We start from the raw sequence: 144,179 nt of genomic DNA, 5'->3' as shown, positions 1-144,179 counted from the left end.
TTACAATAGATACTTTTGGAATACATACTGAAAATGTGACTAATATAGAGAGAAGTTCACAAAAAGTAGTTCCAACTAGAATTAGTAACATTTATGTACATAAAGATAGGTCAATTAATGATTTTTCTAGCAATGTTTTTTCAAAGTTGTTGTATGAATCCGTAAAAACAATGGAAGTTAGGGATTGCTACGTATGTATGCAATTACCTGCATCCGTTTCAGAGGGTGTTACTTACCACCATTTACCAGCTACGTATGGAATTTCATGTAGTGTGCTAAGTAGTGTTTTTTTATTTGTTAGGGAAAATAGATTATGAGATGTCTAACAAAGATAACATTTTTGGGCAATTGCCTATGGACAAAAGGCTGAATCCAGCTAAAGAAGCTTACATTTTTGGTGAGATTTTTATTGAGAAAGAAGAATTAACCTTAGATCACATTTTTAGAAACAATTTAACTTGCAGTCTGAAAGAAGAAGAGAAGGCTTTCCTAAACATGGTAGAGGAAAGGAGAATGAACATGCATGAAAAGGCAGGGAAATACAAAGTGAGTGAGACAATTTGGGATATTGAGATGGGAAAGGAATTGAGGAATGGGGCCAGTCCAACTTTGGCTTTAGATGCACCACAGAAGGGTAAACTATGCATTACCAGAAAGAAATCCCAATATGATACTTATTTTGTTGGGACTAGTGAGTGTCATTTTTTTTTTTTTTTTTTTAAACCTTTATTAACCGCAGTTGCATCAACTTACAATGTACGTCCATTTACCAAAGCGTCAAATCAGCAATACAAAGACACACATGTCCAGATGGTGAGACACAGCCATTTAGCCAGCAACCCGGAGGTCCGGCGGCGGTAAACAGTTGAACATTTGCATAGGAATCAGGTGCGTACATTGTGTGAAAGTGGGTCGATGGTGCTTTTCTGTGTTTTGTCGTGTCGCATCTGAAGCGCATTGCCTGCAAGAGAGGATGGCGCTGTGTTCCAGCCCACATTGCGGCGCCGCCGATTAACACCTAAGCCCGTAGGGGGAATCGCGCAAGGCACCAGGTTCACCCCCAAATGCCAAGGTCTCCGGGCAACGGAGCCCTGGTGTCCTACTCTTGCCGTAAGCTGGAGCGCGACGAGGAGGTTGCAGTATAGCTCACAAAGACATACATGTCAGCGTGTATATCCGACGAGCCCAGTGTGCAGCTTCGCAGTTCAGCTCTATGCGCGCGATACGTGGCGCTCTATCGTCCCCCCAGTGGTGCGCTCCCCAGGCCGCCGAGCGCCTGTGTAAGCCTGGTATGCAACGCTGTGCGTTTCGAGTGGATCATTCCGCGTTTGCCGGGCATAGCCGCCGCCTGCACGTAGTGCGCGCCATTGCTGCCTCATCAGTGCTACACAGAGCGCACTAGGTAGGGCAGCGCCTCGGGGGCGTCGGATAACACTTCCAGCAACTGTTTTCTGTAGTTGGACATGGGTTCGGTCAGGGGGCGTAACCAACAACCAAACTGCTCCCCGTGTGTGTAGTGCGAATGGAGGGATCAGGACTAGGGTCATAAACTCGGGTGAGGTCCAGGGTAAGGGGGGAGGGGGGAGGGGGGAGGTGGAGATCGTTCTGCATTAGAGTAGGAGGAGACAGCAGCTGTCAAGCGGGGCACAGCTGGGCCACATGAGAGGCGCGCCGAGCAGCAGGCCGGGGAGGGTGGCAAGGGGGGGGGGACGGGGGGGCAGGAGGTCGTCAAAAGGGCCAAGAGCCCGCTGTGTCTGCGTCCGCAGTCCTAGATTACCCTCTCGTACGAGTGAGGTGCTCCTCCGTGCCTAGGAGGGGGCTCCTGAGTAGGGTGGAGTGGTCATATCTTCCAGTATGTGCCCGTATCCCAGTATCGTGCGCGCCGTCTCAGACTGCGGCGGCAGCAAGCCCCGCGCACGCGCCATAGACGCACCGCAGGCGATGTCTGGCAGCAGCCCCCTGCAGAGCAAAAAGCGAGAGGCGCTAGGGGGGCAAGCAAGCAGAGGGGGCCGGGAGCTATCTCTGTCATGGTCTCAGGGATGTCGCCATCCAGCCAGCAGGGCAGCGATACCCTCCAAAGGCTCAGGTTATCCCTCGGTTCCGGCAGGCCACCTGAAAGGCTGCAAGAAGGTCATCCCAAATCTGGGCGATGGGGAACTTCCGGAGCCCTGCAGTTTCCTCACGGAGAAGCACTGCACTCTCCGCCTGCGCCCAGTTTACGAAGGAGGCCCTCCAATGTCTGATGTGCGGGGGGACCGCTGCCTTCCAATGTTTGGTGAGCAGGCGTTTGGCCGTTACAAGCCCCATGTCCCAAAAGCGCGCCTGCACTTTATTTGCTTTTGTGCGCTTGTATAAGCCTAATATGCATGCCTCCCACGTGCGTGGTAGTCGTCCATCTGCACCGCGCTCAATTAGTGACAGCACGTCGTTCCAGTATGCCTGTACACCAGTGCAGTGCCATAGCATATGTAAGAGGTCCGCTCCCGGTAGCGAGCACCGCTGGCAAATAGCGTCCGCCCGCAAGAAATATCTGTTTATCTTTTCAGATGTGAGATACGCACGCTGCAGAATGTAATATTGTATGATTTTAAAGCGGGGGTTGCGTGGAACGTTGGTCGGGCTGGCCAGTATCATCGCCCATTCCTTGTCTGTCCAGTCTCTGCCCCTGTCTGCCGCCCAGCGCTCCCTCAGCACCAAAGTGGATGGTTGCGAATGTGCCAATAGTGCCTGCGCTAGCCAATGTATGACATGCGCGCCATTGCCCATAACGTGCAAATATTGGATGAAGGTATGTGTCGGCGGCTCCACCGCCATGTCACCCCAGGAAGCCGTGAGTGTTTGCATGAGGGAGGCATGCAGGAGGAACTGCCCCGCCGGGAGCGCCGTGTCTTCAGCCAGGGCGGCGAACGTAAGCAAGTCGCCATCTTCATACAGATCGCTTAGCGTGTCTACTCCTGCCTGCTCCCATCCCGCCAAGTGGGCCTCCGTGAGCGGTCCCGTCGGGCCGGGCATGCCCAATAGTGGCAACCCAGGGGCGTACGGTTTGGTCGCGCGCGTGAGGCGAAGGCACAGCAGGAAACATCTGCGCGCCACTGCCAGGTAGACCTGGGAGGGGCAGGGCGTGCGGGTCATCGGGTGGAACAGTGTGTTGATTTGTGTCCGCGTCCAGGCAGCCGCATGCGAGGCAGTGTCCTCTAGCTGCTTGCCGCACAGCCATCCCTCCACCCATTGCATCTGCGCCGCGAGGTAGTACAGCTCCATATTGGGGACCGCCAAGCCCCCGGAGTCCGTGGGCATGTATAATTTGGCCAACGCTACGCACGGTCTCCCTTTGTTCCAGATGAGGCCGCGCAGCAGCGCCTCCAGGTCGCGGAACAGCTTGGCGGGTACATACAAGGGCAGGTTTGCAAAATAGTACAATAGACGGGGCAGCACTATCATCTTGGTCAGTGCCACCCGGCTAGGCACATTGAGGGGTAGGGTGTTCCAGTAGCCAACCTGTGCTCGAACAGATGCGATCGCTCTGAGGAGATTCCCGTCCAAAACGTCTGACGGGGTTCTATAGATTCTAATCCCCAGGTAGCGGAAGGTGGTGGGATGCCACTGCAACCTGTCCCCTCCCAGTCGGACGTCGCATTCAGGCGTAGGGACTAGTGAGTGTCATGATACATACTTCATTGCAACAGGATGGGGTTTTAAAGGTGATGAAGATCCAGTTTTCCCAGGAGTGTATTATGTTTGTGGGAACAAGGCTTATTACAAGTTGCCTGACCATTGGTATGGCACGTGTTATGCTGGCCTGGTCTTTCCAAAGATTTTTCATATAGATAGGATAGAAGATGTAGAACACATTAATTTACTAACACGTTTTAAGAGAGAAACTTGGTCAGAGATCGTAGGTGATATTTTTGGAGCTTTAATTCCAGCAGTTGGAATTTCTTTAAATGCATATGGAATTCGGAAACTGTCAACAGTGGTGGATCGCTTATCGACAAGTACCGCTGGAGGGTTTCTTTTGGTAAATACGGAGATGATTGCCGTACATGCAATGTCTATGCAAAATCGACTTGCCCTTGATATTCTATTGGCCAAGGAGGGTGGAGTCTGTGGAATGCTGAAAGTTCAACATTGTTGCACTTACATTCCTGACGAAAGCAGAGACCTGAAGGTCTATATTAAAAATATTACTGATTTGCATGAAGAATTAGTACCACTGGAAGCTGAAAGTATTTGGACTAAGATAGCTAATAAGATAGTTGCTGTTAGGGGTTTTATTGCTACGATAGGTAGTACCATTATTGGTAGAATATTATTTCCATTGACATGTGTAATTGTTGCTTTATTGATACTAAGATTGGGGTGTTTGTGTTGTAAAAACAGGGGAGGGAAAAAGAGAATAATTAGAGGAAATGCTGAAAAGAAACAAAAGAGGTCAAGGAGAGACCCACAAGAAATAGAATTGGAAGAATTGAGGGAGAGTGTGTACTTGGAGTCGAAGAGGGATGATGTGAGAGAGTCTGGTGTTTAATGTTCATAAAAGAAATTTTCAATTTCTCCTAAAATTGGGACTACATTTTTTTTTTTGGGTTGGTTTTTGTGGTGATAAGATATCACCAAAGGGGGATTGCTGGAGCAGAGTTTTCTGTTGAAAATTTATCGAGTTTTAAGCTCCAGTTTTGTCTATATGTTATGATTAAAATTACTAATTTGAAAACATAAATTAAACTACTAATGAGAGAAAACTACACGTGGGAATGCATATATGTTGCTTAATAATATGCGCGGTTTAATTAAATGAGTATCGCAAAAACATTATTTGTTTCGAGTTTGTGCTTTTTAAATAACGTGTGCTAATGCTTTATTGCGTTGCAGAAGGCTAGATAATTACATACACATAGGGGTATTAGTGGGGATTAACACTGTATAATCATTATAATGTGGTAACGTTGTTTTGTGTTTCTTTTAATTAAGATGGTCCGTTTTGGCCTAAAACAAGATGGCTGCCATTTACAGCCTGCACTCGAGTGATTGAATTTTGACGAGAGGCCTTGCTGAACATGGTCGAAAGTCACCTGACCACAGCTTCTGCCTGTGTAGAAAGTTTCCGTGAGGACAGGAGCTCTGGGAATGATTCCAATTGTCCTTGGAGAAGGATAAAGCCACAATGAACAATGACCAGTCTGCGGTGGCTCTGCTATGATACCAAGGAAGAGCATTCACGAAAGTAACATTGGCAAACTCGAGTTTCCTTCTTCCGTATTTTTTATTTTTGTGATTTTTCCTGAGCGGAGGTTTTCTAAATGTAACCAAGAGACATCCTTTCCTGTTCGCTCTGCTCAGCGGCTCAACGGATATTCAAAGTTTGTTTGTAACTTTATTTTTCGTTAGTTTTGTTATAAATAAACTAGACTAGAGAGGGTCTGTGTCATTGCATTTTGGATTTTTGAGGCCACTTCTTCCTGAACCTATGCTGAGGACGGCAGCTCGAGAGACTTTACCGAGAGACCTGTCCTGACCCATTTAGCTAGAATAGGTAACTATGAGAATAATGATTTTGCTATTGATTGACTTTCATTTGAACTAATTTAGATAAACAACCATTTGTTTGAATTCCAGTGTCGGGTGGTTATTTCTTTGTCATTTATTGAGTTCCAGATGTATTTCCTATGTTTTAAATCATGACTCAGGATAATTTCTTTATGGTCCCATTGGCCTCGTTCAGATGCAGATTGGTTTAGGTTTTCTCTCCTATATTCAGTGTGGATAAAGTAATAGTGTGAATTTAGTGTGATGGGCCCTAGCGTGTGATGAGTAAATGTGCGTGTGACTGTAGATTTACTCTGTCCGTGGAAGTAGGGAGAATTTATATGCGCCGATCTGCAGCACTATTATCGGCGTTCGACCCAGTCTACCATGAGAAATTACTAGAACGTCTCAAAAATAGGATGGGATTAGGGGGAACCGTCCTCAAATGGTTTAAATCCTTCCTTCGTATCCGCTCCCAAAAATTTGTCGTTAATCGAATGCTATCCACTCCTCCAATCACGATCGGATTTCCCCAAGGTTCAACTCTCTCCCCTACACTTTTTAACCTCTATCTGAAACTGTAAGCTGAAATTCTGCGTATCGCCAACATCTATTTCCACATCTATGCAGATGACACACAGATCTACATCAAAATCTCATTTCTAGAAGAGATCAAAACAATGAACGAGGCTTTAAAGCTAACTGTGCAATGGCTTGCTAGCAACCAGCTCAAGCTGAATGTGCAAAAAACTGAATTCCTGCTAATCTCCCCCCCCCCTAAAAGTTCAACTGACATACTGGAATGGACTAACTCGATCACTGCGCTGAACTCCACCCCGACTACAGTGGATTCAGCCAAATCACTAGGAATCACACTGGACAACAACTTGAATATGAGAGGCTACATCAAGACCGTAGCCAAAAATGCAAGGTTTCACCGGAGCTACTTGAGAAAACTAAAACCATTCCTAGATACATCAGACCTTAAAATGTCAGTTGAGGCACTAGTTATTTCTAGGATTGAGTATGGATGCTCTACCCTCTCCAGACTACCCAAGATCTCAACAGCTCCCCTAAACACTTGTCTCAATGCAGCCACAAGACTCCTAACAGGTTCAAAAAAATTCAACCACATCTCTCTGCACCTCAAAGCGCTGAACTGGCTCGCATATGAATCCAGAATACAGCTTAAATTGGCCTGTGTCACACACCAAGCGTTGCACTCTAAATCTCCAGCGTATTTCGCCCAGAAAATCATGGTCTCCAGAGGAGATGGCAATCCCGGTCTACCAGGGCTTTTGTTCTGAAACCTTCCCTCTTCTGGAAGAAGAAAACATACAACAGAGCTTTCTCTGGGGCTGCACCCAGAATCTGGAACTTGCTGCCACCCAACGTCAGAAGAATACCTTTGCCTGTCTAGATTACAAAAGGAAGCAACGACTTTCCTAAAGGGCACATTTTTTAACACTCTCAGCACATATACAGCTCAGCTGCCTAGCGATATGCTCTCTTCTTGACCTCTACCAGTGTATGCCAATCTAGACTTCCTGGATGTAGCCTATACAATGCCTTGCATCAAGGTTGTTGCTATTTCCTTTTGCTTCATTCGTACTTCTCTGTCACTTTATGGGGCAGAGTCTGGAGCTGTACAATCTGTCTCTGTTCCCGCTGTTTGTTTTTCTCCCTTAAGTTGTACCCATGATGCCTATTCCCTCGCATTGCAATATCCTGTTTATTACAGCAAAACGTTCACATGATTTCATCCGTTCTGAACTTTTGTAAAGATCTTGTTTAGCCTTGTAAAGCGCTCTGATACCCTAACTGGTCACGTTCAAGCTCTATAAAAACGAAATAAATAAATTGTAATGTTGATGCATTGTCGTTTAAGTAGAATCTGCTGTGATGCTAGGAAGGGAGCAAAAGTAAAAATGTTTTAGTGATTACTGCACTGGAACACATTGTACTCTGGCTACCCTCAAATTGAGTTGTTTCAGAAATGCAGTGAGCTCAAGTGGGGCCAGCCTTTCAAGGGGCAGACTTAGGAATTGTAGCCCATGAAACTCATTCTTCGTCTGCATTAACTTCACATGCTTTCCCCTCCAAGGAAATGACTACAAGAGAACGGTTGTTAATACTGTTCTGGCATATTTAATAGGCCCAAAACTGCAAGCATTTTAAGGTAGTTTAATGAGTTAGAGAATCGGCTACAGAGATCAATGTGCATCCAGCAAGTCATAGGGTGAAAGCTGGTAAAACTGCTCAGATGGTTAATGCACTTGTAAACATGTAGGTGGGATCCTCTACCCTATGTGGAAAAAATATGGTATTGTGCATAGTAGAACCGAGTGTGAGACTCAATCATTACATGCAGTGCCAACAGCTCATTCACTGTGACAGTGCACCTCATCCTGTGGCTGGTGTACACCACGTTCTTTCACTACTGAACATGCAAAGAGCTCTGCCAGTGCATCTCAATCCTAATCTGCAGTATGCCCTGTTCTTCCATTACTGGGACATGAAAACAGCCCTGCTAATGTATCTCAATCAAGGTCTACGACGCGCCCTGCTCTTTTATTGCTGAAACATGCAAATGGCTCTAACAGTGCATCTCAATCCTAATGTTCATGCCGGAGGACCGACATGCAATAGCTCTCACAGGTCTCCTTAGTCAGAGCTCTGTGACCCTGCACATCAAACCTGTCTCTTACCTTCTCCTATAAGAGCATCGGGACTCACGCAAAGGTCTGCCATTGCACATCAATCGGGCAGTGGTGTAGCAAGGGTATATGGTATGGGCCCTAATGCACCCATAAAAGAAGTATTTGCAATTCAATAGGTCTTGCATTACTGAAAGCTTGAGCTAATGGCATTACTGATAATAACGTAACACCAATAGCTCAAACTTTCGTAATGCGAGACCTATTGCCTTGCAAATGATTGTTACTATGCGCGATCCCACTAGAGATCATACAAATTAGTCAAAAACAATATACATTTATTTTCTTCACAGTAGTTATCCTTTAGACACTGCCTCTCTATTATCTGCACACATACAACAGTCTCAACTAAAACCGCTCTCTTGGGACAGATTTTCTCTACTCTACCACTTTTTTTTCCAAAATCCCCCTAAACACATGCCTTAAGCCACATATTTCTTTGTGTCTCGCGAGAGTCTTGTGAGCTCTCATGGACATTCAGCTCTGTATCCATTAGTGTGGATAGACGAGTATTTAAAAACATAAGCCTGGGCACTGACACCTTTCTCTATAAACAAATTTCTCTACCACCCTCTACCTTTTTTCCATGATTTCACGAAATTCTCACAAGATCATACTTTTTTTTAAATCACTTACTGTACACTCTCCTTCATTACAATACTTACAACTTTTACTTTCTTCTTCTAGGACTTTAGAAAAAAGTGGCCACTCCAGTCCCAGCTTTCCACAGTATGTCAGCAGCATATAGTAGGGAGTGACGAGAGACTGGACTCTTCAAAAACAACTCAACTCAGGATAACCACTCTACATAGTAGACTAAAGACTGGACATTCTACTGAGACCTCTCCCCAGGGCAACAAGGATATGCAATACGGTGTGGGGAAGGACTGGCATCAACACTAAGAATTGTCTCTTAAATGAGGGGTGTGTTTACTAGGCTGTAGGAAGAAACTGACCTCTACACTAAGAGCCCTCCCAGATTACAGGTATGCATAGTAGGGTGTGGTCAGGTACTGGCCTCTCCACATAGACCTTTCTCTAAGATGTCAGATGTGTGAATCAAGGTGTGCGAAGGGACAGGCCTCTATCCTTAGATCTCTCTCTTGGATGATGGATATGTGTGGTAGGGTGTTGGGGGGGGACCGGCCTCTGCTGAAAAATCTCTGTTGAATGAAAAATCTACAACTAATGTGTGGGGAAGAAATGAACACTATACTGAGGAGTTTCCCTTGGATGACAAGCATACAGACTAGTTTGTCGGGTCAGCTCAGACATCTCCCCAGAGTAACACATGTGCAAAATAGGCTGTGGGTGGAGACTGCTCTCTCTGCTCATACCTATTTTCATGATAAGAAATGTCATAAGGAGAGTATGAAGTGGAGTGTCCTCTCTGTTGACAACTGTGTCCTGGACAACTAATGTGCATATTGGAATGTAAGGACATACTCATCTCTCTCTCAAACACCTCCTTACGGGGACAAGCATGTGTAGTAATGTGTGCACAGAGACAGAGACATGTAAGTAGATCTACTTGTCCTTAGTTTCTGCCATATTAGCCTGCCTAAAAAATCTCCTATAATAGTCTTTGTTAGAAATGGGAGTCTCTAGTTGGCAATGGTTTGCAACTTTGTCCAAATAGGAACCCTTCCTTCTAGTCAGGATAAGGGGGATACACTACTGAAATAACCCCTGCTCACCCCATTGGTAGCATGGCATGAGCAATCAGGCTTGTCTCAGAGGCAGTGTGTGAAGCATTTGCACATAACCTAAAGTCATACAGTGAAAACACTACAAAAGGACACCACACCAGTTTTAGAAAAATAACCAATATATATCTGAGTAAAAAAAGACCAAAACGATAAAAGTCAAGCATAAAGTAATCAAAAATATGTACTTTGCAAGAATGACTTTAAAATGCAGTTCCGTAAAGCTGCCTGGGGCAACCGTGGTGCTGAAAACAACAGAATCAAACAATTCTGGCCAACCCCATTGGTGCGGACCAGCGTCAGTGTCATCAGACTCGTAAACAGTACCTTTGGTTCTGACTGACCGTGTCGGTGCGGGCCGGTCAGGGCAACCGTCACGGTTGAGACATTAAGTGTAGCCGTGCGGCGTGCGGTGCCCTCAAGTCGCGGTACAGGCAGTGGCTTGTTGCCAGTCGTTCAGTGGTGTCGGTGAGATCAGGGCTGTGGTACGAAGCCGGGCAGTGCTCATTGTGGTACTGACAGGTCACTGTGTAATTGACAGTGCCGGTTAATGGGAGCTGGCGTTGGTCAGCCCACACTGCGGTGTGGGACGGAGCAGAGTGTTGTGTGATTTACGAGTGGTGCCCCAAATCCACAGTGCAGTCACTGGTGTCAAGGTCAGCATGCAGCAAAGTCGTCGTGAGACCAGGGCAGTAGAGTGAAGAGAGGCAGTGCGGAGTGCAGTGCGCACAGGTCGCGGTGCAAGTAGAGGCTCGGTGAGGCTTAAGTTCATCGCCATCTTCATTGAGACCAGGGTTGCCGTGCGAAGTGCGGTGGTGCCTTTTACAGTGCCTTCTGGGCACTGAACCAGCAGTGCTGTGGGTGATGGTGTCGGCTGCTTTCGCCCTCTGTGGGAACTGAAACCCATGATTCCAGAGGCGGTACCCAGAGGTAAGTGAAGTCTTTGCTGTACATGAGACTTCATGAATAGGAGGCAAGCTCTATTTTAAGCCCTGGGAGATACTCAGCGACAAGTGAAGAAAGTTCAGTCCAGTCCTTTTACTGGCCAAGGCAGATGCAGCAGCTGCAAGCCAACACAGCAAAGCAACAACACAGCAAAGGGGCAGTACTCCTCCTCACAGTTCTTCCAGCTCTTCTTCTAGGCAGGTTCCGTGATTCAAGCGAATTCTAAAGTTCTGGGTTCTGGGCCCCAATATTTGTACTAAGTTTCTCTTTGCTCTCGTGGGCAGAGAGTGTGCTCAGACCAAACCAGTTTGGGCCTCTCTGGCCAAGCTTCCTGGCAGGGGTGAAGAAAGCATTGCCCAAGGCAGACCAGGACCATTCAGGTGCAACACAACCTCCTCCCACTGCTCTAGATGCAGCCCAGGTCTATTCAATTCAGCCCTGACTCATCCAGGAAAGGCAGGACACACCTCAACCCCCCCAGTGGCTGTCTGAAGAGAATGCACATCCCCAGCCCCTGTCACTCCAAAGCCAGACAGTCAATCCACAACCCAGCAGAGGCACACAGGATGGCTAAGTAAGAAAATACCTACTTTCTAAAAGTGATATTTTCAAACACAGAACAGAAAAATCACCTTTACTAAAAGATGCATTTCTACATTCTGAGTTCAGGCATACTAAACTCCATTTCTCTATCTTGGCCCAATGAGAAGATATACTTGTAAAATGTTACCCAGTACTTCCCATCATATCCGATGGGACAGATAGCCTTTCAATAACGAAAGACAAAATATACTGTATTTCACTATCAGGACATGTCACAACCAGCACATGTTCTAACCTTTAAATACTCTGCACCCTGCCCATAGGGGTACCTTCGGCCTACCTTAGGGGTGACTCACATGTTATTAAAGGGAAGGTTAGGGCTTGGGTGTAGTTTCCAAATCAACATGACAGTACAAATTGCATGCAGACACTGCAGAGGTGGGTCTGAGAACCCTTTGAAAGTCTGCTCGTGTGAGTGGCACTATCAATGCTGCAGGCCCACTAGCAGCATTTGATTTACAGACCCTGGCACTCTCAGTGCAATTTACTAGGGAATGACCAGGAAATCAGATATGCCAACCATGGGAACACCAATCCATAATGCAATTTACAATAAGAGCACTTGCACTTTAACACTGAACAGAAGTGAGACAGTACACAGAGATGCTAAACTCTGACAGGCTTGGTGGCAAAAGAGTAAGTTCATATATAATAAAATTTGCAAAAAGGGGGGCGTGGGCAAGCAAGATGGCTGCACGGACGTGATCCGTGTTAGCTTCATCGAAATCCGCTGCTTCGAAGCCTATTTTCTGCCTCAACTAAGCCAATAAGCATAGCTATGGGGCCGTGAAGATGAGCGGTGACAGTAGGAGCACTTAGATCAGGCAGGAAACGTGCAGAATCTAAGGGAGAACCAAATGGCCCGCAGATACGAAGCGAGTCAAGATGGTGCTAACCCAATGTGCGCGCCGGACCTGAGCTGCCTAAGGGGGCTGGAGGCAGCGTAACGTTGCACCGAGGAGTCAGGACACAGCCCAACAGCGGAGGAGGCAGAGAGCGTCAGAAATCGTTTACAGGCAGGACGTCGGAGGAGAACCTGGAGACGTATGTCAAAGTGCAGGATTACCGCGCACGACACATCTGCAGCGGAGAGCAGCTGAAATCTGATGGCCCCCCCGGGACATTAAACCCTCGATAAGACGGTACGGAGGTGGGCGGGTCCCATGAGGAGATAGCAGAATGTGTAGGGAGGTGGTCCTGAGGCGCCTGCCTGACCTTAAAATGGCGGCCGTTTCTCCCCCCTGCAGTTACAACATGGAGGGAGTCCCACAGGCACCTTGAAGGAGTAGTAGCAGCCCCAGAGGGCACCCAGGACCAGTCTAACCACAGGGTGAAGGGCACACAGACCCTAAGATGGCTGCCAGTGGAAGCCTTCACTTTACCTAACCACATTACAGCAAGCTTTGAGGTCAGGTTGCATCGGGGAAGTCTCATTGGGAAACCTCATTGGGCAAGAAGACACGCCGCACCGGGTCTCCACGAGCCACACTGGTGAGCGATAGGGCCCGGTTGTCAGTGGAGTAGAAGAAAAAGACTGCACCTATGCCACCTAAAAAAACTCTACCCAAGGTATCTAATTATTTTATTCTAGCTGAGAAGAAGCACCCAGATGAACAGGGGAGCACCAATTCAGGAATGGCACTGACTAAGGAAGACCTGCTGGCGTCCTTGAAGGACTTCAAGTTGAAATTGCATAATGAACTAAAGGGAGATCTCCAGGCCTCAATGGAACAACTGAAAACAGACCTCTCAGAAAAAATGTCTACGATGCAGCAAGATGTAGACTCTATAGGGACAAGGTTGCTAGAGATGGAAGCCCAAATGCAAGAACTGGATAAAAGCATGACGGACACGCAAGACAAGGTTCAACACGTGCAAGCGCAGCTGCAGTTGGCATTACTGAAGAATGAAGATTTGGAAAACAGGTCCAGGAGAGACAACATACGTATCAGAGACCTGGACGAGGGGGCAGAGGGTTCTGACCTGGAGGGTTTTATGGAAGGGCTTTTTGCGGAGATTCTCGCGCCAAAGCAGATGAAGACCAAAATAGAGAGAGCGCACAGGGTTGGCCCGGCGACCACCGGGGAGAGAAGACGCACAAGAGATATCCTGGTCAAACTCCTCTCGTACAATGTCAAAGAGGCTATTCTCAAAGAAGGAAGGAAAAAAGACGCCATTTCCTTCCAAGGGTTCAGATGCGCACTCTTTCAAGACCTATCACAGGTAACACTACAACAGCGCCAGGAATTCAGGGCAATCACGGAGAAACTACGCAAGGACCAGTTGAGATACCGCTGGACATTTCCTTTTGGTTTGGCTTTCAAGATCTCAGAGAAGGGCTGGAAGTACTGGGTCTGCCGACACCTGAAGAGGACACTTTCAACATGAGGGGGAAAGCAGTGGAGTCGTCTCGTCCGAAAACAGCACAATGGAAAGCGGTCTTGAAGGGGCGTCAAACGAAGACTTGAGCCGAGGGATAGAAATGCAGTTTTCTCATACTGGGTGGTTCACTGGATTGATTCCTGGAATATGAGGTCGAGAGAGGCGTTAAGGAGGTCATTTATAGTCTCGAACTGTGGGACTGCTCGGAGTATAAAGGCATACTAGCCACGCATTCCGGAGCAATCTCGTCAGACATCCTAGAACACATCAAACCCTAATCTTCCGTGGCAATGTTGAGTATTTTAGAACAGAAGCAGGCCGATGGGCCTAGGCCGTGACTAATGCCAACACCCATTGGCCTGATTGTTGCCAAAGTGGGCAGTGAGTAAGCCCGCATATAAGGTTTACATATTTTGCTGAAGTCAGATGTTGTATGTTTTCATAGGGTTGTTTTTTTTTTGCTGGGGGGGGGTCGTAGAGAAGTGCGATTTGGGAGACAGGGAAGGATTTCTACTACGATGGTGAGGAGCTCCTGAGGGGAGGGAGTATTGAGCAGATACAGCTAGTACCAAGAGATCAGGAGACAAGGGCTCAACGGGTGCCACAATGGGCAGATGACAGGCTCGGCTTAGTGATATGATAACGATCGCATCATGGAACATTAAAGGGCTGAATTCTCCACTAAAGTGTCAAAAGGTCTGGAAATTTCTGATAGATCACCAGTTCGAGGTGGTGGTGATGCAGCGCGGAGTGCAAAATCCCTCCCTACTGCCACGGACTAAAAGATCTCACACACACACACTATCTATACATTCGCTGGTGGGGCCCATAACACCAACGCACACTTACCATTAGTCTGTGCGAGAGGCGATTTATCCTTCCTAACGCTGAATAATGAGGGAGGAAGATACCACTTTACCCTAATGAGCAACACACCTACAAACCCTTCTCATACTCATTAGGCCCTATATTACACATTTGGTATTATCCTCCTAACCGGGACGGATCTGTTAGTTGTAGTTTTAGTGAAATCCTAATTCTCTAATTAACCTTTACATTAACACATTTCAATGAATAAACAACCCGACTCATTTCTGTAGATGTTCAAATCCAAATTTATATTAATATTGCAGATTAAATCATTCATTTGATCAAGTTGCCATTCATATTTACCTATTCTGGCTAAAGTCGTCCTCTATGTCAAATATGGTAGTCTCGCAATTCTATGCCCATCAATTTAGCAGGTTAAGTTCATCAGGAATTTGGGCATTAATTCAGTCCGTCAGAGATTTAGGCCAACAGCTGTCCTGCAGTGTCACCGTCCTCTCCGTCAGCATATCATCAGGAAATCGAAAAGCGCGCTAAACACCTCTCTATTCTATCATAATTTATAGTAAAATCAATATCAGAATGTATCAAAGTTTGGGCATCCGAGTTCGCTGATTGGACAATCAGGGATCATCCTTTTGGTTTCTCACGAAAGTGTCTTTTGGGTTATGACCCTTGTCAGTTCCGGTTCACACAACAGTCTTTGTTTGGAATATTTGGACGGCGTCCCAGACTGTCCTTGAAAGGTACATGTTCATCTGGGGTCAGGTCCAGGCCACAGTTGTTAGCGGTGACGCATGCGCACTTCACCCCGAACTTTGAGCAATGGAGCCGGTTTCATCGGATACAGGAGTCAGCCATTTTGTGGCCACTCGAAATGGTCAACTTAAGCAAAGAAACACAAAAACTTAATTAATACATAGAAATGACTATTAAAATGTTATTCCCTCGCTAATACCCATATGTGTATGTATCTATCTAGCAAAAGCAACACTCAATGCGATTTATAATTACAAAATAAAGCACGAATCACAATTACACCACTAAAGCAACATATATCATGCAACATTCTATTAATCTATCATTAATATGCGTACAGAATTTAGTTCACGTCATTAATTAGGCCATGCAGATGCAAATCCCATGTGTATTTCGGTCATTAATAAGGTTGGTTAGTTATTTTCATATCACTCCAAACCATTAGTACGATTATAATTAAATAATTAATCTGATTAATAAAACGAAATGCAAAATGGGGTGGGTATACAAAATTTTGCATAACCCGCTCCAGCAATCCCCCCTTTGGTGATTTTATCACCACACCACCCAAAATTTTGTTCTGTCTTTACGGAATCTTTAAAATGTGTTCTTGCTCATAATCATAATTCAGTTTCACCCATTTCTTCTTTTTTTGCAGTTTTATAAATACTCTCCTTCCATTCTTCTAATGTTATCTCCAAATCTCTATTATGATCTTTGTCTTTTCTTTTTAATTTTTCTCTTTTTATTCTTTTCTTATCTTTCTTATTTTTACAGGACATACAACATAATCTTATCATTAAAACTATGCAGATTACACATGTTAATGGAAACAATATTTTACCAATAAGAGTACTACCTATTTTCACTAAGAAATTCTTAATAGCAGCTATTTTCTTTCCAATTCTATCCCAAACACTTTCAACCTCCAGTGGTGCAAGTTCATCATGCAATTCAGTAATATTCTTAATATAAGTTTTCAGATCTTTGCTTTCGTCTGGAATGTAAGTACAACAATGTTGAACTTTCAGCATTCCACAGACTCCACCCTCTTTTGCCAATAAAATATCAAGGGCAAGTCGATTTTGCATTACCATAGCACACATGGCAACCATTTCAGTATTAACCAATAAAAATCCTCCAGCGGTGCTTGTTGACAAGCGATCCACTACAGTTGACAATTTTCTAATTTTGTTCGCATTCAGAGTTATTCCCACTGCTGGTATCAATGCCTGAAAAATATCACCTACAATTTCTGACCAGGATTCTAGCTAAATGATTACTCAAGCTATGTACACCATCTTCTCCTCTATACATATGAAAGATTTTTGGAAAGACCAGGCCTACGTTACATGTGCCATACCAATGGTCTGGCAAACGATAATATGCCCTGTTCCCACAAATGAAATATAATCCAGGAAAGACTGGATCTCTTCCACCTTTGAATCCCCATCCACCCATGATTCGATATGTATCACAGCACTCACTATTTCCTAAAAAATAATTATCATACGCAGTTTGATTCCTTCTAATGCAAAATTTCCCTTTCTGAGGCCAATCTAAAGCTATAGTTGGACTAGCTTCTCCTTTCAAATGTTTTTCTTTCTCTATATCCCAGATTGTTTTCTCCACTTTCAACTTCTGATGCTTTCTTTTGCATTTTCAATCTTGGTTCCTCAACCATGTCTAGGAATGTCTTTTCCTCCTTCTTCAAACTGCATGTTAAATTGTTTCTAAAAATATACTCTAATGTTAGTTCATTAGTTTCCAAAAAGAATTCACCTAATTCCTTAGCAGGCTTTACTTTGTTCAATTTGTCATAAGAAGGCACTTTTGCAAAAATGTTATCTACATCTGAAAAATAATATTCTACTTTTCCTGTCTCATAAAACAAACTAGCTATCACACTACATGTTATACCATATGTTGCTGGAAGGTGATGACATGTCACTCCCTCAGAAACAGATGCAGGTAACTGCATACATACGTAGCAGTCCCGTACGTCCATTGTCTTTACATATTCATACAATAATTTTGAAAACACATTATTAGAAAAATCTGTTATTGACCTATCTTTATGCAAAACATTTTTATCTATTCTAGTTGGAACTACCTTTGAAATCTTCCCTATATTAGTTTTATTCTCACTATGTCCTTCTAAAGTGTCTATAGTAGCCTTAAAGGAAATGACAAGAGCAAGGATGCTCCATAAAAGCATTAATAATCCTGTACAACAACAATACATTTTACACCATCTCTTCATGAATGTACATCTACCTTTACTACTTTCTATGTTAGCCATCTTGTTAAAATGGACCGTGTCTTTTGACTTAGCCTCTTTTACTTCACAACTAGTTTTTCTAACCTAAGGTTCTAACACCTATTTGGTTCTACCAGTCACTATTTTTAATTCAATATCTTGTTTTCTTCATCAATAGTTTTCTTAACTTATTCAGTTTGGCATCTCATCGTTCTTCACTCTCCTCTCGTCTTCCAAATATGGATTTTCCTGAACTTCTATTTCTTCTTCTCCAATGTCGGACAAGAGAACTCTCAGGATTTCCGATTCTATTTCATCCTCAACCACTTTCAGTACAGCCTCCTCTGGATTTCCTTGACTATCTGCCTCTTCTCCCTTTTCAGGCAGAGCCACGTACGTCCATTCTGGTGACTTATACTTCTGGTTAGGTTTCCTTGTTCTTCTACTCTCTTTGTCTTCAGTTAATTCGTCTTCTTTTGATTTTTCTTAACTGGTCACTTCATTCACCTGTTCGGCTCTCGGTGAATTTACTCGTGTCAGTCTGTATCTCAGTTTCCTTATTTTATTGGGCCAAACATCATCTCTTGCAACTCTTTTTACTTTACTTCCTTTGTCATTCTTTTCATTCCTACAAGCTCTCTTTCTTAGAACTCGACCTTCAGGTATTTCATTTTCACTCTGTCTCAACTTGCTTTGTCTTTTCAGCGACTTCTTCTTCCACCACTTGTTTTGTTTTCCCTACTTCTGTCCCTCCTCGGGTCTCCGGCACGCAATCTTCCTGCTGGCTACTTGTCCCTTCACCTAACTCGTTGTTGCAGTTCCCTACACCTCCTCGGGGGTCTTCCGCAGAAATCTGTCCCTCTCTCTCTGTACCTGTCCCTTGTTTACTTAGATTTGTTACTTCAGGTGGAATTTCTCTCAGTCTCTCATCTGGTACTTCCTTTCCACGAATTTCTTTTGTTGCATCTTCAGTACTCTTTTCTCTTTTCTTCCTGTGTTCTTTCTTGGAACCCTGCGCTTCTTGCTCGTTTCCGGAATCACTAGATTCAGAAACCTGCAATCTTCTTCTCAGAGCGACACTTCTGGGGACTAAAGCTGATCTTTGTTCTGTTTCCCCCCTTTCAGAGTTTCCTTGAGTCTTTGACCCTTCGTCATCTGATTAAGTGCTTGATTCTGATTCATCAAAGTATTCTTTTCCTGTGCTGTCCACTGGATTTGGAATTCTCAATGTATGACTGGCATCGATCCAGTTTTTCAGTCCAGCACACTTCACAGCTGTGGTTGTGGTCAAAATGACTTGTCGTGGTTTTCCCCACCTTGGAATCAGACAATTTCTTCTTCTGTGGACTTTTATCCTTACCCAATCACCTGGGCTCAGATCATGGGCTTGCTTCTTTTCAAGTGTAGTGGCATCTGGTCCAACCTGATGAAACACAGAATGAACTGCGTCAGCCAGACCTTTACAGTATTCCAACACCATGTCATCAGAAATTGTCATCAGCTTGTTGACTGGTATAAACACATGTCTCATTGCACGTCCCATGATTATTTCATGAGGACTCAATCCCGTAGTTCTGTCTGGAATGGCCCTGATTGTCATGAGTACATGAGGCAAGACATCAGGCCATTTCATACCTGTGGCCAAACACATTTTCCCTATTCTATTTTTGATAGTACCATTCATCTGTTCAACCACACCAGAAGCCTCTGGTCGGTAGGCACAATGTAGTTTTTGTTGTACATTCAATGCTTCACAAATTAATCCTACAATCTCATTGTGGAAATGTCCTCCTCGGTCTGACTCAATTGTCACTGGGAACCCGAACCTGGGGATGAATTCTCTCAACAGTAGCTTGGCTACTGTCAACTCATCATTTCTTCTTGTTGGGAATGCTTCCACCCACCTGGAGAATAGGCAGACCACTACCAAAACATACCTCAATCTGTTACAGGGAGGCATCTCAATGAAATCTACCTGCATTCTGGTGAAAGGCCCTCCTTCTTGACCTATTGTTTCCAGACTCACTACTGTCTTCCTGCCAGGATTGTACTGCTGACATATTAAGCATCCCTTTCTGCCACAAGTCTGAATTTTGCATTGTACCAGGTCTGTTTAAATGACCTGATCATAGCATCCCGTTCAATATGTCCCTGGCCATGATACATCCGTGCCATGGTAGACATCATGCTATCAGGCATAACTAGTCTTCCATCTCTATAGACCCACACATGATCCTTTTCCCTTGGGGCACATCCTGCTTTTACCCACTGTCTCATTTCCTCATCTCCTGCCTCATCCTACAATTGTTTTACCTCTTCCCAAGTTCCCACAATGTTAGTGAACATCAATGAGCAAGAAGACATTTCTCTTTCCTTAGCCCGATTGACCGAATTCTGATTTCGTGCACAATACTGCGCCATGTCATTGGCGTACCTGTTCCCAGTGGCAATATAATCACCACCTTGACTATGTGCACCACATTTTACAACAGCCAATTGTTTAGGCAGCTGTATTGCCTCAAGCAATTTCCCAACCACTTCTGCATTCTTAATGGGAGTTTCACTCGAGGTCAGGAAACCTCTTTGCAGCCATAGTTGGCCAAAGTCGTGGACAACTCCAAAGCCATACTGGCTGTCAGTTATCACAGTCACTCTCACACTCTTCCCAATCTTGCATGCTCTAGTCAAAGCCACAAGTTCAGCTACCTGGGCTGATTTCACTCCTTTCAAATATGAGGCTTCAATTACTGTTGCAACTGTGCATACTGCATACGCTGCACTAAGCACTCCTTCATCTGTTCTCAAACATGACCCATCAACGAACATCACAAAATCACTTTCTGGCAAAGGTACATCTTTTATATCTGGTCGTGGTTTGGTACAGAAATCAAGTACATCCAGACAATCTTGATCAACTTCATCTCTTACTTCCACAATCTCAGCATCAGGCAACAATGTTGCTGGATTCACATTCACACATCTTGCAAGACTCACATTAGTTGCACCCAATATGACCTTTTCATACTTAGTCAGCTGACTGTGTGTCATATACTGAGTACGACTCCTTGTCAGCAGAATTGCTACATCATGGGGTACAAACACTTTCAATGGATAACCCATCACAATTCCTTCACTCTGCTCCAACCTTTGACATGTTGCAGCCACCGCTTTTAAACATCCAGGTAAACCTACAGCTACTGGAACTAGCATTGATGAAAAATATGCAATTGGCCTTCTCAATTTTCCATGTTTCTGGGTCAACACAGAAAGTGCACATCCATTTCTCTCACTGCAGTACAACTCAAATTCCTTTTCATAGTCAGGCATGCCTAATGCAGGTGATTCTCACAAACCATCTCTCAATTGTCTAAATGCTGCCAATTCTTCCCTGCTTAATTCGAGGGGGTCTTTTACATCACTTCTCGTCAATCGCACCAAAGACTTTGCAATCAAGGAGAAGTTCCCTTTCCACTGACGGCAATACCCTACCATTCCCAAAAACATTCTTACTTCTCTTTGAGTCATGGGAGCTCTCATTCCTTTTATTATTCTGATTCTGTCTATGGTTATTTTCCTTAGTCCTTTCTCAATGTTGTGTCCCAGATACTGCACTTCCTTTTTACAAAACTGTAGTTTTGCAGGTGACACTTTAAGTCCTCCATCTGCCAAATGATTCAGTAAGGCTATTGTATCTACCTCACAGGCTTCACGTGTCTTTGACGCCACCAAAAGGTCGTCAATATATTGTACCAGTACAGAATTTTCTGGCATTTCTAGACTCTCCAATGATCTCTTTAACAACTGATTGAATATTGAGGGGCTCTCTGTATACCCCTGTGGGATTCGGCACCATGCCAAAATACGCTCACCAAACCGAAATGCAAAAATTTGCTGACTGTCATGGTGCAATGGGATGGAAAAGAAAGCATGACATAGATCAATTACTGTGTACCATTCTGCATCATGGGGAATCTGATACAAAATCACTGATGGATTTGGTACAATGGGACAACATGATACCACAATTTTGTTCACCTTTCTCAAATCTTGCACTATCCTGAATTTCCCATTAGGCTTTTTCAGTCCCATTATCGGTGAATTACATGGACTACTCATTATTTCTCTCAAGATTCCTTGTCTGAATATTTTCTCTATTATAGGAGTTACACCTTCAATTATTTCAGGTGTCAATCTGTACTGTGGAACATTTGGATACTTTACTCCTTCTTTTACAGTTATTTTAACTGGATCTACATTTCTCATTAACCCTACATCTTCTCCAGTGAAATCCCAAACCTCTGCTTTTACAGGGTTTCTCAGTTCTTTTGGTAATTCATCAGGGTTGAATACAGCATATGTTTCAGTAACTTCACTTTCTCTATTAGCTAGGGTCATCTTATACAATACATCATCATCTGGCGTTTCAAAAGCTATTCCATCCGGAGTACAAAATATAGTGCAATTCATTTTGCACAACAGATCCCTACCTAATAAATTCACAGGACTGGTGTCACACACCACAAATCGATGCATTTCTGAAAATTTCCCTATGCTAACTTTCACTGATTCTGTAAGGTATGTCTTAATTTGCCTGTTGGACACACCAACTGCTTGGATCGTTTCATCCGAGAGAGGAAGATTCTTAACATCAGCTGATCTAACAGTTGATCGAGTAGCACCAGTGTCCACTAGGAAAGTAATATTTTCATCATTAACCCTCCCATCTACAAAAGGTCCTGTCTGGTCTACTTCTAGAGTTGCGCCAAGTACGCACTCTTCTTCCTCCCTTTGGCACCGTCAATAGCTCTCTTCTGCGTCACTCTCATCACGTTACAGCCAATACTGCGAGACAGCGCTAGCGCGCGGCAGTTTGTTTACCTGTTCTTCATTGTTGAATCCCGATTCACTACTATACTTCTGTGTGTTTCTGCTCTGTGGAAAAGGCGGCTTTGGCACCTGATTCTGTGGGGGAACAACTTGCTGCTGTTGCTGCAATTGACCACTCACCTCATGCTGCACCTGTGGGTTCAATGATGGATTTTCATTGTTAGTACTCGGAGGAAACTTACACTCGGATTTCCAATGCCCTATCCTGCCGCAATTATGACACGGAAATTTCTTCGTAGCTTCTTCAATGTTCCCTTTGTACTTCCCATTATTAAATTTTGGCTTGGTCCCTGCTTGTTCCACCAATTGTGCTTCCTGTCTCTCCACTACCTTTACCTGTGCCCACGTTGCCTTCTCCTTTAATTTTCGCTGTTTTGCTTCAATTTCATCACTGAAGTATTTAGCATGTCTCAATACTTCATCTATTGTCTTGTTTTGCCAATCTACTGTATGCTGTTTAATCATATCACCAATTTCTGGTCGTAAACCATATTGAAATCTGTATACAAAATGGCTCAAATCCTTTTCACTCAGATTCTCGTCTCCACTAAACTGCTTAAAAGCTTATATTAGCCTCTCATAGTATGCATGTACTGACTCTTTACTTTCCTGGTGTGTTCGATCAATTTTTACCCAGTCTGTTTCTTTGGGGGGCACTTTATTTTTCAGAAATACCATAACCTGCTCATACTTCTTCATTACCTCGGGGTCTGGTGCTCCTGTTTTAGGATCCCTTGGATATTCCTTGGTTGGCCAGTTTATCATCAGTTTACATTCTGACCATAGGTCTGCTGGTACTATTATGTCAAATAGACTATTCAAATCAATCCATAGTACTTTAGACAATTTCACAAATCTGTCTACCTGTCTGTACCACTCGACGGGCTTTTCGTGTAGTCGAGGGAAGTCATTCGTAAATGACAAAATATCCTGTCTCGTCCATGGGACATGTACATATCCTCCTCCTGGAATCTCTCTCATAGGGCACTTTGTCACTACCTTCTCCTTTTCTCTCACAGGAAAGGCTGAAAATGTCTTATCTGAGGCATCATCGCATTTTCTATACCTCCTGCTTCTCCATTTATCCACGTCTCAACACTTTCTCAGCAAAATGATTATGTCCTTAATTTGACCTATTCGTCCTGTGGTGTTCATGTTCTCAATGTCCTTTTCAGTGAATTCTACTCGATATGGTTTCTGCAAGGCTTTTACCTTTTCAATGCCCATTTTATTTGCTCCTTCTTCTAACCTTTCATGCAAGTTTTTCGCTCTCAAGGTCACACTTTTGCACAAAAATAATAATTCTTCATCGTGATAGGTTTTGAATTTTTCTGTCGGGATAGTCCCTACAATTAACTCTTACAATGCCATTCGTAGCTTGGCCATATCAATTGATTGGGATTCTTTGTCTTTTTTCTGCAAGCTTCTTAACCATTCACTTAACTCGTCTGTTTATGGTCCTACTCGTTTTTCTACACTTCCGTGTCCAAAGTCATTTTGTGTTTCTGACACTGTCTCAATCATTGTCATACGTCTCTCTGCACAATTCTGATCTACAAATGGATTATTTGTAAAATTAGGTTCCATTACACTCATAGTCTGTCTCCATGGATTCTCATTCTGTCTCATTCTTGGTTGTTCTACAGGGTTACTATTTCTGTAAGGGACTGTCAAACAATGCTCACTGTCCTTCTGTTTTTCAAAAATAGGCATTACTGGACCTATCGTTACTGGAACAGTTACTGCTTCTAAATTCTTGGACAGTTCTCTTATTTTCTCAGTTAATTCCAGGGTTGTTTTTGCTAATTCTACAGAATTTTCTCCATCTTTTCTTCCTTCTGATCTCTTTTCTACTTCCCCGGTACCACTGTTTTTACTCAAGCTTAGGGATTCTGGTTCCGATTTTATAATTCGCACTGTTTCTCTCATTGGGGCACTTGGAGTTAACATTTCTGGTTCTGATCTATACGGTGGTGGATTTTTATAAAACATATCATCAAGAACATCATCCTCAGACTCATTCGCTCCATACCCTCTCGACTCCAAATTATGCCTCTTTTCCGCACACTTTCGACCTTCATTCTCTCCTACAGTTCTTACAGGGAACACACCCTCAGTTATGCTCGCATCTCGCCATCTTTTCATTCGATCACTATGTGTTTCATGTCCGTATGGTCTTCCAAACCAGTACCTATATCCTCTACCACTTCTGTTTCTTTCTCGTTCATGCATTTCGTCTTCCCATTCGGTCAAAGCCTCAAACTGTGTCGGTCTAGGTCTTGGCTCTAAATTCATCATTCTTTCCCTTAAGTTTCTTAAAACAGCCAAATTAAATGAACCATGCTCTGGAAAAGCTAGTACTCCGTCGTCCTTGGTGTATCTCACCCAGTTATCCAACCAAATACAAGTATGATGCCCATATTTCGCAATCATAAAGGATGCAGGGGTTTTTGGTGGAGGAAGTAACTGTCCTTTCCTAGTCTTAACTGGTTTGTCTTTCTTAAACCACTTCTTAATTCTCCCTAACCAGGTCTTTTTCTCCTTTTCTGGAGGGTCGTAATACATTTTCTTGTCTTTCGCACAACGCTAGTCCCTCTTTACAACTGTACTGCTAATCTATCCAATCACAGCGCGACTTCACACTAACGCACCTATTCAGAGCGTCCACGTCACTGTCACAGTCCTCGAATCCTAGCGCGACTCACACTAACGCACCAATAAGGAGCGTCTACGTCACCCTGTTTCTTCTCCAATCCTAGCGCGGCGTACACCAATGCACCAATCTGGGGCGTTTCACAGTTCTGACCGACTGTCCAATCCCAGCGCGGTCGTTCTGACGTCAGCAGCCGCTGCGGCAGCTCCTGCTCCTGCTTCTGTCTACCCCTCCTTTACAAAAACCACTCAGTAAGTTTTTTTTCAATTTCTACACTTCTGTTAGTTACAACATAGAAACATCTCCATTGTCCGCTTCGCTAACCAGAGAACAGCAAAAAGACCTTTCTCACGAGAATTCTGTCTTTCCCGAGAGCAGCGCTTACCTCTGCCCTACTACGGAATCATTACTTCCGTTGATAAAGTAGCACATCCCTCTACTTCACCCTTCTAACAAGCATTAGCTAATTGTTTCTCTAGTATTTAAGACACATAGTTGGAGACCCAATGCTCCTGAGAAATAAACCCAGAGTTTCTCAATCAAGCCAAATGCCTTTACATTCACACTCGTTCACACCAGAAAATGTAGTACATTCACACAGAATCCTGTCTTTCCCGAGAACAGTGAACAGTCTGTCCTACTACAGAATTATGACATACATTAACAAAGCAGCGCTTACCTCTCCTTTGTCCTTCTAACAAGCTCAGAGAGTACCTATTACCTTTCCAGTGATAAGCGTTATCGGAATGCCAGTTGGATCCCTGGTACCTAAGACCAGAACTTCACAGGTAACCTTCGCTATCATACACACTTCTTTCACACAGAAAACGTCTCTAATGGCAACACACAATGATGTCACCGAATCGAACGCAGACAATGCGCCGTGCAACTTCACTTGTCACACGTTTCCCCTGTGTACCTACAGGGCAACAACAATTCCGTCTTTCCCGAGAGCAGCGCTTACCTCTGCCCTACTACGGAACCGTTACAAACTTCCGAATTCCTACATCCCAGAAGCCGTGCATACAACATATAACTCAACGTAACTCAACATAGAGTGTTAGTACATAAATCCATACCAATCAATAACCAAAATCAATAGGCAATGTACAAGCACTAATCACTAAACCAAACAATAACAAACCATCATTCTGCTACCAGAAAAACTGATTCAGCGCGAAGTGCAAAATCCCTCCCTACTGCCACGGACTAAAAGATCTCACACACACACACTATCTATACATTCGCTGGTGGGGCCCATAACACCAATGCACACTTACCATTAGTCCATGCGAGAGGCGATTTATCCTTCCAAACGCTGAATAATGAGGGAGGAAGATACCACTTTACCCTAATGAGCAACACACCTACAAACCCTTCTCATACTCATTAGGCCCTATATTCCACATTTGGTATTATCCTCCTAACCGGGACGGATCTGTTAGTTGTAGTTTTAGTGAAATCCTAATTCTCTAATTAACCTTTACATTAACACATTTCAATGAATAAACAACCCAACTCATTTCTGTAGATGTTCAAATCCAAATGTATATTAATATTGCAGATTAAATCATTCATTTGATCAAGTTGCCATTCATATTTACCTATTCTGGCTAAAGTCGTCCTCTATGTCAAATCTGGTAGTCTCGCAATTCTATGCCCATCAATTTAGCAGGTTAAGTTCATCAGGAATTTGGGCATTAATTCAGTCCGTCAGAGATTTAGGCTAACAGCTGTCCTGCAGTGTCACCGTCCTCTCCGTCAGCATATCATTCGGAAATCGAAAAGCGCGCTAAACACCTCTCTATTCTATCATAATTTATAGTAAAATCAATATCAGAATGTATCAAAGTTTGGGCATCCGAGTTCGCTGATTGGACAATCAGGCATCATCCGTTTGGTTTCTCACGAAAGTGTCTTTTGGGTTATGACCCTTGTCAGTTCCGGTTCACACAACAGTCTTTGTTTGGAATATTTGGACGGCGTCCCAGACTGTCCTTGAAAGGTACATGTTCATCTGGGGTCAGGTCCAGGCCACAGTTGCTAGCGGTGACGCATGCGCACTTCCCCCCGAACTTTGAGCAATGGAGCCGGTTTCATCGGATACAAGAGTCAGCCATTTTGTGGCCACTCGAAATGGTCAACTTAAGCAAAGAAACACAAAAACGTAATTAATACATAGAAATGACTATTAAAATGTTATTCCCTCGCTAATACCCATATGTGTATGTATTTATCTAGCAAAAGCAACACTCAATGCGATTTATACTTACAAAATAAAGCACGAATAACAATTACACCACTAAAGCAACATTCTATTAATCTATCATTAATATGCGTACGGAATTTAGTTCACGTCATTAATTAGGTCATGGAGATGCAAATCCCATGTGTATTTCGGCCATTAATAAGGTTGGTTAGTTATTTTCATATCACTCCAAACCATTAGTACGATTATAATTAATTAATTAATCTGATTAATAAAACCACATGCAAAATGGGGTGGGAATACAAAATTTTGCATAACCCGCTCCAGAAGTGGCACTACAGGAGACACACATTAAACGATTGGCTGAGATGAGGCTCAGGCAGAAACACTATTCCCTGATTTATAGATCCTCTGTCAAAACAAAACATAATGGGATGGCGCTAATGTTTCATAATTGCACCAAATTCCAACCAGAGGAGGTAAAGAAAGATAAAGAGGGGCGGGTGGTAATGGTAAAAGGGAAACTTAAAGAAACTTAGAGGGAGGGAGGTCACTTTCGTCTGATCTATGTTCCCAATACAGGCCAAGCGGCCTTTGTGCATACACTATTGGATTTAATGGCGGGGTTCGCCGTAGGCCAGATAGTCCTGATGGGGGACTTTAATGTTACCTGGCACCCAACAGACAACAGCACATACGCCCACAGAGCGGCGGGTGGCTACTTTCCCAACTCATTGAAACGGGCCTTTCTTGATATGGGTCTCATAGACACTTGAAGGGAGCTCCATCCAACCTCTAAAGATTTTACATTCTTCTCACATGTCCACCAGTCTTATTCCCGGTTGAATTGCATATTCCTGTCCCAAGGATTAAGGAGTATGCTCCAAGATGCCAAAATTCTCCCACTATCTATGTCGGACCATAGCCCTGTGGCCATCTGTTGCGATGGGGGGAAACAACGTGACCCCCAAGAAGGTATTTTCCAGCTTCACTGACCCGGGATAGATTGTTCATGGACAAACTGAGGGAAACAATCAAGGAATACTTCCAACTAAACGACCCGAAAGATACGTCTCTTTAATTTAACTGGGACGCTTTCAAAGCATTCCAGCGGGGATTTGCGTCCCCAGATATACAAAATAGATTTTCCTTTAATATCTCAAAAGCTACTGAGAGGATTTACACCAAATCACAAAAAGCACGCTTTCTGGACCAAGATCTAGCTTTCTTCCAAATTTGGTGTAAAAGACGTGTACCGCCCGGGCTCTGCGTTTTTCTCATTATCTGATACTTGGCGATTTTAATATACATCTGGATCAGAGGGATTCTAGGGACTCATTAGAGTTCCTTGATACTCTCCAACTAGCTCATTTTTCATGGGGGCCATATTCTTGATCCCATCTTTACTAATTTCTCCATCAAAGCCAATAACCCGCTTCCAGTCTCTTGGTCGGACCATTTTTTGACCTTCTTTTCCTGGGAGGTGGCCTTACCTAGTTCAATGGCCTCTGTCTCCCGTAAACCACCATTTAAAAGAATTGAGCCTGCCAAATTTGCTATGGCTTTATCGGCCGGTAGGCCGCTTCTCCCTCAGGACTTGGATGGGAGCCTCTTAGCTTTCTCTAATTGGATTCAGGATACCATGACTACTATTGCTATCCCCACTTTGACAAGGCGCTCCAGGGAGTCTCCCTCCAAACCGTGGTTCACAGTAGAGTTGAAACTTTTGAAGCAGGATTGTAAAAAAATGGAACATTTTTGGCGCCTCAGTAAATACTGCTTGGTGGCAAAGGGTATGCTTAGGCAGAGCCAGAAGATCTATTATAAGGCTATCTCACAAGCTAAAAAGGATTACTATGCTGTACGTATCGACCAGGCGCATAATAACTCAAAGGAGATCTTTGCTATTGTACAGAACATTATGTCACCTACAGCTCAGATAAGCGCCCGGCCAGCGACGGATGCCTGGTGTGATACACTATGTAATTTTTTTGGGGATTCAATTCGAGGGTTTCAAGATAGTTTTATACTGCCACTAAGTAATCCCCTGCCATCCTTTTCCGATTCTATCTCCCCTAGTCACTCTTTGGCTAATTTTTCCGGTCGACTTATCTTGCACTTTGAGGATTTTGAAGGGACTGAAATCTGGATCACCTGTTGACCCCTGCCCTGCAAGACTACTGGCGTCAGTAGCGGAGGTTGTCAACTTCGAGGTGAACAGCATTATCAATCGTTCCTTGCTGGATGCTTGTGTCCCTAGTGCTTGGAAGCAGCCAAAAATTCTTCCCCTATTGAAAAAACCTGCCCTCAATCTTTTGATTCCTGGGAATTATAGGCCCATTTCTCTTCTCCCTAGCCTTGCTAAGGTTTATGAGAAGATTGTGAACAGACAACTGACTGAGTTTGTGGAGAGAGAGGAGATTTTGCATCCGGCCCAGTCGTGTTTTCGCTCCTCCAAGGGGTGTTGGTAGAAGTGACTGAGGCGATTCGAGAATGCCTTGATGCCGGCGGGAGAGCAGCCTTAGTGCTGCTCGACCTGTCGGCTGCATTTGATACGGTTCCCCATTCTTTATTGCTTGACCGACTTGCGGAGATTGGCGTTTCTGGATCAGCCTGGGGTTGGATTAAGTCCTTTTGGAGGGCCGGGTTCAGCAAGTCTGGCTTCCACCAGCTGCATCTTTACCTCGGTTGGTCTCTACGGGGGTGCCACAGGGATCATCCCTTAGCCTCCTTTTGTTTAACATCTATCTTACTCCTCTAGTCATATTGGCGGAGAATTTGGGGGCTAAGGTGATCGCATATGCCGATGACACCCAGCTACTATTTACCTGTAATAAAAATGAGGAAGTCGTGGCCTCTGTTCAGTTCTGCCTGTCTTCGTTATTCAAGTGGCTTGTGAATGCCCAATTAAAATGCAATGAAGATAAGTGAGAGATACTTTTGTACGGTAATTTCTTCCCTGGCTTTAGAGATATGATTTGGCCATCTGAGTCCTCGCCCCCATCGTCCAACAGCTGCGAGGCTAAGAACCTCGGAGTGTGGTTTGAAGATAATCTTTCCTTTGCAACTCAAGTAAAGAGAATCGCGGGATGCTGTTTTGGCCTCCTTAGAGTCCTGAGAAGATTTCTACCACTCCTTCCTCAGGCAGCGAAAGAGTCAGTGGTCCGTGCGCTCATTCTCTCCCGCCTGGACTATGTCAATGCACTGTACGTGGGGATCCCAGCATATTCTCTTAATAAACTTCAAGTGGTGCAGAATGCGGCCGCTCGCCTTTTGGGAGAGATTCCCTTAAGGAATAGCGTGCGAGGTTATCTACGCTCTCTCCACTGGCTTCCTATGAGGGCTCGGGTGAAGTTTAAATCTCTCACTATTGCCCACCGTGCTCTTCACGGCCTGAGGCCTCTCTATTTGCAGAAATGGTTCTCCTTTTATGTCCCAGGGAGGCTACTGCGTTCCTCCGTTCTTAGGTTGGCAAAGGTTCCTCGCTTCTACCGGCACCGACTAGGTGGTGCTTCCCTCGCTGTTCTGGTGGCCCGGGCTTGGAATGCCCTACCGCTGGCGCTTTGCAGTGATGAAGATCCGGTGGCTTTTAAAAAATTGTTAAAAACGTATCTTTTTGTCTAAGTTCTGGTTATGCTTTCAGTTCCTCCATGCTTGCGCCGGGACACTCCTTGGAGTAGCTGTGCGCGTTAGAAGACTAAGGGCCTCATGTAGGTAGCATACCAGTTACCACTTCTAAAATACCGAACGATACCGAATCGGTATTTTAGAAGTGGTAACTGGTATGTAGGTAATGAGTCGGTATTTTTTACCGAATCGTTACTAGTCGGTAATTACCGAATCGGTATTTACCGATTCGGTAATGAGGCATACCTTCCCATTGATGGGAAGGTATGCCTCATTACCGAATCGGTAAATACCGATTCGGTAATGGGGGGAACACATACAAGGGTGGCAGGGTGTCACATTGACACCCTGTTGCACCCCTGATTCGGCCATGTGTGCACATGTGGCACACATACATGCCCTAAGGGCATGTATGTATGCCTCATTGCACACTGCTACGCGCGTAAAAATGCATTTACACATACATTCATTATTTACCACCAACTATAAGTTGGTGGTAAATACCGACTCTTAAACACACACACACACTCCCCCTACATCTCGATTTTGCTTTCGGAATTTACCGAATCGGTAAAATTACCGATTCGGAAAAGTTACCGATTCGGTAACATTACCGATTCGGTATTATTACCGAATCGGTAATTTTACCGATTCGGTAAATTCCGAAAGCAAAGTTTGTCCCCCTACATACCAATGGCCAAAATACCGGTCGGTAACGGTATAATTACCGAAAATCGGCCGTTACCGACCGGTATTTGGCTACCTACATGAGGCCCTAATTAACATAACATAACATAAAATTCCTATAGAAAATTGCATGGGGAAAAACATTTTAGGACCCCCCTCTTCTCAGTCCCACTTGATGAATCACCCAAAATGTTCAAGACAGCAGCTGAAGTGAGCGGCAAACTCGTTTTGAAAATTTCATTAAGATTCATCAAACAGCGCCAAAGTTATTAGCAAAACAAAAAATGTTTTTTCTATGGAAACTAGGTCCTAATGACAACTACCTACTGACTTCCACCAGGAGAGAGAGAGAGAGTGTGTATGTGTGTGTTGTGTGTGTGTGTGTGTGCGTGTATATATATATATATATATATATATATACATATATATAAATATATATATATATATATATATATATATTACCTACTGGCGGTCGCCAGTAGGTAGTTATAGTTAGGACCTATTATCCATAGAAAAATCGTAACATTCTATTCCCAATAACTTTGGCGCCGGTTGACAAAACTCCGCGAAATTTTCAAAACTAATGGCTCCTATCCTGAAAGTTTGGGAGTGATTCGTCAAGCGGGGGCCGAGAAAAAAGGGGGGTCCCAAAACGCATTTTCCCCATGTTATTTCCCATAGGAAATTTTAGACACGGGTACAGCCCGAACTGCTGATCGGAATTACACCAAATTTTGCAAAACGGTAGCCCCTGGTTCAGAAAGCACCCTTTTTTTTAAATGGTGTAAATTCTTTCAGTAGTTCCTGAGAAATTCAAAAAATAGTGGTCAAAAAATCTTTTTGCCATAGCACAAACTGCTGAACAGAATTACACCAAATTTGGCACAAATTTACTGCTTGGCTCAGAAAGCAACCGTTTTAAAAATGGTGTAAATCCGTTCAGTAGTTTTTGAGAAATTAGGAAATAAAGAGAGTGATATCTAGAGGCACGGAGGATCCGTGCACCCTCCTGATCACGAGCTTCATGCTAATTGGCTGTCAACACTCCAAACCAGGAAGTGTTGGCAGCCATCTTGTGCCTCGGTAGAACTGAGGCACAAGAAAAGAGAAAAACAAACGTGCAAAGCACGAAAAGGGTGCAGGGTAGAAACACCCTGACCCCCTAGGCCTGCTTAGGGAGTTCCCCCCAAATTTTTTTTTTTTTTTTAAATCGCAGGATGCGTGGAGGATCCGCGGTTCCGGCCGCGAAATAAAAGAAAACAAAGTGCGGGCTTCCGCGCTTCATTTAAATAAAGCCCTCGGGTGGGACAGGTCCTGGGGGCAGAAAAAAAAAGTGTGGGGGTCCCCCCCACACTGCCCCGGGGACCCCCTCCCCCTGGTGCTTTGCACAAAGATTTGCAGGGGCACATGGCCCCCCGTAGCCTCGGGGACGGCCACCTCCCGAGGATTTGATTTTTAACGTGGGGGGTGCATCCAAGCCCCCCCCAAGCCCTGGGGACCGCCACCCCCGGGGCCTGTACCATTACAATAAATGGGTTGGGGGGCTCAAAGGCCCCCCCAAGCCCGAGGATAGCCAGCCCCCAGGGCTTTTGTAAAATATTGGCAGGGGGACACTTGGCCCCCCGCAGCCCCTAGGACCACCACCCCCCGGGGCTTGTTCGAAAGAAAAAATAAACTACCTGTGTGGGGGGGCTCAAACACCCCCACATGCCCCGGGGACCGCCACCTCCCCAGGGCTCTAAATATGCAAATTTGGGGGTCCGTAATGGACCCCCGAACCCTGGGGACCACCACCTTCCCGGGGCTTTAACATTGTTGGGCAGTGGGCCCCCCTAGTGGAGCCCTGTGATGGCCCTGGGTACCGCCACCCCCCAGGGCCGGCTCCTACAGTGTCCCGGGGTGCCCACCCCCGGGACACTGCTGTTTGCTATGGCAGGGAGGGAGCCTTGCGGCTCCCGCCCTGCCATAGCAAACTGTGCTTTGGTTTTTGGAAGAGAGAGGAGGAAAACCGGCTCTCTCTTCCAAAAACTAAAGCAGATTGCTTTTCCACACAGAGAGCTGCATCTTAGCAGCTCCCCATGTGGAAAAGCAATGCCGGCTCCCGCAGGAGGCTGGGAGCCGGCGGGACTGTGGGGAATTGGGGACCCCTCCACGGTCCCCAACGGAGAGGGCCAACCCTGGGGGATGAGGTCCCCGGGCTAGAAGTGGCCCGGGAGGGGGGCCACGCGGCCCTCCTCCCCCATAATAATTTATTTAAAAAAACACCATAGGCCGGCCCCGGGGAATGGGGTCCCCGGGGCCATAAATGGCCTTAGGAGGGGGTCACGCAGCCCCCCTCCAAAAGAATATTTCAAAAAATGGCCATGCCCGGAATTGGCCACGCGGCCCCCTTCCCGTTAATAATTTTTTACATTTTTTTAATTGAAGGTCAGGCCCAGGGGGAAAAAGAAAAATAGAAAAGAGATTGTGCCTAGGCCCGCCCCCTTATGGAAACACTCTGCATTGGGGAATTAATTCCCCTTTAACCCTGAGGGTCTCTGGGGGCCAACTAGCTCACCAGGTGCATCCATTAAGCGCCACTGCGCTGCGTTACAGAGAGGTGGTCTACACCGTGCCCCTTTTTACACCTCTCTGCAACGCAGCTCTGTGGCGCTTACTGGAGGTACCTAGTGGGCTAGATGGACCCCAGGGACCCTCAGGATTAAAGGGGACATGTCACCTCAGGCTCCACCCCTCCCTTCATCACTGTGCAAACGCACCCCGTGGCGCCTTTTAGGAGGTAGTTTTAATCCCCCTGTCTTATTATTTACTAGGGGCTTACATGTTAATCACAGGGGTACCCCAACGCATAGTGTTCCCGAGTTTTCACTGTATTCTAAGTGTCTTTTAGCATACCACTGGCTCTAGGCCTAGTTAGTCAGAGTCAGTTAACACCAGTACCTGTCTGAAAAAGTTGCTGGCACAGGATGATTTTGTGACATGGCCTCTTTCTGCTTCTCAGTTGGTTCTTTCTGCACATGTCTTGCTTCTTCCTGCACTTTTCTTCATCTTTGAGGACTACTGTTGCTTCTTTCTGCATTTCTTTTGCTTCTTTCTGTGCGTTATTTCTTCTTTCTTCACATGTCCTACCTCTGTAGGCATAGTTAGAAACTAGCATTTAAAAAACCTTAGAAATTCACTTAAAAAACCATAGGTTTCAGTCACGTTATAGTTACAAATTAGCATTTAAAAAACCTTTGAAATTCACTGAAAAAAACATAGGTTTCAGTGGCGTTATAGTTAGTTGGACATTTCACTCTTATAAAACCCTAGAAATTCCCCCGTTATAGTTAGTTCAGCTAACTATAACTCGCGCCCCCGCAATGCACTGCTGATGACGTCACATATTACATCACTCATGTCATGGTCAGTGACATCACTCATGACATCACTGATGACATCTCAAATGACATCACTGATGACATCATGATTTTTTCAGTGAATATATATATATATATATTTATATATCAACTCCTATTGCAACGCAGGGAGCCTGAACCTTGGCAGGGCGGCCAGTTCTTCTGGTGCGAGGCTTCCAGATAACATACCAAGAATCTTCCTTTACCTTAAAAAGAAGCGTACTGACGCTGGTAATGTTGCTTTCAAAATCCTTTTATTCGTAGGATGACACGAAGGCAAAGAGGCTCACTGTTCCCAACGTTTCTGCTCACCAGAGCCTTGATCACGGGAGGCAGTCTCTCTGACATTTGAATTGCCCACGTGGTTCTCCTTTTAAACACGCAGGCCGTATTCTGTTGCAGAATGCGCAGAGGAAAACTTTCACGACTTTATGTGCATGCAGGGTGCTTCTTATATATAGTCCTTAATTAGATAACATGCATGCTATCTTTTCTTATATTCGTCTTTTCCTTTGCACTAAATAAAATAAAGTGTTCCTCTCAGCACAGTTCGTTTTTGACATTTCCACGTTTTCTTAAAAGCAGCAAAAACCTGCAGTTTTGGAAATTCTTCCTTCTGCTCCCTTACTTTCCACTCTCCGAGAATCTTTTCTCAAGGGGCAAGCAGGTCAAAAACGAACTGTGCTGAGAGGAACACTTTATTTTATTTAGTGCAAAGGAAAAGACGAATATAAGAAAAGAGAGCATGCAGGTTATCTAATTAAGGACTTTATATAAGAAGTACCCTACATGCACATAAAGTCGTGAAAGTTTTCCTCTGCGCATTCTGCAACAGAATACGGCCTGCGTGTTTAAAAGGAGAACCACGTGGGCAATTTAAATGTCAGAGAGACTGCCTCCCGTGATCAAGGCTCTGGTGCGCAGAAACGTTGGGAACAGTGAACTTTGCCTTCGTGTCTTTTTACGAATAAAAGGATTTTGAAAGCAACATTACCAGCGTCAGTACGCTTCTTTTTAAGGTAAAGGAAGATTGTTGGTATATATTTATATATATATATATATATATATATATATATATATACGATTGGGCAAAGATCTTGAGCCTATTCGGGGTGGTACTGCTAACGACTCGATTATACTGTGGGGTGGGGATTTTAATACCAGTTTGTGTTAAAACCATACGTGAAAAACATGTGGCCTAACATCCAGTTAAAAGACTGATTACACCCATTTCCCGCCCACTTATGGGGACAGCCTAAATGAAATATTATTTATGTGTGATCTAGCATTTACTAATGAATTATGTTCTCCGCCAGTTCCATTTGGCTGTACCTTCAATGAAAGAGGCGGGACAACCCATCATCTTGTTTCTCCTAACAATGCTCTTATTTGCTGCTTATGTAACCAGATAATTATTTCCTTAGAGACAAGTTTCCAGTTTCCTCCTAAAATAAGACAAAATAACCAAAAAGATAAAAGTTACATTTCTATGATTTCCACCCACAATAATATTTATATCTAATGGCGCCAGCAATGTGTTATTCCTTTCTTCTGAAAAATCCCACACATTCATCCAGTGCACTTTGCACAAATAAATTATAATATGCCATCAAATCTTATTTCATAAAAGTTTATAGGTGAGACCCCTTTGCTAACACTCACATCAGCTTTTTATTCTAGAACTAGCAATATCACCACTCAAACATTTCACAGGGTTAAATTAAATATACAGTGAGGATCATATAATCACTACAACTTGTATTATTACATTCTTTCTTTTATAATTTGACAAACACTGCTTCCTTTACTTACAAGTAAACACATTTGTACATTTCATTTTTTAACACAATCTGCAAACCTTACTCACATCTCTCTATATTCTAATCTGTACCTCTCAAAATCTATATTAACACATCTACACCTTCCCAATCCACGTTTCACTCTATAAAGATACTGGAGAATAATTGTACCAACATTAGTACACTTCACAACAATGTTTTTGAAATATATTGTTGAATACCTGAACTTAGAGTTCTTTCTTAAATGTAAATAACCACACCAGTCTCTTTCAACTCCAGATAAATTAACCTTTGCTGAGCACAACTCAAAGAGACTTTCTTCTCTTCCAAAGCACCATGGAAAAACTGAGGTATCCCTGGTTCTGCATCCAATCACATCACAGCATTTCTTCGATCATGTGATAAAAATGGTAACTATTGGTTGAGCCTTGCCCCTTTTCTTTTTTTACTTTACCCTCTATCATCTCGCCACACTCTTGCGGAATCGTAAAACACCTCGTGGTGGGTCCAGTAATTTTCCATTCGAATCTCGCAAGATGCATGTGAGATCGAACAAACCCCATAAAAAAGGAATCTATTCATCACAGTAATCATCTCTGGCACACTTTCTCTCAAAAACAAGCACCACAATATGCATTCCTACTAATGGGGTGTATTGAGAAATCATCTACTCCTTTTTAGGTCTCGCCTAGACATCAATCGGGGAAACCCCGCAGTGGAACGAGGTGTGGGTGCCACCAAACAAAGGAAATGCAAAGTGCAAGTTATCAGCAGGAAGGTAAAAAACAATTTCAGCTGCTTTGCTATATATTAAAACAATGGTCGTAATTTTCAAATTAAAAAGTTAGCGCTTGGTATGTTTTATTTACAGTCTTTGAGCACTATTTTCTTAATTGATTTTCTCCTATTGCAGGCACTACATGCTTTCCTGCCACGTCGCCAGCTTTTCCATTCTCTGCTGACTGTCTGCCTGCATCGCCATCATGTCTCCGGGCTCTGCGCTTTAGGTTTCAGCACAGCGCCCGCTTTTAGATTTTTATTAGCAATAGCAGCCGCGTGTGATAGTTTAAAAATGCACAGCTCACCCAACTAGCACCTTTTCATCTACACAGCACGCTTTAACAATAGCGGCTGTGCACCTTTCTTTTTTTGGCAGCGTACCATGCTTTACCTATAGCTGCCGCACTCCTTTCTTTTCATTGGAGTACCAGCCAATGGCAGGCGCATGCTGTTTAATTGCAAAATGGATGCCTCGTCCCTCTCCAGCTCTTCATTTTTTTTATTACCAATGGCGTCCGTGCGTGATGTTTACAAAATGTGCTGCTCGCCCAACTAAGACATGCGTTCGTTGGTCTCGGTTATGACAAATGTAGCGACTCCATTTTAACAACAGTTCTGCGGTCTCCATATTAAGAAGACCAAAAGCGACCCCGGCAGGACAACGCCATGTGAAGCCTCATCCGCACCCACAACTGCACCTTCCGCTGCGACGAGGCTCTGGCTTGTAACTTGCTGCGGAGGATGCCGCAGTGCCGGGAGAGAGGAGGGGGTTATTCATTCTTGATTTTTAGACAAGGTTTTGTTCATCATTAAATAACTTGAAGCGACTGGCATGTACGCCTCTCCCCGTTTATCCTTTCCGCTTCTTGACCCCATTGAGGTTGTCCTGTAGATGTCCATGGTGCAGTGATGGTCACAGAGTTTGAAATCTGCCACGGTGGTTGAAGCCACCCCTGCAATTTTTGCAGCAGAGCTCCTTGACATTTCATGCTCTTTGGCACCGAGGAGTGCTCTTTCCAAGGATATCTGATCGCACCGCTTCGATTTTTTTTATCGAGTTGTCCATGTATGAAAGTGATGCCCTGCAAATGACGCATGCAGTAGCAGGGTGACTGATGTCATACAGCCGCATACAGAAGGATTTTAGTGAGTGCCTTAACTCACACGTGGTCACATCATCAACTTCATTCTGTGGAAGTGCCGTGAGTGTATTTGTATGTTAAACAGTGGATTGTTAAATTTGACTTTAGTTTAGAGGTAAAAAGCATGTGCAGTTAATCCTGGCAGGGATGACAGCGGGGTGTGTAACTTACTCTTTATTAGTGATCTGAAGCAGTAGGATTTTTCTCCTCACACGTATTGTGGTTCGGCTCCTTGCTGTGTGTTTACACACACATCTCCCTTCTTGTAATGTCGATATGTTGTCTTTAATTTAGAATCTGCTGTTATGCCAGGATGGGATCACAAGTAGAAATGTTTTAGTGAGTACTGCACTGGAACACAGTGTTCTCTGGCTACCCTCAAACTGAGTTGTTGCAGCATGTAGACCAAAGAGTGTCTCTGAAATGTTTGTGCAAAGCTACACTTGAGCCTGTGAACAAGGACCGTGAGGGGCTGAAACGCATCAGGCATGCGAAGAATCACAGTGCGAATGCCGATTTCCTGTCTGAAATATTAAAGAGCCTTTTTTAAAAGAAAAGTTCACCTGCAAGTGAGTATGTCTTAGTTGTAAGGGTAGTTTTGGTTTCCATACTACTGCAGACCTGCCGTGAGTACTGCAACCCCAATCGAATGGAATATGGGGCACTGATTCGAACTGTTCTTATCTAGAAGTGGCACTTCTGGGAACATGAAGTTAGAAAACTGTTGCCACAATGTGAGGGACACTGGAGGGCTGAGAACATTACACAAATAATGAGTAAAACATCACACACCTACTGAAAGGTAAAAAGCAATGTGGTAGCTACATGTTCCAGCATGCAAGTAAAAATCACTCACCTGTGAGGCCCACCGGAGGGCGTGACTTTTAATTAGCATGGAGACATAAGAGGACATAACAGGTGCCTCTGAAATGTTTGTGCAAAGCTTTACTGGGGCCTGTGAACAAGGACAGTGAGGGTCCGAAACGTGTCAGGCATGTGAAGAATCGCAAAAAATGTTCACCTGCAAGTGAGGGCGTCTTCGTTCTAAGGGCAAATTTGGTACATATATATACAAGTATATATTTTAACTTACAGCCATTAATACGTCCATTTATACAATCAACAAACAATGGTAATGATTGGGTTTTACCAATAGCCACCGCAAGCAATGTACAACAAACAACTATCACAAGTGACTCAGATACAGATTTGTCAACACATACTGGAAGCTCCTCATCTGAAATCGAAGTACTGTCCAGGCCGGCAACTTTTTTAGACGAGTCCCGGATACTCAGAAAAAGACAAAAACCAGAGAGAAACTACTCAACACCGACTCCTCCAATGAGGGGACGAGGACGGGGAAGAGGAAGAAGCAGGGGAGCAGCAAACAAAGGCGACTCAAAAGAAAACACAGATCAAAGAAGCAATGAGCTTGTGGGAAAGAAGCGTGGCTGCTCCAAGAAGGGACAGAAATGATGGGTATTGAAATGGTAAATAAAATTATTGTCAATCTCACTTCACGATCACTTACTCAAATTGAAAAAACCACACTATGCGTAGGACTAACTTTTTTGTCCCTTAGAACTCTTTAATTATGCTGAGACACGTATTGACATTTTTAAATTCATCAGAAAACTGATACTACAAAAATGGCATGCCCTGAAAAGTAATAGACCACCAGAAAACAGCAGGTCCGTTTCAGAGGTACCTTCCCCATCCCAACCAGGATTTAGTATCAATGATGCCACTACTTTGCAGGTGATGTATGAACTCCAACAGCCCGGCATAAACATTGGTGAAGACGTAGCGTCTTATTTCTTGGACTGGCCAATCACCACTGATAGAGCTGCTTGTTCAGCTTTTAAACCACACTCAGTTTTCTGCCCAAACCTTCCGCATGACAGTATTGACACCTTTCACGAAGTGGTAACAAGGGAACTAATCAATATTAAACAAAAATGTAAAACTAGCAGATCATCGGCGAATAATCTGTCTAAGGAACAAAGAGACTTCATTATATCCCTATCCGAAGAAAAAAACATTGTGATCCGTCTTTCTGACAAAGGGGAGAACATTGTTTTATGGGACAGGAAAATGTATATTAATGAGGCACATAGGCAACTTGATGATGTGGACTTTTACTGTTCCCGCAACACTATCGAATATAACAAGAGTATTACCTCCACGTGGGGTAAACTGAATGAATGGCAAGAGTCGGGAATTTTATCCTGGCATGAGTATTGTTTTTTGAAAAAGGATTATCCCAAGCTACCTATCCTGTACCTTCTCCCGAAGATACATAAACATCCTGATACTCCCCCTGGTAGGCCCATCGTGTCATCTGTGGGAAATGTATGTGAAAACATTTCTAAATATGTTGAGCATTTCCTAAGAGAATATGTTACATCTTTGCCTTCACATGTTAGAGACACAAAAGACTTTCTCAACAAGATCGAGGGGATCTCATGGAATAAGGAGTATAACCTCATTACCCTGGATGTGAATTCACTTTATACCATCATTGATCACGTCCAGGGGATTGAAGCATGTCTGCACTTCTTGAAGGCAAAAAATATTGAATATCTGGAACACACAAGTATGCTGGGTGAAATGATGATGATCTGCCTTACCAATAACATTTTTATGTTTAAATGGTGAGCTGAACAGGCAGGTGTGGGGCACGGCAATGGGCACGTGCGTCGCACGTAGCTTTGCGAACCTCTTCCTAGGTAAGTGGGGAGAGGAAATCCGCAGGGACATATCACCACTACCAGATTTTGACAACGTGGTTGTTTGGCTGCGGTACATCAATGATTTATTCATTGTATGGAAAGGCAGTGAATTACAAGCCACCAAACTCATCGATAAACTTAACAACAATCCTTATAACTTTGCCCTTAGCCAGAATATCAGTAGAAGTAACATTGACTTCCTGGATGTGCGAATAGAAATACGGGAATGGAAACTACTGACCAGCTTGTTTCACAAGGACACAGCGGGCAATAGTCTTCTCCATGCCCTCAGTGGCCACCCTGATGCCCTTAAATGGAGCATCCCCTAAGGCGAACTACTGAGGGCAAGGAGAAACTGTAACAATGAAGAATCTTTTCTTAAAGAATAGGAAACCATGCTTAATCGTTTTTGAGCAAGTGGTTATCCCGAATGGGTTCTTAGAAAAGCCATCACTAAGGTTAACGAGATTGACAGACCCAAAGCTCTAGAGACAGTCACCAAGGAGAAGCTGACTGACAGTAACATCAGGGTTAAAACCACTTTCAATCAATACTCATCCAAAACAGGTAAGATTCTGGTGGACAATTGGAATATCCTTAAAACAGATGGCATTAGACGACCTAAGCTGTGCGACAGACCAATGATCACGTACAGGAAGGGTAAGAGCCTGAGGGACATCCTGGTGAAAGGTGACATCACAGAAAACCCTAAAACCTACCTTCACGGGTTAAAGGGTTTCTTCCCCTGTGGGCATTGTAGAGCGTGCAAGTTCAGCCACCATGTTAAAGAATTCCCTATACCCAACACATCCGTGAGAAAAAAGATAACACAGTTCATCACCAGCAGTAGCTGCTTTGGTATTTACATCCTAGAGTGCCCATGCAGACTTAAATACGTGGGCAGTACTACCTGCATGGTAAAAAAGAGGGTCCTTGAACACCTTAGGGCTATTACCAATAAAGATCTGCATTATCCTATTGCAAGGCATTTCCAGGAGAAACACCAATCTAACAGCTCCCTCTTGCGCTTCTTTGCCATAGAACAAATCAATATGGAACACAGGGGTGGCAACAGAGAATTGACACTCAGGAAGAGGGAATCGAAATGGATACTCGAGTTAGAAACCCGTGTCCCTAGGGGCCATAACCTTGACGAAGAGTTAGCAACCCACCTATATGAAAACTAACAAGTATATATATTTCTTAGAACTAAGCTCCCGGCTATTTCTGATGCCTATGTTTATCAGCAATAAACAAGTAAATAAACATTTAGAAAAGTAAGAATTCAGGAATTGGAAAGTTAAACTCAAACTATTGTATAATTTTATCTTTCCCTCCTACAGTTTCTCTCCTCATTTGAATTCAGGATTTTAAATGTAATGTCTGCAATTTGTGCAATTTTAGGAGTTTCAAAAGTATATGTGTTCTCTTATCTTGTTTTTTCACAGGAGGAAAGGAAGGGACCCACCACTGGAGAGTCGGTCACTACACGGGTTCCCTACTCTTTTCTTCACCCGGGCCCAGGCTAGCACTCACGATAAGATAAGAACCACTATTGTGTTATTTGATGCTCACTTAATGGATTGGTGATATCACTGTTTTTGTAATTTGCATTGGACTACAAAGGACTTTATATATTGCCACTTGGCGAATGCAAGATTTTCCGTAATTTGATTAGACTTAATATTCTTCTGGCATGTACACGCACCAAGTTGTAACGCCCTTTAACCATTGTAGGCATGAGTTAAGGAGGTACAATGTCTACTATTTGCCACTTGGCGAATGCATATAACTTCCATATTTCACCACCCTGCTTGGGCCAAGGTAATATAACTAACACGATTATTTGAACCCTGTCATACATCTTATTAGGCTCACATGTCTTAAATATTACCTAATATTATTCTAACAGACAATGTATAATAATCGCGTACAGATTTGGGGCATAACTGTTTATGGTATTACTTTACTTTAAACATGTTTTAAAACTCAAGGATTCTCCTACTCATGCATTCAGTGATGATATGTATACTAGGACGTGCGCTCACGATGTAATATTACCTGGTCCAAAATGGCCGATAGATTTCTTGGGCCATTGACTCACCTGTAACAAAGAGTCCTATGTTTATTTCTATTGTTTATTTATGCACATAACTTTGGTAACTCGGCGTGTGATCAAGCCATTAGTTTGGCGAAATGCGTAACATTTTTGAGGAATAAAACATATGCTCTAATTTGATGGACTTTTGAGTGTGCGTGTCTACTTTGGATTGTTTGAAAGATTACGAAGTCCGGCAGTGGTTCCACCGGTATCACACACCACCTGGCAGCGGGCTCGATCCCGGAAGGGACCTCTTGTTTGAATTGTACTATATATATATATATATATATTATATATATATTCACTGAAAAAACCATAGGTTTCAGGGGTGTTATAGTTAGCTGGACTTTTCACTTGTACAAAACCATTGAAATTCCCCCGTTATAGTTAGTTCAGCTAACTATAACTCGCGCGCCCGCAATGCACTGCTGATGACGTCACATATTACATCACTCATGACATGGTCAGTGACATCACTCATGACATCACTGATGACATCTCAAATGACATCACTGATGACATCACTGATGACATCATCCTTGTGATAGAGTGGCAGACCTCCTCTCACCCTAATATAACCTTTGATACACACATTTAAAAATAGAGACTAAAATTTTCAAAACAATGGACATACCAATACTAGTTACAACAACCTCTTCAGTAATTCTAAGATCCACATACACATCCACTCATTCACCAACAGTCCTATACAGTCACTCATACATGTACTCACTCATCATATGTACTCATACACCTATACATCCTGTTACACAATGCCACTCATCCATAGAGTTACTCACACACATAGTCACTCATGCTAATAAAGAATCAAACATACATTTACTTGCATATACAGTTATACACACACCACCATACTTACTTCTACGGAAACTTACACATACTTAGTCTTTTAAACAATCACTTATAGAAACACATACTTATTCATACAGGAACTCTTTCAATCTCTCACTCTCACATATACTCACATATATACACCAATAGTCACATATACTAGTTTAAAACATATGTAGTTACTCATAAAGACACTATAGAGACAGTCATTCACTCACTAACACACCCATACACACACTCATCCACCCATACAGTCCTGCACACATGCTGTGTTCAACACATACAGTGAGTCACTCATTCATGCACCTATGCACTACGTAATACCGAACCATGCAGACACTCAGACTGATACTCAAAAAAACAACTAATAACCTATATAGACACCCATGTAGCTTCTCACCAACCCATGCAGCCACTTATACACAAAGTGAGAGACTGATACAGATATTTACATATTTAAACATTACTCACTAAGCCATGTATTCACTATGATAGACTTAATCAGTCAGTTACACAATCAATTTTTCAAAAACAAATCATCCATTTAGACACGTATATACCCATTTATTCTTCCATCGACCTTGAGATATACATATATAAAACATATTTAATTTTCAGAAAAACACACATTCACTGGATGATGTCATCAGTGATGTCATCAGTGATGTCATTTGAGATGTCATCAGTGATGTCATGAGTGATGTCACTGACCATGTCATGAGTGATGTAATATGTGACGTCATCAGCAGTGCATTGCGGGCGCGCGAGTTATAGTTAGCTGAACTAACTATAACGGGGGAATTTCAATGGTTTTGTACAAGTGAAAAGTCCAGCTAACTATAACACCCCTGAAACCTATGGTTTTTTCAGTGAATTTCTGAGGTTTTTTAAATGCTAATTCCTAACTATAACGTGCCTGAAACCTATGGTTTTTTCTGTGAATTTCAAAGGTTTTTTAAATGCTAATTTCTAACTATGCCTACAGAGATAGGACATGTGAAGAAAGAAGAAAAAATGCACAGAAAGAAACAAAAGAAGTGCAGAAAGAAGCAACAGAAGTCCTCAAATACGAAGATAAGTGCAGGAAGAAGGATAACGTGCAGAAAGAACAAAAAGAAGAGCAGAAAGAAGCCTTGTTGCAAAATCATCCTGTACCCTCAACATTTTCAGACGGATACTGGTGGTAACTGAGTCTGACTAACCAGTCCTAGAGCCAGTGCTATGTTAAAAGACACTTAGAATACAGTGAAAACACCTACATACACTAGAGAACATTATGCGTTGGGGTCCCCCTGTGATTAGCATGACCTCCTCTGTAAGCCCCTAGTATATAATAGGGCATGGGGATTAAAACTACCTCTTAAAACAGGCCACACGGCGTTTTTGCACACGTTAACTCAGGCCCCGTCCCCTCCCTTCACCACTGTGTAAACAAGCCCTGTGTCCATTTTTAGTTGGGAGATTAAGTTCATTTGAATCCTGAGGGTCCCTAGGGTCCAACTAGCCCACTAGGTACCTCCAGTAAGTGCCACAGAGCTGCGTTGCAGAGAGGTGTAAAAAGTGGCACGGCCTGGACCACCTCTCTGCAATGCAGCTCAGTGGCGCTTACTGGAAGCACTTGGTGGGCTAGTTAGCCCCCAGGGGCCCTCAGTATTGAAGGGAAATTATATCCCCAATTTAAAACGTGCCATAGTGCGTGTTTGCACACGTCACCTCAGGCCCCGTCCCTCCCTTCACCACTGTGTAAACGCGCCCTGTGGCTGTTCTAAGTTGAGAGATTAAGTCCCTTGAATCCTAAGGGTCCCTAGGGTCAAACTAGACCACTAGGTACCTCCAGTAAGCGCCACAGAGCTGCGTTGCAGAGAGGTGTAAAAAGGGGCTTGGCCTCAGAACACCTGGCTGCAGCGCAGCTCCCTGGCGCATACTGGAGATGCCTGTTGGGGGCGCGTTTGCAGAGTGCTGCACGGAGGGGGCATGGCCTACGGCACGATGCCAGTCTTTTATTTATTTTAGTTTTTTAAGAAGGGGGGCTGTTTGGTTCCCCTTCTTATTCTAATTTATTGGCCCTGATGACCCCATCCCCCAGGGCCAGTCTCCTAATTATATTTTTTTGACCCCAATCCCCAGGGCCGGCCACTGTTTTTTATTATTTTTAAAAAATATATATTTATAGACACACCTAGGACATGCTGGACAAACCGTACGTACCTATCACCATGACGATTTGCGTGATATTCATTAAAAGGTGACTATGCATGCAATGAATCCACGTGGAATGTATTTACACCACTAGTGAAGCTCTGACATGTCTGATGCCCTACCGTGCCTAATCCCGGTAGACACCCTTGTCGTTTATTTATACAAACATGGGTAGCTATTGACGGGCACATTTAATACACATGCACACCAAGCCATTCAAAGGGGATTCGACAAAAATTCGACCAAAACTATGCAAGAAACCCCCCTCACGGTTAATAAAACACACATCCGGATGTGTAATACTTTTTATTTGACTCTCTGGAAAGGGGACGAACATCACTTGAGAGTCACAGGGCGCTCCTGACAGAGCCCAATGCTGTGTTACACCCACCATTGCCTGCCGAGTGCCACACACCTCTGTGTTGTATTCCACTAGCTAGTGCATATGCTATGACACTCTCTAGCCCATGTGCACTGTAACACCACCCCGTGAATATGTCATGCCACACTTGTCTTCGCACGGGTTATATTGCCCCATCTAACGTGCCTTCCTCGATGCCTATGTTATAACGCACAGTGCTATGCCATACATATTACAATCTGGGATCCATATCTTTGTCACAGTGCATATGCAACGTTACACTCCCCAGCACATATTTTATATTACAACTTTAAAGACTAGTTAGGTTACACAACACTGCCCTGTGCATATTACACTCCAAGGCGCATATCGCATAGCACGCGCTAGTGCCTGTGCTATCTCGCACTCTCCAATGAATCTGTCATTGCGCACAATGTATTGCATATTATATTTCACGCCCGGTTCATCTTATATCACACTTTTTGGTGCATAGTTTATACCATACACTATATCTAGTTTTCATTTTCAATCGTGCTCTCAGGACTATGTTCTATATAACACTGTGTTCACCTACCCTTTTCACAGGCATTACATTTTGCGATAGGGGGTGGAGGGTCAGGGGGTGTTTCTGCCAAGTGAGCCCGGAGTCACAGTCACAAACGTCCTCTTCTTCCTGAATAAAAGTGAGATTATGCTGCATACTTGTTCATATTTTAAGTAGTTCGCACAGACACAATGTTTTAAAAACAATAAAGTTCCTAATACCCGCCTTCTCAGAACAGTTAGCTTGCTGCCCCATCCCCTTCCTCCCTATCCTCTGTTGTGTGAATCCATGGACTAGCCTCCTCCCTCCTGCCATGCATGGTCTGATGTGCTGCCACTGCCCTCAATTTAGTATGATGTACCAGTCCACTCCTCCTGCCCTCCATTGCCCAATTCTATGCCCCATCATTGACCTCCTGCTTAAATTCTGTGCTTAGCTTGCTGCCCCTATTCTCCTTCCCCCTGCCCTCCGATGTCTTTGTGCATGCCCCTGCTCCATCCTTTTTGCCCACCATGTCCCATGGACCTGCCACTCCTATCTACTCCGAGTGTTCTGTTGAGCTGCCACTCCCCTCCCACCTGCCTAGCATTGTCAGATGACTGTAACCTGTCCCTGCCACCTCCACCCTGCCTGTCCACATGCCATGCCCCTATCCTCTTCCTCCTGTCCTACATGGTCCATTGTACTGCCTCACCCTTCTGCCCTCCCTGGTCTGTTGTGCTGCAACTGCTCCTCCTGCCTGCCCCGTGTGGTCTGTTGTGAGGTCCCTTCCCCTGAACTTTCTTGTCTGTGCACAGGTCCTGACCCTCCCTTCTATCCTCCATCGTCCTTTGTGCATGCCCCTCCACCCTCCTTCTTGCCCATCATAGCCATTGTGCTGCCACTAACCCTCCCACTTGCCATGCATGGTCTTCTGTGCTGCCATGGCCCCTCCCACCTTCCCTGTGTGGTCAGTTAGCTGCCCCTGACCCCCTCCCACCTTCCCTCCATGGTCTGTGTGTATGCCATCACAGTCTCACTGTTGCTCTTCATGGTGTGTCTTGCTTCTAGTGCCCATCCTGCCTGACCTCCATGGCTATCTTGCTGCTCCTGCCCTGCCCCCTTGCCCCCAGCCCTACTCCCTCCCTCCTGGCTTGTCTGTTCCATTGTAATGCCCCTGATCCGTCCCTCCTGCCCTTTATGGTCTGTTATGCTGCAGCTTTCTCTCCTGTCTGTCCATTATGGTCAGCTAGCTACCATTGCCTCTTGCCCCTCTGTTCTCTGTTGTCCCTCCCTCTTGCTTTCTATGGATTGTTGTGCTGCACTCCCGTCCTGCATGCCCTGTGTGGTGTATTGTGCTGCTGCAAACCCTGATGCCTGCCCTGCAGGGTCAGTTTGGTGCACCTCTCCATGTGCCTCCTGTCCTCTGTTATCCAAGTCCATGTCCCTATCCCATTTCCTTCCATGATCCAATGTACCATACTTGCGAACATTTTGAACTTGGTAAGAGGGAGATTTTGAAAAAAAACTGGGGTATTGATTTTCCCCTTTGAGTTACATTGAAAAAGAGGATATTGTAGACAGGAGACAGATCAAATAAAGCCCATTTGAGCTTAAAAATATTGGACGTTTCCTGGCTGAATCGGGTCTGTTGGCATGTATGGTTGTACTACCATTGCCTCTTCCTTCTGCCCACAATGGTCTATTACATTGCCACAGCCTTGAAGGAGGGTAGATTTTGTATCACAGGGGCCCCCTGGCCCGTTCTGTCCACACCTGAAGTATGAGACCCTTGTCCTTGCCCTGCCAGCTGCATTTGTAGGCCGTATTAAATTGACCAGCGGGTCCTGTGTTGCTATATAATTATCCTGAGACATCCTTACCACTCAGCCAGCATAAAACCCCTGTGTAGGCCCTTCTGTTCAATATGTAGGCCTCTTTGTTAAATTGACCATAGCTCTGCAATTTTAGTGTATAGCAGTCTGAAGGCAGGTCTGCGAGGCCTTCTGCTCCAAACTAGTAGCCCCCACCCTACCCGAGTGCTCCGTGCTCGGTATCAAAGTTCAACATCCCCCTGAAGCTGTCGACATACAGTAGGCTGCATCCTGGACTGGTACTTGCTTCCTGGGCAGGTTTCCCGCTTTTAAGGAAGTGGCAACCGCAGAGCGTCAAGTTAGGAGAACTGATGAGATTTTATACATGAATATATTGAATTCCCGTACAATACCCATTATTTTCTGCTTGCTCTATGGAACTTACAATAAGCGATTGGCCTGAGAGACTGACCTTTTCACCCAGTCCATTGTCAGCATTAAGTGGGTAAATGACGAAATGTCTGGTAAAATCTGCAGACGAAGCTTTTGGGTAGCATACGTAGGTAGATGTAGCGTGCAAAGGAGCCCACAAAATGATATAAAAAGGGAGCACCCACAGATATCGACGGACTACCTCGCCGTCTGTATGTAGGTTAACAGGCAGTGCAGGTTTTCCCCAAGAGCTGGGAGCTCTTGTCTTCCTTTGCTTAAAATGTCTTGCTCTGCTTTGCTTGAAGTATCTTATTCTATTTTACCTATATGAAATGTCATGTTATGTTTAACCATTGTTCTCTTTACTTTTGCATTTAAAAGATTTTGTATTGTAATTGCAGGAATGCTTGCTCTAAGAGTAAACGTGAGTGTTCCTAGGTAACATTTTCCTTGGTGTAACTTGTTTCTCATGATGCATTTATAGATGTGTTTTCTCTCTCTCTCTGTCAGTACATTAATTGAGATACAGAGAATATCATGACAGCTGTATGATTATCTGGATTCTGTATTTTGTACTTTATGTCTCTATTCTGCGGTTTCTTTGAAGTTGCATCTTCTCATTAAACTGCCATTGTATTCTGCCTCCAATTCCATGTCTCATATGTCTGTTTTCTTCATTTTTGGAGCAAGCGTTCCTAGGCACCCCGGCTCAAATTAAGGTGCCCCTTTTGTCCCTGACTCACTCTCCTGCTCAGTTCTGTGGTGGCTCCCGGGGATCTGGGGACCGCCCCTAGCTTCCTTGACCCGTAATAGATCTTCCCTCCAACAGCCTCTCTTGCAAGTCCTGTATTGTTGGTTTGTTGCCCCTGCCCCCCTTTCCACTGCCCTCCATAGTCTGTTGTGCTTCCACGGCCCTTCCTGCCTGCTCAGTGTGGTTAAATTGTTGCCTTTGCACCCTCCTACCTGCCTTCAATTTTCAGAGTCCGTGCCCCTGGCCTCTGCCTCTCAACAGTATCCTAATGAACAACTAGATTGCTAACATTCTATATTTATTACAAAAGTGTGGAACGCCTGACATCATCTTGATGTAATCAAAACTGTAATACCTAGAGCATTTCCTTTAGAAATTACATATATGAGAGGGTCTTATTGGCATCAAAATTATGGTTAGTGCTCTAAAAGACTAAAATAAGGACATATTTTCTGAGTTTTCAAATAGCGACAAAGCACTTTTAAATTATTTGTTATCTTTATGTTTTTTATCCAGTTGACCACTTGATTAAATGTTGCACTTAGGGGAGAGGATGTGGTGTTACTTCCAGAACTGCAGACTTTGCAACTGGGGAGCCAGGTTGAAGTTTCTGCTTCAGCTCGACATTCTGTGATTCTGGTCAAATCACTTAGTCTCCCCATGTCTACACCAAAATGAATTTGTTCTTGTGTGATGTAACCAATGCTCATGTAAAGCACTCCAATACCTGACAAGTCTGCACTATATAACACTGCAAAAACACAAAATAATAAGTGTTTTGCACACTTCTGTCATTGGGCTATATTTGGGCTACATCTGGGTGATTTTGGGCTACATTTGGGCTCTTTTGTCTCCGGTGGCCATCTTGGGAGATTTATTTGTTATGAAGTTTCCTAATTTCCTCATGTACTGCAGTCTCCTCAGTAGGAAATGCTTTCAGTTTTTTACTTTGATTCCATCATGAAGGTATTCAGATATGTCACACATTTGCCATAAATTCAGAATGTTAGCACTCTAGTTGCTCATTAGATCACTGTAGTAAAACTACTGCACCATGGAAGTCTGCTCCTGGTATTAAAAGTGCATGTTTCAGTCTGCATGTCAGAATTTTTTAATGAAATAGAAGAGGATTTGAGAAGTCACTCAAAATGTGCCCTCATTTTCTTTCTTCAGCATTAATCATAATTTCTATGGCAAAATGAACCTCCTCATTGTGTTCCTTTTTAAATTAAATGTTTTAAGTGTTACCAGTTTATTCCAATCAAGATGGCTTCAGGTGTGCCATACTTTTGTCATAATGAAGACAGTAAGCGCTCTAGTTGTTTTTAAGAACATTCTGGGACATTCTGTCATTGGGCTATACTTGGGCTACATCTGGGTGATATTTGGGCTACATTTGGGCTCTTTTGTCTCTGGTGGCCATCTTGGGAGACTTATTTGTTATGAAGTTTCCTAATTTCCTCATTTACTGCAGTCTCCTCAGTAGGAAATACTTTCAGTTTTTTACTTTGATTCCATCAAGAAGGCATTCAGATGTGTCACACATTTGCCATAAATTCAGAATGTTAGCACTCTTTTTGCTCATTAGATCACTGTAGTAAAGCTACTGCTCACCAGGGAAAACTGCTGCTGGTATTGAAAGTGCATGTTTCAGTCTGCATGTCAGAATTTTTTAATGAAATAGAAGAGGATTTGAGAAGTCACTCAAAATGTGCCCTAATTTTTCTTTCTGCAGCACTAATCATACTTTTTATGGAAAAATGAACCCCCTCATTTTGTTCCTTTTTAAATTAAATGTTTTAAGAGTTACCACTTTAATCCAAGCAAGATGGCTTCAGGTGTGCCATACGTTTATCATAAGTAGGACTGTTAGCGCTCTAGTAGTTCTTTGGAACACTCTGGGAAGCTGCAGTAGAACACAAAGGAATCAACTGACAGTCTCTGCCCTTGTTGGATGTACATGTTTTACTGAGAATGTCAGACTTCATTCTCACATGACTGAGAAAGATAATGTGAATTTACAGAAAATAAGCTCTCAGTTTAGCCTATAGATCACCTTCCAAACCTCTGTGGTAAAAGCATGAGAAAATATTTTTCTCTCAATCATGATATCCCAGCAGAAGGCTTTTTCACATGGTAAAATCACCTTAGAACATACCACAATTCCTAAAATGAGTATGGTACCATCAACAAATGATTTATAATGTAACTAAAGTCTTAAAACCTTCTATTAACTGCAATGCTTTTTAATGAGGTGCTATCATGTATATTGGTCCCAAGATGGCTGCCAACACTTCTTGGATGAAGTGCTGACAGCCAATCAGATCTCAGGATGAGATGTGTGGTTAGGCTCCGCCCACATATATATATGCTTTTAAATGCTATTTTCTCAGGAAATACTGAACAGATTTACACCAAACCTACAAAAGGCACTTCCTTGACCTTATGGCTACCTCTCTGCCAAATTTCAAGTAATTCTGTTCAGCCGTTCGGGCTGTAGCTGTGTCTAAAGGTCCTATGGAAAAATGCATGGGGAAAACGTGTTTTGGGACCCCCCTTTTTTCTCAGCCCCCGCTTGACGAATCCCCCCGAGACTTTCAGGGTAGGAGCGGAGCGTAGCGCCCCACCTATTTTGAAAAATTCGCGAGGATTCGTCGACCGGCGCCAAAGTAATTCAAAATAGAATGTTGCGGATTTCCTATGGAAACAGGGTCCTAACTATAACTACCTACTGGCGACCGCCAGTAGGTAATATATTTATATATATATATATATATATCTCGATAGATAGCAGGAGGAGGGAGGGTGCACAAGCAGCACGAGGGAGGTGCAGGCACACTTGGCCTTGGCTGTAGTGCACAGAGAACATTCATTGCTGCTCAGGGGACAAAAATAATTGAGGAAACATTGCACTTGTCACTCATTTCTTTATAATGAGCGACTTCTGATGCACTCAGTCACTGATTATAGAGAAAAGATGTCAGCATTCAACTGTAATAGCATTTTATAGTTGAGTTCTGATAACACAATTCCTGCTGCTTGTACAGTAGCTGAGGTGAAAGGCAGACCAGGTCACGGGGTGGCTGTTTAAATCAACACAAATTAAATATTGCTTTCCTATCTTCTGCTCTGTTTCATTTTTCACTCTACAGTGCCAAGCCTAAAGAAGGTATTTATGGCAACATGTTCATTTTTGGCACTCCTTGGAAAATTATAGAAAAGTTTGAATCTTGCTGCCGGTTTCTGCTGCACCTCTTATTTAAAAATTACTGTAGCTTCCATTGCTTCTAATATCTTTTATCAACAACTAGCTAAAAACTTTTTTGATATGTTTAATTTTGCACAAGTGATTTTATTTTTAATGTTAATTTTTGCAAACATGTTCTCTCTTTCATATGAAAGAGCTACTCAGCAAAGGGCATATTTGAGGTGTCCCTTCTGGCATAAAAATGGATGTACGACGGTACATTGCATGCAATTATTTAGCATGCCTTTTACACGCATTTTTTAGCGAGCAGGTTTTTACTGCGAAAATGCATTTAAAAACAAATCCCAATACCACACATTGTTTTTATATTTAAATACAATTTGTTAGTGGGGGGAGACCCCTCACTCCCTTCCAACTTACCTTAAATGCGTTGTATTGGCATGCCTTTTAAATGCATATACGTGGTAAAAATCTCCATGCTAAAAAATGCATTGTAAAGGCATAACAAGGTAAAAACCTTGTTGTAAAGGCTGTTTTGCGATAAAAACAGTCCTTTCTGCAACACACACCCCCTGGCACTACAGTGCAAGGGTGCTTATGTTGGCTCTAAGCAGCAAAAAGTCGCCAGTGCAAGGAAAGGACAGGAATGCATTGTATTATGTTAAATACGGTGTAAACTGTATAAATTATTATATAATATCAAAAATATAACTAGCAAGCTTATCAAGTTATACTTTATTTAACAGGTCGTACTTTTCTTTTATTCACTATCTAGAGCCGTCAGCAGGGAAGGAGGGGGGGTAGTTACTAAGTTCAGAGTGTTATATAATGTTTTGAATAGTCTGTAAACGTAACACAGTAACAGCAGGGTCAGCAACAACACAGGTAGTGTGTGGGATAACCCAATACTGATTGATTTAGAGCCGAACAGTTTGTTGAAGAGATATTGTAAAATTATTTAAAAAATTGGTCTCATTTGAAGATATGTTTGTATATTCCTGCAGGACCAATATTTCATTGTCTTAAATGCAGACAATGAACAAAGTTTGTTTTAAAAAAAAAGTAAAATATGGTGCATTCCTGTCCTTTCATGCAGCGCAGCAAAGTGTCTTGCGTACTGCATAGTGCTGCGTAAAATCTTCATAAATATGCCCACAATGATTAATTGGTTTATGGTAAAGGTGATGATGTTACCAAATATTGTAAGGGATAAAGTACGCTTTGCCATACCTGATAAGAATATTGCTAGTCTCATAAGAGTTTTATTATCTTATTAAGGAACTCGGCCTTCACCCTCGTTCCTCTAAATGGCGATGGAACTCCTTGGTGACTTGTAGTATCCTTATTATAATGGACCTCAGGGGGATACTTTATCCCATTCATGCTCAGGACATCACTAGAACATGAGCACCTCTTTTCAAATGGTTAGCGACCGGAAGCTGTTTGATTTTCTTAAGTGTGTGCAGGAAGACAAAGGCATACTAGAGAAGTTAGTATATATGTGCAAATAATAATGTGCCATTGCTGATGATGCCAAGAGATTTTACTCTTGAGTGAATGGAGACATTTACTAACATTCTAAGCTGAGTTTGTGTCACAAAAGTGATGCAAACCAGTGTAAACTGTTTATTTTGAATTTAATTTCCAGCACAAAATGTGTTTTATGCTCAAAAGTTGCCTACAAGTAACGCAAATTAGTCCTTTGCTTCAGGGGGTGTACTATGGTGTTCCTGTGCAACCACCCTATGAGTTATGACGCAAAGTCCTCTCTACTAACAATAGTAGACAGGGGGTTTGCACCAAACATCAACAGCTTTTAAGAGTGACATTAACTTGGAGAAATGCTTTTATGTCTCCAAACATCGCTGACTTCGCATGTATGTTGCACTGTACAACCATCATTCAAAGTGGGAAAAGTTTAGTATTTTGTAATGGAAGGGTATCCTTCCAGTAAACATCTATGCCAGACATCACGCACACGCCCTTTCACTATAGTGCAACAGTGCATGCGTGGCACTGGCAGACTAAGTATGATCCAGCGCTAGGGAGAGAGCAGGACAGTTCCACATATTAGTGGACATGGCGCTTTCCTGCTCGCACCCTCTCGCACGTTGCAGCAATTTTTGGTTGCTGTGCTGAATTAGGTTTTAGTAAGTATGGCCCTTGGGGAAGTGCAGGAATAATCCAGCTTGAGGTCATTCAATAGAGAAGGATCAAACTTTGAACTTGGACATGATAAGCATGATCTCTGTTTTTAGAGGTTCTACCTGAGGAAATGTTTTGTCATCCCTTGCTGGGGTTTTCAGAGACAGATACTCAGTGGGACAACCAGAGTGAGAAATGTTTGCTATATGATGTCTTTAAATAAACCTATGTATGGTCTATGTGTGGTAGAGGATGGCACTGAATCCTACTAGTAATAAGCTGCAAGGTTTAATGTATAGATTAAAGAGTATTGTAGACATAGTACAGACTTGGAGGTCGCCCCACTTCAATAGAGAAGGTGTCTATCGCCACTGATTGATTTTGATGAGAAAGAAAGGGGGAGCACAATGTAGGTCTTGTGTTGGAGGACAGAGTCAAACTCTGTTCATGAATTCAGTGATATACGTAAGCATGGGTCATCCTCACCCATTGGATTGAATGTAATGTAGTGACGTAAGCATGGGTCATCCTCACCTATTGGATTGAATGTAATGTAGTGACGTAAGCATGGGTCATCCTCACCCATTGGATTGAATGTAATGTAGTGACGTAAGCATGGGTCATCCTCACCTATTGGATTGAATGTAATGTAGTGACGTAAGCATGGGTCATCCTCACCCATTGGATTGAATGTAATGTAGTGACGTAAGCATGGGTCATCCTCACCTATTGGATTGAATGTAATGTAGTGACGTAAGCATGGGTCACCCTCACCCATTGGATTGAATGTAATGTACTGACCCATTTTTAGAGAATTAGGAAAAAACTCTCAAAGAGCAATGCATTGATCATTAGACACAATGAGGGTAATGTCCAATTCGGGCGGTAGCCTGCCAATTTATAAAAGGCCATGGCATTAGCACTCCTATTTATGGAATATAGAGATCCCACCTGCCAGGATCTCTGACCCTACACAGTTCGTTTGACCCTACTAAATGCTTCCACTGGCTGCGAGCAGTTGTCACATCTCTGATTTCTCTTGCTCCACCATACCCCAGGCTCCTCTTAGCCCATATGGGGGTGGATCCCCTGGCTGGTATATTGGTTCTCTCTTATTTTTATGCTATGTTCATTTATTTTTTGGCGTTATCATGGTGAGAAGTGCATTGAGTGCGATGTTTGAATAGTGCAGGGATACTGGTTACAGGTTGTCGTCCTTTGAGTTTTGAGCTGGGCGAGAGGCGCCCCGTCTTGCTTACTCTGTGCATGTGTATGATTTTTGGCGCTGCTATATTTCTCTTTTGGTGAATCATTTCATGTCTGTTTTCTCGAACATTTTCCTGGCTGTGTTTTTTTTTTTCTTCATCTTTCGAGCTGGTATGCTTCCCCGGCGTTTGACTTTAGTGTTTGCCCTGGGGGCTGTCCCAGGCGAAGGTCAGTGCATATCTTTGTGGTGCACAGATTAGTAGATATATAGTAGAAGGCAGTGGTCCTTCTGGAGAAGGGAGGGATCCTTCTGACTTGCCTTGTCCCTACTGTCGACCGTGGGATTGACTTCTTCGGAGGGGTGCCCCTCGTGTTTCTGTCTTTCACACGGTCCAGGTGCCTGGTCCCTAGGGGGTTGTGGTAAATATTCTTTTTACCTTGACTGAATTTCATACGGAATCTAAAATAAAGTAGAATAGCTCAGAATAACAAGAGGCAGAATCCGTGGTATAAGAGATTTTCTGAATGGGCTTTATTCCAAAATGGCCGACTCGAGTGGCGGCCTTCAGGTTCCGTCACCACGAGGGTTCAGGAAGTGAAGTACAATACTTTATTGACAAGAAGTAACTTTTATAGCTCATACATTACAATGAAATGAATGCAAAAGGCGTAACAATTGATAAGAAAAATGACATAGTGGTACGTAATCGAAACTAGGCGTAATAAGGAGCAGAAAGAAACATGATTGGCTCTGATTATCATGCATAGGTGGATCTATAAGATAATACTTAACATAGATGCGCGCGCAACAGCATGACGTGTGATTGACGTGCAACTAGGGGGTGAAGGGGACTTGACATTTAGCTCTACATGTGGAGACGAGAAGTCTGGGGGGTCAAGTCAACCTAATCCCAAATCATATCTAACATCCTATGTTTAGAGAACTATGTTATCCACAAGAAAAGACTCTCGGACAGAATCTATTCTATACTGACTGTGTGTGCGTGTACAAGCGTCTAAGTGTCTATATGAGATGCGAGGGGCAGAAAACTTTCCATGGCAACAGGGCTATGAATTACTTGCAGGAGGACGGAAAGGCCGAGTCCTTTGCTTGTGAGCTTAGAGGAAATGTTTACCTAAATCACTGGACAGGAATGCATCGGCTGAAGAGCAAAGTAGATAATTCGAAGGTGAAATACAGCTTCTTGGCAGGCAGGCAAAACTGGCCGAGGCAGGCACCGTTAGCTGCACAGGGAGTAGGACAGAGTTCATGGATACAGATGCGAGCTCAAGCTGAAGCTGTCAGAGACAGAGAGCAGGGAAGGCTTTAAGGACAGGATCGGGCCTACTTGCCTGAACTGTAAGAATGGAGTAACTTAGCCATATAAAGTCGGTGGCCTTTCATACTTAGGAATCGAATATCCAGCCCATTGATGGCGGATCTGACAGAGAACATGTTGACGGTGGACGCACATATGTTTGCGTTTTGGAAACTGGAACTGGAGGGAACATACATGTACTTGTGACATGCACATAGAACCGTTGGGGTCCAAGATAGGGGACATAACTGATCAGGAAAATCCACATTTCCACATTCCCTCCTTGTCCCCTACTTGCCCTTCAAGAGATATCAATCTTCATCATTCCATCGATTTGCTCATGGAGCATCATTTCTTCTTCCTTCTTCTTCCGGCATTTTGAACGAGAACCTTGATATGGAATGCATGATGTGGCACACAGACCACAAATCGCTGGTCCACATTGCAGGCATAAACAACAACTGAAGAGCATAAGAAGGCCAATACCTAGGAAGGATAGAACTCTCCATCCCCAGGCTGATATCACACTCCAAAACCACCCGGACCACGTCCAAGTGCCTGGATTTTCGTGTATCTGGCTCACAATCTTATGAAGGCGTGTTATAGCTTTATATACAGATGGCGAATTTTCTGGTATGAATATGCAGCAGCTGGATCCGATGACCCTGCAAGCTCCGCCCCTATCGGCCAGGATGACGTCAAGGACAAGACGATTCTGGAGAACAACAATTCTCATCACGGATTGTTCCTCTGTCAGATTGCCTAGGGCGGCTATAGTCTCGTTTACTACAGCTTCGAGAGTCTTGGTTAGTTTACGTATCAGCTTACTATTTGATATTGTACCTATATAGGGAAAGATACCTTTATTGAAATCTACATACTTGTCCCATGCCGTCTCAGTATAATCGACAACTGGGAGATCTCTTCGCTCTCTATTGTGTACTAAATGAACATTCCGATAATAATCAGGTGGAGCTAGGAAAACAGGTGGCAGAAGGAATGCTATGTAACAGGTACCATCCCAATCTAGAGGCAGACGCATATATGCCGTCTGACCACATATAAAGTAAGAATGGCGAGAAGCTCTAAATGAAGATTTACCTTGATCACTATATTCTACTGTAGTAACGCATTGGCTATGGCCCATATGTATGGAACCAACTTTTCTTACACATAATTCACCCTTAACTGGAAATACTGACATAGTGGGCAGAATTAGTTCAACTTCGGATTTGACATTCAGAATCATAAGATTAGGTGTAAAATTACCTAATTTATACACTTCATTTTCTAGATCAGTTCCTGTTCTACTGGGGCGACCCTCCTTATTAGGATGACAGACTTTGAATAAAACTAGATTCAGATTTCCCCATATCCAATGTTGTTGATAAACTGCTGTGTCTGGGTCTATGGAATTTAGTAAACTAAACCATGCTCCACAGGAGCCATTGTGTGTGAACGGATGTGGAAAGAAAGGCAGAACTCCTTTGTTATTCTGATAGGGAGGGAGTCGGCCACACACCCAACAATTGGTGGCATTACTAGTCTGATGGGAATGATGTAACATACTAATGAAAGTGTTATTGCGCAGCGCAAGTCTATAAGATAATTCATGTGGCGGTAGGTCACTAAAAGAATGTTCAGCAGCAACATTATAAACATGTATAGAAATAGGATGATATATGTGCAAAATCACACTCGTAATAATTACTAAAACACTCAATAAAAACAAAATTAATAATGTCCTCATACAGTAGCTACGCAGTGATTTACAATACGCCTGTCGTTTCAACATTTCTCGGGTATTTTCTCTACTCAGGTCCAAGGGATACATGTCGGAGACAATTCAACCGCTTCACCTTGGAGAGGACTTAAACAATCAAATTGCTCGACTGTTTGGGCCTAAGCTTTAATTTATAGCACTGAGAGTCATTCTGTTCAACAAAAGGAAGTTTTGAATCAGTCTGTGAGGGAGTGCAGGGCACAGTGTCTATATCCGAGGATAGTCCATGAAATTTCTTAATGTGGCTGGAATGTATCCAGCCCTTGCGGCCCTCAACTTTCACGGCTGTTCTTGTGGTCAGCAGGACTAGCTTCGGTGCTTTCCACCTGGGCTCCAACTGGGTCTTCCGATCAAAATTTCTCACAAACACCAGATCCCCCGGAGCAACGTCATGGGGTTTCACCTCAGTGTTGTCAGGAAAAGCTGCAGTTACCTGTGAACGACAAGATTGTAGTGCAGACATCAAGGAAGCCAAGTAATCTGTCAGCATATTACAATTAACATCAGTTATTTTACGTGGTATAGGCGTCCCCCACATATTTGGTGGTCTTCCGAAGATCACCTCATACGGGGATAGCCCTGTTCGAGAGTGTGCTACCATTCTTATGTAAAATAGTGCAACTGGTAATGCTACTATCCAGTCAACACCTTTCTCCTTACATATTTTAGACAATCTGATTTTCAAAATTTGATTATGTCGTTCCACGAGACCTGCTGCCTCGGGGTGTCGGACACAGTGGAATTTCCACTGATATCCCAACAAAAGTGAGACATGTTTCATTAATTCGGATGAGAAAGGCTGGCCGTTATCTGAATATACAACACGTGGTAAACCGTACCGCGGGAAGAATTCTCGAACTAACTGTTTGGCAGTAGTCGGGGCCGTGTAATCTGATACTGGGTACGCCTCAGTCCATCGGGAGAGAGCGCAGACAACTACCAGAACATATTTGAATCCTCGACATCGTTCCATCTGGATATAATCCATTTGGAGCACTTCAAAAGGATGATCAGGAGTCTGGAATCCACCCTGTTCTACGGGAACACTTTTTCCTGGGTTGAACTGACAACATATCATACAGGTACGGACTTTTTGTTTAGCTGCTGCTCGTAAATGTTTGTTGAACCAAATGTGTTGAATGCTATCTAGCATAGCTTTCTCTCCTAAATGCGCTGGGCTGTGAATTGTAGCTATAATGGCTTGGACCATAGAGTCAGGAAGAAACCATACAGATTTCTCCTTCGTCATCCATCCCTGATCTGTCTGGATCCCTCCTAGTTCAGTCCATTTCTTTAATTCCTCTGCAGTAGCATGTGTCTGTATGTCAATTACGTCAAGTGCGGGATCCTTAATTGTCATACACTGTGTTGGTGTCTGAACTATTGGCTTTGTCATGTCTAATGTGCGATTCTGAGCAGTCTGTTTAGCTGTTCTGTCAGCTAAATCATTGCCTTGAGAAATGATATCAGTAACCTTCGTGTGTGCTTTACATTTCATAATCGATATGGCAGTTGGTAGATGTATTGCGTCTAACAAGGCATGAATGAGGGTTCCGTGCTGAATGTGGGCACCATGGGAGGTTAAATAACCTCTCTCTCGCCACAGCACGCCGAAGTCGTGTACAACTCCGAATGCATAACGTGAGTCAGTGTATACATTAACTTTCTTATTTGTGGCTTGAATACAGGCTTGTGTTAGAGCAATAAGTTCTGCTGCTTGGGCTGACAAAGTATCTATACAATTTGTCTCAATAACTTCAGTGTCTGTTGTGACTGCATACGCGGCCACTAAGTCTCCTGTACTTGCTCTCATGCACGATCCATCTACATACAACGTCAGGTCTGGATCTAACAATGGAACGTCTGTCAAGTCTTGTCTAGGTTTCGTCTTTATTTCAATAATTTCAACACAATCATGAGCTAGTGGGTCTGTTCCAATTACAGGTAATAGTGTAGCAGGATTCAATGTATTACACCGTCGGATCTCTATGTGTGGCTGAAACAATGTCAGTTCATAACCAGTAAGTCTTGCTATGGTCAAGTGTTGTGTTTGTGTTCGGTTCACAAGAACTTCTACTGCATGTGGTACTTGTACTGTCAATGGATGTCCTAACACTATGGCATCGCTTTGTCTGATTGCTAAAGCTGTTGCTGCCACTGATTTCAGGCATGCGGGCAAAGCCTGAGCTACGGGATCTAATGTACTGGAAAAATAAGCACATGGCTTGCGTGATCCTGCTTGTTCCTGTGTGAGTACTGACAAAGCAGTACCTTCGCGTTCTGTGACAAAGAGTGTAAAATGTTTGCTATAACATGGTGTTGCTAAAACAGGTGCTTGACATAAAGCTTCCTTTAAGCTTTCAAAAGCTTGTGTATGTTCCTGAGTCCAAGGGAGAACAGTCGATGTGGCTGCCTCCTGTGTGGTTAACTGAATGAGTGGTTTTGCTAGAAATGCGTACTGAGGGATCCACTGCCTACAATATGAAGTGAGGCCTATGAAAGCCCGCACCTCCTTTTGTGTCTGGGGTATTGACATGTTAGCAATTAACTGGATGCGATCTGGTGTAAGCTGCCTTCCCTCCTTGGACAGCGAGTGACCAAGATAAATAACTCGCTGGGCACAGAATTGCAGCTTAGAGGGAGACACTTTGTGCCCCTTGTCGGCTAGAAAATGTAAAACTGTCAGAGAAGCCTTTTCACATTCAGGTTCGCTTCTCGCGGTGATCAGCAGATCATCGACATATTGAAGCAGTGCAGTATTGACTGGCATGTGGATACTGTCAAGTTCTCGTTTCAGTGCTTGGCTGTAGATGCTGGGGCTTTCTGTGAATCCTTGGGGAGCGCGTGAGAATTTAAAGCTGCGCCCATTTAAACTGAATCCGAACAAATATTGGCTTTCCGGATCTATTGGGACGCTAAAAAAGGCATTCTTGAGATCAATTACAGTAAAGAATGTTGCTTCGGAATCAATTGCTGTCAATAATGATGATATATCGGGGACCACAGGAAATTGTGGCACAATGCACTTGTTTAGTTCCCGCAAATCAATAACCAATCGGTATACTGGCGGAGCAGTAGGGTCAGTTCGTTTAAGAATCGGAATTATCGGTGAATTACATACATTGGAGTCTGTTTCTACAACTACTCCTTGGGCAATTAACTCATCAATGATTTTCAGCAAAGCCACTACAGCATCTTGCGGTAACTTGTATTGTCGCATTCGTGGTAATACCACTCCTGCCTTGAGTGTAACTCGGTATGGTGTAATGTTCATGCAACCAACATCAGTAGGGCCTTGTGCCCATAGATGTGCTGGTAAAGTCTGTAGTCGGGGATCCATGTCTCTAGACACATAGTGACCTTTAAAATCACGTAAAAACAACCTTATTCCTCCCGGAGAACAACATATTATGGCTCCTAGGGCTTTCAGAGTTTTAATTCCTAACAAATTTTCTGGGCATGATTTAGTAAGCAATAAATCTGTAGTTCGTGTCAAAGGTCCTATCGTAAGTGGAAGAGGCTGTGATACTTCGTTAACAATAGGTTTTCCTGAAAAACCAAGGGAAACATTTTGAGAGCCTGAGAGGGGTGCCCCTGGAACTTCACTACGTTTTATAGTTGTACGACTTGCCCCTGTATCGAGTAAGAATTTTCTATCTTGACCTAATAATTCACTATGTACATAAGGTCCTTCTTGATCTACAGGAATCTCGATAAGCGGTAAGTCAACTTCCCTCTCTAGGCTGGTTCATGCGTAACGCTGATACTCAGGATATTCATACTGTGCAGTCTGATACATTTGTCGTGTGGTGGTTTGTGTGGCAGTAACAGGCAACGGTGGTGCAGCTGGCACAAACTGTATTGGCTGTTGTGCGGCTGGCATGGCCTGGGAATGTGCCAAATGTGGCATAGCTCCTTGTTCATTCTGATCTTGTCTGAGTGGCCGTGATCTTTCTTGTGTTTTACCTATGGCGATATTGTGTTTTAAAACTGGACAATCGTGTACGTAATGACCTGGCTTTTTGCAATAATTGCATGTCCCTTTTACCGGTCCTGCTGAATCGGACTGTGTCATACCCTTTTTATGTCCTTCAGCCGGTACTGTCTGAGACACTAGCATTTTCATTTTTGTATCTTTCATACGTCTTTGTTCGTGTTCTTGTTCATCTCTAATTCTATTGTGATGATACTGTAACATTTGTAGCATTTGTGACGGAGTGTTACTTTGCCAGGTACTCTCGAATTTCAATATTCTATTCTTTACTGGAGGTAATGCATTTTCTACTAATTTTGTCACAAATAAATGTGGATACGACTCACTACTTGTTTTTATACCACTATTTATTCCAAAACATTTTTCAAATCGGGCATAATAGTCACTTGTGTCTTCATCATGCTTTTGTTTACAGGCCGTGATTGCACCCCAATCTTCCTTTTTCGTAGTTAACAAACGTGGCAGTACTTGTACTAGTAAACCTGGTAATGCTTTGACTTTATCCCCGAGCCCTGAACCTGCAGCTCGGGCCTTTTCTTCCGTTTCTAATGCTGTCCAATCTATCTTTTGGTCTCCCACTTCCCACTCTTTTTCTTTCAGTTTTTCATAAATACCAGCAGGTAAGAGCACCTTTAATATCGTCATAATATCAGGATAGGTATACTCTCCCATCAGCAACATGTCCTTAATTTCTCGGTGGAAACCCGCTGGGTCTTTGTCATGACTTGGTACTACTTTCTTCATTTCTAACAATTCAATTTTGATATGGGTGTGTATACAAATACACGGTGAAACTCATTGTCTTCGCCTTTTATTGGGTGCACTTCTCGTAAGGGATTTTGTCTATCCATATAATATGGCGTTCTTTCTCTGCGGGGCAGCGGGAAAGAATCCGGATTTATAAAAAGGACATACTGTTTACGTGACACTAATATTTCTTTAATCAACTTGTTACTAGAACCTCTCCATCTGTTCGTGAGTAGTTCCGTTAATATATCAGGTAAAGGACCAGGGTCAGCATGTTGGCTCTTATATAGTATAAGGAGTTGCTGAATCATATAGATTCCAGCTAAACGTTGTTCATCTGTACTAAGGTTAAAAAACGTGTGTGCTACGGTCTCATCACCGTATTTTTCAGGACTGTCAATCCAGTGAACGGCTGATCTGGCCAATTCTTGCTCATCCATGGAATCGAGGAGGTGGTAACCCCTTCGTTCTCGTAGTAGTTTATCTGCGGCTTGGAACAGATGTTCAGGAGACTTTAAATTTATCACAGGCGTCGGATACGTTCTGCTATTATTTGGACATACAGAGTGTATGGGATCAGAAAAGCATCTAGTATTATCACAGGATCTTCCTCTGCCTACGTATGCTATGGTTTCTGACTGTCTTGCGGAATTCCCTGATTCGGAGACTTCATCTTGCTCGAACTCGTCTGTTTCCAATCTTTCTTCGTGAATGCGTTCTATTTCTCTACGGATTTTTCGGCACATGGCTATTATACAGTTTTTTTTATCGTGTCTCCCTTCTGATATATTCTGGCTCCATCTTGTAAGAATAAGCATTGTATTCGGGTCTACCCCCGGACGGTCTTGATTTCTGATCACGCAGTTTATGAGGAAACGTAACAGTTCCCCCTGTATCTCTACTTTCTGGAATTCCATAGCTCTGTTAATACATTCTGGGTCTCGCCCTGTTTGGACAAAATGATATATGTTATCTAGATGCGTAGTCATTCCTGGTAACCTCGCTAAATACTCTGCGGCTCGTCTGATACGTAATGATGCCAGGACCATTTCGTCCTCTTTACCGACCACCGGGTCATATCTACAATCTATAAGGAGTTCCTTAAGCGTACGTTCACTTACGAATTTGGGTGTACGTGAATGCGCTGATTCTTGAAAAATAAGTTTATTTATTCTAGGTGGCGTAAAAGTATTGCTTGCACCTCCCGTGGCCCCTTCAGGGGCGTCGGGTGTGAATGGATTCGTCGAACGTGACACAGCAACTATAGGTGTCGATACCACTGTAGAATCGATTGCGGGGACAGATGCGGAAACAGACGTGCTTGCCGGAGCTCGCGTCGGGACTTGCTGTTGCACGGGGACAGATACCTGATCCTGACGTTGAACCCCTCCGCCAGACGGTCTATGTGGTGTGGGGTTAGCATACTCGGGAGCTGCGTCATCTAGATATGAGGAAAGAAAAACATCTTCTGCGGTTCTGAGATGCCCTTTTGGATGTACCTTAATTGGAAATAATGGGGGTGGCAAGTCTTTTGGCATCTCTGGAACAGCCTTAGGTAGTCCTTCGGCTAGGAGGGGATACATACCACTCATAAGAGCGTTTCTTTGTCTATCTACTTGTTCTGATTTTACTCGGATACCTTCCTCAATTAATATATTTTCTTGAACTTCCTTTGAACTTTCTTTACTCCTCTCTTCCTGTCTACGTGCTTTTTCTGTACGTCTATGAGATTCTTTACGCCATAACTCAACAGCGTCTTTCTGTGACTGTCTGACTTTTCTTTTCCATAACTCTTCCTCCACTTTCATGATGCACTCTGCATCCCAGGTTCCCGCTGCGGGCCACCTTTGACTTTCCGGCAATCCCTTGGTATAATCTACCCACAGATCAAGAAACAATATGGCATCTAAGCCATGCTTGTGATACATAAAATGCCCTGGGGTGTCCCTAGGAGGAATAGGAACTGCTTCTTCGAGCACCCCTTTTCTGGTAGTAATCTGTCTTAACTTCGAGAAGAGCGGCATCTCGACAACTGATCTGATACTTACTCTTGAATTCACTTAATACGGAAAACACAATAATGAACGGTGAACAATGAACAATCATTCATACCACAATATGCAAGACATTTGAACACTTTAAACATTTAAACATTAAACATTTTAAAAATGACCGACGATGATGACAGTCTGCATGACTAATCACCAAGCTGAATTCTTGACAATGACTGAATACTTCGGAATACTTGATATACTGCTAAACAGTACATATACACTGCTAAACAGTGCAGACCGGATTTGTGTACCCAAATCCGTCTTGACCGGCACAACCTATGTGCTGTCAACACGCCTCCCCGGCGATGGTACTCACCGAGTAGCTCCTTGAAACGGAAGGCCTCAGAGAATGAACGGGACTCGATGACTGCGGACAGCGGACCCTCTGGACATCGGGATTTCGAAAACCTGGTGGGCCTCTGTATACCTCGGATCTTGCTCTCTCAGCTAGGCTCTGGTCGGGATACTTCGCACTTCTCACCGCCTCGTCTGGGTTGATCGCAGCCTCAGTCGCCCCCGCTTGACCGGAGGGAGCTTACAGGAAATCCTGCTGGTACGCGTTTATGGTCCGTCCAGCTGTGGCAGGAGACCGGGCCTGCAACGCACCGCCGGCGCGTGAGATGAGAAAGTGTCCCTGTTCGGGCGCCATTATGTGGTAAATATTCTTTTTACCTTGACTGAATTTCATACGGAATCTAAAATAAAGTAGAATAGCTCAGAATAACAAGAGGCAGAATCCGTGGTATAAGAGATTTTCTGAATGGGCTTTATTCCAAAATGGCCGACTCGAGTGGCGGCCTTCAGGTTCCGTCACCACGAGGGTTCAGGAAGTGAAGTACAATACTTTATTGACAAGAAGTAACTTTTATAGCTCATACATTACAATGAAATGAATGCAAAAGGCGTAACAATTGATAAGAAAAATGACATAGTGGTACGTAATCGAAACTAGGCGTAATAAGGAGCAGAAAGAAACATGATTGGCTCTGATTATCATGCATAGGTGGATCTATAAGATAATACTTAACATAGATGCGCGCGCAACAGCATGACGTGTGATTGACGTGCAACTAGGGGGTGAAGGGGACTTGACATTTAGCTCTACATGTGGAGACGAGAAGTCTGGGGGGTCAAGTCAACCTAATCCCAAATCATATCTAACATCCTATGTTTAGAGAACTATGTTATCCACAAGAAAAGACTCTCGGACAGAATCTATTCTATACTGACTGTGTGTGCGTGTACAAGCGTCTAAGTGTCTATATGAGATGCGAGGGGCAGAAAACTTTCCATGGCAACAGGGCTATGAATTACTTGCAGGAGGACGGAAAGGCCGAGTCCTTTGCTTGTGAGCTTAGAGGAAATGTTTACCTAAATCACTGGACAGGAATGCATCGGCTGAAGAGCAAAGTAGATAATTCGAAGGTGAAATACAGCTTCTTGGCAGGCAGGCAAAACTGGCCGAGGCAGGCACCGTTAGCTGCACAGGGAGTAGGACAGAGTTCATGGATACAGATGCGAGCTCAAGCTGAAGCTGTCAGAGACAGAGAGCAGGGAAGGCTTTAAGGACAGGATCGGGCCTACTTGCCTGAACTGTAAGAATGGAGTAACTTAGCCATATAAAGTCGGTGGCCTTTCATACTTAGGAATCGAATATCCAGCCCATTGATGGCGGATCTGACAGAGAACATGTTGACGGTGGACGCACATATGTTTGCGTTTTGGAAACTGGAACTGGAGGGAACATACATGTACTTGTGACATGCACATAGAACCGTTGGGGTCCAAGATAGGGGACATAACTGATCAGGAAAATCCACATTTCCACAGGGTCTCAGGTAGTATCCAAGTGTTGAATGCCCTGGTTACAAGAGGGAGGGAGATGACCATGGCATTTTCATGTATAATAATAATTGTGCTGCTGTTTTCAATATGATGCCTGAGTAAAATGCCCCCCGCCTGCTCATGTTCATCTAAATGTAGGTTTTGGCTGCAGGTTTTCTGGCTTCGCCCCTGGGTACCAGAGAGGGCGACCTTCCGCCACCTTGCTTACCTGCTGTAACTCTCTGGTGGAGGACCAGAGAGGGCGACCTTCCGCCTCCTTGCCTGCCTGCTGTAACTCCCTGGTGGAGGACCAGAGAGGGTGACCTTTCGCCTCCTTGCTTTCCTGCTGTAACTCTCTGGTGGCGGACCAGAGAGGGCGAGGTTCCGCCGCCTTGCTTACCTGCTGTAACTCTCTGGTGGGGTACCAGAGAGGGTGACCTTCCGCCTCCTTGCCTGCCTGCTGTAACTCTCTGGTGGAGGACCAGAGAGGGCGACCTTCCGCCTCCTTGCCTGTCTGCTGTAACTCTCTGGTGGAGGACCAGAGAGGGCGACCTTCCCCCTCCTTACTTACCTGCTGTAACTCTCTGGTGGAGGTCCAGAGAGGGCGACCTTCCGCCTCCTTGCCTGCCTGCTGTAACTCTCTGGTGGAGGACCAGAGAGGGCGACCTTCTGCCTCCTTGCCTGCCTGCTGTAACTCTCTGGTGGAGGACCAGAGAGGGCGACCTTCCCCCTCCTTACTTACCTGCTGTAACTCTCTGGTGGAGGTCCAGGGAGGGCGACCTTCCGCCGCCTTGCTTACCTGCTGTAACTCTCTGGTGGAGGTCCAGAAAGGGCGACCTTCCGCCTTCTTGCTTACCTGCTGTAACTCTCTGGTGGAGGACCAGAGAGGGCGAGGTTCCGCCTCCTTGCTTACCTGCTGTAACTCTCTGGTGGAGGACCAGAGAGGGCGAGGTTCCACCACCTTGCTTACCTGTTGTAACTCTCTGGTGGCGGTCCAGAGTGGGCGACCTTCCGCCTCCTTGCCTGCCTGCTGTAACTCTCTGGTGGAGGACCACAGAGGGCGACCTTCCCCCTCCTTACTTACCTGCTATAACTCTCTCGTGGAGGACCAGAGAGGGCGGCCTTCCGCCTCCTTGCTTACCTGCTGTAACTCTCTGGTGGAGGACCAGAGAGGGCGAGGTTCCACCACCTTGCTTACCTGTTGTAACTCTCTGGTGGCGGTCCAGAGTGGGCGACCTTCCGCCTCCTTGCCTGCCTGCTGTAACTCTCTGGTGGAGGACCACAGAGGGCGATCTTCCGCCTCCTTGCCTACCTGCTGTAACTCTCTGGTGGAGCACCAGAGAGGGTGACCTTCTGCCTCCTTGCCTGCCTGCTGTAACTCTCTGGTGGAGGACCAGAGAGGGTGACCTTCCGCCTCCTTGCCTGTATGTGGTAACTCTCTGGTGGTGGACCAGAGAGGGCGACCTTCCGCCTCCTTGCCTGTATGTGGTAACTCTCTGGTGGAGGACCAGAGAGGGTGACCTTCTGCCTCCTTGCCTGCCTGCTGTAACTCTCAGGTGGAGGACCAGAGAGGGCGACCTTCCGCCTCCTTGCCTGTATGTGGTAACTTTCTGGTGGAGAACCAGAGAGGGCGACCTTCCGCCTCCTTGCCGGTATGTGGTAACTCTCTGGTGGAGGACCAGAGGGAGCGACTTTTCGCCTCCTTGCCTGCCTCCTGTAACTCTCTGGTGGAGGACCAGAGAGGGCGACCTTCTGCCTCCTTTCCTGCCTGCTATAACTCTCTGGTGGAGGACCAGAGAGGGTGACCTTCCGCCTCCTTGCCTGTATGTGGTAACTCTCTGGTGGAGGACCAGAGAGGGCGACCTTCCGCCTCCTTGCCTTCCTGCTGTAACTCTCTGGTGGAGGACCAGAGAGGGTGACCTTCCGCCTCCTTGCCTGCCTGCTGTAACTCTCTTGTGGAGGACCAGAGAGGGGACCTTCCGCCTCCTTGCCTGTATGTGGTAGCTCTCTGGTGGAGGACCAGAGAGGGCGAACTTCCGCCTCCTTACCTGCCTGCTCTAACTCTCTGGTGGAGGACCAGAGAGGGCGACCTTCTGCCTCCTTGCCTGCCTGCTGTAACTCTCTGGTGGAGGACCAGAGGGGGCGACCTTCCGCCTCCTTGCCTGCCTGTTGTAACTCTCTGGTGGAGGACCAGAGAGGGCGACCTCCCGCCTCCTTGCCTCTATGTGGTAACTCTCTGGTGGAGGACCAGAGAGGAAGACCTTCTGCCTCCTTGCCTGTATGTGGTAACTCTCTGGTGGAGGACCAGAGAGGGCGACCTTCCGCCTCTTTGCCTGCCTGATGTAACTCTCTGGTGGAGGACCAGAGAGGGTGACCTTCCGCCTCCTTGCCTGTATGTGGTAGCTCTCTTGTGGAGGACCAGAGAGGGCGACCTTCTGCCTCCTTGCCTGCCTGCTGTAACTCTCTGCTGGAGGACCAGAGAGGGCGACCTTCCGCCTCCTTGCCTGCCTGCTGTAACTCTCTGGTGGAGGACCAGAGAGGGCGACCTTCCGCCTCCTTGCCTGCCTGCTGTAACTCTCTGGTGGAGGACCAGAGAGGGGACCTTCCGCCTCCTTGCCTGTATGTGGTAGCTCTCTGGTGGAGGACCAGAGAGAGCGACCTTCCGCCTCCTTACCTGCCTGCTGTAACTCTCTGGTGGAGGACCAGAGAGGGCGACCTTCTGCCTCCTTGCCTGCCTGCTGTAAGTCTCTGGTGGAGGACCAGAGGGGGCGACCTTCCGCGTCCTTGCCTGCCTGTTGTAACTCTCTGGTGGAGGACCAGAAAGGGCGACCTTCCGCCTCCTTGCCTTTATGTGGTAACTCTCTGGTGCAGGACCAGAGAGGGCGACCTTCCGCCTCCTTGCCTGCATGTGGTAACTCTCTGGTGGAGGACCAGAGAGGACGACCTTCCGCCTCCTTGCCTGCTTGATGTAACTCTCTGGTGGAGGAGCAGAGAGGGCGACCTTCCGCCTCCTTGCCTGTATGTGGTAGCTCTCTGGTGGAGGACCAGAGAGGGCAACCTTCCACCTCCTTGCCTGCCTGCTGTAACTCTCTGGTGGAGGACCAGAGAGGGCGACCTTCCGCCTCCTTGCCTGCCTGCTGTAACTCTCTGGTGGAGGACCAGAGAGGGCGACCTTCCGCCTCCTTGCCTGTATGTGGTAACTCTCTGGTGGAGGACCAGAGAGGGCGACCTTCCGCCTCCTTGCCTGTATGTGGTAACTCTCTGGTGGAGGAACAGAGAGGGCGACCTTCTGCCTCCTTGCCTGCCTGCTGTAACTCTCTGGTGGAGGACCAGAGGGAGTGACCTTCCGCCTCCTTGCCTGCCTGCTGTAACTCTCTGGTGGAGGACCAGAGAGGGCGACCTTTCGCCTCCTTGCCTGCCTGCTGTAACTCTCTGGTGGAGGACCAGAGAGGGTGAGGATCCGCCGCCTTGCTTACCTGCTGTAACTCTCTGTTGGAGGATCAGAGAGGGTGAACTTCCGCCTCCTTGCCTGCCTGCTGTAACTCTCTGGTGGATGACCAGAGAGGGGGACCTTCCGCTTCCTTGCCTGCCTGCTGTAACTCTCTGGTGGAGGACCAGAAGGGGCTACCTTCCGCCTCCTTGCCTGTATGTGGTAACTCTCTGGTGGAGAACCAGTGAGGGCGACCTTCCGCCTCCTTGCCTGTATGTGGTAACTCTCTGGTGGAGGACCAGAGAGGGCGACCTTCCGCCTCCTTGCCTGCCTGATGTAACTCTCTGGTGGAGGACCAGAGAGGGCGACCTTCTGCCTCCTTGCCTGTATGTGGTAGCTCTCTGGTGGAGGACCAGAGAGGGTGACCTTCCGCCTCCTTGCCTGCCTGCTGTAACTCTCTGGTGGAGGACCAGAGAGGGCGACCTTCCGCCTCCTTGCCTGCCTGCTGTAACTCTCTGGTGGAGGACCAGGGGGGGCGACCTTCCGCCTCCTTGCCTGCCTGTTGTAACTCTCTGGTGGAGGACCAGAGAGGGCGACCTTCTGCCTCCTTGCCTGCCTGCTCTAACTCTCAAGTGGAGGACCAGAGAGGGCGAGGTTCCGCCGCCTTGCTTACCTGCTGTAACTCTCTGGTGGAGGACCAGAGAGGGCGACCTTCCGCCTCCTTGCCTGCCTGCTGTAACTCTCTGGTGGAGGGCCAGAGAGGGTGACCTTCCGCCTCCTTGCCTGCCTGCTGTAACTCTCTGGTGGAGGAGCAGAGAGGGCGACCTTCCGCCTCCTTGTCTGTATGTGGTAACTCTCTGGTGGAGGACCAGAGAGGGCGACCTTCCGCCTCCTTGCCTGCCTGCTGTAACTCTCTGGTGGAGGACCATAAAGGGCGACCTTCTGCCTCCTTGCCTGTATGTGGTAACTCTCTGGTGGAGGACCAGAGAGGGCGACCTTCCGCTTCCTTGCTTACCTGCTGTAACTCTCTGGTTTAGGACCAGAGAGGGCGAGGTTCTGCATTCCTGTCTACCCCACTCTGCCAGCCTGAGACTCTTCAGTCGAGTGGAGAACGCTACAAGAGATTAGTCAGTGTGGGTCGGTGGAGCACCACCAAGATGTTGCTGCAGGCGGTGCTCTCTCTTGAATATTGGGGTTGCAGCAAGTGCAGCTCCCCCTTGGCAAACACAGGCAGATGGTGCCTGGCATAATTTGATGATGACCCTGGGGTGGACTCTGGCTGCCCAACTTCAGTGCAGCAAGAGGGCTCTGGTACACTGCCTCCTGCTGGACACCGGTAGGTTCTCCACCTGTGACTTGGTGTTCACCTGGTCACAACAGGGAGGGGTTGGTATTCTCTGTTTTTATTTTTGAGGCTGTGTTATTTTGGATGTGCTACTCTTGTTTGTCGTGTGATGTTTTCAGATTCATTGGGATTCCTTGTATTTTGTGGTATTACTAGAATTTTGTGAGTGATATTTCACATGCTGCTGCACCTACAATGACTGGATATCCCCTGTTTTGACGGTATGTTACTTTAGAATGTTACTATGCTGTGTTAGAATACAACGACGGACTGGTTAGTAGACCTTTTGACCTTTCTATTATATTGTACATTACCCCCTGCCTGTGCTTGGTATCCCCATTATTCTCCTACTGTCCCCTCTGTTTCTTTCCTGGGAGTGAAACGCTGGGGGCGATGCATGGGGTAGGCTGCACCGCTGTGCAGCAAACTTATCTGAGCATCTTTGTATTCCATGCGTACGAATGGATCATATGCAGAGTTCACCACTACTGCACTAAAGCTCTGAATGATAACCCGCAGTGGGCTTTGTTTGCACTCAGCCGCACCCTGTCCTTGGGGAGGATAGCAAGGGGTTGCAAACACCGTCCCCCCTTCTACTGTCCTGCATCGTTTCTCCTGGCTGCATAAGGACGCCGCTTAACGCCGTACCAGCACCTTTAGCCTCCTCTACACCATTCTCACTTGTGAACCCTTTCTGGTGAACGGCCATGTTGCCTGGTGAGTCGCTTCCCCTTTAACTCACAGACTCAGTTGGCTGATTGGCCGCCCGCTTCTGCTTTAACTCACAGACGCAGCTGGCTGATTGGCCGCCCGCTTCCGCTTTAACTCACAGACGCAGCTGGCTGATTGGCCCCCCGCTTCCGCTTTAACTCACAGACGCAGCTGGCTGATTGGCTACCCGCTTCCGTGTAAATTAACTCACAGACGCAGCTGGCTGATTGGCCGCCCGGTGTGATACTGAATGTGCTCTCTGTTCTCCTCCCTGGGTTCTCTGCATATGAACGGTGGAGTTATTCTATTGACTTCCTTTCATGTCACTGTAATGAAGTATGTCTGAATGTTTGTAGCTGCTATAGAGGCAGCTTCTTACACATCACATCATGGAAGTCCACTGAGACTGTGACTTGAACATTCCACTGCCTACTAAGTAGCCATTTTCTATGGCCTTATTGCGAAATTACATGCTTTGACAGCCAAAGGACTGGATTTACAGTTTCTGTCAATTGACAAATATAATATTGCACTGTCATCATATTTGTGACAGGTTGTCAAGAATTCCTGTCATGCGAGGGGAGGAAAACGGTAACCAGCGTAAACGGACTACATCTCCCAGGATGCTTAGCGGTTGAGAGGTTATGTAAACAGGAGAGCTGTTACATAACTCAAGGAAAACACGCCCTTATGTAAACAGGAGAGCTGTTACATAACTCAAGGGAAAACACGCCCTTATGTAAACAGGAGAGCTGTTACATAACTCAAGGGAAAACACGCCCTTATGTAAACAGGAGAGCTGTTACATAACTCAAGGAAAACACGCCCTATAAAGGGAGGAACCGGGAGGTACAAGGCGGTCGGATATTGTGTTTACACCGACGTACCTGCTTCGTGAAGAGCAGTGTTCCGGAGTGGTGCTCCAGTAAGGCAAGAACGGAGGTAGGTCGAGTCGTTACTCCCTGGGCCGTGTCTTGCCCCATCATCACCGGTGAAGGACCCGGAAGCTCTACCGGTCAACCATTGAGCTTCGCTTTTTGACTCGGCTGAGTCAAAGCGCAGTGGCGCTTTTGCTGGTTGGAGTCGTAACTCCCAGCCCGACCAGAGATACAGGGACTGCCAGCTGTAACGCACACCAGGAGGTGTTTGCCGCGTTACAGACTCGGAAGTCCACAGGATCGATCGAGCGGCTGCTCTCGGTTCAGTCTTCTTGCTTTTGATTGGGGTATCGGTGACGCATCACCAGGAGGTGACTCCGCGTCCCGGTGCAGTCTGAGGAAGAGGTTGAGCGGCTGCTCCCTTCAGGTAGAGACCCCGGCTGGGTGTTTCCCTGACTCCTCGATTCTCCCCAACACTCGTCGTGCCCCTCACAGCCTACCGATTGGCATTGTCGGCCATTTCATTTCTGCCCTCTGTTGGCATACGCCGGGATCGGCGTATATGCAGAGGACGGTTAGGACCATCCGTGCTGTGGGCTGGTAACGTACTTAGCCTGGAGGATTCCAGTGACTATAACTTGTTTATTCGTTGTATTGTTTTTGCCTTCATTAAAATAACTAACCCTTCACAAGTGGTTGCGTCCTCATTATCGTGTCTGTTAAACGATCCTGAGATGTTCAGGGCGTTACAAAATATCCGACCGTAATAACACTAACTGTCTCCCGGTCGATAACAGACATGGCAACACTTGATGATGTGCTGGCTGCTTTAGCGACCGTGCAAGTTGAAGTGGCTGCCTCTAGGCAAGAAACAGCCGATGTAAAAGCCAGACTGGATGCTATCCAATTGGACCCGCTCACGCCCAGCACCTCCCTCACGAACCAGACCCCTGCGGTAGTAGTGGAAATGCCGGTAGCCATCCCCTTGGCAACACCAGAGAGGTACAGTGGGGATCCTAACACAGTGCAGGTATTCCTCACACAAGTGGCGCTACATTTATCGTGCAAACCAAAGGCGTTCCCCACGAGTCAGGCTCGTGTGGCTTTCCTTATTTCCTATTTGGCTGGAAACGCGGCACAATGGGCCGTACCTCTGGTGAGCAGGGACGACCCCATCTTATGTGATTGGGGTGCTTTTCGCGAGGAATTCCTGAAGGTATTCGACAGAAGGGCTGACTCGTACACGGCGGACCGTGAAATGCTTGAGTTGAGACAGGGATCCAACGACCTGGTGCAGTATCTCAACACGTTCCGACGGCTAGTTGCGGAAACCAAGTGGCCTGTTGCTAAACAGACGGCGCTCTTCCATCACGGGCTGTGCGATGAGCTCAAAGACGCCGTGGCTCATATTGACCCTCAACCCAAGACATGTGAGGGCCTTATCAACCTGGTATTACGGCTGGAACATAGGCTAAGTGAAAGAAAGGGGGATCATGGGAGAAAAGGAAAATCCCTTCCATCCTATGTGACGGTGGGAAGTCCTGAAACTTCCACCGCATCCAAGGGAGAACCCATGGACATCGGCGCAATACGAGCGAGCCTCACAGCCACGGAGAAAGAGTCACGCCGTAAACAAGGATTGTGCCTATATTGTGGCAAAAAAGGCCACTACGTACGTGAATGCCCTGCCAAACCGAAGACGTCACGTTCACGGGCCAACCGGTCGGTAACAGCTGTGGTGGACATACCGGCGGAAAACTAGAGGACTCCCAGACCAAAGAAGGGGCATCTCGGAGTCACTCATCCATCCCTTCACTCTCCAACTCGGTTACTAAGGGACACCGACACCTGTTTCTCACGGTGCACGTGGGAGTGCATGACCAGTGGATACCCGTTGTGGCCATGGTGGATTCAGGGGCCACTGGCATGTTTATGGACCACAACGAGGCATGCAGGCTAGGGCTAGTGCTTCTTCCCAAAGCTGTACCCGAAGACGTCTATGCTGTAGACGGAAGGCGATTGGTGACGGGGCCCATCGGGCAGCACACGGGGGTCCTTCCGATGAGATATGGGAGGAACCATTTGGAACAAATCGATTTTAACATCATCCGAGCGCCCCAATATGGCGTCATATTGGGATTGCCGTGGCTACAGAAACACAACCCCTCTGTGGATTGGCCAACACATCGCGTCGAAATGACGTCACCGTATTGCATCCTGCATTGTGGAATAAGAACGGAATCCCTTGACGCAGATGAGAGCGGGAGTCAGACGGTGGCTACAGCGGCAGAAAAAGATGTGGCTCTCCCCCAGGCTTATCACAGTTTTGAGGATGTATTTGATGAGGTGAAGGCGGAAGTGCTACCACCACATAGACAGTTTGACTGCCAGATCGACCTGGTGCCAGGGGCCAGCGTTCCCAGCGGCAGACTGTATGCCCTGACGGAGCCTGAAAACGTGCATCTCCGGGGGTACCTGGATAAACTCCTCAAGCTAGGATTCATCCGCCCGTCCAAGTCTCCGGCCGCCTCGCCACTCTTCTTCATCCCGAAAGCTAATGGGGAGCTGAGAGCCTGTGTGGACTTTAGGGCATTGAATGCGATAACCATAAAGAATCGGTACCCCTTGCCTCTCATCAGTGTACTGCTGGAACAGGTCAAGAAAGCTCGTATCTACACCAAGTTGGATTTGAAAGGGGCATACCATCTGGTGCGCATGAGGGACGGAGACGAGTGGAAGACCGCCTTTAAGACCAGGTTCGGCCTTTTTGAGTACCTCGTCATGCCGTTCGGTCTGTGCAACGCCCCGGCAGCCTTTCAGTACTTTTTGAATGAGGTATTCAGAGAGGAGTTGGATATCTACGTGGTCGTATATATCGACGACATCCTCATCTACTCGTCCAGTGTGGAGGAGCACGTACACCACGTCAAAGCTGTGCTCCAAAAGCTGAGGGAAAACAAGCTGTTTTGTAAACTCAGCAAGTGTGACTTCCACGTCACGTCCGTGGAATTCCTCGGAGTGATGCTGAGTCCAGAGGGACAGGAGATGGCAGAACGAAAGATCAAGGCGGTGAAAGAATGGCCGGTGCCCCAAAGCGTGAAGGACGTCCAAAGTTTCATTGGCTTCGCCAACTTTTACAGGCGGTTTATAGATGGATTTTCAGGATTGGTGGCCCCAATCACACAGCTACTGAGGAAGTCCAAGGAGTTTGTCTGGTCCCCTGAAGCGAACACAGCCTTTGAGGCCCTGAAAAGTGCCTTTGGTAAGGCGCCGGTGTTGGCTCACCCCGATCCGGATCTCCCCTACGTGGTGGAAGCGGACGCTTCGGATGTGGCGCTGGGGGCTATCTTGTCCCAACGCAACCATGACACAGGGGTGCTTCATCCCGTTGCGTACATGTCCCGCAAACTCAACGACGCCGAACGCAACTACCATATTGCGGAGAAGGAGCTTCTCGCAATCAAGGACGCCTTCACCGAATGGAGGCATTGGTTGATGGGGGCAAGACATGTGGTATCGGTGTACACGGACCATCGGAATCTACAGTTCATGACGGCCACAAGACACCTTTCTCCCAGGCAGCTGCGGTGGATGATCTTCTTTGCGGGGTTCAACTTCCGCATCACATATCGGCCGGGGACGGAAAACCGGAAGGCGGACGCCCTGTCCCGTCAATCTGCAGTTAAGGAACCATTGCCTGCGACCGAGCGTTCCATCATTTCCCCGAGGATGGTATTGGGGGTTATCCAACCGGATACTTTCCTGAGGGGAATAAAGAGAGGGATCAGGTCATTCGCATGGCGGAGGTGGCTCCTCAGTCACAGAGAATGGCAGCTGAAGGACGGGATACCCCTGAAGGGCAGGTGCCTGTTGATACCCACGCCTAGGCTAAGGAAACAAGCATTCATCTGGTGCCATGACTCTCCATGCGCAGGTCATTTGGGCTTTGAAAAAACGGTGGCTAGCATGGGACGGCATTTCTGGTGGCCAACCATGAGAGTGGATGTCAGGAGGTGGGGACAGGAGTGTCCTACGTGTGCTACCATGAAGGCCGACCATGGCCGAACCCAAGGGCTCTTACATCCACTTCCGACCCCGGATAGACCATGGGATAGCATATCACTGGACTTCGTGGTGGGCCTACCGGTAGACCAGGGGATGACGGCAATACTGGTGGTGGTGGATTACTTGACGAAAATGGGGCACTTCATCCCCTGCAAGAGAGTCCCTACGGCCGGGGAATTGGCGTCACTACTCCTAAAGAATGTGGTACGACTGCATGGATTACCTGGGGTGATCGTGTCGGACCGGGGGTCGCAGTTTACTGCGCAATTCTGGAAGACTTGGTGCACTGCGCTGCATGTTAAGACCGCCCTGTCCACCAGCTACCACCCTCAAACGGACGGCCAAACCGAGCGCCTGAACCAAACGCTCAAACAGTATCTGCGATGTTTTGTGGACCAGGGCAGGGAAGAATGGGTCGACTTGCTATGGGTTGCAGAGATAGCCTATAACAACGCCACTCACAGCTCCACACAGTCATCTCCGTTCTATAGCAACTATGGCCAACATCCCAGGTTCTTGCCATTTCTACATCCGTTCAGAGAGGACAGGATTCCCGCCACAGCGGACAGGGTGGCACACATAAAAGACACGTTGATGCGCTCAAGGGCTGTCCTAATAGAGGCCAAGAGACGATACAAGGCTGCGGCCGACAGGAAGAGAAGGCCCGGGCCACTGTACCGCACTGGAGACTACGTCTGGATATCCACAAGAAACATGAGGTTTCGAAAGAACAGTGTGTTCCATCCCAAGTACATGGGCCCATATCGCATTACCAAGTGTATGGGTCCCGTGAACGTGAAGGTGTGCTTGCCCCAGTCATTGCGGATACACCCTGTCTTTCATGTATCATTGCTCAAACCAGCACCCTCCAAGCCGTCTGGGACACCTAGGCCGGTATGCGTGGAGTCGGAGGTGGAGTATGAAGTGTCGGGCATATGGGCGTCCAAATGGCGCAGGGGGAAGCTGTGGTACCTGGTTGCGTGGAAAGGCTATGGCCCGGAGGAGCAATCATGGGAACCGGCTGAAGGGGTTCATGCTCCGCGCTTGGTCTCCTTGTTCCATCGGCGTTTTCCTGCCAGCGCTGGACCCGTGGGGAGCCGCTGAGAGGGAGGATGTACTGTCAAGAATTCCTGTCATGCGAGGGGAGGAAAACGGTAACCAGCATAAACGGACTACATCTCCCAGGATGCTTAGCGGTTGAGAGGTTATGTAAACAGGAGAGCTGTTACATAACTCAAGGAAAACACGCCCTTATGTAAACAGGAGAGCTGTTACATAACTCAAGGGAAAACACGCCCTTATGTAAACAGGAGAGCTGTTACATAACTCAAGGGAAAACACGCCCTTATGTAAACAGGAGAGCTGTTACATAACTCAAGGAAAACACGCCCTATAAAGGGAGGAACCGGGAGGTACAAGGCGGTCGGATATTGTGTTTACACCGACGTACCTGCTTCGTGAAGAGCAGTGTTCCGGAGTGGTGCTCCAGTAAGGCAAGAACGGAGGTAGGTCGAGTCGTTACTCCCTGGGCCGTGTCTTGCCCCATCATCACCGGTGAAGGACCCGGAAGCTCTACCGGTCAACCATTGAGCTTCGCTTTTTGACTCGGCTGAGTCAAAGCGCAGTGGCGCTTTTGCTGGTTGGAGTCGTAACTCCCAGCCCGACCAGAGATACAGGGACTGCCAGCTGTAACGCACACCAGGAGGTGTTTGCCGCGTTACAGACTCGGAAGTCCACAGGATCGATCGAGCGGCTGCTCTCGGTTCAGTCTTCTTGCTTTTGATTGGGGTATCGGTGACGCATCACCAGGAGGTGACTCCGCGTCCCGGTGCAGTCTGAGGAAGAGGTTGAGCGGCTGCTCCCTTCAGGTAGAGACCCCGGCTGGGTGTTTCCCTGACTCCTCGATTCTCCCCAACACTCGTCGTGCCCCTCACAGCCTACCGATTGGCATTGTCGGCCATTTCATTTCTGCCCTCTGTTGGCATACGCCGGGATCGGCGTATATGCAGAGGACGGTTAGGACCATCCGTGCTGTGGGCTGGTAACGTACTTAGCCTGGAGGATTCCAGTGACTATAACTTGTTTATTCGTTGTATTGTTTTTGCCTTCATTAAAATAACTAACCCTTCACAAGTGGTTGCGTCCTCATTATCGTGTCTGTTAAACGATCCTGAGATGTTCAGGGCGTTACACAGGTATTGGTTTTAGGAGAGAAGGAAAGAACATTAGGTCAGGGTACTGAGAGCCCTTCTGAGCGCAGGGCCCGCTATTGTGGGATCTGAGAACTCAAACAGCTGTTGGGAAGAGGAATTTCTCCCATGGCAAGTGCACAGTCACGAATGAAGGACAGGTAGCATACTCGGGGTTAGAGGATATAATAAAAGGTAGGAGTATACCAGGGGTGGGTGGAGCTAATGGAGTTGCACTGGCACAGAATTTCGTGGTGTTAATTAAAAACGGGGCTCTGCGAGCAGGCGGAGTTGCTCCACTCGCCCACCCACACTTGTCCTTTTTTTCGTCTGCCCAGACAGCACTAAACGTATGGCCAAACCACCATCAGTCGACTTTGCACTGAATGCCTTGCTGTTTCCTCCTTGGGTGTGCTAGCCACATATGTCACCATGGTGTTGTTGACTACCATTAAAATCTTTCTCGAAGTCAATAGCACTAGAGCCCCATTGAAGCAGTAGTTCATGCGTTATGGTGCACTAGATTTCAAACCTTCCTACAACCCAGATCTCAGAGCCTTGCTGAACTCTAATAGGCTACAAACGCCTACTGCTCATGCATGCAGTGACCAATGCATCAATATACAGCGCATGCCTCTGACATACCCAAATGTGAGGTACTCACATTACAGGTTAGAGGCTGCCTAGTGTAGGGTTTCATCAAGGCCTCTGGCTGTCTGAAGGCCCAGGCTTCATCCTGTAAGCCTGGAATCCATGTCCACAGTAACTTTCCCGAACAGTATTATGATTACCCACCATGGGGCAAATGTGGAAAGTGTAAATGTGCTGGCCAAATGAGGCTTCGAAGTGTTCAAACCACCAATAGAGGAGGTAAGCTTAAGGGCAGCCACTTGGCAGGCTTCAAGAAGCTCTTTCCCCATCAAATTAATGCCATATATGTATCACCCAAGTCGGTGCTTCACAAGACTGCGCTGTTGTGACAGGCCCTAAGGTCCCACGATCAGGTTGGCATCCGGGCCAAGCAATTTTCCTAATAAAGGAAAAATGTAAAGCACAGGAAGAAGCTAGCAGGAGGAAGCTGGCGTGTGGACAGAGAGTGCCGGCCTTACCATCCTATCACACGGACTGCTGGGTATGACTCTGATGACAGCCAAGAGGCGCTACTAAAGAAACTCTGTAACAGAAAGCCTAGTTGAATAGTCTACTCACCAACACTGGTCCCCTTCACCTCAGGCACTGCCTCACATCGACAAACACACAGCCGCCCCGGGGCCACAGGTTTCAGCACAGAAGAACACTCAGTCACTCGTCAAAGAGTCAGCCTTGCTGGAACCCACCCACTGGTGGAAAATGTTGCCAGGTCTGAAACCAAGAAACAAGCACAACTCCCTGTGAAAAGTAGCCCAAACCAAGTGCAAGAGCCACCAAAACAAGCCCAGTAAAATCAGGAAAGTATAGGTGAAAAGTAATATGTGGTGGTGGGTGCCGGTAAACTCTGCTATGGGGCGTAGGCAGAGTTCTTGCCAAACTCCTTCCTCCAACCAGAGTGCAGAGTGACAAAAACTCAGGTAGAGTGGAAGAAACATCCACTACACCCATTTTGTGCAAGGGTGCCAGATTTAAATATAGGAACAGTATGGTTTCAATTAACGCATAAGGAGATGGCCAAATGTGATTTCCAGTTTTTAATGCACAAGGATACACTGTACAACCTGTGTAAGACTGCCGGAGGCGACTTGACAAATGCATATCAGGCTCTACACAATGTTATTTGCAAGAGCTCACAGAAAGGGGTAGAGGTTCCGTCTTGAATGACATATAGCATTTCCTGGTCTTAAATATTTGATGTCCCATATCTCTTACCCACAAATGTGGCCTCTACATTTAATAGTCTCATCTTGGAATTGGCTACTACAGGGCGATATTGAGGTCCAAACAAGTATGGTTGATTGAACATTCTGTAAGAGGATTGGGACAATAAACAGACAGGACCAGAATGTACTTTAAAATCCCGGTCCAATAGATTTGCTCACAGGCAGAGATGTAATTCATCTACAATGTCATGTGATTGCCTGGCGGAGGACTCATGTCTTTTCTATCGCCTCTATGAGCAATACACTAGAAGATTGGGCGTGTTGTATGGAGTTGACCTAGGAGACCACAATAGGCATGATACATATATTGCACCTCCTAACAGGCTCTATTTTAATACTAGCAAAAGGTACACTTTGGGTTCGGCCAAAATACTACATAACCTTAAACGGTTATAGCCCAAATACGAACATTTAAGAAAATTATTCAAGAATTTACTGGGCGCATATTTTTTTTGTAGATACAATAATTAACATCTCCTGAAACACCTAACACTCCTGATAATTCCTTAGACTGGGAGAGTCAGGAACTGAATTTACAAGGGTCGATGAGCCTGTTTCGGGACACTGAAGAAGCATGAGTGGCAGTTCATTGAAATTATTAAGGCTCATGAGTTCAGGCGCAGAACCCGCTGAGCAATGTTGGTGATTTCAGAGTTCCTCTTTTGGGATGCCTTTGTATTGACTCAAGAGCCTGGCCACAGACTCTAAGCACTGAGCCAAGAACAAAACCGAATATTGCTATAGTTTCCTGTGATTATGAACAGAACAGAAAAATGCAGGATAGAGTCATCCGTTGAAGGAGGTATTCGTCGTAGTGAAGAATGGAAAGGAATGAACAAATATATTTATTCATAAACATTATGAATACATATATGTGGATGCTCTTTCAATTTTTAGTTCGTATAAATTCCTAAACCCTAGACTCAGGGATGTATAAATATGTATATCTGAACTTCAACAATAAGATTTGGTTGAAAAGTGTCTTGTTTCCTTCCATTTTATTTCTAAGGTACCAGAACGTGGGAGAGGAGATGCTTGTTTTTCGTACGTGTTTATGTTTTGATATATTGTGGGTTTGTTGTCAGCTGATACCCCCTTCCGTGCAAGGGGTAACATAACAAGTATGGGCCAGGGGTCCAGAGAGATGGCATGTCAAGGTCCCTCACCTATGCCAACTACAACACAGAGCCCCCAACAGTATAGAGAGGAGAACTTTTGTTGAAAGAGTGACTGATGAAAATGCACTGCACTGCCACATGACCTAGTGGGGGGCAAGTTGGTCAACTGGTGGGAATGCATGATAGACCACAATGAGATGCAGTGCCTGGCCTTGGGCATGAGCCAATCTAATGGGCATAAGGCCCCCCCGTACGCTGATGTTATGTTCACCACGGACAGGACACCCCTCGGTTGCCCAGGCGTACAAATGGGATCTATCCAAATATAGCTTCTAGGGTCAAGATCTGCCATCTTGGGTAGATGCCGGTTCATTGATACATTATAGTGCGCCATAGACAAGTTGCGCCTGTGGTGGGGACGTGCAGGCTTTGTGAGACCGATAGGGCCAGCACCATAAAACAGCAGGCCGATGATGAATTATGTCCCTATGTGAAATACCCCCGGCATCACCACTGCCTTGAAGAAGAGCCACTTAAGTCTATATAAATACACGTCCCACCATCACATGAAGGGTGGTGAACTAGTGCAGGCTTGCACACGCACATATGTTCTAGACACCACGCTGTGGTCTGGCGATTCTGACATAGCGTTCTACACAAATGGGGCATGGCACCAGGGATTTCCGCCTGCTCGATAACAGAAGAGGGGGTTCCTAACTGGGGATTCTGAATTTGTTGGCACCACACATTGCCATCAAAAGATGCACAGAGTATCTGCCTTGTGCATAATGATGCTAGTGTGCTCGCCTCTCACAGACACACTAAGGCACAACCCCATTTAAATGGCACAGCCCTGCCAGGTGCCGAAGGAGACCTCTCTGCTGATGGATCTTTTCCCAAGGGCGTGATGGGGACATTGAGCGCCTCTAATGATAGGGATGCAGTGCGCTGCAGGCGGTGAGTGAAGTTCTTTTATTGATTTGCTGTTGCTTTATGCACCAGAACATAAGAGGCCTGCAAAGTGTTGATCAGAATGGAAATGGTTGAATGTGTAAGTGAGGCAGAATGGCATGGGTGGAGTATGGAATTATTGGTTCAAGTATGAGACAGCCTTGTGGAAGTGTGACCTTTGGAGAAGAGAACACGAGGGTTTAGAAGGATAAAAAGAAAATGAAGTGGAGGGATGGTGGGAAAGGAGAGAAGAGGAAAAGTGATTGTGAATGATTTTGAAGTGATAGGAAACATTTCCGGTTCATTTGAAAATGATTATTTTATGTCTTTCCATAGATATACGTGTGTGTCCATGTGACTAACAAGAGTAATGATGACGGTGTGCATGGATTTAGATTGTGAGGGGAGTGTGCTGTAATGCTCTTCGTGGCAGTGCATTCACCAGGCACTAGACAGAACGAACAATGTGCGCTGCTGTTGCAACTGTAAAGGGTATGAGTTGGGGTTTTAGCCTAATGAAGAGTATCTTCATACAAGAATACAGTGTAAATGATATAGTTTACAGAATTAAAAATGGTCTTAAGATACAGAACTGCTTGTTTAGTAAAACTGGGGGCACTAAACTTGCAGCTGAGACATTTCACTATGAACGTGGACGTTTTTAGGTTGAGCGTTCGAGACCTCTTGTATATACTTTAGTATATACTTATTTATGTTAGTATATACTGGGCTTACAGCCCACCCATAGGCTTCCCCTTTGCTGGCTCTATTGTCACTCTCATATTCTTTCTACCCATTTTTCCATGGCATGCATTTGTCATGCCTCTTCCTGTGTTTAGCCGTCCCCGAGAGCAGGGACTAAGTACAATATAAATACACTGGCCACCATTTTAACATCTGTTCAGGAACTCCTTTCTTCTTTCTCGAAAAGCAATTCACAGGATTGGTCCTGTTTTCACCATCTCCCTCCAGTTGTGTAAATAGACCTGTAAATCTTGTCATCCAATCATATTTGCTGTGCATTCAAAGGCCGAGGTCAAATGCCAGATGCTATTTCCCAGGCCTAATTTTCTTTCTCTGACTTTAAAGGTAGAGGATTTCCCGGTTTTGCTTGCACATCTCCAAGCCTTAACCCCTCCCTTTCCTCCTGAGCCCTACTGGTGTTGCCTGTTTGTCCTTTGTCTCTGTCTAACTATTTAGCCAATCACCTGCAGAGCTCCTCTCTCACTGCTCTGCTTTGGGCTAAAATGCTACCAGGGCTTTCAATTCTAAGAAACAGCATGCAAGATGTTATGCCGCACACAGTCACTGCCCCAGGAGGCTACACACGATTCCTCATTTACAACGTGTGCCCTGGTCGCTTGTTCAGCTTTACCACTGACTGACTGTAGCTCTCCCTTCCTAGCCAAGGCTTTCCTGTAACTGTAGTAAATGTAGATTAACAGGACCCTTAGCTGCGCGGGGACGCATGCGCTTCACATCACCCCAACACTTGCTGGCAGGGCGTGTGATCTTTGAGGATGAATGTCACAGAGGGTGACATGGGGGCATATCAGCAAGTGCCGGCGATAATTATCGCTAAGAGCACTTAGCGCTAGGATAATTATCGCCGGCTATCGTGGAATTTTATGCCTGAGATAGCTTGCTATCAGCAACACTTATTTCAAAAGCTATAAAATTCCTTGTGCTAACAGCCAAAAGTGAGATTATCGCTGGAAATCCAGCGATAATCTCACACATTTTGGCATTAGTTTGCTGATAAGGCAGGGCATACTTAGCCATTATATCCACCTTACATTGCATATAATGGCTAAGTCAGGGTGAAAGTAGGCGTAAGGAAAGTAGCGTTAACTGTGGTTAGCGCTTCTTTTCTTATCACTATGCCTGTTAGCGATTCCCTTGATAATTGGAGAAATGTCGGTTAGCGACATTTCTCCAGTTATTTTGGGACGGAACGCCCACTTTGCATCTCATTAGAGATGCAAAGGTGGGCGTTATGGGAAAGGGAGCTAAAGCAAGGATTCACGTGTTAGCGTGACCTTGCTGATTAAGCGATACAATTATCGCCGCTTTTCGTCTGAAAACAGACACTAAAGCGGTGATAATTCTTTATCGCCAGCTTGCTGATATGCCCCTTAATGAGTTACCCTTGTTGCATTCATCCACAATACTACCTAACATTATAAGTTTTATCGACTCTGCCTTTGAGATGTAATAAACTGCTCCTTTCCCTTCTATTGATTGCTGTAAAACGTGCAGTTTAAATGTGAACATAACAGCTCATTATAGTCCATGTCCTTCTTAATTGTCGATATGAGAGCTGGTATGCACGTTTTAGTGGGAGCTGGCATTAATTGTCGATATGCACGTTTTCGTGAGAGCTGGCATTAATTGTCGGTATGCACGTTATTAATTGTCGGTAAACACGTTTTCGTGGGAGCTGGCATTAATTGTCGGTATGCACGTTATTAATTGTCGGTATGCATGTTTTCGTGGGAGCTGGCATTAATTGTCGGTATGCACGTTATTAATTGTCGGTATGCATGTTTTCGTGGGAGCTGGCATTAATTGTCGGTATGCACGTTATTAATTGTTGGTATGCACGTTATTAATTGTCGGTATGCACGTTTTCGTGGGAGCTGGCATTAATTGTCGGTATGCACGTTATTAATTGTCGGTATGCACGTTATTAATTGTCGGTATGCACGTTTTCGTGGGATCTGTCATTAATTGTCGGTATGCACAATATTAATTGTCGGTATGCACGTTTTCGTGAGATCTGGCATTAATTGTCGGTATGCACGTTATTAATTGTCGGTATGCACGTTATTAATTGTCGGTATGCACATTATTAATTGTCGGTATGCACGCTATTAATTGTCGGTATGCACGTTATTAATTGTCGGTATGCACGTTTTCGTGGGAGCTGGCAATGTTGTCTGGCACAGAAGCAGTGTAACGTTCAAATTGTGGATTTTTTTCCATTTTGCTGACTTCTTTTGAAATTCAAGCCAAGATTATGAAACAAATATGCCACCTAGTGGAGAGTTATTGCACTTCTACATATTCTATAAAGCGAGGGGAATGTGCTATTAAATTCGCTCTTGCTGCTGCTCTTTGTCAAATTGACAAAGATGAGCATTTAACAGGAAGGCTGGTGTCACATCTTCCAAGACGTCTGTCTAAATGAGATGACATGCCCCCAAAATAAGAGTTTCCCTGCTCGGAATGAGGTCTGTACTTTTGGTGTGCGACCCTACTTAATAAAATATAAGACCTGCCAGTTGAACGGAGCCAGTGTTATATGCCGTTTGGTGTCAGTCGGTCGACACTGACACTGTCCTTTCATGTTGATTAATGCAGCCATCCAGGTTTGGTGCTTTGCTCTTGTACCTGTATTTGCTTCCAACTTTTGCCCTTCACATCGCCCCCTCCCTTTTATAAAAATTCAGCTTCCAGTTAATTTCCTCAATATTTGTTTGCTAGCTATTATCAGCCGAAAAGCGGCAATAATTTTATCGCCTAATTAGCAAGGCCACGCTAACGTGGGGATTCCTAACGCCCATGAGATGCAAAGTGGGCGTTCCTGACCTGACATGACAGGAGAAATGTCGCTAAGCAACATTTCTCCGATCATCAAGCCCCACGCTATGAAGCATAGCGGCAAGAAAAGTAGCGATAACCCCTGTTATCGCTACTTTCCTTACGCCTGCTTCAAGACTGACTTAGCCATGATATCCTATGGAAGGTGGATATCATGGCTAAGTTTGTGAGTCCCTATCAGCAAGCTAACGCCACATTGCGTGAGATTATCGCTGGGTTTCCAGCGATAATCTCACGTTAGGCAGTTTGCGTGAGGATTTTTATCGCTGAGGAGATAAGCGTTGATAATAGCACGCTATCTCAGCGATAAAAATCCACGTTACCCGGCGATAATTATCCTCACGCTAAGAGCGCTGAGCGATAATTATCGCTGGGTGTTGCTGATATGCCCCCTATATTTTTAGTCGTATTTTTAGTCGGTGTGTTGCTCCAAAGGAGCATTCAACACAGAGGGGACCGTAAAGGTGTGATGGACCTTATTTCTCGTGAAGCTATTGAAATGTTCTCAGATTTGAATCCCGACGAGTCGACTCATGATCCTTTCTGGGCTGATATTCAGTACTATAAACCTCTTTTACTCAGCTCCAGGAACCCAGAGATGAATGTGCAGTTTCACAAATATACCTTGTCTGTCAGTATTACCTCATTCTTTTTTTGTTTGCATATCAGTGATGTGAGGAATAATAATATTTTTTTCTCTGTGTAGCCGACATATCAGAGAAACAGCCTCATATGGCCAGAAGATACCCTATAATTTTGAATTTTAACACAAGAGAGAAGCACCCAATAAACCCATGAAGATTAAGTTTATGGTTCAAAACTTTGCCATCTCCGCCTAGGCAGACGATTTTGTTTTTATTTTAATAGCAAAACAGTTCTTAAGTTCAGCAGGGGCATATTATCAAGAAAGGGCTTTAAAATTATCGCTGCTTTAGCGGCAGAAAACTGCCGCTAAAGCGGCGATAATGAGCTTGATAATATGCCCTTGAGAATTCCAATAGAAGCCCATTTTCTGGTGTGAACATGGGTTTCTATGGGAATTCTCATGGGCATATTATCAAGCCCATTATCGCCGCTTTAGCGGCAGTTTTCTGCCGCTAAAGCGGCGATAATTTTAACGCCCTGCGTGATAATATGCCCCTATATTTTTTAAACTAACGATGGTACCAGATAGTGACAGCTGGTAACTGAGGTTTTGGATAAGTCTTGCTGGTTACAGTGTACATGAAAACTTGTGAGCATCGGTAAAACCTTAGACTGCTTAAGGCACAGCCATACAGCATGTTTGGAAGCATGAAATGTTTTTTATGGATCAGTCTCCATGCAGCTATAGCCCTTGCCACTTCGTAGTTTGGGTGAGCTTTTATGGGCGCAAGTCAGAATAGGTAACCTAGATTTTACTGTTCTTCAAAAACAGTAGATGTTGTAGTACCCAGGATAAAGGGCTGCATTGCTCAACACTGTATAGGTCCCAAAGGCGAGACCTATTTGGCTAAGCCAATGCTAGTTGTACTGATGCTGACACCTTTCCTATGTCCCTGCGTTAGCATTCAAATATTTGTAGTGCAGAGTTTGGTGGAGATTGCAAATATTTTTAAGTGGAGAGGGATTGTGATGCTACACCCATGCAAAGAATGTTTTTCCTACATGATGTGTCTCTGTGATTAAATATATTGGCCTGGCTTTTGAGGGTAAATATAGCACGACCTTTTGTTCCTCCTTCATTATTGAAAATGGTGATTTAAGGAACAGTGGTGCACAACTTTCGGCAGCTATGGGCAATGAGAGGATTTCCCACTTAAGCAGGCCAGCAAATACAACATGCAGTACTGATTGGTCACCTTCTACAGACCATGTTATTCCCAGAAAAGGTAGCATTAGGGAAATGTGCAACACACACCTCATCTAAGGACCATGTTTCAAGGGAAAATGCGTTCATTGGTGGGAAGCAAAGAGAATAGTGCCGTCAGTCTGTGAACTTGCAGTGGTCTGGATAACACAACCCACAAAGGTGATCCACATAAAAGATGACTCCATGTATTTTGGCCCTAAACACTTTCAGGGACAGGTTGAGTAGGGGAAAAAGAGGAATAGAGAAAAGGAGGATGTGTGCAGACGGAAGAGCAATTGTGGGCAGGTCCTAACAGTAATATATGTTTGCCTCTATCAATGCTCTCCTCTGTGGCCCACCTTTTTCATGGTCATTCACATGTGTTCGAGATGGTATTATCCCCTTGTTTTCCCACTGTTGCTACAACACCAAATTCCATCAGACAGCAGAACGCCTCTGCAGACAATGTACTTTTTGTGCGCTATACTACACTGGGAAGGGTACACCGACAGCACCTGGCCACTATCCACCTCCATATGGGCCTTTTGAAAGCTTGCAGATGCCCTTCATAGTTGCAAAAAGAACAATTGATGGGCAGAATGCTGAAACATGTCATACATTCACCCCAGTACAGAGACCTGGGCCTATATCCATTGTATTTTTTCCTCACCGTTCTAATCCAGTTTATACCCAGCCATATGCAAATCAGTCTTCACCCTGCGCTTAATAGGAACAGTCCAGCCCAAACTGCCAGGTCGGTCCTCCTTGGACTAGAAACAAAAATCCTAGGACCGGCTTTGTGGTTTCACCCCTCATCAGCCAGGAGAGCTTGACTCCAGCCCTGAAACCGGTCCCAGGATGCTTGTTTCTGTTCCAGGGAGGACCTGGCTTGGCAGTTCAGGCTGGACTGTTCCTACAAGGAACAGGGTCAAGACTGATTTGCATATGGCTGGGTCCAAACTAGGGTGGTCTGATAAGCAAAAGAATGATGGATTAACCCCAGATCCTTGTGACTGGGGGTGAATGTTTGCATTGTCCAGCATTCTGTCCATCAATTGTTTCAATTGTTTCTTCTTCATAGATGTGCCTCCCACATACATGTGCAAAACCATGTTTGCCATTGTGTGTATGTTCAGTAAGTGGACTGAGGCATACCCAACAAAGAACTGTAATGCACAAACTGTTGCTAAATATCTTTTGAAAAACCTGATTCCACGTTATGGGGTACCGGCACTCCTGAGCTCTGACAATGGACCTGCATTCATTTCCCAAGAGATCGGGGGAATATGCAGATGGTTTGGGGTTACACAGAAGTTTCATTGTGCATATTACCCCCAGCAGTAGGAGTGGATGAGAGGAGGAATGGCGTGCTTAAAAAAAAAATAGTGAAGATTTTTGTGCATGCACTGAACTATCCTGAATAGATGCACTACCACTAGACCTGTTGGCAATGGGAAGCACTCCCAACAGAGTGACAATGATGGAGCGGGCAGTACAAAATTTTGAATACCCCCCATTTCTGCATGTTCATACTAATTAGAATAATCTATTAATTGTAATAATATTAATGTGTTTTGAGTGGTACCTAACCAACCTTACTAATGTATGAATTACACGTGGGATTTGCATTTTGCATGGCTAAAATAATTTGTAAACTAATATACGAACGCATACTAATACTAGAAAAATAGAATATTGCATGATATATGTTGCTTTTGTGACGTAATTGTAAGTTGCACCAGATGACATAATTGGGTGAATATAAACGCTTTAAATGTCGCCATTATGCTAGATAATTACACACACATAGGGGAATTAGTGAGGGTTAAACATTTTATTCGTTATTTTCATGTTTTAATTACTTTTTGTGTTTGTTTCACTCAAGTTGACCGATTGGGCCTATGACAAAATGGCCGACCAACGTACACGACGAGACAGCTACCATTCCACGAGGTTTCAGACCAAGTGCGCATGTTCCAGGCTCCTGAACAAGTGCTCTCAAGATGACCTACACAGCCTGTACCCAAACAAGGTCACGGCTGGACTTTTACCAAGAGCTTTAACAATGGACAACTTTTTGACAACCGGATGGATCATGTCTGACGGAGTGACATCTTAAACTTTGGGAGACCGAAACGGATGATTTTAACCAACCAATCAGAAGTGCCCAAAACTGCCTTTCGTTACATTTTATCATTACTTTCATTATAAAAAGATGGTAGAATAGTGAGTTGCGCTGACCTTTTCCTTTTTCCTGACGTTATGCCAACGGAGAGGACGGTGACACTGCAGGACAGCTGTTTCCCTGAATCTTTGACAGACTAAATTGCTGCCCATTTTCCTGATGAACCGAGGACTCTCAAACTGATGGGCATTGATTGATGCGTACACGCTTATGGTCCAGACCCAATTTTGGGACTGTAGCGTGCCGCATGACGACTTGATTGACTTAGAGGACGACTAATAGCCAGATTATATAAATATGGTGTTTTGTGGTTTGATTAACATTTTATTAAAATTTGCATTAATTAGATAAACAATATTATTGATTAACAAGCAAATGTGTTGGGTTATTTATTGAGAAGGAATAGATTAAGATTTGAAAATAAATGAAAGAGGATTAAAATCCCTTTTCCAACTCAGCTAATTTGATCCATCGGCTAAGTGGAAGGAATATCTTGAGGTTTAGGATTAAGATGTGCTGGATTAAGGATATTTAGGGGCCGATTCCGATACTGGAAAAATATTCCCCGTACGAATCGTATCTGGATTTTTTACCGTACGAATCGTACAAGTCCCGTACAAACTGGCAAGTACGATTCGTATGTGAAAAAGTCCATACGAATCGCATTGGGTAAATTCCCCGACACGTCCTCGGGTCAGAAAAGGTGTCCGACACGTCCCCGGACATTTTAACGTCCGAATCTGAAAACTGAAGTCCAAGCGCGCAAGTACGATTCCTACCGTCCGTCCGATTGTACAACCGTATGGTAAAAAGACCGTCCGGAGCAAACTCCTATAGCAACCATGGCGATGTCCAAACAGGTGCCCGGTACGCGCCGAACAACCCCCCCAGCCCCCCGTATGTACGTGCCGTAGCCTCCCAGCCCCCCGTATGTACGACACGTACCCCCACCCCCGTAGGTACGGCACGTACCCCCACCCATGTATGCACGACACGTACCCCCACCCGTGTATGTTCGGCACGTACCCCCACCCCCGTAGGTACAGCACGTACCCCCACCCGTGTATGTACGACACGTACCCCCACCCGTGTATGTATGGCACATACCCCCGACCGTGTAGGTACGGCACGTACCCCCACCCCCGTAGGTACATACACGGGTGGAGGTACGTGCCGTACATACACGGGTGGGGGTACGTGTCATACATACACGGGTGGGGGTACGTGCCGTACATACACGGGTGGGGGTACGTGTCGTACATACATTGGTGGGGGTACGTGCCATACATACACGGGGTGGGGGTACGTGTCGTACATACACGGGTGGGGGTACGTGTCGTACATACACGGGTGGGGGTACGTGCCGTGCATACACGGGTGGGAGTACATGTCGTACATACACGGGTGGGGGTACGTGCTGTACATACACGGGTGGGGGTACGTGTCGTACATACACGGGTGGGGGTACGTGCCGTACCTACGGGGCTGGGGGTACGGCGCGTCCATCCGCGGGGCTGGGGGGGACGGCGCGTACATACGGGGTGCTGGGGGGGACAGCGCATACATACGGGGGCTGGGGGGGACGGCGCGTACATACATGGGGCTGGGGGGGGAGACGGCGCATACCGGGCCCCCTATTCCGCTCGCATCGCGGCGTCCTTCGCTTTTCCGGCACTTTTTGGGTGCCGTAAAAATATTGCCGTCCGGACTGCTGTCGGTGCGAATCGTACTTTCTGGGACGTAAAAACATGCCTAACTCCGTCCGGACGTCACGTCCGCGGTGTCCCGGATCACATTCGTATGGATTTTGCTGTCGGTCGGTGTTTTTTCCAACTCGTACGGAAATGGTGTTTCCGTAAGAATCGTACTTGCAAGTTTGTATGTTGTTTTTACCGGGTATGAGTCGGAGGGAGAAAACGCTCCAACCGACGGTTCGTACCCGTTTTTTCCAGGATCGGAATCGGCCACTTAGTGTATGTTTATGTAAATAAAATTATTTTAGGTTATAAGGTATTCTTTTCACGTCAGCATTTGGAACACTTATCTCTCCCGTAAGAGCAGACCAAATGAGTGTGAGAGTGTTGGTGTTAAGGGCGCCACCAATGAATGTAAGGAGTGAAAGCGTTAGTATGATATCTGGTCTGTGACGAAGGGAGGATTTGAAATTCCACGCTGCATCAAATTTTCTGGTAGCAGTATGATGGTTTTTACTGTTTTGGTTTGGTAATTATTGCTTGTACATTGCTTATTGATATTGATTATTGATTGGTATTGGTTTATGTATTAACACTCTATGATGAGTTGCGTCAAGTTTTATGTTGTCTGCACGGCTTCTGGGATGTAGGAAGTCGGAAGTTTGTAACAGTTCCATAGCAGAGCAGAGGTAAGCGCTGCTCTCGGGAAAGACGGAATTGTTGTTACCCTGTAGGTACACGGGGGAAACGTGTAGCGATTGAAGTTGCACGACGCATTGTCTGGGTTCGATTCGGTGACATCGTCGTGTGTTGCCATTAGAAATATCTCCTGTATGAAAGAAGTGTATTGTAGCGAAGGTCACCTGTGAAATTTTGGTCTTAGGTACCAGGAGTCCAGAAGGTACTCTGATAACGCTTATCACTGGAAATGTAATAAGTGTTCTCTAAACTTGCTAGAAGGATAAAGTAGAGGGAAGTGCAACTTTGTTAATGAATGTCATAATTCTGTAGTAGGACAGATTGTTCGCTGTTCTCAGGAAAGACAGAATTCTGTGTGAATGTACTACATTTTTCCGTATGAAAGTGCGTGCATGAAATAGCATTCCGGTTAATTGTGAAACTCTGGTTTTATTTCTCAGGAGCATTGGGTCTCCAACAAGGTGTCTTAATCCTGGAGAAACGGTTAGCTGATGCTTGTTAGAAGGGTAAGGTAGAGGGATGTGCTACTTTATCAATGGAAGAAACAATTCCGTAGTAGGGCAGAAGTAAGCGCTGTTCTTGGGAAAGACGGAATTCTTGTGAAAAAGGTCTTTGCTATTCTTTGGTTAGCGAAGCAGACAATGGTGGTGTTTTCATGTTGTTACTAACAGGTTTGTAGATCCGAAAAACGTAAAAAGCTTACAGAGAGGATTTTGTAAAGGAGGGGTCAACAGGAGCAGGAGCTGCGGCAGCGGCTGCTGACGTCAGAAAGACCGCGCTGGGATTGGCCAGTCAGTTAGAAACGTAGACGCTCCTGATTGGTGCGTTAGTATATGCCGCGCTAGGAGTGGAGAATTGCAAAGGTGACGTAGACGATCCGGATTGGTGCGTTAGTGTGAGTCGCGCTAGGATAGGTCAGAACAACGGTACAGTTGTAAGGAGAGACTAACTATACACGGAAGACAGAAAAGATGTATTACGATCCACCAGAAAAGGAGAAAAATTCTTGGTTTGGGAAAATTAAGAAGTGGTTCAAAAAGGACAAACCGATTGTGACTAGGGAAGGATAATTACTTCCACCACCGAAAACCCCTGCATCCTTTATGGTTGCGAAATACGGATATCATACTTGTATTTGGTTAGACAATTGGGTAAAATACACTGGAGACGACGGAGTCTTGGCATTTCCAGAGCATGGTTCATTTAATTTAGCAGTTTTGAGAAATTTGAGAGAAAAGATGATGAATTTAGAACCAAGACCAAGACCGACACAGTTTGAAGCATTGACCGAATGGGAAGATGAAATGCATGACAGAGGTGTGGTGGAAGATATAAGTATATGTTTGGTAGATATGGGCATGACACTCATGATGAGAGAATGAGAAGGTGGCGGAATGCGAGTATGCTGAAGGTCTGTTTCCCGGAAGAACTGCTGAAGAAATTGGAGGTAGAAAATGCACAGAAAAAATACATAATGTTGAATCAAGAGGGTATGGAGTGAATGAGTCGGAGGATGATGTTCTTGATGACATGTTTTATAAAAATCCTCCTCCGTATCAACCGGAATCAGAAATGTTAACACCAAGTGCCCCAATGAGAGAAACTTTACGAATCATTAAGTCAGAACCAGTGTCCCAAGATTTAGAGAAAAGTAATTCCAAAAGAGAGGTAGAGAGAAAATCAGAGGGTAGGGTAAATGGTGAAAGTTCGGCAGAATTAGCAAAAACAACCTTAGAATTAACTGAAAAGATACGAGAATTGACTAACAATATAGAAGCTGTGACTGTTCCAGTGATGATAGGCCCTGTGATGCCTATTTTTGATAAACAGAAAGATAGCGAACATTGTTTAACAGTTCCTTATGATAACAATAAACAGGCTGAGAAGCCAAAGCAGAGCCAGAATGAAAATCCATGGAGACAGACAATGAGTATGATCGAACCAAATGTTTCGAGTAACCCTTTTATAGGCCAAAATTTAGCAGAAAGACATGCAATGACAGTGGAATCAATATTAGAAACGCAAAAGGATTCAGAACGAGGTAATGTAGAAAAACCAGTAGGTCCATCTACGGAAGAATTAAGTGAATGGTTGAGAAGCTTGCAGAGAAAAGACAAAGAATCCCAATCAATAGATGTGGCCAAACTATGAATGGTACTGGAAGAGTTAATAGTAGGAACTATCCCCACAGAGAAATTAAAAACGTATCAAGATGTGGAATTACTCGTTTTGTGCAAAAGTATAACATTGAGATCGAAAAATCTGCACGAAAGACTAGAAGAAGTAGCAAATGAAATGGGTATAGATATTGAAAAGGTAAAGGCCTTACAAAAACCATATCGAATAGATTTCACTGAAAAAGATATTGAAAATTTGAACACCACAGGATGGATAAGTCAGATTAAGGAAATAATTATCTTGCTGAGAAAATGGGGAGATGTGGATAAATGGAGAAGCAGGTGGTACCGAAAACGAGATGATTCCCCAGATAAAACATTTGCAGCATTCCCTGTAAGAGAAAAAGAAAGGGTAGTAACAGAATGCCCCATGAGAGAAATTCCAGGAGGAGGATATGTACATGTTCCATGGACAAGACAGGATATTTTGCCTTTTACAAATGATTTCCCTCGACTACGCGAAAAGCCTGTCGAGTGGTATAGGCAAGTAGACAGATTTGTAAAGTTTTCCAAAGTACTATGGATTGATCTGAATAGTCTATTTGACATAATAGTACCAGCAGATTTATGGACAGAGTGCAAATTAATGATCAATTGGCCAACTCAGGAATACCCTAGAGATCCAAAAACTGAGTGAAAAGGATTTAAGTCATTTTGTATACAGATTTGTATATGGTCTACGTCCAGAGATTAGTGAAATGATAAAACAACATAATGTAGACTGGCAAAATAAGAAAATAGACGAAGTATTGAGGCATGCAAAATATTTCAGTGATGAGATTGAAGCAAAACAGTGAAAATTAAAAGAAAAAGCTATGTGGGCACAAGTAAAGGTAGCAGAGAGACAGGAAGCTCAATTAGCGGAACAAGTGAATAATACAGGCCCGAGACAAAAGTTCATTCCTGGGAAAGGTAAGGGAAATTTTAATATAGAAGAAGCTAAAAAGAAATTCCCATGTCATAATTGCGGTAGAATAGGGCACTGGAAATCCGAGTGTAAATTTTCCCCTTGTACTAACAATGAAAATACATAATTGAATCGACAGGTGCAGAATGAGGTGAGTGGTCAACCGCAGCGACAGCAGCAGGTTGTAACCCAACAGAATCAGGTGCCAAAACCGCCTTTTCCACAGAGCAAAAACTCCCAGAAATATAGTAACGAAACAGGATTCTACAACGAAGAACAGGTAAATAAGCTGCCGCGCGCTAGCGCTGTTTTGCATTATCGGCTACAACGTGATGAGAGTGATTCAAAAGAGGGTTATTGACGGTGCTGAAGGGAGGAAGAAGAGTGCGTACTTGGCGCAACTCTAGAAGTAGACCAGACAGGCCCATTTGTAGATGGGAAGATAAATAATGAAAGTATTCCTAGTTGATACTGGTGCTACTCGATCAACTGTCAGGTCAGCTGATGTTAAGAACCTTCCTCTCTCGGACGAAACGATCCAAGTAGTTGGTGTATCCAACAGACAGATTAAAACTTATCTTACAGAGCCAGTGAAAGTTAGCAGAGGGAAAATTTCCAAAATGCACCGCTTTGTTGTGTGCTATACCAGTCCTGTGAATTTATTAGGTAGGGATTTGTTGTGTAAGATGAATTGCACTATATTCTGTACCCCTGATGGGATAGCCTTTGAGACCCCGGTTGAAGATGTGTTGTATAAAATGACAATGGCAAACAGGGAAAATGAGGTTACTGAAACCTATGTTGTATTTAACCCTGATAAATTACCTAAAGAAATGAAACAGTCTGTAAAAGCAGAAGTCTGGGATTTCACAGGAGAAGATGTGGGACTAATGAGAAATGTAGATCCAGTAAAAATAACAGTGAAGGAAGGAGTAAGCTATCCAAATGTCGCTCAATATAAATTGACACCTGAAATAATTGAAGGAGTTACTCCTGTGATCATAAAACAAGGCATTCTGAGAGAAATAATGAGTAGTCCATGTAATTCACCAATTATGGGACTGAAAAAGCCTAATGGGAAGTCCAGGAAAGTACAAGGTCTGAGAAAAATAAACAAAATTGTTGTGTCTTGCTGTCCTATTGTACCAAATCCATCTGTAATTTTGTATCAGATTCCCCATGATGCAGAATGGTATACTGTGATTGATTTATGCCATGCTTTCTTTTCCATCCCATTGCACCATGACAGCCAGCACATTTTTGCGTTTTGTTTCGGTGAGCGTATTTTGGCTTGGTGCTGAATTCCACAGGGGTATATAGAAAGCCCCTCAATATTTAATCAGCTATTGAAAAAGTCTCTGGAAAGTCTAGAAATGCCAGAAAATTCAGTGTTAGTTCAATATATCGACGACCTTCTTGTGGCGTCGAAAACCCGTGAAGCTTGTGAGATAGACACAATAGCATTGCTGAATCATCTGGCAGATGGAGGACTTAAAGTGTCACCATCAAAATTACAATTTTGCAAGAAAGAAGTACAATATTTAGGCCACAACATCGAAAAGGGACTGAGAAAGATAACAATAGACAGAATCAGGATCATAAAAGGATTGAGAGCACCCATGACCCAAAGAGAGTTGAGAATGTTTCTTGGAATGGTTGGATACTGTCGTCAATGGATCAGCAATTTTTCGTTGATTGCAAATCCTTTGGTACGATTGACAAGAAGTGATGTGAGAGATCCCTTTGATTTGAACAAAGAAGAATTGGCAGCTTTTAAACGATTGAGAGATGGGTTGTGTGAAGCACCTGCATTAGGTATGCCTGATTATGAGAAAGAGTTTGAGTTGTACTGCAGTGAGAGGAATAGATGTGCACTCTCTGTTCTAATACAGAAGCATGGAAAACTGAGGAGACCAATTGCATATTTCTCATCAATGCTGGACCCAGTAGCCCTACCCGGGTGTTTGAAAGCAGTGGCTGCTACCTGCCGGAGTTTGGAAAAGAGTGAAAGAATTGTAATGGGATATCCTGTGAAAGGGTTTGTACCTCATGATGTGGCAATCCTTTTGACAAGGAGTCGCACACAGTATATGACACATAGTCGGCTGACTAAGTATGAGAAAGTTATATTAGGTGCAGCGAACGTAAGTCTTGTGAGATGTTTGAATGTGAATCCTTCAACATTGTTGCCTGATGCTGAGAATGTAGAAGTCAGAGATGAAGCAGATCACGACTGTCTGGACGTATGAGATTTCTGTACAAAACCACGACCTGACATAAAAGATGAGCATTTATCAGAAAGTGATTTCGTCATGTTTGTGGATGGGTCTTGTTTGAGAACAGATGATGGAGTGTTAAGTGCAGCATATGCGGTATGCACAGTTGCAGCAGTAATGGAAGCGTCCTACTTGAAAGGAGTAAAATCGGCCCAAGTAGCTGAACTTGTTGCTTTGACTAGAGCATGCAAGATTGGGAAAAGTATGAGAGTGACTGTGATAACTGACAGCCAGTATGGCTTCGGAGTCGTACATGACTTCGGTCAAATATGGCTGCAGAGAGGGTTTTTGACATCAAGTGGAACTCCCATTAAGAATGCTGAAGTGGTTGGAAAATTGCTTGAGGCGATACAGCTGCCTAGGCAATTGTCTGTTGTGAAGTGTGCTGCCCACAGTCAAAGTGGTGATGACATCGCCACTGGTAATAAATATGCCAATGACATGGCTCAATACTGTGCACGTAATCAGAATTCCATTAACAGGGCCAAGGAGAATGAGGTGATTTCTTGTTCTTTGATGTTTACTAACATTGTGGGTACCTGGGAAGAAGTGAGACAATTACAGGAAGAAGCAGGAGATGAGGAAATGAAGCAGTGGGTAAAAGCAGGATGTGCACGAAGAGAGAAGGAGCATGTGTGGGTCTATCGGGATGGAAGACCAGTTATGTCTGATAGCATGATGTCTGCCATGGCACGGATGTATCATGGTCAGGGACACATAGGGAGAGATGCTATGATCAGGTCATTTAAGCAGACCTGGTACAATGCAAAATTCAGACTTGTAGCAGAAAGTCTTTGTCAGAGATGCCTAATATGTCAGCAATACAATCCTGGAAGAAAGACAGTAGTGAGCCTAGGAACAATAGGTAGAGAAGGAGGACCTTTTACCAGAATGCAAGTGGATTTCATTGAGATGCCTCCCTGTAACAGGTTGAGGTATGTTCTAGTTATGGTCTGTCTGTTTTCTAGATGGGTAGAAGCATTCCCAACAAGAAGAAATGATGGAATGGCAGTGGCAAAATTACTTTTGAGGGAATTTATCCCTAGATTTGGATTCCCAGTAACAATTGAATCAGACCGAGAAGGACATTTCCATAATGAGATCATAAAATTGATTTGTGAAGCATTGAATGTACAGCAAAAACTACATTCTGCCTATCGCCCAGAGGCTTCTGGTGTAGTGGAACAGATTAATGGTACTATCAAAAACAGAATAGGGAAAATGTGTTTAGCCACTGGTATGAAATGGCCTGATGTCTTGCCTCTGGTACTCATGACTATTAGATCAATTCCAGACAGAACCACAGGATTGAGCCCCCATGAAATCATCATGGGTAGAGCGATGCGGCATGTGTTCATACCAGTCAACAAGCTGTTGCGTGTAACTGATGACATGGTGTTGGATTACTGTAAAAGCTGGCTGACGCAGTTCATTCTGTGTTTCATCAGGTTGGAGCGGATGCCACCACCCTTGAAAAGAAGCAAGCCCATGATCTGAGCCCAGGAGACTGGGTGAGAATAAAAGTACACAGAAGAAGAAACTGTTTGGTTCCAAGGTGGGGAAAACCACGACAAGTCATCTTGACCACAACAACAGCTGTGAAGTGTGCTGGACTGAAAAACTGGATTCATGCAAGTCATACATTGAGAATTCCAAATCCAGTGGATAGCACAGAAAAGGAGTATTTTGACGAATCAGAATTCAGTACTGAATCAGATGATGGAGAGCCAAAAACAAAAGAAAACCCTGAAAGGGGGGAATCAGAACCAAGTCTAACATTTGTCCCCAGAAGTATTTCCTTGAGAAGAAGGTTACAGATTTCTGATACCAGCTCAGACTCAGAGACTGAACAAAGAACTCAATGTTCTAAGAAAAGACAAGAAAAAGACAAAGAAAAAGACAGTGAAGAAACAATAAAAGAAATTACTGAAAGAGAAGTTCCAGATGAAAGATTGAGAGAGATTCCACCTGAAATAACACATTTAGATGGACAGGTGCTAGATACAGAGCGAGAGGGAAATATTACTGCGGAAGAACCCCGAGGAGGTGTCTGGAACTCCAACATTCAGTCAGAAGTAGGGACAAGTAGTCAGCAGGAAGATTGCATGCCGGAGATACCAGGAGGGACAGAAGTAGGAAAAACAAAAGAAGTGGTGGCAAAAGAAGCTGTTGAGAGTAAAAAGCAAGTTGAAACAGAGTCAGAGGAAAGCGAAGATGAAGTACCTGAAGGTCGAGTTCTAAGAAAGAGAGCTTGGAGAACTGAAAAGAATGATAAAGGAAGAAAATTGAAAAGAGCAGCAAAAGACGACGTTTGGCCGAATAAAATAAAAAGACTGAGATATCGACTGACACGAGCAAATTCACCAAGTGCTGAACAGGTGAATAAAGTGAAGAGTCAGGAGAAATTAAAAGACGAGCAAACCATTGTATTAAAAGAAAGCAAAAGAATAAGAAAACCCAGCCAGAAATATAAGTCACCAGAATGGACGTATGTGGCCCTGCATGAAGTCAAAGAAGAGGCGGATAGCCAAGGAAATTCAGAGGTGATTGTGCGAGAAGTGGTTGAGGAGGACGAAAAATCGGAAATCCTGAGAGTTATCTTGTCCAATATTGGAGAAGAAGCAGATGTTCACGACATTCTGTATTCAGATAACAGGTGAAAGGCAAAAGATGATGAGATGCCAAACTGAATGAGAGCAGAAAGCTGCTAATGGAAAGATAACAAAATACGGAAAAAGACAAAAACTGGTAGAACCAAGTAGGTGCTGAGAGCCTTGGGTTAGACAAACTAGTTGTGAAGTAGAAGGGGCTATGCCAAAAGACACTGTCCATTTAAAAAAAATGGCAAACACAGATAGAAAAGGTAGATGTATATTTTTGCAAAGATGGTGTAAAATGTGTTGTTGTTCTCCAGAATTACTAATGCTTCTGTGGCTCATACTTGCTCTCTTGATCTCATTTAACCCCTTGTGTGCTAATGACAAGATAGTCTCCTACTCCGCACCCTTGAGGCTTTCTGTGTTGAAAATGAGACCATCTCATCCTTAGCACTTAAGTGGTTAAGGTTACTATAGATACAATAGAAGGATATAGTGAAAACAAAACTAATATAGAAAAGATTCAAAAGGTATTTCCGACTAGAATAGATAAGAACTATTTACATAAAGACAGGTCCATAACCGATTTTTCTAATAATGTGTTTTCGAAATTGTTGTATGAAGATGTAAAGACAATGGATGTAAGGGACTGCTACGATTGTATGCAGTTACCTGCCTCCGTCCGTATTGGAGGGAGTGACTTATCACCACCTTCCAGTAACTTATGGAATAACATGTAGTGTAATAGCTAGTTTATTTTATCAAACAGGGAAATTAGAGTATTATTTTTCAGATGTAGATAATATATTTTCACAAGTACCATCAATTAACAAGCTAAGCAAGGTAAAACCTGCAATGGTATTAGGTGAATTTTTCTTAGAGACTAAAGAACTAACATTAGAATATATAATTAAAAACAATTTGACTTGCAGTTTAAAGAATGAGAAAAAGACACTTTTAGATATGGTTGAAGAGAGGAGACTGAAAATGCAAAGAAAGGCATCTGAAGGAAAGGTGGAGAAGACAGTCTGGGATGTAGAAATGGAAAAAACACTTGAAAGGTGAAGCTAGTCCAACTATGGCTTTAAATTGGCCTCACAAAGGAAAATTGTGTATTAGAAGAATCAAACTGCATATGATAATTATTTTGTAGGTAATAGTGAGTGCCATGATACATACCGAATCATGGGTGGATGGAGATTTAAAGGTGGAAAAGATCCAGTTTTTCCTGGATTATATTTCATTTGCGGGAGCAAGGCATATTATCGTTTGCCAGACCATTGGAATGGCACATGTTATGTAGGCCTGGTTTTCCCGAAGATTTTTCATATGGATAGAGGAGAAGATGGTGTACATAGTTTAGGTAGTTATTTAGCATGTAGTAAGAGAGAATCTTGGTCAGAAATTGTGGGTGACATCTTTGGAGCATTGTTACCAGCAGTGGGAATATCTCTGAATGCAAACAAAATTAGAAGACTTTCAACAGTAGTGGATCGCTTGTCAACAAGCACCGCTGGAGGATTTTTTTGGTGAACACTGAAATGGTTGCCATGCGTGCCATGGTATTGTAAAATCGACTTGCCCTTGATATATTATTGGCAAAGGAGGGTGGAGTCTGTGGAATGCTGAAAGTTCAACATTGTTGTACTTACATTCCAGACGAAAGTAAAGACTTGAAAATTTATATTAAAAATATAACTGAATTGCATGACGAAATTGCACCACTGGAGGTTGAAGGTGTTTGGGAAAAGATTGGAAAGAAAATATTAGCTATTAAAGATTTCTTAGTAAACTTAGGTAGTACTTTTTTAGGTAAAATCTTATTTCCATTAACCTGTGTGATTTTCATAGTATTAATAATAAGATTAGGGTGTATCTGTCGTGAAGGGAATAAAAGTCAGAAAAAGATAAAAGGAGAAAATTTAAGGAGAAAAGGTAAGAAACAAGAGAGAGAAATAGAATTAGAGGAAGTTAAGGAGAGTATGTATAAGTCAGCGAAAAGAGAAGAGAAAGGGGAATCTGAATTATGAATAAAAATAAGAAATCACTATGAAAATCCATAAAAGAAATACAATATGTTAATGGTGTGGTGATATAATCACCAAACAGGGGGATTGATGGAGCAGGTAGTACAAAATTTTGTATACCCCCCATTTCTGCATGTCCATACTAATTAGAATAATCTGTTAATTGTAATAATATTAATGTGTTTTGAGTGGTACCTAACCAACCTTACTAATGCATGATTTACACGTGGGATTTGCATTTTGCATGGCTAAAATAATTTGTAAACTAATATACGAACGCATACTAATACTAGAAAAATCGAATATTGCATGATATATGTTGCTTTTGTGATGTAATTGTAAATTGCACCAGATGACATCATTGGGTGAATATAAACGCTTTAAATATCGCCATTATGCAAGATAATTACACACACATACGGGAATTAGTGAGGGTTAAACATTTTATTCGTTATTTCCATGTTTTAATTACTTTTTGTGTTTGTTTCACTTAAGTTGACTGATTGGGCCTATGACAAAATGGCCGACCAACGTACACGACGAAACAGCTACCACTGCACGAGGTTTCAGACCAAGTGCGCATGTTCCAGGCTCCTGAACAAGTGGCCTCAAGATGACCTACACAGCCTGTACCGAAACAAGGTCACGACTGGACTTTTGCCAAGAGCTTTAACAATGGACATCTTTTTGACAACCGGATGGATCATGTCTGACGGAGTGACGGGGGGCGCTAGAGGGCGCCGAACCCAGATGGCCGCACTGCCGTGAGGCTCTGGACGCCCTACCCTGATATCCGGCAAATATCCGTACCAAGACCCCTCGCCCGCGGACGAAAACTGTGGCAATACTGACCCCCGGGGCTGGCGGAGACTCGCTGCAAATTTCACGACGCTGTGGTGCTGGGCGGCGGAGCTATCGGGCCCGGCGCGGCCTGGGGGAGGAGCTGCGTCTCGGAGGCGGCAGGCTGGTTCGGCGACGGGCACTACGCGAGTGCCGGTGCGGCCACGAGGCTGCGGGCCCGCCGGCGGGGGACGGCTTGCTGTGTGACCTGCGAGGTGCAAACCCGCCGTCGCAACTTGGAACACCTCGCTCTGAGGAGACGCCGCTACTTGTCCTTTGCTGCCGTATGCTGCGGTGTTATATCACTCGGGGGCGCTGAGAGCTCTGGACGGCGCGGACCCGGCTGCTGATGGTGCCGGACCTGTCTGTGCTGGCTGGACGCGGGCTGGCGAAGCGCCTGCGGTGTGCAGATGCGAGCTGGGGCAAGACGTGGACCGGCGCTGGAGCGTGTGCGGCCGCGGCGCTGTGTGGTTCCCGGCGCCCCTGCAGAGAGGTGAGCCTTCTTATCGGTGCCTCTCCGGCTCTGTGACGATCGCCCCTGAGAGGCTGGATCACTGGATCTGGGCGCCTGGTGGCTGACCCGGTGTGGACAGGCGAGCTGTGCCGGGGTGCCCTCCCGCTCCTGGGGACCCTTGAGGATGCTGGCGGACCCCCGAGCGGCGGACCGGGAGCCTGGACGCAGCGCGAGTTGCTGCCCCTGGAGTGGGTTGCGCCTGGGAAGAGCTGAAGGTGACCTGTGGTGCCCAGATGGCGGGGAAACCAGTACCAAAGTAGAAGGGGGCTCCCTATCGCGCTCGGAGCCTGAGACGTTGCTGCCATGGGAAAGGCGGAGGCACACCAGGCCAAGCTCCTGTTTGAACAGAAGAAAGCAGCCACGCGGCCTGCGACTGGGGACGCGGAGGCGCCTGCCGCTGGGCCGCCTGACCCCCCTACTACTGCCCCTACTGAGGAACTAAAAACAATGCTCGTCGCAATGCAGCAGAGCCTAAACACCCTCTCGGGGAAGATGGACACCATGAACACCAGGCTGGACTTTCTGGTGCTAAAGGTTGACAAACACGACGAACAGCTCAAGGAGGCAGAGAGGCGCATATCCGCCACTGAGGACAGCTCCACTGAAATGGCGCACATGGACAAGATCATGAAGGTGATTGCGGCCAAAAGTGAGGATTTGGAGGCATGCAGCCGCCGGAACAACATCCGCCTGGTGGGCATACCGGAGTCCGCAGCCACTGGGAGAATGGAAGATTACGTGGAGAGGTTGCTGACGGACTCGCTGGGCGCTGACTCCTTCTCTGCGCATCTCATCGTGGAGCGGGCGCACAGGGCACTGGGCTCGCGACCTCCGGTCGGCGCACCGCTGAGACCCATAGTGGCGAGGCTGCTCAACTACAGGGACAGAGATATTGCTCTCCGAAGGGTGAGAGAGGTTCCGAACCTGCAATATGAGGGCAACTCGTTTTCTATATATCTAGACTTTACCCTGGCAGTACAAGAGGCTCGACGGAAATTCTTTAACTGTGAAGCAGAAATTACGCCAAGCTAATGTGGATTATGCCCTGCTCTACCCTGCCAAGTTGCGGATCCGACATCGTGACCGCACTATCATCTGTGCCAACCCGCAGCAGGCGGAGGACTTCATCAAGACCCTGCGACGCTCGTCCCCAGCTCATGACAATAACGCTGGGCCTTCGGGCTCTTGTTCGTCCAGGACTGAGGATTAGTCGTTAAGAACAGGATCCTTCGTTGCTCCGGACCTGACCCCAAGATCTGTTTCATAGCCTGCTGGCGGCACTGAGAGCCGAGACACTTTCGGAGATCTCGGAGACGGGGGGCTGGCGGCGGGTCGCGGCTGAGACTGCCTCCAGACCCTCCGGCGACGGGCTTCGACCCATGGACTGGTGGCTGGGGGAAGAGGCTCGCGCCCGTCCAGGGCTGAGGCCTGGACACTGTGCCTGGAGAATTCATCGCCTGCAATGTCCGCGACAGATGAGTACCTTCTATAATGCTATATGTCAGTTATTTTTATGCTGTCGCACTGTTAGTACCTCGGGCACAGCGATGACTGCGCTGCCCCTGCTGCTCCTGGGGGGGCTTGATTGTTTGCCTGCGCTGGGCTTGAAGGGGTCTGTCTACTTGGGTGGGGCACCCTCGACTCTACCCTCCTCCGCACTGACTGTCCAGGGTCAGAGGTGAGAGGTCCTGCCACAAAGCGGGACACGGGGGGGCTGACGGCACTCTGGCGCCCCACTGCGGGAGATCCTCTAAATTCGAACGCCAAGGGCTAGACTGGGACCTTAGAGTGGACTAGCCTTTTCTTTGTTAATATTCTACTGTTTGCTTTGGTTTGACTCATGGCTGGGGAGGGGGATAGGGTGGGGAGATTTGGGGATGCCAGTGCGTTTGGGGCACTGATGTGGGTGGGGAGGGCGGGAGGGAGGAGGGAGGGGGGGCATTGTGGGGGGGACGGGGAGGGGCACATTGGAGACAGCGGGGGGACAACTTCGGACATGCTGCTGCACTGCGGTGCGACGACTAACTTGGCACCACGTTGCACTACTCAGGGGACTGATGCACTATTCGCTGGGCTGGAGGAAGCGCACCTCCGGTGCATCGTTTCATGACGATGGAGGGAGATTGTAGAAATGGCTTGAAGCTTCTGATGTGGAATGTGCGGGGGTTGCGGGATCCCAGGAAAAAACGACACATACTTTCTTACCTGGACCGCCACGACATTAGCATAGTGGCACTACAGGAAACACACACTGACCCCAGGGCACCTCCCACTTTTGGTAGCAGATGGGCTTCGGATAGGATATTCTCTTCATATTCCACATACGCCCGGGGCACGGCCATATTGGTCAAAAGGGGCACCCCCTTCAGGTTTTCTGGGGCCCGGAGTGATGGAGAGGGCAGGTTTTGCATGCTATGGGGCGCCCTGGGGACGCAATCGATTGTCATCGTCAGCTACTACGGCCCCAACATTGACAATCCGGACGTCCTGAATATAGTGTGGGGACAGATACTGGCGGTCGGAGCCTCTCATGTGCTCTGGGCGGGCGACTTTAACACAGTCGTGGACCCGACTATGGACCGCTCCTCCCATATGCATCACCACTACACGAGGAGTCAGGGTGCCTTCCGGGGCTTGTTGGGGGACGGCGGGCTGGTGGACCTGTGGCGGCACAGGCACCCCGGCAAAAGGGAGGGCACATTTCATTCTGCCATGCACGAGTCCTGGTCCAGGTTGGACTATTGGCTTGGGTCTAGAGGAGTATGCCCATGGATACGCAGTGTCACTCACTTGGCCCGTACCCTGTCTGATCATGCCCCGGTGTGTCTGACGGTGGAGGTCCTGATGTTTACGGTGGGCACTAGGAGCTGGAGACTGGCCCCTGAGGCTCTGCTGGACGAGGTATTCCGCACCGAACTGGGGGAGGCTATTACAGAGTTCTTCGCGCGTAATAAGGGAACGGTAGTGCAGATGGGCACCCTCTGGGAAGCGTTTAAAGTCACTATACGCGGGGAATGCATGGCTAAAAGTTTCGGAGTGCTGCGCGACCTTCGACGGAGGTTGAATCTACTGGAGGTGACGATCAAGGGGCTTGAGACGGATATCTAGGCTAGGGGCACTGGAGAGGGCAGAGCTAAGCTGAGGGACCTGTTGACTGAATACACCAACGAGGCAAACAGAGAGATGAGGTTCAGAGGGAAATACGCTAAGGCGCGCCGATACGGGGAGGGTGGGAGACCTGGGAGGGCCTTGGCACAGGACATCAGGCAGCCGCGATATGCCAACTACATTTTGGAGGTGGAGGATGGGGATGGTACTTGCCAGAAGGACGGTCCTCAGATACTGCGGGCCTTTACTGACTTTTACGCTGAACTCTATTGTTCTAAGGGGATTAACGAGGCCGACTTCCCACAGTTTTTTGGGGGAATCACGTTGGGCTATCTGGAAGACAGACAGAGAGAGTTCCTCTGCGTCCCCTTCATGAACGAGGAAATTAGAGAGGCGATTCTCCAGCTGCCATCTGGTGAGGCGCCGGGACCGGACGGGCTACCGAGTGATTTTTACAAGCTGTACATGGATCAGCTGGCCCCCGTTCTTCTGGAAGTGTATGCCGAGGCGCAAGAGACGCAGGCATTGCTGCCCACAATGCGAGAGGCCCTTATTCTGTCGATCGTGAAGCCTGGTAAGCCGGCTCATAAGTGCGACTCCTATCGACCACTGTCCCTCATCAACGTTGACCGTAAGCTTCTCACTAAAATGATAGCTAATCGCCTGAACCTCCTGATGGATAAATTGGTCCTGCCGGACCAGGCGGGATTCATCCCCAGCCGCTCTACCTCCCACAACCTGCGCACCCTCTTCTCGATTGTCCAACAGGTGGCCCCGCACTTGCCGCTGGCGGCTGTCTTCCTGGATGCCACCAAGGCATTCGACTCGCTGGAATGGGGCTACTTGCACGCGGTACTTCGGTGTATGGGATTCCCGGTTGGCTTTTCCGCCCTGATTAACTTACTCTATACTGCCCCGGTGGCCCGCATGCAGATTAACGGCCAGCTGTCCCGGACGATTTCGCTGTCGAGGGGCACCAGACAGGGCTGCACACTGTCTCCGCTGCTCTTCGCCTTGGCGATGGAGCCGCTGGTGGCCAGGGTGCGTCAACATCATCAGGAGAAGGCCCTTTGATGCCTGCTACGTCCCATCTTGATCTCCTTGTATGCGGACGACGTGACGCTGTATGTGAAGGATCCGGTGCATAACCTTAACCCGCTCCTACGGGAATTTGTGTGCTTTGCGGGCCTTTCTGGCATACACATTAACTGGGCAAAGTCCCAGATCCTGCCCCTCACTCAGGCGGTCGTCCCCTTTGAGGTCGATTTCCCCTTGGAGTGGTGTGACTCTACTGTCCGCTACTTTGGGGTGACTGTCGCCTTGGACAGAGAGGAACTGATTCGTGAGAATTATGGCCTGGCCATAGACGCGTTGCGGGACTCCGTCTCGAGATGGACAGCTCTGCCATTGTCCATGATAGACAGAATTTCACTGATCAAGATGACGGTACTGCCTAAGTTTCTGTATTACTTCCTGAACATTCCCTATCATCCGGGCAGGGCTTTTTTCTCCACGCTGCGGACCGAAGTCCTGCGCTTGGTCTGGAGCGGCAAGCAGCCTCGGGTCAGCTGGGAGACGCTGGCCAGCCCCTACGCACAGGGAGGTCTTGAGCTTCCCAACTTTGAACTCTACTACATCTGTGCGCAAGCGCATTACGTGCACTACTGGTTTAGCGGGCCCAAATACACAGCACATGTGGCCACGGAGCACTGGCTGGTGGACCCGGTTCCGCTGGAGGGGGCACTCCTGCTGCCCGCGGTGCGGTGCGGCCGGGACCCCACGACTGTGGAGTGCACGGTGCGAGCATGGGATTGCATTGCGCGCAAAATGCAGGCCCCGATGCTCTATTCTCCGCGATTGCCGCTGACGTTCCATCCTCAACTGTCCCTCCTGCAGGAGGGTGTCTTCAAACAATTTCAGCGAATGCGGCGTACAATCACGTGGGGAGACCTATACAAGGATGGGAGGTTCGCCACCCTTCAGCAGCTGTGTGCCGAGCCCCCCCCTACTGCCATGGAGACGTTCGTCTATGCCCGACTGAGGGAGGGAATACGGGCCTGTACGCCGGAATACCCGGCTGAACCGCAGGTGCTACCCCAGTTACATGCCTTGTTGGGAGCGCGAACGGCCTCTCATTTGGTGTCAATCCAGTACCGCTCGGTCTATGTTGAGATAGGCGGCCCGCATGGCTCTCCTCGGGCCGGTTGGGAGAGTGACCTGGGGCATGAAATCACGGACCGGGAGTGGCACTACTGCTGTACCCAGATTGAGAAGGTATCTGCTAGCGGCCGCCTTCGCCTCACGCATTTCAAGTTCCTGCAAAGGTACTATTACACCCCTGCTAGGCTGCGTCGATTTGGGTTGCGGGAGGACGCAAGATGTGGCAGATGCCGGACAGACGGTGCTGATATGCTGCACCTGGCCTGGAGCTGCCCGGCCCTTCAGCTATACTGGGAACAGGTCTTTGATGCGGTGGGGGAAATGATAGGCGCCACACTCCAGCCTACCCCTTTGATGGGCGTTCTGGGGTACACGGAAAAATTCCCTGTGCTGCATAGGAGATTTGCTTCGCTGTGCTTCCTGCTGGCCAGGTGGAGAGTGGCCTGTCGCTGGGGACGGGGGAGGGCACCTAAATTCAAAGACTGGCTAGAAACAATGATCCTCTGGCAGGATCAGCTTGCCCTTTACTCTGACCTTTTGCCGACTGGGTCCCGCCCCGGAGACATATGGGGACCCCTGAAGACGTACCTGCTGCTGCATCCTATGCTGCCTGACGACGCGGCCCCTGCCCCCCCGACTGGAGCTGAGACTGGGTAGGCTGTGTACTGGGATAACAGTCCTCTTGTCGTGGTGTCTGTGGCTGCACCGCTGCGTTTCAGATGCTGTGCTGCTGAATAGATCAGCCCTTGGTCACCCCCTGATTAGTTTTCCTCTGTGATTTTTTCTCACTGCTGTCCTTCTTGTCTCCTCCCGCGATGCTAGTTTGGGGAAGGGTGTTTAATTGCTGTTCATTTGTTATTGGTTAACGATATCCTTGTTCTACTGAAATTCAAAACCCATATCTACTGCTACGAGGCCGGCCCTTTAGGGTTGTGGATGTTCAGCTGTGTACCTCACTGATGCTTTGTCCATTATGGTTTGCTGCCGGCCCGAAGAGGTTGTAGGCGGAATGCCGTGTACTGACTATTTTTCTGCTGAATAAAGGGTTTTTTAAAAAAAAGTCTGACGGAGTGACATCATAGACTTTGGGAGACCGAAATGGATGATCTTAACCAACCAATCAGAAGTGCCCAAAACTGACTTTCGTTACATTTTATCATTACTTTCATTATAAAAAGATGGTAGAATAGTGAGTTGCGCTGACCTTTTCCATTTTCCTGACGTTTTGCTGACGGAGAGGACGGTGACACTGCAGGACAGCTGTTTCCCTGAATCTTTGACAGATTAAATTGCTGCCCATTTTCCTGATGAACTGAGGACTCTCAAACTGATGGGCATTGATTGATGCGTACACGCTTATGGTCCAGACCCAATTTTGGGACTGTAGCGTGCCGCATGACGACTTGATTAACTTAGAGGACGACTAATAGCCAGATTAGGTAAATATGGTGTTTTGTGGTTTGATTAACATTTTATTAAAATTTGCATTAATTAGATAAACAATATTATTGATTAACAAGCAAATGTGTTGGGTTATTTATTGAGAAGGAATAGCTTAAGATTTGAATATAAATGAAAGAGGACTAAAATCACTTTTCCAACTCAGCTAATTTGATCCATCGGCTAAGTGGAATGAATATCTCGATGTTCAGGATTAAGATGTGCTGGATTAAGGATATTTAGTGTATGTTTATGTAAATAAAATTCTTTTAGGTTATAAGGTATTCTTTTCACGTCAGCGTTTGGAACACTTATCTCTCCCGTAAGAGCAGACCAAATGAGTGTGAGAGTGTTGGTGTTAAGGGCCCCACCAATGAATGTACAGAGTGAAAGCGTTAGTATGATATCTGGTCTGTGACGAAGGGAGGATTTGAAATTCCACGCTGCATCAGTATTTCTGGTAGCAGTATGATGGTTTCTACTGTTTTGGTTAGGTGATTATTGCTTGTACATTGCTTATTGATATTGATTATTGTTTGTATTGGTTTATGTATTAACACTCAATGTTGAGTCGCGTCAAGTTTTATGTTGTCTGCACGGCTGCTGGGATGTAGGAAGTCAGAAGTTTGTAACAGTTCCGTAGTAGAGCAGAGGTAAGCGCTGCTCTCGGGAAAGACGGAATTGTTGTTACCCTGTAGGTACACGGGGGAAACGTGTAACGATTGAAGTTGCACGACGGATTGTCTGGGTTCGATTCGGTGACATCGTCGTGTGTTGCCATTAGAAATATCTCCTGTATGAAAGAAGTGTATGGTAGCGAAGGTCACCTGTGAAATTTTGGTCTTAGGTACCAGGAGTCCAGAAGGTACTCTGATAACGCTTATCACTGGAAAGGTAATAGGTATTCCCTAAGCTTGCTAGAAGGATAAAGTAGAGGGAAGTGCTACTTTGTTAACGAATATCTTAATTCTGTAGTAGGACTCATTGTTCGCTGTTCTCGGGAAAGACAGAATTCTGTGTGAATGTACCAAGTTTTTCCGTATGAAAGTGCGTGAATGAAATAGCATTCCGGTTAATTGTGAAACTCTGGTTTTATTTCTCAGGAGCATTGGGTCTCCAACAAGGTGTCTTAATCCTGGAGAAACGGTTAGTTGATGCTTGTTAGAAGGGTAAGGTAGAGGGATGTGCTACTTTATCAACGGAAGTAACGATTCCGTAGTAGGGCAGAAGTAAGCGCTGCTCTCTGGAAAGACGGAATTCTTGTGAAAAAGGTCTTTGCTATTCTTTGGTTAGCGAAGCGGACAATGGTGATGTTTTCATGTTGTTACTAACAGATTTGTAGATTAGAAAAACGTAAAAAGCTTACCAAGAGTATATTGTAAAGGAGGGGTCAACAGGAGCAGGAGCTGCGGCAGCGGCTGCTGACGTCAGAAAGACCGTGCTGGGATTGGCCAGTCAGTTAGAAACGTAGACGCTCCTAATTGGTGCGTTAGTATATGCCACGCTAGGAGAGGAGAATTGCAAAGGTGATGTAGACGCTCCAGATTGGTGCGCTAGTGTGAGTCGCGCTAGGATAGGTCAGAATAGCGGTACAGTTGTAAGGAGAGACTAACGATACACGGAAGACAGAAAAGATGTATTACGATCCACAAGAAAAGGAGAAAATGTCTTGGTTTGGGAAAATTAAGAAGTGGTTCTAAAAGGACAAACCGATTGTGACTGGGGAAGGACAATTACTTCCACCACAGAAAACCCCTGCATCCTTTATGGTTGCGAAATACGGATATCATACTTGTATTTGGTCAGACAATTGGGTAAAGTACACTAGAGATGACGGAGTCTTGGCATTTCCAGAGCATGGTTCATTTAATTTAGTAGTTTTGAGAAATTTGAGAGAAAAGATGATGAATTTAGAACCAACACCAAGACCGACACAGTTTGAAGCATTGACCGAATGGGAAGATGAAATGCATGACAGAGAGAGACAGAGGTGTGGCGGAAGATATAAGTATATGTTTGGTAGATATGGGCATGACACTCATGATGAGAGAATGAGAAGGTGGCGGAATGTGAGTATGACTGAAGGTCTGTTTCCCGTAAGAACTGCTGAAGAAATTGGAGGTAGAAAATGCACAGAAAAAAGACATAATGTTGAATCAAGAGGGTATGGAGTGAATAAGTCAGAGGATGATGTTCTTGATTACATGTTTTATAAGAATCCACCTCCGTATCAACCGGAATCAGAAATGTTAACACCGAGTGCCCCAATGAGAGAAACTTTATGAATCATTAAGTCAGAACCAGTGTCCCAAGATTTAGAGAAAAGTAATTCCAATAGAGAGATAGAGAGAAAATCAGAGAGTAGGTTAAATGGTGAAAGTTCGGCAGAATTAGCAAAAACAACCTTAGAATTAACTGAAAAGATACGAGAATTGACTAAAAATCTTGAAGCTGTGACTGTTCCAGTGAAGATAGGCCCTGTGCTGTGATGCCTATTTTTGATAAACAGAAAGATAGCGAACATTGTTTAACAGTTTCTTATAATAACAATAAACATGCCGAGAAGCCAAAGCAGAGCCAGAATGAAAATCCATGGAGACAGACAATGAGTATGATCGAACCAAATGTTTCGAGTAACCCTTTTATAGGCCAAAATTTAGCAGAAAGACATGCAATGACAGTGGAATCAATATTAGAAACGCAAAAGGATTCAGAACGAGGTAATGTAGAAAAACCAGCAGGTCCATCTACGGAAGAATAAAGTGAATGGTTGAGAAGCTTGCAGAGAAAAGACAAAGAATTCCAATCAATAGATGTGGCCAAACTACGAATGGTACTGGAAGAGTTAATAGTAGGAACTATCCCCACAGAGAAATTAAAAACTTATCAAGATGAGGAATTACTATTTTTGTGCAAAAGTGTCACACGGGGAGCGAAAAATCTGCACGAAAGACTAGAAGAAGTAGCAAATGAAATGGGTATAGATATTGAAAAGGTAAAGGCCTTACAAAAACTATTTCGAATAGATTTCACTGAAAAAGATATTGAAAATTTGAACACCACAGGACGGATAAGTCAGATTAAGGAAATAATTATCTTGCTGAGAAATGGGGAGATGTGGATAAATGGAGAAGCAGGTGGTACCGAAAACGAGATGATGCCCCAGATAAAACATTTGCAGCATTCCCTGTAAGAGAAAAAGAAAGGGTAGTAACAGAATGCCCCATGAGAGAAATTCCAGGAGGAGGATATGTACATGTTCCATGGACAAGACAGGATATTTTGCCTTTTACAAATGATTTCCCTCGACTACGCGAAAAGCCTGTCCAGTGGTATAGGCAAGTAGACAGATTTGTAAAGTTGTCCAAAGTACTATAGATTGATCTGAATAGTCTATTTGACATACTAGTGCGAGCAGATTTATGGACAGAGTGCAAATTAATGATCAATTGGCCAACTCTGTAATACCCTAGAGATCCAAAAACTGGAGCTCCTGATCCCGAGGTAATGAAGAAATATGAACAGGTTATTGCCTTTCTGAAAAACAAAGTACCTCCTAAATAGACAGATTGGGTGAAAATTGACAGAACACATCAGGAAAGCAAAGAGTCAGTACATGCATATTACAAAGAAGCTGATTTTGGCCTTCAAACAGTTTAGTGGTGATGAAAATTTGAGTGAAAAGGATTTAAGTCATTTTGTATACAGATTTGTATATGGTGTAAGTCCAGAGATTAGTGAAATGAGAAAACAACATACTGTAGATTGGCAAAATAAGAAAATAGACGAAGTATTAAGGCATGCAAAATATTTCAGTGATGAGATTGAAGCAAAACAGCGAAAATTAAAAGAAAAGGCTATGTGGGCACAAGTAAAGGTAGCAGAGAGACAGGAAGCTCAATTAGCTGAACAAGTGAATAATACTGGCCCGAGACAGAAGTTCATTCCTGGGAAAGGTAAGGGAAATTTTAATATAGAAGAAGCTAAAAAGAAATTCCCATGTCATAATTGCGGTAGAATAGGGCACTGGAAATCCGAGTGTAAATTTCCACCTTGTACTAACAATGAAAATACATCATGCCGAAGGGAGGAAGAAGAGTGCGTACTTGGCGCAACTCTAGAAGTAGACCAGACAGGCCCATTTGTAGATGGGAAGATAAATAATGAAAGTATTACTTTCCTAGTTGATACTGGTGCTACTCGATCAACTGTCAGGTCAGCTGATGTTAAGATCCTTCCTCTCTCGGACGAAACGATCCAAGTAGTTGGTGTATCCAACAGACAGATTAAAACGTATCTTACAGAGCCAGTGAAAGTTAGCATAGGGAAATTTTCCGAAATGCACCGCTTTGTTGTGTGCGATATCAGTCCTGTGAATTTATTAGGTAGGGATTTGTTGTGTAAGATGAATTGCACTATATTCTGTACCCCTGATGGGATAGTCTTTGAGACCCCGGATTAAGATGTGTTGTATAAAATGACAATGGCAAACAGGGAAAATGAGGTCACTGAAACCTATGTTGTATTTAACCCTGATGAATTACCTAAAGAATTGAAACAGTCTGTAACAGCAGAAGTTTGGAATTTCACAGGAGAAGATGTGAGATTAATGAGAAATGTAGATCCAGTAAAAATATCAGTGAAGGAAGGAGTAAGCTATCCAAATGTTCCTCAATATAAATTGTCACCTGAAATAATTGAAGGAGTTACTCCTGTGATTGAAAAAATGATAAAACAAGGCATTCTGAGAGAAATAATGAGTAGTCCATATAATTCACCAATTATGGGACAGAAAAAGCCTAATGGGAAGTTCAGGATAGTACAAGACCTGAGAAAAATAAACAAAATTGTTGTGTCTTGCTGTCCTATTGTACCAAATCCATCTGTTATTTTGTATCAGATTCCCCATGATGCAGAATGGTATACTGTGATTCATTTATGCCATGCTTTATTTTCCATCCCATTTCACCATGACAGCCAGCAAATTTTTGTTTTTCGTTTCGGTGAGCGTATTTTGGCTTGGTGCCGACTTCCACAGGGGTATACAGAAAGCCCCTCAATATTTAATCAGCTATTGAAGAAGTCTCTGGAAAGTCTAGAAATGCCAGAAAATTCAGTGTTAGTTCAATATATCGACGACCTTCTTGTGGTGTCGAAAACCCGTGAAGCTTGTGAGATAGACACAATAGCATTGCTGAATCATCTGGCAGATGGAGGACTTAAAGTGTCACCATCAAAATTACAATTTTGCAAGACAGAAGTACAATTTTTAGGCCACAACATCGAAAAGGGACTGAGAAAGATAACAATAGACAGAATCAGGATCATAAAAGGAATGAGAGCACCCATGACCCAAAGAGAGGTGAGAATGTTTCTTGGAATGGTTGGATACTGTCGTCAATGGATCAGCAATTTTTCGTTGATTGCAAAACCTTTGGTACGATTGACAAGAAGTGATGTGAGAGATCCCATTGATTTGGACAAAGAAGAATTGGCAGCTTTTAAACAATTGAGAGATGGGTTGTGTGAAGCACCTGCATTAGGTATGCCTGATTATGAGAAAGAGTTTGAGTTGTATTGCAGTGAGAGAAATGGATGTGCACTCTCTGTTCTTATACAGAAGCATGGAAAACTGAGGAGACCAATTGCATATTTCTCATCAATGCTGGACCCAGTAGCCCTACCCGGGTGTTTGAAAGCAGTGGCTGCTACCTGCCGGAGTTTGGAACAGAGTGAAGGAATTGTAATGGGATATCCTGTGAAAGTGTTTGTACCTCATGATGTGGCAATCCTTTTGACAAGGAGTTGCACTCAGTATATGACACATAGTCGACTGACTAAGTATGAGAAAGTTATATTTGGTGCAATGAAAGTAAATCTTATGAGATGTTTGAATGTGAATCCTTCAACATTGTTGCCTGATGCTGAGAATGTAGAAGTCAGAGATGAAGCAGATCACGACTGTCTGGACGTACTCGATTTCTGTACAAAACCACGACCTGACATAAAAGATGAGCATTTATCAGAAAGTGATTTCGTCATGTTTGTGGATGGGTCTTGTTTGAGAACAGATGATGAAGTGTTGAGTTTTTGGCACATGTCAATACGTGGAAGAGATATATTGACGATATATTGATGATTTGGAATGGTGAGACTATCCAACTCCAGTTGTTCCACCAATGGCTAAACCAGTGTGACCATAACATTCAGTTCACCATGCAGTCCAGCACACAGGAGATACCCTTCCTCGATTTGAAAATCTTCCACGAAGATGATAAACTTCTTACTACCCTATATAGGAAGCCAACGGAAAGAAATTCTCTACTGAGGTACAGTAGCCACCACCCGCGCAGCTTGCGCGATAATCTCCCAGTGGGACAGTTCCTGCGGATCCGCAGGAACTGCACAAAACGAACAGACTACACTACAGAGTCTGAGAACCTAACGGCCAGGTTAATACTAAGAGGTTACCCAAAACGCCTGGTAAAGAGGGCCCGGAAGAGGGCCTGGTACAACCCACGGGACACTCTGCTCTCACCCAAACATCCCAATACATCACGCCAAAATAACAAATTGATATGTGTTACAACATTCTCCACGCGCAGTAATGCAGTGAAAAAGATCATCAATAAACACTGGAACATTATATCCACGGAGATTGACCAACCTGATCCACCGATGCATTCTTTTAAGAAAGCAATGAGCATTAAGGACCATGTGGTGCATTCCTTCCTTGAGGACCCGGTTGAACCAACTATTCGGTCACTCTGGAGTTTACCACCAATCATAGGTCACTTCAAGTGCGGGTCGTGCAAAGCATGCCCCACAACTATGCAATCAAAGAACTTTGAATACAAGCATCAGACCATTACATTGCAATCACATACCAACTGCAATTCCAGCAACGTCATCTATGGGATCCTGTGTCCATGTGACCGACTATATATTGGCCAGACACAGCAGAAAGTCAAGGCTAGAATTCTTCAACACCAAAGTCGAATAAGATGCAATGTGACAGGTGCACCTTTAGTCGATCACTATCACCAACTGGGACACCACCCCGATGAAATGAAATGGATTGTCTTGGAAAAGACAGAACTGGGACCTCGGGGAGGCAATATATCCTCTATCCTGCTCATTAGAGAGTCAAAAATGATGATACGCTTTGACACTATCCTAACTGGTTTGAACGAACAAGATCCGAGTAATGCCCAATTAGCTACTCTCGGTAGCTCATGAACAAGGTTCATTTTGCTCTGTTATCCCCAGCCCATTATCTAACCTGTTGTCAACGTTATTTCTGAGACACTTTATGATGTTGACCATGAGACATTTATGACGAATGTACGTATTATGCACATGCATTTTTTGATTGTTTCTTTCCCATTGGAACCATATTTTGTCATATCCAGCAAGCTATTATCCATTCACATGTATTGACATGACCATTTGACGTCTCTCTTCCAATGTAATTACCTTCTGGTTCTCTTGCATCTTCATCAGAAAATGTCTACTGATATAAGCTCATATGTCTGCTTTAACAACCATTGTTCTTCTTTTTCCTTATTGTGTTCTAAATGTATTAATACACTTTTCCGGTTCAATGTGTCATCGTACAAGCTTGAGACGCTTTCAATCAATGCATTCATTGTATAATAGTCACTGCATATATGTGTTTACCCAATAATAGATCACGGGTTTGACTGCACGCCCTTTAGTCTGTACATTTGTGCAATCCAAACATGCACATACGTTTGTGAACCAATTAGACTCTTTCTCATTACAATCTTCAATTTTTTAGGATCCCCCACGTACATGTTCACCATTTCAACCTTAATCCATCGATCATGCTGATCCCCCGGGCCCCGACGAGGCCATTTTAGTGTTGCATTCCACTGAACAATATTAATTAACACACATATTCAATTTGCCACAACTTTGTATTCCATTTACTTTATTAATTCTGTCCGGGAATTTATTTACCCACATTCTATCCTCAAACCGCGCTATGGAACTACTCGAATGGTCTTTCTTCCATTCTCCCGTTGATGGCAGCATCCAGCGGCTGCACCCGTTGTAACGTCACGCGGTTCCAGCGTTCTCCTTATCTGGGAGCCGCTCCGCGTCCTCAGTTAGCCGTCAGAGTCGAGCGGGTTCAGACATGTACGCCGTCTCGAGGTAAGGGAACCGCTTGGATGATACTCCGTGTACTTGGGCTAATTCGACCTAGGATTTCTGTCCTTGTCCCTATGTTTAGTCCCCCTTTTCACTAACAGTTAATTTTGCCTTATTCATTATTATTACGGTCTTTTCCGTATTTGCCTCTATTTAATTTTCAGTCCGGTTACTAGGTCCTCGTATGCAACACGATTAATCCCCTTTCTGATTACTGGGATTTTTCTACTCATTGGGTACAAGCGATTCTCGCTGGATTGACTTTTTTCTTTTTAATTATATGTTTGTTCAGTTTTTCTATTTATCTAGTCCCGCTTTCTGACATCTTAGTATACGGATAATAGTGTGGGTTGCTAAGTCCTGTTTGCTTTGTATTTCTCCAGTTTTGGACCACCTATTAGTTTTCTCATTTAAAGAGCGCTCTCTCCATTTGGTTTTGAGAGGCTGTTTTCTCGGTGATTCATCTCACCCAACATACCGATTACACAGCGGTGTGATTTGACGGAGTAATCTAATCCTCCCACTTTTGCTAAATAATACACGTGAGTTTAGATTTATTTGGAGTCATCACCCACCTCCCTCTCTTTAAGTCAACTCCACTGTTGACCTTACTGTCGCTTTTAAATTGATTTTTAGGTGACTTTCACTCCCACCCGACCTTGGAGCCTTCTATGCCCAGATGCCAAGCTGTCACTGACTTGATGCTCTCTCTTTTTCTGGTAATTATGGCAGTCATATCCATATCCAGTCCTGCAGCTGAATTTTTGCTTGGCACTATCCTTTTTTAATTCCCACCCATATCTTTGCATAGGTGCCTACCTTCCCCGGTTCACCATCCTCTTTGTCCTGAGGAAGACCCCACCTGTAAGGAATTCATCTACCTACCTTTGAAGAGGGGTCGAAACGTCGACATCCCATCATGCCAGTACCCTCAATAGTGCGTTGAGCACTGTGGACTTTCACTTGTATATGGCTTTTTGGCAATAATATTTAATTCTGTCAATGAACGACTCTTGAATATTTGGCACGACACTAAGGTGCTCAGCAATTGACTTGTACCATTGTTATGAACTTGTTTATGTTACTTATCCTATTACCCTACCCAATTCGTCACTCCCTCCCCTTCCCCGTGGCACCCCGCACTTTTTGTAAATAGTGTGATTTACCTTATGCATTTATGTGCCTGTTCCTAGTGTGATTAAATAACACTATGGTTCTTTCTTAAAATTGTTGCAAGATTTGTTGTGTTGATCTTTCTCAATTTGTATGCATGCTCTGGGACCATTTCTATTCCACGAAGTGTTGAGTGCAGCATATGCGGTATGCACAGTTGCAGCAGTAATGGAAGCGTCCTACTTGAAAGGAGTAAAATCGGCCCAAGTAGCTGAACTTGTTGCTTTGACTAGAGAATGCAAGATTGGGAAAAGTATGAGAGTGACTGTGATAACTGACATCCAGGATGGCTTCGGAGTCGTACATGACTTCGGTCAAATATGGCTGCAGAGAGGGTTTTTGACATCAAGTGGAACTCCCATTAAGAATGCTGAAGTGGTTGGAAAATTGCTTGAGGCGATACAGCTGCCTAGGCAATTGGCTGTTGTGAAGTGTGCTGCCCACAGTCAAAGTGGTGATTACATTGCCACTGGTAATAAATATGCCAACGACATGGCTCAATACTGTGCACGTAATCAGAATTCCATTAACAGGGCCAAGGAGAAAGAGGTGATTTCTTGTTCTTTGATGTTTACTAACATTGTGGGTACCTGGGAAGAAGTGAGACAATTACAGGAAGAAGCAGGTGATGAGGAAATTAAGCAGTGGGTAAAAGCAGGATGTGCACGAAGAGAGAAGGATCATGTGTGGGTCTATCGGGATGGAAGACCAGTTATGTCTGATAGCATGATGTCTGCCATGGCACGGATGTATCATGGTCAGGGACACATAGGGAGAGATGCTATGATTAGGTCATTTAAGCAGACCTGGTACAATGCAAAATTCAGTCTTGTAGCAGAAAGTCTTTGTCAGAGATGCCTAATATGTCAGCAATACAATCCTGGAAGAAAGACAGTAGTGAGCCTAGGAACAATAGGTAGAGAAGGAGGACCTTTTACCAGAATGCAAGTGGATTTCATTGAGATGCCTCCCTGTAACAGGTTGAGGTATGTTCTAGTTATGGTATGTCTGTTTTCTAGCTGGGTAGAAGCATTCCCAACAAGAAGAAATGATGGAATGGCAGTGGCAAAATTACTTTTGAGGGAATTTATCCCTAGATTTGGATTCCCGGTAACAATTGAATCAGACCGAGGAGGACATTTCCATAATGAGATCATAAAATTGATTTGTGAACCATTGAATGTACAGCAAAAACTACATTGTGCCTATCGCCCAGAGGCTTCTGGTGTAGTGGAACAGATGAATGGTACTATCAAAAACAGAATAGGGAAAATGTGTTTAGCCACTGGTATGAAATGGCCTGATGTCTTGCCTCTGGTACTCATGACTATTAGATCAATTCCAGACAGAACCACAGGATTGAGCCCCCATGAAATCATCATGGGTAGAGCGATGCGGCATGTGTTCATACCAGTCAACAAGCTGTTGCGTATAACTGATGACATGGTGTTGGATTACTGTAAAAGCCTGACCACAACAACAGCTGTGAAGTGTGCTGGACTGAAAAACTGGATTCATGCAAGTCATACATTGAGAATTCCAAATCCAGTGGATAGCACAGAAAAGGAGTATTTTGACGAATCAGAATTCAGTACTGAATCAGATGACGGAGAGCCAAAAACAAAAGAAAACCCTGAAAGGGGGGAATCAGAACCAAGTCTAACATTTGTCCCCAGAAGTATTTCCTTGAGAAGAAGGTTACAGCTTTCTGATACCAGCTCAGACTCAGAGACTGAACAAGGAACTCAATGTTCTAAGAAAAGACAAGAAAAAGACAAAGAAAAAGACAGTGAAGAAACAATATAAGAAATTACTGAAAGAGAAGTTCCAGATGAAAGATTGAGAGAGATTCCACCTGAAATAACACATTTAGATGGACAGGTGCTAGATACAGAGAGAGAGAGGGAAAGATTTCTGCGGAAGAACCCCAAGGAGGTGTAGGGAACTCCAACATTCAGTCAGAAGTAGGGACAAGTAGTCAGCAGGAAGATTGCGTGCCGGAGATACGAGGAGGGACAGAAGTAGGAAAAACAAAAGAAGTGGTGGCAAAAGAAGCTGTTGAGAGTAAAAAGCAAGTTGAAACAGAGTCAGAGGAAAGCGAAGATGAAGTACCTGAAGGTCGAGTTCTAAGAAAGAGAGCTTGGAGATCTGAAAAGAATGATAAAGGAAGAAAATTGAAAAGAGCAGCAAAAGACAACGTTTGGCCGAATAAAATAAAAAGACTGAGATATCGACTGACACGAGCAAATTCACCAAGTGCTGAACAGGTGAATAAAGTGAAGAGTCAGGAGAAATTAAAAGACGAGCAAACCATTGTATTAAAAGAAAGCAAAAGAATAAGAAAACCCAGCCAGAAATATAAGTCACAAGAATGGACATATGTGTCCCTGCCTGAAGTAAAAGAAGAGGCGGATAGCCAAGGAAATTCAGAGGTGATTGTGCGAGAAGTGGTTGAGGAGGATGAAGAATCGGAAATCCTGAGAGCTATCTTGTCCAATATTGGAGAAGAAGCGGATGTTCACGACATTTTGTATTCAGATCACGAGGGAAAGGCAAAAGATGATGAGATGCCAAACTGAATGAGAGCAGAAAGCTGCTAATGGAAATATAATAAAATACAGAAAAATACAAAAACTGGTAGAACCAAGTAGGTGCTTAGAGCCTTGGGTTAGACAAACTAGTTCTGAAGTAGAAGGGGCTATGCCAAAAGACACTGTCCATTTTAACAAAATGGCAAACACAGATAGTAGAAAAGGTAGATGTATATTTTTGCAAAGATGGTGTAAAATGTGTTGTTGCTGTACAGGATTACTAATGCTTCTGTGGAGCATACTTGCTTTCTTGATCTCATTTAAGGTTACTATAGATACAATAGAAGGATATAGTGAAAACAAAACTAATATAGAAAAGATTCAAAAGGTAGTTCCGACTAGAATAGATAAGAACTATTTACATAAAGACAGGTCCATAACCGATTTTTCTAATAATGTGTTTTCGAAATTGTATGAATATGTAAAGACAATGGATGTAAGGGACTGCTACGATTGCATGCAGTTACCTGCCTCCGTATCGGAGGGAGTGACTTATCACCATCTTCCAGTAACTTATGGAATAACATGTAGTGTAATAGCTAGTTTATTTTATCAAACAGGGAAATTAGAGTATTATTTTTCATATGTAGATAATATATTTTCACAAATACCATCAATTAACAAGCGAAACAAGGTAAAACCTGCAAAGGTATTAGGTGAATTTTTCTTAGAGACTAAAGAACTAACATTAGAATATATAATTAAAAACAAATTGACTTGCAGTTTAAAGAATGAGGAAAAGACATTTTTAGATATGGTTGAAAAGAGGAGGCTGAAAGTGCAAAGAAAGGCTTCTGAAGTAAAGGTGGAGAAGACAGTCTGGGATGTAGAAATGGAAAAACACTTGAAAGGTGAGGCTAGTTCAACTATGGCTTTAAATTGGCCTCAGAAAGGAAAATTGTATATTAGAAGGAATCAAACTGCATATGATAATTATTTTGTAGGTAATAGTGAGTGCCATGATACATACCGAATCATGGGTGGATGGGGATTTAAAGGTGGAAAAGATCCAGTTTTTCCTGGATTATATTTCATTTGCGGGAGCAAGGCATATTATTGTTTGCCAGACCATTGGAATGGCACATGTTATGTAGGCCTGGTTTTCGCGAAGATTTTTCATATGGATAAAGGAGAAGATGGTGTACATAGTTTAGGTAGTTATTTAGCATGGAGTAAGAGAGAATCTTGGTCAGAAATTGTGGGTGACATCTATGGAGCATTGATACGAGCAGCGGGAATATCTCTGAATGCAAACAAAATTAGAAGACTTTCAACAGTAGTGGATCGCTTGTCAACAAGCACCGCTGGAGGATTTTTATTGGTGAACACTGAAATGGTTGCCATGTGTGCCATGGTAATGCAAAATCGACTTGCCCTTGATATATTATTGGCAAAGAAGGGCGGAGTCTGTGGAATGCTGAAAGTTTAACATTGTTGTACTTATATTCCAGACGAAAGTAAAGATTTTAAAATTTATATTAAGAATATAACTGAATTGCATGACGAAATTGCACCACTGGAGGTTGAAGGTGTTTGGGAAATGATTGAAAAGAAAATATTAGCTATTAAAGATTTCTTAGTAAACTTGGGTAGTACTTTTTTAGGTAAAATCTTATTTTCATTAACCTGTGTGATTTTCGTAGTATTAATCATAAGATTAGGGTGTATCTGTCGTAAAGGGAATAAAAGTCAGAAAAAGATAAAAGGAGAAAATTTAAGGAGAAAAGGTAAGAAACAAGAGAGAGAATTTGAAGAAATAGAATTAGAGGAAGTTAAGGAGAGTATGTATAAGTCAGCGAAAAGAGAAGAGACAGGGGAACCTGAATTATGAATAAAAATAAGAAATCACTTTGAAACTCCATAAAAGAAATACAAAATTTTGATGGCGTGGTGAGATAATCACCAAAGGGGGGATTGATGGAGCTGGTAGTACAACATTTTGTATACCCCCCCCTTTCTGCATGTTCATACTAATTAGAATGATCTATTAATTGTAATAATATTAATGTGTTTTGAGTGGTACCTAACCAACCTTACTAATGTATGAATTACACGTGCGATTTGCATTTTGCATGGCTAAAATAATTTGTAAACTAATATACGAACGCATAATAATACTAGAAAAATAAAATATTGCATGATAAATGTTACTTTTGTGACGTAATTGTAATTTGCACCAGATGACATCATTGGGTGAATATAAACACTTTAAATTTCGCAATTATGCTAGATAATTACACACACATAGGGATCATGTCTGACGGAGTGACATCATAGACTTTGGGAGACCGAAACGGATGATCTTAACCAACCAATCAGAAGTGCCCAAAACTGACTTTCGTTACATTTTGTCATTACTTTCATTATAAAAAGATGGTAGAATAGTGAGTTGCGCGGACCTTTTCCTTTTTCCTGACGTTATGCTGACGGAGAGGACGGTGACACTGCAGGACAGCTGTTACCCTGAATCCTTGACAGACTAAATTGCTGCCCATTTTCCTGATGAACTGAGGACTCTCAAACTGATGGGCATTGATTGATGCGTACACGCTTATGGTCCAGACCCAATTTTGGGACTGTAGCGTACCGCATGACGATTTGATTGACTTAGAGAATGACTAATAGCCAGATTAGGTAAATATGGTATTTTGTGGTTTGATTAACATTTTATTAAAATTTGCATTAATTAGATAAACAATATTATTGATTAACAAGCAAATGTGTTGGGTTATTTATTGAGAAGGAATAGATTAAGATTTGAATATAAATGAAAGAGGATTAAAATCACATTTCCAACTCAGCTAATTTGATCCATCGGCTAAGTGGAATGAATATCTCGATGTTCAGGATTAAGATGTGCTGGATTAAGGATATTTAGTGTATGTTTATGTAAATAAAATTCTTTTAGGTTATAAGGTATTCTTTTCACGTCAGCGTTTGGAACACTTATCTCTCCCGTAAGAGCAGACCAAATGAGTGTGAGAGTGTTGGTGTTAAGGGCCCCACCAATGAATGTACGGAGTGAAAGCGTTAGTATGATATCTGGTCTGTGACGAAGGGAGGATTTGAAATTCCATGCTGCATCAGCAACACTGAGCCCACATGAGATTCTGTTTGACCATCCAGTTCACATGTCTATTACTCCGCTGTCAATATCAGATGATTTGCTGTTATACTACTGTAAAAAACTAACAGGGACATTGCGTTATCTTCATCGTCATGTTCTGCAGGCTCTTCCGAAAGCAGACACCACAAGCTTACAGGCTCAAGCCAAGAAACTGTGTCTGGGTAAAAGTTCACATCAGACGACACTGCCTCCAACCATGGTGGAAAGGCCCCTAGCAGGTCCTTCTGACAACGGCCACCACTGTCAAATGTGAGGGGGTGACCTCCTGGACCCACAGCTCCCACACCAAGAAAGCATCAGGACCTGAACAAGAACATCATGCATAATGGCACCACCAGCAGCTCCAGGGGCATCCTGCAGATGCATCCTCCACTCCACCGAAGCACCAAGTAGGAGCTAAAGAGAGCTGCTCATGCTGCAACCACCAGGAAGGTGGAGTGCGCAAGCAGGCCCTCATCATCGATGACGAAAACACCTGGCCAGACCCATGCCCACAGCAGCATCGACAGGGCACCACTGTTGTAGCTTTGTCGTGTTAAAAGTATCTGATTACCCAAAGTGCTGGTAACCTCTCGAGCCGCAGGATCAGATACTATCGGAAAAATTAGTTTTTTGACTGAGTACCAAATGTACTGCTCCTTTCTAAACACCACACGTACCAACGCCTGGAACATTGCCATGGATGATGCAGAAGAACGGCAGGAAATGGCCATGGGTACTGGCTGAAGTATGCACTCCTCTTTCAGGCATAATAATAATGACACTCCATATAGTGTTTTCTGACCAAATCGCCATACCATTCCTTAATGGAGAAGAGACTGATGTGAACAATACTAAGATAATTTACAACAAGCCCCAACTTAACTTGATGGAGGGTGAGGGAATGGGGCAATTGTAAATGTACGCAACAAATATGTAGAAATCCTGAAAATGTATGTGCATAATAGCAGGATGTTATGTCTGCACACATCCGCCAACAGGTATGAGGCTGAATGAGCCACAATGTCATATCAATCAGACAATCAATCAGGGGAATTGTAAGCACGCTACTCACCCTTGAGGGTCTCAAGGCGCTGGGGGGAAGGTGGGTCTGCAGCTCCGATCAGTCAAAGAGCCAGGTCTTGAGTGTTTTCCTGCAGATGTTCAGGGTGGGTGCGCATCTGATGTTGGTCGGGAGCTCGTTCCTGGTTTTGGCCGCAATGTAGGAGAAGGCTCTTCCACCTGTTCTGTTCTGTTCTGTTTCGGCGAGGGCGAGGTCAGCGGATCGCAGGTTTCTCTTGGTGCGTGGAAGGTGATTCTCTTTTTGAGCTATTCGGGTCCGGTGTTGTGAAGGCATTCGTAGGCGTGGGCGAGCCTCTTGAAGGGAACTCTCTTCTCAACGGGGAGCCAGTGGAGGTCTCACAGATGTTGGGTGATGTGTTCATGTTGAGGGATGCCGAGGACGAGTCTGGCTGCGGTGTTCTGTATGGTCTGAAGCTTGCGGAGCAGAGACTTGTTGATCCCGGCGTAGAGTTCGTTTCCGTAGTCCAGTTTGCTAGTTATGAGTGCATGGGAGACGGCCTTCCTTGACTCAGGGGAATCTATTTGAAGGTCTTTTGGAGGATGCAGAGGGTGCTGAAGTAGCTGGAGGCTCATGGAAAGGGAGGAATCTAGTATGATGCTGAGGTTTCGAGCATGGTCCGCGGGGGTGGGAGGGCTACCAAGCGCGGTGGGCCACCAGGTGTTGTCCCATGCAGAGGGGGAGGGCCCAAGGATGAGGACCTCTGTCTTATCCGAGTTGAGCTTCAGGAAGCTGCCGCTGATCCAAGATTCGACATCCTTCATTCCTTCCTGGAAGTTGAGTCTGGTGGTAATGCGGTCCTTGGTGATGGAGAGGATGAGCTGGGTGTTGTGGGGCGTAGGATATTATGCTGAGTCCGTGCTGTCTGAAGATGGCGGCGATGGGGGCCATGTCGATATTGAAAAGTGTGGGGCTGAGTGATGATCCTTGGGGTGTTCCATAGTTGATTACCATGGGTTCGGAGAGGAAGGGTGGCAGTCTGATTCTTTGGGTTCTGCGGGTGAGGAAAGAGCGGATCCAGTCGAGGGTGGTTCCTTGTATGCTGGCATTGTGGAGTCTGGCGGTGAGTGTGCGGTGTCGAACTCTGCCGAGAGGTTAGGTAGGATCAGGGCAGCGTGTGTCCTTGGTCAGCGAGGGTGCGGATGTCGTCTGTGGCGGCAAATAGAACGATCTCGGTGCTGTGGTTGCTGCGGAATCCGGATTGGGTATGGTCGAGGATTGAGTTTTCTTCGATGAATTTGGTTAGTTGTGCATTGATGGTCTTCTCGGTGACTTTGGCCGCGAAGGGGATGAGGGAGATGGGTTGGTAGTTCTTGAGGCCCGTGGGCTCTGCTGAGGGCTTCTTGAGCAGCGGTCTGACTTCTGCACGTTTCTAGTCATCCGTAAAGATGCCGGTCTTGGGGGTGGCGTTGATGGTGCGTCGTAGTTCTGGAGCGATGGCGGCTCTGTGGAAGATGTGTGGTGGGCAGGGGTACGTGGGGGCCTCTGAGTAAATGCCTTTTATGATCGAGGTGGTGTCTTCTGTGGTTACTGGGGTCCAGGTGTTGATGGTGGGCTGGCTGGCTTTGCTGGAGGAGGAAGTGGTTTCAGAGTCAGATGTTTGGTCGTTGAAGTTGTCGTAGAGTGTCTTGATTTTTAGATGGTAGTAGGATCCGAGGTTGTTGCAGAAATCCTGGTAAGGGGTCATGTCTGTGGTTTCACTGTGGGGCTTGGTGATTTCCTGGATGACGCTGAAGAGTTCCTTGGAGTTGCTGGAGTTGACGAGGAACTTGTTTTGGATGAAGGTCCTTTTGGTGGATCTGATGCGTTGGTGGTATTCTGTCATGGCGTTCTTGTAGGTGGTGCGATCTTCTGACGTTTTGCTGTTCCTCGAGTTTTTCTCGAGACATCTGCAGGTGCGTCGGGATTCTTGGAGGTCAGTGGTGAAACAGGTGGCTTTCCTTGGGCACTGTCAGTCGTGGTTGCGTAGGGGTGCAAGCTCGTCTGCGCAGTTGCAGAGCCATTTGAGAGTTCTTTGTCTGGGAGGTTGCCGTTGGTCAAGGTGATGGGGTGTCGCGGTTGAGGGTGGAGTTGGGCTGCTCCTCAGTGACTTTGCTCCAGTTCTTTTGTGGTGGGCACGGTGCAGGTGGGGGCGGCGTGGGTTTGTTGACGTGGAAGTGTATGCAGTCGTGGTCCGTCCATGGAGGTTGCGTAGTGTGGCTGAAGTGGATGCTGTTGTCTCCTGCAAAGACGGGGTCGAGGGTGTGTCCTGCCTTGTGGGTAGGCATAGTGATGAGTTGTTTCAGTCGGATGTTGGTGAAGTTGTCGAAGAGGGTGGTGGAGTTGGGGTCGCTGGGGTTGTTGAGGTGGAATTTCAGGTCTCCGATGAGTATGTCAATCAATCAATAAATTCTTTATTTCGATGGTTAGAAAAATCATCATAAAAAGTACATATTTTAAAACACAGAAACATACATGATTTTATAATACATCAATATCAAAATTAACCATCTATAATCCTGTTAAAATTCAAAAAGAGTCAATATATTATTCATAATAGGTTAGTCTCTGGTATTTCTTAGTTTTACTGCCGCTATTAGAAAGCCTATTACTGAGCATAAAGTATGCATATCATTTGCTTTCTGAAGAAACAGCAGGGCTATTTTAGCATGACGAAATTTTCCATTTTTTAAGATTTCAACCAGAAACATACGCCTTGGGTAACGATAAAATGGGCATAATAATACAAAATGAAGGGTGTCCTGCAGAGACATATTGTCGCAGCCGCAGGCACCCTTCTGCTCAATAGTTGCAGTAAAACCAGACGGATAAGCTAAAATATTTTGCAACAAATTGAGCCTAAAACGGCACATTAAAAACCTATCCTGCTGATTATGCATCAGAAATAGGTACGGTTCCATACCCGGTACCTCTTTAACTAAAAAATGTGCTACCACTGAACGTTTAAGTGCAAAAGCTTTATTCTCCCTTAGCCTCGCCAAATTGTCAAGCAACAGTCTTTTGATTTGTAATTTGCTATTCTTTGTAATTAGGGCAGGGGTGCTAAAAAGGGTCTGCTGACCTACGGACTCTAAAGTTATTTTAACATATTTCAACCAAGGGATTAACATCCCTTTGTCCCTTTGTATACAGTCAGACAGGATTTCTTGGCTTAATACAGCTTCCGGGTTAGCCCAAATACTAAGCCAAGCCAAGACCGGTCTAATCTTGACCTGATCTACAATATACGGAATCCCGACTTCGGAGTGTGCAATTTCAGCTGGTATTGAATGAGGGATCTTGAGGATTCTATGAATGAATTTGTCTTCCTCTAGTTGTAACTGTTTGACATCCCTAAAGCCCCAAACCTCGGCTCCATATACTGCTTTGGCTGTGCTTATTGAGCGATATAAGCTCATTATCTGCTCTGGGGACCAACGTCCCAATCTCTGGGCAAAGTTCATAATTGCACCACATGAGGAAGCCAATTTAGTACAATGTTTCTCTAATAATGTGTCAAATTGCATCTTGCCATCAAGTAATAGACCTAAATATGGGAAGGTGTTTACAATGCCCATAGTGTGAGTCCCAATTTTGAACACCGGTTTTTTAATGGGTTTTTTGCCTGCAATCAGTGCAAAGGACTTGGTCAAATTCACGGACAGATCTAATTTTTCCATGAAGACCACAAATCCATCAATCAGAGATTGGAGACTTCTCGGTGTCCGAGCAAGCAGGACTGCGTCATCTGCGTACAATAGTACTGGTATATGACGCTTCCGTACCTTGGGACAATCCACTGCCCGGGCTATGAGGCATGACTCCAGATCATTAATATATAATGAAAAAAGGAAGGGGGCAAGAATGCATCCCTGCCTTACTCCGCTCGAGCATGGGAAGGAGTCAGTTTGCCCCCCCTCCGTACTAAAGCGAACCCTGGCTGTGGTATTCCAGTGTAGTTCTCTTTTTATAAGTCCCTGGTCAATCCCCAAAATGCTCATCCTTTCCCAAAGTTTGCTTCTATTCACATTGTCAAAGGCCGCCGCCAGATCCATAAATCCCATATAAAAGGTGCCGTTACACGCTCTGGTGTATTTAGTGACCAATAAGTATTAATTTAAACATTGGTCACTGGTCGACTTTCCTTCTCTAAAACCATACTGGGTATCCACTATTGTGTGGTGCTCTTCTGTCCAAATCATTAAACGATTTAGGATCACCCGCCCCAGTATTATGGCCGAGACGTCGATCAGAGATACGGGTCTATAACATTGAGGATTGTCCCTATTTCCTTTCTTGAAAATGGGTACAATTAAGGCGGCGGACCACGACCTAGGGAGTCCTGTCTTAATAGCTGCATTTAACACCCTTGTTAAAATTGGCGCCCACAAGTCAATATTACTTCTATATAAATCTGGCGGGGTGCCATCAGGCCCGGGGGCTTGATTTGGGGTCAACCCTTTGATTGCCTGGATAATCTCGGAAAGTGTGAAATCCTGCACCCAGCTCCTATTACCATCCCATTCCCCTTTATATTTAGGATCTATAGAATGATTATAAAGGCTCTCGAAGTGGGTCACCCATTGCTGCGAAAGGATGTTTGTGCTAAGAACCGGGGCATTTTGGTCGTGAAAACAGGGCCTATTTATGATTTTCCAGAATTTGATAAAATCCCTGTTTTCACCGGCCTCTCTTAAGTCAGCCCATAGTTCTACTTTTAGGGAAGCCTTCCTTTCTTTGATCTTGTTGTTATAAATTTTCCTACACTTTGCCACTTCCACTGTGTCCCTTGGGATTGCTTTAAGACTTAATTTTAATTCCCTTAGTGCTCGTGCACAGCTTGCGTCAAACCATCTAGGTTGGATCCCAGATTTTCTAGGACCTTTTGCCTCCAATAATTTTTCGGCCAGTTTGGTTAATTCGCTGAAGGCAGCTACTAAGTCAGCTCCTTCTATTTTAAAATCTAGACACTCTTCCACCCACTTTTTCCCTTTCACTATCAATGCGGTATAAAATTCCGAAGCATTAATTTTTGCCCATTTTAAACGCCTTCCTTGATCTGAAGGCTGTAAAACAGTATCCAGCTGTTTATTCATTTCAGCATAACCCCTGCAGAGTATTTCTATATATAAGGGGTTATGATCACTAAAGGGACTCCATTTGGTGTATACCCTCCCAACCCATTGTTTAGCAAAGGCGGTTATCAGGATGTAGTCTATAATGGACGAACATCCCCTGCTTTTAAAAGTTGGTACCAAGGTGCCCTTTGGCCCTGGGATTACCAGATCCATGGTGTGCACTAATGAGTGACTACCTATTAGTTTTGTGAGTGATATGCCCTCCGAGCTATGCTCAAAGTGTGGCCCTTTACTAACTGGACAAAGATCCCAATCTGTAGTTACTGAAGACAAATATGGGCATAAATGACAATTTAAATCTCCCATTAAGAGGACAAATGAGTCTACCCCGCCTCTCCTTAAATCGGCTTCCTGTTTTAATCTAGTGTCTAGTTCCTCTAATACGGCTTTAGTGCCGCTTCCAGAGCCTGAATTATAAATGTTAAATAGTTGTACCTTCAGCCCATGGCCATGAAATGTTATTGCTTGCAGGTTTTTTGAGGTCCAAGATGGCACTGTCCATCTCCCCTTTAAATTAAGGTCAGCATAAATGATTAAGCCACCTTTGGCTCTGCCTGCCCTAATCTCTTGTGCAGGGACAAAAAATAACTTGTAGCCCTCCAAATAGTAGAGGTCGGGCTTAACTGCCCAGGTCTCCTGTAAGGCTACTATCTGGGAGTCCTTTAGTTGGTTCCTAAAATCTACATTGGCAATTTTTCCTGCTAGGCCTGCTATATTCCAGGATGTAATTTTTACCTTTCCCCCCTGTTCCCCAATCAAGTTTGATCCACAGACATGGAAAACATCTGCCTCCCTCTCTTCAGGCCGGGGGTCTTGTATCTCCCCATTCTGATTCTGCTGGGAGCCTTCCTGGGGGTTCTGTGTATATCTTCCTGTGGGAGTTAAATCAGTATTATCCCCGGTCATTCTTATTGCTTTCCCCGCAGGTTGTATATCTAGGTTGGTTAGTCAGTCATTTTCGTCCAGGTATTGAAGGGGACTGAATCTATTCTTCCACTGCAGGCCATCCGTGTCCAGTGATGAGAAGTGACTATATTCAGGTTTTCTTTTCCTATAACCATCCATACCTCCTTCCCTCCTGCCCTGATTTTGGTCCAAGGGATATGTATCTCTACTTCTCGGATAGAAATAACCTAGTGGCATAGATTGTACAGTACTAGTTAAGTTTTTATTGAGGTTACCCAATATGTATTCCACTAGACCCGGATTCCTAAAATTTACAATGACACAGTCCCCTTCAATATCCTTCTCTCTGATCCCCAGCCATGATACTCTCCTCACATGGATAATTTCTCCCCTTTCCTGCCCCCGAAGAGGTCTGTGGATGTTAAGCCAATTGATGATCTTATTTTTTAAATCTAAATATGGCTCTTTTTCACCCATCCTGAGTTCGGGCACCCCTGCAAATATCACAACATACGGGCTTGTTTGGGGGGGTAGGTTTACACAAGGGGGGGGAAGGGATGGTTTCTCCTTGTCTCTCATAATCTTTTTGTTGTTTATTTACCTGACGATGAGAAGCGACCTGCCCTAGCAACGTCTGTGCATGACTTTGCGGAGCCTGGGGTTTAGCGCTAAGTTCTTTCTCATTTTCGTTAGAGCCTCTGTTCTGCGAGTGGGCTATAGTTTTAGGCGGTGCATAGACCTGGGCAATAGTACATGGCTCATTGCTTACGCAGTTGTTGTTCGTAGGGAGTATCCTTAGGGAGGGTGTTTCAGTTAAAGTTGAATTTCCAATAGAGCTGGAATTTGTATTTTCCTTTAGTCTCCCTAGCTTTTGCAGTTCATTTGTGATTTTATCTATTTTGCTAATTAAAGGTTTTATTTGGGAGACTATGAAGGTTTCTAAGTGTTTTTGCAAATCACTTATTACCGGTTGAAGCCACCCTGGCGGGATTAATGGGCCTTGCACATCTACTTCTATAACCTCATCTTCTAGTGGTTGTGTCCTCCCGCCCATGTTAATTGATTTTAATTTCCTTGCATGCGTATTCTTTGTGCGCCTTTTAGGTGGTCTAAGTTTTGGTTTAGATGGTCTATTTGCTGACCTAGCAAGGGGAGTGTCCATCTCTGGTGTCAGCTGGCCACATGGCACATTTTCAGATAAGATATCTTGGGTATTATCCTGTGGGCTATCACAAAGATTTATATCTAACACCTGCGGTAGTGTGTTCTGTGTTTGTGAGTGGGGCTTGTTTGTGGGGGTCATCGAAAGGCGTCTCTGAGCGCGCTCGATCTCCCCATCCACCGCCCCAATGACCTTATGTATAATCAGATCTATGGCAAATGGGGGGGGCTAGATGTCCAGCTACATTAGCAATGTTTGATCCAGTTTGTTTGGTCATCAACGGGGTACTTGGTATTTTCTTCGATGATCTTGTTTTATGTTTGGACGCCATAGTACCCTATTGATCACAATCCCCCTTCTCTTGATTGAAACCACACACAATGATCCAATTACAGTCACAAATTAGTGTTTTACTGGTCACGTGGTTGGGGCACATCAGAAGATTAGATTAAAGTCCCCAGGTAATGCTGCAAGATGACAGTGTCCAACATATAGATAATTTGAGCTTTGTCCGCCACTCAACCTCACATGGGGGCCACTATAGTTATCCAAAACACACGACGTACAGTACCTTGTTTTTGTGGTATTTCTGCCAATGGTTATGGCCCAGCCCGGCCTCCTTGTGCCTCTGAGGGCCACAGAGGGCCCGCCCTTTGCCCGGGCTTAGCCCGCGCGCGAGCCCGCGAAGCGGGGTGTCGGGCCGATTTTAGAGCGCCTCCGGGCGCGTGAGGGGTGACGTCGCTTCCGGCATCCGGGGAGGCTGGGAAACTGAGTCCGTTCCTGCCCCCACCTCCACACTGCAGCCACGGAGCACTCGCGCCGGCGGGAGGGAGAGGACCGCACGAGCCACAACAGCGGATGCCACACAGTGAGGGCCACAAGGTAGGTTCAAGGTCCAACAGGGACAGGCAAAAGGCCAGGGAAGTCGCACCCGCTCCACCCATACGATGAGTATGTATTCCATGGAGGTGATGGCGTGGGGTATGATGAGGTTGGCGAAGGTAGTGGCGAATGAAGCACTGGGTCCAGGGGGTCTGTAGGCGAGGGTGCCGCGAAGTGTCGTTCTAGGGCTGGTCTGTATCTGGAAGTGAAGGTGTTCGGGGGTGGAGAAGGAGTCACTCGTGGAGGAGGTGGCGAGTCGGAGGGAGCTCTTGTGTGCGATGGTGAGTCCTCCTCCTGGGTGGTTGGGGCAGTCCTTCCTCTGGATCTTGTATCTGTCAGGGATGGTGGTGGTGATGTTGGGGACGGAGGAGGCGTTGGTCCAGGTTTCTGTTAAGAATGCTACGTCTGGTGAGAGGGTGTCAAGGAGATCCCAGATCTCTACAGTGTGTCTGTATAGAGAGCGCACGTTGAGCAGGATGCACCTCAGGGGTTAGGTGGTGTTGGTGTTCGGTGCAGGGGCAGTGGCCGTGGGGGTGTGGATGGTGGAAAGGGTCTGACGGCAGTGACGGCAGGACAACTGGCCATGGGTGGTGCTCAGCGTGGACCGCTGGCAGTTGTTGCTCCTTCCGGGGTTGAGTGTGAGGAGGGCCGCTGAGTTGTAGCCGTGGATGGTCGGTGGGCCAGGGTCCCTAGCACCGGTAGCGTCACTGACGGGCGCAGACGGGCTTGCCTTTGGTGCGTCCGTGCGCCCGTCCACTGCGCAACCATGCAGCGGCCGCCATTAAATAGGGGAGGGGGAGGGACGTGCAGCTGGGAGGTGGGAGCAGGAACCAGCATGGGCGAGGGGCTGCAGGGGCAGCAGCGGGAGGGAGGAAACGGGCATGGAGCAACAAAACAAAACAAGGCACAATAAACACAATAACCTGAAAGCAGGCACAATCACGGAAAAAAGTAACAGCAAACAGGACCAGAACAGCAGGAGCAACGGGCACAATACCAGGCCTGGACAGCCTTGAACACCTCCTCCTGGAGGTCAGCGGCACAGACAGCGGAGCTGCTGGGGAGAGAGCAGGTCTGAGACCAGAGGTCATACCGCTTTCAAAATATGTAGGCTGTGCTCTAGCCTAGTGAGGGGCATGCTTATCAGACAACCTTACGTGTCAATAATGGTAGGAAAGGTTTCATGGCTCTGCGGGGTGACCCACTTCCGCCCCTAGGTCAAAGAAAATACCTTGCATGAACATGCAGCCAACTAGACAAGTTCAAGAGAAACAAGGGCCACCTTGCTCACAAGGAACCAGGGTATATGTTATATATCAAAACAATGGTACCTGTGGAAAAAACAAATCAGTAACAATGGTACATATAATAATGGTAATCATTGAGCACAATGGCAATACTTATGGGAGAAGATGCACAAACACAGAAAAATAATCAAAAAGCCCAGTGGATAAAATGCTGTAAATTATGTAAAAATAGAAAAGAGGTGTAAGGTGTCCCAAGTGAATTTTGAACGTATATACACAAGTGACAGGTTGGGACATACACTAAGGTTTCCAAAAAACAAAAACGACCATCTAGTTAATATACAATAATTATTCACAGCCTCCCGTAACAATGATGAAAGCTGAGTACATTTGTTCATTTTACAAGCGTGTCGATGGTGTTTTGACCTCTCATACAATAGGAGGTCTCATCAGGACCTAGCAATGAGAGACACCTGAAATCAGATACTTTAAGAAGAGGGATGAGTAGTCTAGAAAATAATAGGAATTAGCAAGAAAGGTACCAAGTAGGATTACTCCATTACCTGGATTTAATATGGTATTCTGGCAGAACGGTGAGGTGCACACCCGTAAAAAAGGTGACTCCAAATGTTTATAGGGAGGGAAATCACTGTTTGAGAGGAGGAAAAACCTTAACAATTGAAGGGGCTAACTGAGGTGGATAAGACCCATATGTGAAATTGTTTCGAGTAGATGTGGTACAAAAAACTCATCCCTGTAAGTGGGAGGGGATCTGACAGTTTTTTCAGCGTGTATCAATTGACATGCCTTAGATCAAAAATGAGGAAATAGTCAATCAAGAATCCTCATTGGTATAGTACTTCTAGGAGTTAAGGGAGATAGGTTTGGGCGAGAAGGTCGCTACCAGTGTATTTGTAGTAAGAGACTGAGGAGGTTTTACGCTTTCGGTGTTCAATCACGTTGAAGTATCTTACCGCAAGAGAAGATTGCTCCTACTTTCGATTATTTTCATCAAGGAAGTAAGGACTGCAAATGTCAGCCGGGCAGCTTTCAGACAAATATACCGCTGTGAGGAGGACCCTTCCGCCTGCCTCAGTCAGGATACTAACCCGATTCCAGCATTCGGGATGAGCTATGCAGCCGGTCTCGTTGGATAATAACCAGACCGTGCATATGATCGGGAGTGTCTATGTTCTGGACAAAAATCCGATCTATTGTGCACTTTGTGATCAGTGAAACAAGTTCTTGGAAATAAAGTTTCCTGCTTTGATTATTATCGGCTGCGAAATAAACATTCTATACCCGCGATTTTTAGGGGTAAAAAAGCACCAGTGGTATTTCCAGTGCTTCTGTTGTCTAGTAATTTTTCGGCAAATAGTATAGATATTTTATATTGTTAAAGTTTATGGCCAGATATGCACTCAACAGAACATGTGCTTGGTGATTCAAGTTATTTGGAGATAAAGTTTCTTTCTTTGAATATTTTCAGGCGCAAAATAGACAATCTCAACTTACGTACGATTTGTTGGAGTAAAAATGCACCGAAGGTAGTTCCCGTGCTTCTATCTTCTCAGTCATTTTTCAATATGAAGAAGACAGTATGTCTATGCTATCTCGATTCAAACGTTTATGGCCAGGTGTGCACTTGACAGACCAAGATATGTTTTCTGTTTTTTTTTTCAGTTTAAGAATTGTCATTAGATACATCATTTATGGAAGAATGTTATTAAATGGGGGAAGGGGTTTTTAATGAGAAATTCTATAATGGTGACAATTTGTCGCAAGTTGATACAGAACCAGGGCATTTAAATGTATCACTTTCTAATTTTTCATTTATGACTAAAAGTCAATGCCATGAATCAACGTTGCTCAGAAAATGTACATCATTAAAGTGGAAACAAAACCATGCTATTCTTTTGAAGTGTTGAGACCATGGGTGACTGAGTTAACCCGTTCTATCCATTTGCATTCCATCCTTTGCAAAATCTGTCCCATGTCACCTCCTCTTTCTGGGATGGTGGCCATTTCAATGACCTGCCATTTTAGGTCTTCTGGTGTGTTTTTTTTCTTTGTATGAGTGACCAAAGGGGCATTTAAGACCATACATCTTATTCTGCTTCAGCGTTAACAAATGCGTGTCTTGATGGGTTGTGATGTTTGTCCAATATATGGTAGTTTACAAGGACACCAAACCAATATACAATATTCCGTGAATTGCAATTTGAAAAGAAATGTAGTTCTTGCTTCACATTATTATGCTCAAACATCTTTGTATCATAAAAAAAGTTACAAGCAATGCTATTGTTACAGCAATGGTGACCTTTAATAGATGGAAGACCCCAGGTAGTATTTAGAGTTCTGGGTTTATGACCAATGCTTAGTTGTGTGGAGGAGTGTACTAACTGATCCTTAATATTTTTACCAAGTTTAAATGCAAACATGGAAGCTTCTACGGAAGGGTCAATACTCTTGATCAAACGGCAATTCTTTTGAATCAACTTGCGGATCTGATGGATAGGTCAGCCGGGACGTTGGAGACAGTATCCTGGGAGCAGAAGGAGGCCCAAGGGGGGGGGGGTCCAGTTCAGAAGACGACCTGCCTGGGGAGTTAGAGCCAGCTGGGGGTAATGAGGCTTGGGAGGGGCTAGATATTTCCACAGCCTGGAACTATGAAGTGCGGGCCTGGACAGGGTGGGCCAACTAGATGCATATTTGTCAAGAGGGGATTCCCTTCCGAAGGGCACACCGTCCACAAGACAGGTAAAGGAGAACGTGAGGGCCCTAGTTTGGGAGGGCCTTTGGGGGATGGGACTGCCAGGGGAATAGGTCGAGAGCTGGGGCAGGGGCCGTCATCAGCGCTGGTCGCGGCCATGCTAGAGTTAAGAGGGGAGGAGGATGGGGGATGACCCCCTTGATGGGCCGGAGTGTAGAGAGTGAGAGGATTGGTCTGAGGTGGGCCATAGTTGGGTTGGGGTAGGTAGGGTAGGCCAGCAGTATTGTTGGAAGGCAACAAGCACATCAGACCAGAAGTTTACGTTGCAGGGCAAGGAGCAGCGCAGCTTGGCGAACTCATTAGGTCTGGGAGCGGCCTGTTGGCACCTAGGTGAAGTGAGGGTGGAGCCTCGAGCGGAGCGCCCTGTAAAGGCAGGGAAGCCCGTCGCGGCAAGCAGACGAAGGGGCAGAAGGACCTCACTGGCCCCAACACCCGGTGGGTCCCGGTGGCCTGCCGGGACGTCAAGGAGTGATATAAAATTGTTTAACGGTGCACATGGAGTACCGGTGGGTACAGTTGGCTCCACCGCAGGCAGGGAAAAAATGGTCCGGTAGGGTCCTCAGGGCAGAGTTGACGCAAGAATGGCCCCAGGTTGAGGGGCATGAAGAACTAGATTACACCGAGGGAAGCCTCGAGGAGGGCGAACTGTGGGAGGAGGAGGATCAGGAATGGGGGGGGCAATCTCATGTCTTGGCTAGTATATTGCAGGCACCGGCCAAGAAGCTGCGGAAGGCGCAGGGGCTCACTGCATGGGCGCCGAGGACATCCGAAATTAAAGGACCACTGGCAACACAGACTGCAAATGTATGGGCACCCTCCTTGGAGCCAGGTTAGGCAGAAAGAGTGCGGGAGAAACCCGTAATGGTGTCAGTGGGGAGGGGGGAAGAGTGTCAGGGGGAGGTGGGGGGACGTTTGAGGAAGGGAAAGTAAATCGTGGACATTGGGGTGGGGACGAAAGACGTAGAAGACATAAAAGGTACTAAAATGGAGAGCATAAGTAATACAGACAAAGTGACAGAAGAAGGGGAAAAGAAGGGTGATAATAAAGAAGGCCCAGAGAGTGAGAAGTTGAAAATTAAAAAAACTCCCTTGTAGGGGGGTGACAAAACCCCTGGGTGCCCACTCAATGCTGACAATGAAAGAACGTATATGGAAAGGGGAATATGTTGAAATGCTTAAGCTCCTGCATAGGGAGGTGAGGTCCAAGGAGGGATTGAAAGAAGAGGAAAACAAATCGGCCAAGTGGCCAAAAGTACCTTTGACGATAGAAAATTGGACAGCAGCGTTTTTCAGTTATGCAAGTGTATATTGCGAAAAGTACCCGGAGTGCTACGTAGCGTTATTTAAGTACATGGATGTGATTAGAAGGGCACAGATCACAGGGGGGATACATATTGGCACAATATGATGAGGAGTTTAGAGCGCAAATGGCATGGGACACAGAAGGAAAATGGGGAGAACTAGACACTGAACTGTGGCAACACACGATGGGGGCGGTAAAAGGGGGCAAGACGATATTTACGGCCAGCGGGTTGCCTATCGTATACCGGCGAGGGGTGGGGGCACGGGAAAGACTCTGTGGGAACAGGGGGGGGCTTGCAGGGCCTTTAATAAAGCCCTGTGCACGCAGGAATTTTGTAGGTTTCATCACGAGTGCTCAAAATGCGGGGGCAGACATGCATTGGTCAACTGTTTTGGGGGCGGAGATCAACATGGAGGCCAGCAATGGCATCAGTCAGGGAGCAGCGCAGGAGGACAACAGCAGCAGTTTGCAGGCACTAGGGGTGGTAAGGGGCCCCAAGGTCCTGGGCCCAAAAGCTCATACGCCGGTTAGACTCAAAAGGGATGAAGAGGGGTTACAGGAGTACGAGGACCAAGGAGCAGCGTAAGTTTTGAGGGAGGGGTTCAGATGGGGGTTTCGTCTAGGATACAGGGGTCCAAGGCAGAGAAGATGGGCGGACAATATAAAATCAGCGACAGAGCACAGACAGTTAGTTCAAGACAAACTGCACAAGGAGGTCCAGGAAGGGAGAATGGCAAGGCCTTTTGACGATTGGCCCACAGAGAACTTGATTGTCTCTCCAATAGGAGTGGTCCACAAAGAAGATATTGGGCAATACAGGCTAATACAACACTTGTAATGGCCTTAAGGGAATTCGGTCAATGATTTCATTGATGAGGAGGCAGCGTCAGTATCTTATTCATCAGTTGACGTGGCCATGTCACTGGTGGTGACGGCGGGCGCGTCTGCCCCAATGGCAAAATGTGACATAAAGTCAGCTTTTTGGTTGCTTCCAGTCCATCCAGATGATTGGGATCTTCTGGGTATCCATTTTAAAGCAAAATGTTATGTGGACAAAGCCCTGCCGATGGGATGCTCTATGTCATACGCCT

Source organism: Triturus cristatus, chromosome 3_1, assembly GCF_964204655.1.
Source record: "Triturus cristatus chromosome 3_1, aTriCri1.1, whole genome shotgun sequence".
Classification (NCBI taxonomy): domain Eukaryota; kingdom Metazoa; phylum Chordata; class Amphibia; order Caudata; family Salamandridae; genus Triturus; species Triturus cristatus.
The sequence above is the reverse complement of the archived record's forward strand: the minus strand, read 5'-3'. Positions refer to the sequence as shown.